The sequence below is a fragment of the Puntigrus tetrazona genome, chromosome 1 (genome assembly GCF_018831695.1).
Source record: "Puntigrus tetrazona isolate hp1 chromosome 1, ASM1883169v1, whole genome shotgun sequence".
Classification (NCBI taxonomy): domain Eukaryota; kingdom Metazoa; phylum Chordata; class Actinopteri; order Cypriniformes; family Cyprinidae; genus Puntigrus; species Puntigrus tetrazona.
Genome location: NC_056699.1, coordinates 10,240,785 through 10,362,680, shown reverse-complemented (window position 1 = coordinate 10,362,680; position 121,896 = coordinate 10,240,785). Strand labels below are relative to the sequence as shown.

The following is a 121,896-nucleotide window of genomic DNA, read 5'->3' as shown; positions in this document are numbered from 1 at the left end:
GTTTATGAATTTTTATTCGTTTGAGTCGGGCGATAGTTTCGACACTATTTAGTCGTTTTGTCGGCTCTTTGTTTATACTCGCGGTTTTGTAGCCGCGGTCGCGCCTGCAAGTACCCTATAATACGCACGCTATAAACTTTTGTCATTTGGTGCTACGTTGCGCACATTTGTTAGATTTGAAAATCCTACGTTGATGGGAAAAAATGTTGATCCTCCAGACGATGTGTTGTCATGCGAGAGGCGGTGACCCGTGGTGACCCCGGGCCAGAGACACACACAATCCTTTAGCTTCGCGCGCCACCGTGAGTCTCCTCTGCATCACTTCACACGAGACATTCGGCATTGTTCGGGCACCACAATAGAGCATCCTTAATATTCAGAAAAAATCGTCCGAAATCAAATATACATCTATTGCTCACTGAATGAATTTTAAAGGGCGAATCGTAGCTGTCTCGTCCCTCCCCTGATAAATTGACCCTAAACGTGAGCAAGAATGGCGCCGTCTTGCTCACTAGAGGGAGACATAGCTATCGCCACATGTAGGAGTAAATAAACCAGCATAAAGAACTACTCTACACTTCTCAGATCTGAGTTTATTCTCCATTCTTTATCTAAAGGGGCCATTTAGTTCAACCGTGATAATATGTGACCGTGGAAGACGCTATTGTACGTTAAAAATGAAACGCATACATGGTAGGCTAATAAAGCTAGTTACTAAGAATAAAGTTTACCTAAACACGCACATAGGTGTTGGCTGTGGTCAACAGGGAAGGCGTAGCTAGATGGTACTTTTCTCATAACTTTCGCAACTTATATTTATTAGAATAATAAGAGAGAAAAAAAACGAAGCTTCATCTTGCTTTATTGGTAAACAAACAGTTTAACTGTACAACGTCGTAACGGTGCGTATGCAAATTTCCTCAAAACCAATTGAACTCGTTCTTTCACTTCGTAAGCGTAAAGATATGAAACGCGCGTCGTGATTGGTCGAGCGCCGGGTTTCCTATCTGAAGACAGCGGGGAGAGTCACACACGCCTCCAAATAACAGCTGTGTGGACGCTACAGTAACACCGTTCAGGTTTGTTCAATTCTACCTTAATCTTGGCTGGATTTATATTATTATTTCAATTGATTGAAACGAACAACGGTCGAAAACATCCGGACCGTGTGCGTTGATAAATATATATCTCGGAGAAAAGCGTTCAAATGCAAACTGTGCGTCGCTACATCTGCTCAGTTCACACGCGCGCTCAGTTTAACGCAGAAATGCGGCTCTTTTTGAAGCGGAGTGAAGAAATAAGTCGCACTCATTTGATTCAGTCGGTTCTTTAGAACAGCCCGTTTCAACCAGTTCAATGCAAAATTACTTCTGGCATGCAATTGTTGCATAATAAATTCCAACGCCTACTGTATATAACGTGTAGCCCAATGATACATCACAGTGCTGCTCTGGTCTGTATGTGTTTCATACAGTTCATTTTTAACACTAAAGCTTTCTAAAGTAACTTCCCCATCAATTGAAATCCTCGGTTCCCTCCAATGACTTTAAAATCAGCTCAGTCGTAATCGACCGCATCGGTTTTGTAATTACTGACTAATAAATCGATTTGTTCGCTTACGGAGCGCTTGGACCAATTCCGTCCAAACCGTGATCGAATCGCGCTGGTTTATTTCGTAAACGGGCTCAACCGATTCGTCGAAAAGATCCGACTCCAAAGAAGAAATCAATCGCGAGTGAAGCGCGGAAAAGAGCGCGTTCGTGTCTTGCGTGATAAAACATTTTGCCACAACGTATAGGCTAGATTAGTGCTGAGCCAACATACATTTCCTTGGCACTAGTCTGTCAGAGATGGCTGAAGTTCAGCGGAGGATCGCGTGAAGACAAAGAGAGGGGCGGAGATGGAGCGTGTTTGGAGACGCTTGTCGCTGCTTCGCGCGCTCTATTGTTAGTTAATTAGCTAATACAGAACGGAATCGCACATGGAAACAATGCAGCTCTTGTCCACGGCATGCCGTGGCATCACTTCTTGTGTAATCTCCCGTTTTTTTTTCCATATCACATATCACTGGCCATCCTCACAAATCATAGGCGGCATCCTGAACTATTTGACCTGGACATGCAAGTTATTTGATGCAAAAAGCAAAGAAAAGCCGGTCTGTTAAACATCCGAATAGAACATAGTTATGCAACAGGTTTGCAGACAAGAGGACCTCTTAACACAGTTAATTTGGCCTCATTTCGTTGATGCAGTGGCTGAAAGATGGACTTATTTTTGGATCATAATCACATCAGGGGAATTATATTTATGTAATTTATTAAAATGCACTTGAAACATTTCATAATTTTCCTATGTTTTAAAAAGCATAAGTGACTAATGTAAGAATTAGTCTGTTTTGTGTTAACCATTTTATATATATATATATATATATATATATATATATATATATATATATATATATATATATATATATATACTACTTTTTGCAATATTGTGTCAGTCCAGCCAGTTTTCTCACAGCTTGTCTGCTTGTGTTTTTCAGTGAGATCGTTCTTCTGATCAAATCAGTTAAATGCATGATTTGTGTGTGTGTTTGTGAAACAGAAAGTGATAGCGTGTGAATCCGCTGTGGTTTTAAACTGTATAGTTGTGGTATACGAGCAGCAGACGCGCTCAGGAATGTGTGGAATTTTGGCGGTCTAGCAGTCTGAGGTTACGCTGTTTTCATTTCCTTCTGTTTTTCTCATATTCATGCAGACAGTTTGTTCTGCATCTTCCGGTTTCGTGCTCGCGTTAACCCTCTTTCAAGGATAAGGTGGCTCAGAAATGTGTACTTTTAGTTTTTTGTATCGATAGTTTGCATAATTTACTGAGCTGTTTTGCCAGGATCCTCTATAGTTTTTTCCACTAATGTTAAAGTAAAAGGGGAGCAGTCCACTGAGAACAGTTGCCCCACTTCAGAATAACAACTGTTGCTGTGGTTACCAATCGAAATGTTTTCTCATCTGCTATTTAATATATTTAACAGCTTTACAGATAAAAGCGCCTGTCTTGAATTTCAGATCTCCTGTGTCTATCTTTTTTTATTTACAAAAGCCAAAACTGCCCTCTGGGCGTCTGTAGAAAACGGTTTGTATTATATTTCTGCTCAGCTTTTAAACTTGTTATTGAAAGCTTGAGGTGTGGTTCAGCTAGAAAGACTTGACAGAGCTCATTTCAGACCATAATCAAGCGCTGCCTTTATTTCTAGATTCTTAAGGACGAACTTCCGTAAAGTTAAAAGTAAATGGGTCGCGAAAGCTGTTGAATGCATAGCAACTTTAAGGAAAGAGAGTCCAAACTGCTGCTAAAAACGAACCAGTAATTCAATCAAACTCCAATTAAAAGCTGCATGTTTGTAACAAAATGCATCATTGAGAAATGTTTAACTTCATGCCATTCCTGTATCAATAATATTTCTATTTCTAGTTGAAAATATTAAACTAAATTCCTTTTAAAGAGTAACAGAATAAAAGAGTGTTAGTTCAGGAAAACATTTGACAAATTTTTTTCTTATAATAGTGACATTCTCTATTTCCTTAACTTTGTGCTTATGACATCACATATTTATTGTTGCAAGCCCTCTATTGATATTAATATGATTTTTAATTGGACAAATTCAAAGCAGTGTGCTCCTTTGAGCTTTTGGCTGTTGCTGTCTAGAAAGTTTTAGCATCACAGAACTGCCTATGCATTGCATTGCTTTTCTCTGATTATCAATACATAGACTGACAAAAACATCTATCTAGACTATCTATCTAATCTAACTCGCTTTCCTTCGGGGAGCCTATGAATAGTTCAACAGTGTTTTATGTTGATAGACAGGAACAGGAAATATACATGACAAAACAATAAAAATATCACAAATTTCAATGATTTAGAGTTCTGCAGTTTTTTATGCAGATTTTTTGAGAGACTGGAATTACACTACATTTTACAGCGGGATATAAGACCAAATGCCCAGTTTGACTGAAAAGTAGCGGAGGTTTTAAACAGGTCATTTAAAATATTCACTAGCATAAAGTTGTGTTTTTTCTTGTAAAATCCAGAAATTAAACTTTCACATATTTTAATTCATTAATTTAAATCAAAGTTTTGACTAAAAGGATCTTTGAGCTTAGAAACAAATCCAGTATCTCAAAATATAAGGATAATTACATTTGAGTTTCAATAAATGACCATCCCTGCCGTATAAATTCTGGGGATCTCTTGTTCTTTGAAGCAAAATGGAAAGACACTGACGTGAATGGACAGAAGACATCATCCACAAAGAAGAATCATTACAGATAGGTGGCTGTCCAGAGTGCTGTATCACAGATACAAGTACATTTTTGCATTTCATTTGGTCTTGGAGTCCCAAACAGAGAGGTTTTTTATAATATGCATTTATTTTTTTTATGCTTCCATCAGCTGACAAGCTTTATGGAGATGCTGATTTCGCTTAAAAGCAGCAGGACTTTAGCACCTGCCTACAGTGACAGAACCACTTCCAAGTGCTTTGCTGACCATGATACCACTGTGTTTGATTGGTGAGCCGACATGTCTGACCTGAGCTACATTTGGGATCGATGGGATCCATAATTTTTTTTTCAAGAGAAAGATGAGAAACAGTAGTTTAAATAATCCCCATATCAGCAGAAGCCACAGAAGGCGCTTACCGTCCTCTTTCCTCACTGATGCTGGAGTTTGTGCTAAAGGAGCTTTGAACTTGAACTGCAACTAACCTTTCTGTTTTTTTATTTATTTATTTATTTTTATTGATTTTAGGAAACATTCTAATATTTTTGACTTTGTTAGCGGTAAGCTTTAATCATCAAAAAAAGGAAAAAAGAAAGATTAAATACAATAAATATAACAATACATTTTTTAAGTGCACTTGTAAATGCAAAAAAAAAAAAAAAGAACCAGTTAAAAAGTTTTATAGACATGCAAATTTGATATTTATTTAAAACTATTCTCAAAAATAATGTTTTTTTTTTTTTTTTTTTTTTTTTAAAGTACACTAAATAAATGGGCTTTTCTATTTTTGTGGGTCTGTGCCATCATGAATCTTTAGAGCATTTGCTCATTATATCGCTTAAAGTAAGCTTGGTGTTAATTCCATCATGTGTCTATAAATGTTTGATTTGAAGTTCACCAAACTGAGATCAACATTGCTAAACCACTGAGTGTATTTTCTGAAAATATCAAATCATTTAAATATATCAAATATTTATTGAAAAAAAAAAAAAAAAAAAAATATATATATATATATATATATATATATATATATATATATATATATATATATATATATATATATATATATATATCTATTAAAAATGAAAATATTTGATATAAGTGATTTTGGAGCATTAAGTGACCAGCTCTGTGACCTGAGAGTTATTCACCTTGACATGTTCAAGCTTTTACAGAACTACAAATGTGTGTGTGTGTGTGTGTGTGTGTGTGTGTGTGTGTCATGAGTTTGGTATCCTGTGTGGCACTTGTCAGAGAGCAGCTGTTTGTTCTAGCTTCTTTCTCTCGCTCTTTTTCCATTGGGTTCCATTTATGTGACATAATGCTTTACAGAGCTTTCTCAGCCTGCGATGTGCTAGTAAATGCAGGACCTTTCGGTAGAATATCCCGTTACTTGATTTGTATTGCTTTCTTGATTTGTATCTAATTGTAATTATTCTAAACATATTTAGGTGAAACGCCTGATACTTCAGTGAATGTATGTGAGTTCTAAAAGTTCCCTCTGGCTTTCTGTCTGTCTCTCTGTCTGTCTGTCTGACTCTCACTGTCTTTCTCTCAGTGGGCTGATTGTGAGTGTAGCTCTGTCATTGGTTTATACTGTCTGCAGCCCAAGTATGGAGAGAGGTTAGTTTTCACTTCGAGGACATGCTCTGCCAGACCTGCCATGTGATCAGCATGACATTTCCCATCTGTGAGCCAGATACACACAGCTGCTGGCACTAACGTTCACACACACACACACACACACACACACACACTGTCAATTTCACCCTCTCATATACAATCTCATGTGGACATAAACATGCAGCACCGTTCAGGAATAACTCAATTTATGTTTATGCTAACAATGTGCCGCCACACACAGATGTTCAAACCTTCAATGACATTGAAAAAAATGCTTGTAAGTTTATAATGATATATATAATAATAATTTGATACATTTTTCTACATAACAAAATTCTGTCATGCTGTCAAACGAATAACAATTAATTGAAAACAAAATAAAAGTTTGTTTGCATATATATTATATTGCATATATGTTATATACACACACACATACAGTATATAGTTTGATAATATTTACATGTATCTACATGTTTACATCTACATTCATAGAATTTATATTATAGGAATGAATGAACATATTTTGTATTTATATATACACAGCATACATACATATATTATGTAAACAAAACTTTTATTTTTGCTGTGGTTTATCACAATTACCAAAATTTGACAGCACTAACATGAGATAAATCGCTTTTAGCTAATGAGAATTTGGGGGTAATATTTTAATATTTTGAATATTTACATTTTTATTTGATTTCCACTGGAACTTAGTTTCATCTAATATTTATATTTTGTTTTTAGCTTCATTTCAATGAATGCACATGTTTTTAATACGTTTAGTCACGAATTAGGCCAGACAAATTGTATTTTAACTTCTTTAGTGTGTAATGTAACCTGCACATGTTCTCGACAAAGTCAGTGGAGGGTGTGAAGGAGCTTATTTTCTGGCACATGTGGAATGCCTTCCCTCTTGATGTTTGTGAATTACAGTATTGTGTTTGAGCCGCCACACGTCTCTCGCTCTCGTATCACAGAGCAGATCTGCGCGACTATCAGCGACCGAGCTGTTCATCAGGAATTTCACCCACAAACACAGCAATCTCAGCGCTAACATCTTTGGATCGGATTTGTGTGCTTATGTTTCTGAGACAAAAAAAGCTACAGCGTGATGTGTGGGATGCCAGCATCTCCATGTGTTTTAACCCACTAAAAGACACAAAAACACAAACACACACACACACACACATGCATCTGTTAAAACAGACTACAGGGTTTAAATACCGAAGCCAACGGGTTCAATATTTCATAACGAAACGAGAAGTGGGAGGCGAATGAGAACTTGAAAAGAGGGAATCAAGATTGAAAATTCAGTGACAGAGAAAGAGAGAGACCCACGTGGTGGTGTTGCTGTCCGTGAGGGTCATTCTGCTATTCATAGCCAGTAGTTTCCTTAAGGTTACTTTGACGCTCTGAAAGCAACCATTTTCATATTTCCATATTACTCATACCATACACAAAGAAAAAAACCCAACAGCTGGAGCTGCAGGGTAAGTTTCGTTATTCCTTGTTGTTTGGATTCCATCGTAAAAGTTTGATTACGTTAAACTGGCGCGTTTTTATCAGCCGTGTTTAATTGGAAAATCGTTTAATAAAGCAAACAATATTTATTGTATGTTCTTATTTAGATAGCTACGTAATCGTGTTTGAACTTTACACTAGATTATTTCAAGGTCAGCATTGGGTCTTTACTAAAATGGAAACTAGAGAACGTTTTCACCTTGAGAAATACTGAAATTAGCCTTCAACTGATATCCGCATTTTATTTTTTGTGAAATGAGTTCAGTTTTTGGTAGACTGTGCTATACAGAGCGAGTAAACAGAAACTTAAAAGTGAAAGTCTATGTTGCTGTCGTCTTTTATAGTGCACTGAAATACATTTAGTGTCGAAACAAATTTCAGTCGGAAATTGTTAGTACATTTTAAAAACAATTACAGAGAAATGTCAATTATTCAAATAAACACGTTTTTATTGTGGAAAATCTGAAATGGTATTTTCTTGTAAGATGTGCTGTAGTAACGTTTTATTTACAATGCACACTGTCAATTCTAAAAATACTAAAAACATTTGCTTCCATTCATTGATTAAATGGATGTATTGCAACCGGTTTAAGTGACAATTAATTATAAGGTTGCAGTAAAATAAATCTGTGTTTATATGAATGATGTTTTTGGTGAATTGGTGAATTTTAGTCAATAACACAAGTGGAACAATTTAGATTAATTTTTTTTCATTTTAGGCTTTGGTAAAAATAGTAATATTGTGAAGAATAATTACTATTTAAATGAAATGCTTTATGAAAAATATTCATTCGTGCCATTAGATTTTAAACAGCCATTACTCCAGTCTTCAGTGTCACACGATCATTCAGAAATAATTTTAACATGCCTAATTTGTGCAAATATATATTTTTTAAATATCAAAAAACAGTTTTTGCTGATACGGTACTACACCTTTCAAAAAGACACGGAGTTAAATAAACTGTAATACCATTTTTCTGGATTATTTTAATCAAGTAGTTGCAGCATTGGTGTCTTTATAAGAAATATTTGCCTTTTTATGTTCTAAATGTATGACTAATAGTATAAATGTGAGAAGTCTGCATGTGAAACGGCACGTGAGTGTCACACGGACCTCTGAGGTGAAGGCCCACCATATTATCTACAACACATTATCAGTGCTGCACAAGGCTTTAGCACTTATTTTCACCCTCGGCGTGAAGACCAAGTGTTTTCGGAGATATTATCAGCAAGCACCTCACTGAGACAAAGAAGCTGCCAGGCGCTAGAAGAGATTTGTTGTTAGAGCAGTGAAGTCTCTGAGGTCTCAACTGAGTGAAGGACCCTCTTCCTGTCTGTAATTAGTCCGCTTCCACGAGGAGAGACCGTACAGAGACACACAGCTAGAGGCTATGGGCTGATGCAGCTAAAATATTTATTGGCTTTTTATTATAGCCTCATTTTCTGCTCATATAGAGCTGCCACGAACAAGGCAGAGAAATACAGGAATAAAAAGTGTGTATATGTGTATATATATATATATATATATATATATATATATATATATATATATATATATATATAGTATGATATATACACAGTATATATATATATATTTATTTTACATAATAAATATGTACTGTATATATTTATTATGGATATACTGTACATAATATATATATATACATGCATGTATATATTTAATTTTTAGTTCATGTATTAAATATTTATATATAAATATGTGAATGTATATATTTTTATATAATACATACTGTGTATATATATATTAAAAACATATACTATACACTATAAACATATATGTACATATGTATATATATATTTAATTTTTACAATATTCCTGTAACAATTATTATATATTTCAATTATTGTTATATTATGTAAACTCTATGTAGTAAATGTAAACAATAATTAAAGTAATATTTTAAAATAATTGTTAATAACAGGAATATTGCTCATTCAAAGTCTACTGTACCTTTTAGTACAGTCTACTGCTTTATTTTTGTACAAAATGTGTTTTGTCAGTCAGTGAGTATGTGACAACACAGAAATAATGCCAGATATTCCTCATAAATATAAGCATGTACCATTAACTTCACTGGATGAATTTCAAACTGACTTGCAGCTTGTGTTCAGGCTTTGTGTCTGTGTTTTCTTCTTTTAGACCTGGGCAAGCTACATTTTAGAGAGCCATGCAGGCCCAGGATCTGATCCGGCACCTGCGGATGCCTGAGCTGGACGACTTGAGGCAGTATGTGCGCAGTTTACCCACCAACACCCTCATGGGCATGGGGGCTTTCGCTGCCATCACCACGTACTGGCTGGCCACTCGCCCTAAAGCCCTAAAACCACCCTGCGACCTCGACATGCAGTCCGTGGAGGTACAGGTAGGGGTCAACATGCTTCCTCAAAAGTTTTACTCTCCAAAAACCAATTTGAAAATCAGTGGTGAGGTGAAATGGTACAGGGTAAGGAATCATTCGTAATATAAATGTCTTCATTTTTTTTCCAAGCCACATAAACAGGAAGGAGCCACACGTTCTACATGCACAACAAACTATGGCAGTTTAAGTGACGACATTACGTGCAGCAAAGTGGTCGCTGTTTTATTTTGAGATTACTGACCAGTAATACAGGCCAGAGAAAGCAACCGTATTTTACACAGTTGGACTTGATGATATCTACCTCCTCAAACAAAGCTCTTGAATGCGGTTTGACGTATAGATTCAAACTTTGACCACTTCTTCATTGGGAAAGCTTATTCTGGCCACCTGTTTAAAACAATTCCCAGAAGACTGATACAAATTAAGCGCATTCATGGTTTCCACGGCTTACAAATCCACCAAGGCCATAAGAAGTCATGCACACCATCATAGCTTGCAAAACTTTGTTAAACACATTGAAATTTATTAAACAAGTTTCAGCCAGACCTTTAAAGGCATTTTAGAGGTGAAAGGGAGAAGGCATCTGATGCAACAGTGAATATTTTTCAAACTTCCTGTAGGAACATCCTCTTGGTTTACCTCAGGATGTGTTCCCAGCTGCATGTCAAAAAAACTCTTTTTGTATGCATCTATGGAGTCTTTTGTGAGTTATACATTTGTGTCCTCAGACGCACATGCAATCAGGTTTTATTGTAGGAAACAATGGCTGTGTTTCTTTTTTCATTTACATTTAATCATTTAGCGGACTTCTTTGTTCAAAGTGACTTACAAATGACAGAAACAATAGAAACAATCAAACCAACAAGACACAAGTGCAGTGACAATCTCAGTTAGTCTTGCACAGTACACAGAGACTATGTCTACTTTCTGCCAGTAGAAGAAAAGCTTTCAAGTGCATACAAGCTTCCAAGATTTCTAATTCTAATGCTGTCATTTTAAACTTTTTATATATAAAAGAATCAAAAATAAATAAATAAATCCCGTTTTAATACATTTCCATTTATTACATTTATACAAAAACAAACATTGCATTCAGTGAATAGTTTGGATTTCATCTTTTGTTGCTGGCGTTGCTACAGCCATGTTTTACTGAGCTACAGAAAAAAAAAAAATAATAATAATAATTTATGTGGAATAAATGCAGACTTGGTGAGCTTAAGAAACGTTTGATAACAAAAACTAACTTTTGAGTGGTAGTGTATGTGTGTTGAAAGGACAACCAAGTACAGTTTTTTCAAAGTAGTCTTTTGCTAACTGCTTTTCCTTCTACGTCATGTTCTGTCATCACACCCTTTTTTTATATATATATAGCAGTTTTGTACGTCAGTGTGTATATACACAAGTGCGCAGACTGTAACTTTGATGCAAATGATCACAGTTTCTTTCAGCCAGACAAGTACAACTGTAGATGCGTGTCCTTGGACTCTGTCTTTGCCTAAAAGAGTTTGTGTATTCTCACCATCTCTTATATGTTTGCTATGGCAACGCACTGAAGGATGTTGGCAACAGCTATAAAGCCAGTCAAATCCACTATGCAGAGACCGTCTGCAAATTCCTTTAGCACGAAGTCTTCCTTTCGTCTGATGTCAAAGGACTTTTTTTTTTTTTTAATTTTAATGTTTAGTTCTGTTCCTCCAGTGCGATTGGCGTTACAAGATAACGTTTAAGCTCTTAAATGATCTGTCTCGTGTGAAGCAAGCAGGGGTGGAATAATGAGTTGTTATTTAATCGTTTGTTACGGAAAATCATAGATTATTGTTTTTGTTTTTTAAGGTGGTGGATATGCTCGTCGGTCTATTCTACAGGACAGCGACACATTCATGACATACTACTACAAAGACGCTCAGACGATGTATGAGTTTTTCCTACGAGGGCTACGAGTGTCAAGTAAGTCAACTAGTAAAAAGAAAAAAAAAGGAGGCTTTGTCATTTAAAAGTTTTAACGTCACGTGTGAGATCTTTACAATTTTGGTTTCATATTTATAGATAACGGTCCTTGTTTGGGATCACGTAAACCGGGCAAGCCGTATAAATGGCTTTCATATAAAGAGGTATGATCAAAATTGACTTGAAGCCTTATTCCACAACCAGTTCATGCTTTTTTCTCTATATGTTCATTGAACCCTGTCTCATTTGTATTTTATCAGATACGAGTGTGCATTTGAGTTATGAGTTATGTATTTTTGTCTGATGCTCGTGTGTGTAGGTAGCAGACAGGGCAGAGTTCGCAGGTTCAGCGTTACTCCACAGAGGTCACAGTCAAACAGGAAACAAATACATTGGCATCTTTGCCCAGAACAGACCAGAGGTAATCACATGCACTCACAGATGTCTGAAGCTGTCTACCTCAAACATTAGGGTTTTGATGATCAAAATCTTTGATTACACATTAATTGGCAGGCTTGATTGCTACATTGATTGCTTTGCTAAATATGTGACAACAATTTGTGTGGCAACAGTAATTCTGTTTTGTTCGTTTTATATTAATACTATATTCGATTTTATTTGCATACGAGTATGTACATTCCGCTACTGATTCAGTTTTCTGCACATTTCTGCAGTGGACGATTTCAGAGCTGGCATGTTACACATATTCACTGGTGGCTGTGCCGCTGTATGATACACTTGGTACAGAGGCCATCAGTTACATCATTGACAAAGGTGAGCGATAAATACAAGAAAAAAATCTAATCTTTTTTTGTGAGGACTTGGTATCTAGTTTTAGCAGGGTGATTGATATGACAATATTAACACACTAGGTCTCGGATGGCTAGATCGACTATGCATACATCCCATAGCAGATCTAGACAGGTGGAGCTGGGGAGGTGGAGGCTTTTAGAGGAACTCTAATAGGAACGCTGCAGGCACAGCTTACAGCAAAACACTGAACCAGGTTATTTAAAAGCAATCTGATTGGCTAACTGAAGCTCATTAAATCAGCAGAGGCCACTTAATATGCCAACATGTACAATCATGATGTGATTGCATCTGTCATTCAGACTAAATATTATACAAATGAATTTTAACGTCTAACGTTTAAGTATTTCATTAATTGACCAAACTATTTTTAATTTCATTTGAAAATTATGAACAGGCTGTGCTGACACTGTGACGTGTTGTTGAAACCGAGAAATGTGTAACAGAGCCTTTGTTGTAGCCACCATCTCCACTGTGATCTGTGACATCGTGGATAAGGCTCGTCTGATCCTGGAGTGCGTGTCTGGCCGGAAACACAGCATCACAACCATAGTGATCATGGAGAGCTTTGACAGTGAACTGACAGCACGAGCACAACAGACAGGCATTGAGATCCTGAGCCTCAAGGAGCTGGAGGTTTAATTACACACACACTTAAACACCTTTGGTAAGCAGTGATCCCATTAATCTTGTATTTGTACTCCGCTAAACTAAGTCTTTCTTTTGGCAGGCTATTGGCAAAGCAAACTATAAGACACCTATTGTGAGTAAAACCGAGTGCTGTATTGATTTACAGACTTTATGTGAATAATGAATCGATTATTTGATTGCTTTGTATAGCTTATTTTCTTCATGGTCTTTTAATGAATCTTAGTTTTGATTTAATTTCTAGCCACCTAAACCAGAGGACCTGGCACTGATTTGCTTTACGAGTGGAACTACAGGTAAAAGGTTTTATGCGTGTATCTATTATGTATTTAACTATTTAATTGTGATCTCAGGATTATTTTGTAGTTAACACTTTAACTCATTTTTATGCTTTTTAGTTAAAGAGAATAAAATATATGCAAATGTGGCTAATTACTGATAACTTGGGTGAATTTCAGGATTTTCAATGAATAATGACTATTTCTTTAGAAGACTAGAAGACTTATAACACTTGAATCATAAAGAACAATTTTTATGTTACTTTTATTGCTTTTTTGTGCAGTTTGACGACTTAGTCCTGATTTATTTTCATTCATTTAAAAAAAGAAAAAAATTTGTTTGTAATTACAATTTAAAATGGAAATGTTAATTTTGTCTGCACAAATACTTTTTTCTGTCGCAAACAATACATATAAGAACACATATCTCATCTCATCCTGTCGTATTTTGGCATTTTTAATGCTCCGACTCTGTTAATCCGTTTTTGTTCTCCAACAGGAAGTCCAAAGGGAGCAATGCTCACACATGGAAACGTTGTTTCCAATTGTTCTGCCTTCATTAAAGTTACAGAGGTAAGCCAAGAGGGAAGAGAAGCTGTAAATGTTGACGTGGCATAAATATTAAGATTAAACTGTAGAGAAGGTTTTCTTGTAAAATGAGCAAATGTGACAACCAGTGAGATTTAAATGACAGATCACATCTGTGAAGTTTTTAGGAACATCTTTCCTTCATTTCGTTTGTCCGTTTAACACGTTATTAAAAGCTGTCTTTCTGTTTTCCTCTTCTCATTTCCTTATTTAATGATCTGTTTCCTGTCTTGTGTTGATGTGTTTGTATGTGTGTGTGGTTAGGGCTTGCTGAAACCTAGTCCTCAAGATGTTCTCATCTCCTTCTTACCACTAGCGCATATGTTTGAAAGAGTAGTGGAGGTATGCTGTATTTCACACTGCACATGTGTGTGTGTGTGTGTGTGTGTGTGTGTGTGTTTTACAGGTTCACTGCATGCTCAACCAGACAGACATTCACATATCTTACCTCCCGCTAGCACACATGTTTGAGAGAGTGGTCGAGGTATGTATCATGCACGCACACCATCATTAAACAATTGTTTCACATAATTTCGAAACAAAGTTAGTTTGTGGTGCACTTAAAGGGCTAGTTCACCTAAAAATACAAATTCTGTTAGTGATTACTCACCCTCATATAGTTCCAAACCGGCAAGACAAATAAAGATATTCTTTCTGACCCTGTGTAGACAATGCCCAGAAAGATAGTAAGAACATCATTAACACAGTCCATGTGAAATCAGTGCCTCAACCTTAATTTTATAAATGTATGAAGTATGAATATGTCTTTCATATCTGCATTTTCATTTACTCACTGTCATGTCTTTCCAAAATATTTTTTCCTCTGCTGTACACATAAAGAGGATATCTTAAAACGAACAGTTAGAACTGTCATAGTGTGGAAAACAATACCCACAAGAAAGAAACTCATACATATTTGGAACGACATGGCGGTGAGTAAACAATAACAGAATTATCATTTTTGGTTGAAGTATTGCTTTTATTTGTAAATTAAAGCCATCAGAATGGGAGTATAAAAACATCACAATAATCCAAAAGTAATTCACATGACTCCAGTCCATTCATTAATGTCCTGTAAGGTCATTTTCTCAACTGTATTTACTGGCATTATATTCTTGTTGTATAATTGTGTTTTTTGTGCGTGTAGGGTGTGCTTCTGGTCCACGGGGCCAGGATTGGATATTTTCAGGGTGATATCCGTCTGTTGATGGATGATTTAAAGACTCTTAAGCCCACTATATTCCCTGTAGTGCCCAGACTACTCAACCGTATGTTTGATAAGGTACGTATGTTTAGTTATACACACATAAACGGTTTGCATTCAAGTCTGTGCTTAAATATACGCGATGTTCTTTGCTCATTATACATCTGCTTGTTTGCATTAAGATCTTCGGACAGGCAAACACTCCTCTCAAAAGATGGCTTCTGGATTTTGCCACCAGCAGAAAAGAGGCGGAGCTTAAAAGTGGAGTTGTGAGGAAGGACAGCATGTGGGATAAACTGATCTTCAGCAAAGTGCAGGTAACCAGATGAAAAAAGGAGAAAGAGCGCGTAGAGCCCAAGGACAGACCAATCAGCTGAAACTAAAGAGCATCTATAAAGACTCTGTTGCCTAGCAACACACCAAAATACTTAGCATCCGACTGACATTTATGAAGCCAAAAAAAAAAAAAAAAAAAAAGTCAAGAGAAATCATTTCGCATCTAAAGGCTTGTTCGCACCAAGGACAATAACTATAACTGTAAACTTTAGATCATTGTTCTTCTATGAGGACAGGGAAGTCCACACCATAACTATAACAGTACAGATACAAAGGTACAATATTGTTAAAATCTTTTTCAGAATGAGTTTTTTATCTGAAAACAAAACAAAACACAGATAGCGAATCAGAATTCACCCAGTCATTTAAAAAGGCAGATGACAATTGCAGTGTTCTTATGCCAAACAGAATGCTGTCTGCTGGTGTGAGTGGAATGATATTGTTTATAGTTACATTTATAGTTATCTGTTAGCATATAGTGTTCAGCCATGTTTTTGAAATGGTTGCATTTGCAGCTGCATTTGTTTAATCAAAAGTAAAGGTATATTATTACAACTGGAAATAACTGTTTTCTACTTCAAAATATTTTAAAATGTCATTTATTCCCGTGGAGGCAGAGCTGAATTTGAAGTATCATTACTCTAGTCTTCAGTGTCATCATCCTTCAGAAATCATTCTAACGTTTGATGCTCAAGAAACATTTTTCTTTCACCGCAATACCGCAATATTGAGCTATAAATAGATGAAAAAAATGTATGAAGCTTACAGAGTTTTTCTGCTTATCTACAATTCACGGTTGCTGGCTCAGAACTCTGAACTAAAATGCAATTGTTATTTAAACTATATAAAAGAAAGTGTGGCCAAGTACGGTGACCCATACTCAGAATTTGTGAGTAGACGCAGACGTCCAGAAGAGTGGGCAGCCGGGTTGCAGGTGGGGGTTCGGTGCCTTGCTCGAGGGTCTCACCTCAATCGTGGTATAACCCTTGCGATTAAACTGAGCATTAACAAAAAAAATCTGACTCCTGTGACCCTGAAGGCCAGTCTGGGTGGACGCGTGAGGCTTATGATCACAGGAGCCGCTCCGGTCTCTCCCACCGTCCTCACCTTCCTCAGAGCAGCGCTGGGCTGCCAGGTACACGCTCTCACACACACACACACACACCCCTCTGTTCTCCTGCTAATCAGTATTCTCATAACAGGTTTTAAGCTTACTTTTTGTGATTATTATTTTTTAGTTTTATGAGGGCTATGGGCAGACAGAGTGTACCGCGGGCTGCACCATGTCACTTCCTGGAGACTGGACAGCAGGTAAAACAGTGCCCATGTACACGTATTGACACATAAAAACAAACAGGCACACCTTGGATGATGTACCGTATAAACAGTCTATCCAGTTACACATACTCTACTGGTGTCTGGTTTTAGGTCATGTGGGAGCACCACTTCCCTGTAACTTCGTCAGACTTGTGGATGTGGCTGAGATGAATTACTTTGCAGCAAATGGAGAAGGAGAGGTTTGTTAATAGTTAAAATATTGAGTTTTAAAGGAACGCTCTGGGTTCAATGTGAGTTAAGATCTGTTGATAGCATTTGTGGCATAATTCTAATGGTGTACCTCTCAATTGACGTGTGTGTGTTTTCCACAGGTGTGTGTGAAAGGACCAAATGTGTTTCAAGGTTATCTGAAGGACTCAGAGCGAACCTCAGAAGCCATAGATAAAGACGGCTGGCTGCACACTGGAGATGTAGGCAAATGGCTTCCGGTAAATATCACATCTTCTCTTCTGCTCCTTATTTACTCTCATTACTCTCAACATTTTTTATTCTACCAGTTTAGTACTAATTTAATCAGTGTCCTTATTTTTGTAAATCTTCTACCTGCCCTGAATCAGACTAATTTTTTTGAAAAAAATAATTTTAACTAATTTTGCGAGAAAAATAGTGTGAAAAAGTTCTGAAAAAAAAGGTCTGTACTGTGTATAGGTCTATATAAAAACACATACATAATATATTTTGCCAATATTTTCATATATATATATATATATATATATATATATATATATATATATGAATTTAATATATTTTTTTTTCTTAAATATATATACATGCATGTGTATTTATATATACATAATAAATATACACAGCACACACACACATTATGTAAATTAAGTTTTATAGCTAAATAGAATATTCCGCATTTTAAAGCATTTTTACCAGGAGACCAATGAAAAGCAGCGTAAACAAACGCTAATACAGTTATTGTTATAATTATATTTATGGTCATTTTGTACAATTTTTCCAAATATTTTCAAACCAGTTGTTGCTTTTTAAGAGAGCAGAAACCTCCCCCCTGCTCTTTTCTTTAGTTAGTGAAGTTGAGAGTTTATTGTTTTAGAACGGGACTCTGAAGATTATAGACAGGAAGAAACACATCTTTAAGCTGGCCCAGGGTGAATACATCGCTCCAGAGAAGATTGAGAACATCTACATCCGCAGTGACCCTGTGGCTCAGGTCTTTGTACATGGAGACAGTCTGCAGGTGAGACACGGGACCGAATGACCGAGTCAGAGTGTGGATGTGCTTGTATCAGTGGAGTAAACCCGTCTTGTGTTTCTTTGTAGGCTTGTTTAGTGGGTGTTGTGGTGCCTGATCCAGATTTTCTGCCTGGATGGGCGAAGAAAAGAGGCATCGAGGGCTCCTATACCGAAATGTGCAAAAGCAGGGTAAAATACTTTGGATTTGGAAGCTTTGGATTCATATTCGATGTTTACATTTTTAATTTGTTGAAATATGAGGACTTGTACCATTCCTGATTTTGGATGTTGTTTTAAAACAGGAACTGAAAAATGCTATCCTGGAAGACATCATTCGGCTAGGGAAAGAATCTGGACTGAAGTCTTTTGAACAGGTTATTTATCTGTTCATTTCTTGAAGTACTAGAGCAAGACATTTAGACCTGGGGAGTCCATTCAATTTTTATATTACATTTATTTATTATATTTTTAATATGTTTAATTTGTCCAATATCCTTTTAAAAAAAAATAGTTTAAGGTCACTAAGTTTCTTTCAGTTAAAACAGCCCAGACATGCATTTTAGTTTGGGACTAATCTTAAGGGGATCATGTAAAAAATCTAAAAGATAATTACATAAAAAAACCTGTTGCTTTCAATACAATAATATATGACAATAATATAACAACATTAGTTTAGCGTGATATTTAGTTTTTGCTGTCGACCTAATATGTATATTAGCTAAATTGTATTGCCCAACAAAGAAATGTACATAATTTTAATTATGCATAATCTCTGTTGGACAATAAATGAAATCAGGTCAACACTAGTTTAGAATAATGTAATAAAGTTTGTTAATTTAAGACCATAATTGTATATATAATTGTAATTAAAAATTATTACTAATAATTACTTGCTGTAATTTAAAATAATTGTTTTCAAAAAATATATACTTATTATTATTATTATTATTATTATATTTAAGCTATGCTATATATTATTAACATACTAATGATTCTTTCATCTAATCTGTGTCTCTGTGTGTGTGTGTGTGTGTGTGTGTGTAGGTGAGAGACATTGCTCTGCACATGGAAATGTTTTCTGTTCAGAATGGACTTCTCACGCCAACATTGAAAGCAAAGAGAACCGAGCTGAGAAACCACTTCAGACAGCAGATAGACCAGCTCTATGCTAAAATCAAAATGTGAACAAACAGAGAGAGAGAGAGAGAGAGAGAGAGAGAGACCCCTACACTGAAAGTGTAGTGATGACAATGAAGGATGTGTTCTAGTTCTGTCGTGTCGTTGTATCACGGGGGAAGAGAAGGACCATTGTACCTAGTTCTTTTATCATTTCTACCACTTGGATGTGCCACAGTCATCTCAAAGAGGTGAAGTACAGTCCTGCCAGCAAAATACATACCAAACATTTCATAAGCCCAATTAAAAAAAAAAAAAAACTGGAAGTGAACCACCCAATGCCTTAGGCCAGTGAATGCCTTGAATCTAATAACTGAGAGCATACCTGCAAGATCACGTAAAACAGAACAGACTGAGACAGCCGGCATTCATGTTTGGGATTTGTAAACTATGTGCAGATATTTTCAACAAAACTTATTTAAAATTATAGTGATTTCCATTAAACTTCTGTAAATGAAAACGTATCAGTGTTTACTATTTAAATTTATGCTCTTAATTGTAAGTTACTGCACTTTTATGGTAAATCATGTGTTTCAAATATTTGAGGTCTTTTCCATATCTATTATATAAATGATTTCTACTGAAACGGAGAATAAAATGACATTGGTTCACGCCAATTAGTCCTCACTGATACTCAGATACTCTCTCTCCTGGGACCCTATTTGTAAAGTGTGTTCGCACAGATTTGATTTTAGTATGTTTAAAACCGCTATTGTACATTTTGACGATTGGGGATATCTTAAATCTTAAAGGGTTAGATCACTCAAAAATTAAACTTAGGCTGTGTTTTCCTTATTTTCAAAGCGTCCTTTGTATACATGACTTCCTTCTTTCAGACGAATCCAATCGGAATTACATTAAAAACCGAAGACCCCTGCAGACCCCTCCAAGCCTTTCAATGGGTGTTTGCTCTACACACTTCTGAAGACTTGAAATAAAATATGCACATCCAAACCCCAAGGTTAAACGAAGTAGCGAATCCATGTGTTTTTGTAAGATAAATCACTTGAGCTTTATTTGAGTGTTTTGGACTGTTAAAGAGAAACATCTGCCCTCTTCAAAGAAGTGCAAGGACCATTTTTGATACGTTGACTCCGATTGGATTCATCTAGAAGAACATAAAAAAAAAAAAAAAACCTATGATGCTTCGAAGGTGAGTAAAACAGCCTAATTTTAATTTTTTGGGTGAACTAACCCTTTAATGAAATTCATTAGGAGAGGTTTACATAGCATTCACGATCATTTTCAAGTCGTAGATTTTACATCTATAAGAGAGGCGTACATGTTTTCTGTTCATTCATTCTATGAATCAAATGTACACACATTTAAGTGTTAATCATGAGATCGATTTTAAGACGGTTTCTGTGCAACATTTTATAAACGAGGCCCCTGGAGATTAAATATATAGGTTCTCTATTTATATTTGTACATCTTTATTCTATTCTGGCTTGTGTAAATTGTGCAGTTATTTGTTGCATGTGGACGTTGAGGAGAGAAATAAACTGATGGCATTGTCTTTTAATAGTGCTTGGGTTCCTGTTCATTAACTTTGGTAACGATTCCAGTGCTTGTGTTTAAAAAACATGAGCATTACGTAACTAAATTGTAGTGTTTACGGTTTAAATCTCACTAAAAGACCTAGAAAGTGGGAATGCTATCAAAATAAGTATTGCATATAATAATGTGAATAAGATTAAAGGTAAAAAGATTCCATCATCACAGTTTGCCGTAAGAGCTACTCTATGACCTGAAGAGCACAAAAATGATTTTCAAATGTGAAAGTGAGAAGGTAATGAGGCATGCGTTTGAATAAATGTCTGGGAAACTGTGCTGCTGGCTTCTGTTGTCACTCACTCTCACCTGTGCCTACGGCTATATTGATACGCCTGAACAAATTTTCTAAATACAAACGCCCACTTTGAAACTCAGGAAACTAGTCTCGCTGGCTGTCAGTGTCCTGTACGCTACATTCACAGACCGCAGAATCATTTTCCCAAATATTATAGATGGTATTAGGAACCAAAAAAAAAACAAAAAACCAACATTTCAGATACTATCCCCTGGGAATACATTCCTATGATATCAGGCGATTAATAAAGCACATTTTAAAATAAGCTTAATTCTGAATGAAACACCTACTCTTAGGTTCTGAGGGAAATATGTATTATCATCCAGTGCACTACAGAGCCGTTTAAACGCATGCAAAAGCAGTTTATACACAAAAAGCATTTATGTATAGTAAACAAGAGTATACAATAAACATGAACAGTACGTTTTCGTAGGAAGATCTCACAGTCTTCATAATCATCTTGAAGAGACTAACCAAAAAGCAGTCCAAATTAAATATAATTTATGTTAATATAATATAAAAGGTAGTATTGGTGTCTATTACCACAAAAAAAAACAAAAAAAAACTTAGCTGTTTTTTTCCCTGTAGGAATAGACTAGTACAGTAAAATGCTTTATTGCTTCCTAATGGAAACCTGTACATTAGATTTCAGAAGTTGCACCAAAACGTTCCCATGGTTCAGTGACAGGGAATATTATTGATTGTACTTTGCTTTTTACGTTAAGTTAGCAGAATTTACTTCAATTAAATGCCCTTATTGTACAGTCGAATTATTACAGCACCCTTTTAAAGTCCCTGATTACTGTAATTTAAAAAATCCTAACCTCTCCTGTCATTGGTGATTGCTCATTATTAGATTATAATTAGAAAACCAGAGACAAAACTGTATATTTTCAAAAGGTAAACAAAAACCTGAGAAGCTGCTTTCACATGCAGTATTTTAAATGCCAACACGACCCACAACACCAGTCCTGAGACAGAGAAACCCCAAAGTGAGCATGCCCAGCTTACGCTTCTGTGCTTAAAGTCTACCCTCAGTGTATATTCTGTACCTGTGTTGCTTACAGAAAAGCTGGAGAAGCTCTAATAGTTCCCTTGTCCCTTCAAGCAGTGAAATACATCTCCTTGGTGAGCATCGAGACAATGCAAGGGATTTGTTTCTTGGCGTCAAAACCAGGCTGGTTGGAGGTAGACTCAAAGCCGAGTGCCACTTTATGGTTGACCCTGGTCATGATCTGCATGAGCTCCAGTTCTCTGCCATACTTTGCCATCATTTCACAAAGGGACTGAATGAACCAAGAACCGGTCATGGTGTTTCTCCAGGAGTAGTAACCTGACACAAGAAGGAAACCCCATTAGGAAAAAGCCTCGACGTGGAAAGTATCAAAATGATGTTTTCGCAGGAAATACTCAAATCTATCAAGCGATTCATTTTACTAAAAATCATTTGACAAATTAATTGGTTTGCGTGTCTGTACCTGGTGCGGTAGAGTAGGCATAGAGGAAGTCTGCCTCCACAGGAATCCTCACAGAATTATCGGAGCTCGTATGAGTATCTGACTCCACGCCGGGATCCAGTTCTGTACCTCTACAGGCCTAAACAAACACAGCCAGAGTACATCTCAAGAGTGGAACAAGACAGCTCATTTTAAACATCGACCCAGCGGGGACATTAGAGCGGGAATTCTGGCCATACCTGTATGAAGAAAAGCTTAGGCTTTCCCACTAGTGATGGGCAGCGGTCTCCTCTGAAAAGGCTAGTTAATGCCTTGAGCTCCACAGAAGTATCGGTGCCATAAAACACTCCCTCATCTCCATGACTGAGCATTACACACACCAACGAAGCACAGCGGCTGTGGTCGTCACGGGCCACTGTGATAAAACGAAACAAACAGTCATTTACAGCGCGTGTGTGATGCAACGTTACTGCGGATTTAAGCACATCCACACTGTATAACAAAAAAGGTTGAGCAAACTTAAACTTTTAAGACAAACAGCTTGAGCCCATTTTTGAGTTCTCTCAACTTCTGCTTTTTAAGTTTGCATAACAAAAGTTTTTTTTTTTTTTTTTTTTTTTTTTTAAAGTGTAGACAGAGCAAAATTTTGCAGTGGTAAAAAAAAGTAAATGGTAAAAGAAAATGCGTCACAAAAGGAGACAAAAGTGTTCTTTTCTCGTGCGGCAGAAGCAGAGGTAGTTAAAACCCTGCATTTATACAGTAACGGCGTGAGAGGATAATATGAGCTCTGAGCTCCATGCCGACATGTTGAAAGCTTTATTTAATATCACTGACTGATGCATGGAATACTCGGCGTCAGATATGCAAATAATATAGATTTTAAATGTCACTAAAAAAAAGTTAATGATTTATTAATAAAGTCATGTAAACGCAGCTTACTAGTATTGTCAGGTTACTGGTGTGCGTGTAAATGAGAAAACCTGGTTGTAATCAATTTAATAAGTGAGTTATCAGCTTACTGGTGTGCATGTAAACCTGCTAAATGCTGAATAATGACCATGGTATAAACGGGATAATGCACGACGAGCTGTGCATAAAATAATTTAACGGGCTTCACGTTGGGTGGTTCTTGGCATCGACATGCAACAGGCATTCTTGGGATTTTAAAATCCATCTACTGATATTGAGGTAAAGGGCTAAGGGTTTTAGTTGAATGCACCATACCTGCTGTTAAAACCTGCATAATCTGTGCAACTGTCTGATCATTGTAGACTTTCACAGTGTATCCTAGCTTCCGAAACACATTCATTACATTTCCTGCATCTACATCAGTACCGTTCCGCTGGTTCATGCCTGAAAAAAAGTGAAGAACAGGTCATAAAAAGGCAAAAAAAAAAAAAAAAAAAAAAGCAGTAAAAGGTTAACATGACAAATATGCATAATATTTTCATTACCTAATGTGAAACAGATAAATAGCAAACTAACAGTAAAACTATTTAATATCGGATTCAATCGTGAATATTTAATTCTGGCCACTGAACAATTACAGGAAAAGAGTTTTGATATTGGTACATCGGTGCCTAGAGTCTGTTCTGTTCACCATTCTGTTCATGAGGTAAATGCATCTGAACAATCATCTGAGTTTGACGAGCTTTGAACAGACAGCTTTCACATCAACAACACAAAACAAGTGTTACCTGTACTGCGATGAAAGTTTTTGTTATTGATGATGATGCAGAGGCCAATGCTGGGGTAGCTCAGGCTGTATCTGAAGTCATGTGACTGAGCCTTAGAATCAACCTGCACATCCTGCTCTCCTGACGCCCCATCCGGACCAGCACTGGAATAATAAACCTTATTTAAAACTTTGTGTGGACCCGTTTATTCTTTCAATCTATATTTGATTAATTTTGGAACGTAATGTTTATGGACTAAATATAATATGTGACCCTTAAAACGCACGGGTATATTTGCAGAAAGACTGCAGGGGTGAAAATGATCCATTTCTATTTTTCACAAAAAATCATTAGGATACTGAGTAAAGATCATGTTTATATTAAGATAGTTTGTAAATTTCCTACCATAAATAGATTAACTTGATTTAATTAACTAGATTAGATAAACTTGATTAGTAATATGTACTGCTAAGAACTTCATCTCGACAACTTTAAAAGAAATTTCTATTTTTTTTTTTTTTTTTTTTTCTAAAACTTGTATCTTGGCTAAACACTGTCATATCCTAACAAACCATACATCAATATAAAAAAAAAATATTAATTCACCGTTCAGATTATGTATATAAAATGTCACATGTTAGCATAAATTATTATTAAGCATTAATACACGTTACTAGGCCTAAATGCTAGAAACAAGCAGGTCAGGTCACTTCCGAAAGCCGCATAGCAACAGTAGTCAAGATCATCTTACTCTGTCGCGTCCCCGGGCCGCGCGTCCACGCAATCTCCGTTCATCTCCAAACGTTTAACGGTCACTCTTAATAAGATAAAACCTCCGTTGAAGTGTATCTGGAGACTTGTTGAGCCTTATAACGGGATATCGGCAGACCGATAACCGCGCCCTCACGCCGGAAGGATGATTTTATTGTTGTTGTTGTTGACTCGCTCCACCAGCCAATGAGAAGCTGCACGAGACGAGAAAAAACACAACACAGCTCGACGTCAGCTACCCTTTAACAGCTGTGCAAAATAACAAAACAAAAAAAGACTTGGGTATAGCGTAGGCCTGCTTTATAAAAACAGCGTGTGCGATATATCAGTGAGCAAAGTCAAAACCAAGACCTCTTACAGCTGTAGATAATTCACATGATGGCTGTGCGCCAAAACCTCGTGAGCTGCCTTTCTAGATAGCGTGCTTCAAACAAGCGCGTTCACAAAGCCTCTAAGTTAGGTGTGAACTGTGGAGGGTTTAAGACACAGCCACTGTAAGGAAGGTCAAGTTACACGTGCCCTGCTAACGCAGGATGAACACAATAACATGCTTAAAAACTCTGAATGTCTAACTACTCTCGTGCGCAAGTCAATCAAAGCGTTTACTGCAATGCAACGTGGCTGTTTGATGTATGCAAAAGTGTTAAAGCTGTGCAACCGTACGCGCGGCGTTTCTTTGTCTGCTTGTGAACGTTCAAACGGACAACAAGTGAAGTCTGGCTAAACACAAAACACTTAAAAACCTCCGTTCGAAAACAGTAAAGTCGATGCTTACCAAATACGCGAAAATATCCTGCTACGGGAAGCTTGTCATGCACGGGATTCCGAGGACAAAGCGGTTACTCAGCATCCAGGAAGTGTGCTCGGGCTACGGGTAACGTGAAGGGTGTAGCAGTTGCTATGGGATTTCAAGTACTATTGACTACAGTACATCGAAGGCTTTGCCCCTCGTCTGTTGCGCTACAACATCGCCCTCTGCTGGACAGATGTCTTCTTACACATGAAAAGGGGCCTTTGATTTAAGAGCATACTCAGGCCTTTATCAGTACACACACACATATAAAAGTTATAGAATAAAAGTTATAGAACTTTAAAATGTTATATATATATATATATATATATATATATATATATATATATATATATATATATATATATATATATATATATATATATTAGTGTAACTAATTAAATATACTTATATTGCAATAATTTCACAATATTCAATTAATGCACAAAAACATATTTTTAAATATTTGTTTAATGGCATCTGTTTTCATTTATCATATTTTTTTAGCCTAATATTTAACCATATACTATTACCATTAAATATTACATTATAATTAACTATACACTTTACCATTCATTAGACTTTAAAAATAACTTCCAATTTAAGTGAACTTAAAACATTCTGCACATAAACCCAACTAAATACAAGTAAATACTCATATCTATCTATCTATCTATCTATCTATCTATCTATCTATCTATCTATCTATCTATCTATCTATCTATTTATCTATATATATAAATATTGATTTCCTCTTTATTTTTTTATTCTCTATGAACAGACATCAAAGCAGCTGGTTATTAGTTTGTTTTTGGCTGCTATTTCTTGAAGAGTCATGACTGATGAACATGACGCAGATCTGACAAGCATCATATGTTCTCTCAACTCTCTTCATCCTTTCTGACCCATTTCAGTCTCTACTAATGATGGATGAGTTGAATCGGATGTGTTAGATGAGAGAGTTCTGAAAACCATTTCAACCTCTTGAGAAAAATAATACATTTATATAAATAAATTATTGCAAATATATATATATATATATATATATATATATATATATATATATATATATATATATATATATATATATATATATACACATACATACATTCACATTATTTAGAAAGAAATGATTATTGAAGCATTGTGTGTTGTTTGCTGTTGTAATGGTTCTGCTCTGGTTTTGTGTGGTTTGTTAGAAATCATTGTAAATAATGGTTTTTAGCCTATTATGATGGAAAATGGAATGGAAAAACATTTTTGCTGTTTAATATTTTTTCTGTTTTCTAGAATGACAAAGCATTTATTTTGTAAAATGATTATAAAGAAGTATTTTGATCAAATGATCGCAGCCTTGCATAAGAAATGTCTTTCAAAAACACTAAACAGCTTTTGTTCAATTACTCATTATTACCACAATGGAGCTGTTCCTATTTCTATAAAAAATTAAATAAACTACTACTAAGGGTCCTTAAGATGTCTGTTTCCCTTGTTGCTGACAGCTCTGATTACAGATCAACAGATTCAAGCATTGATCTCCCTTTATACTGTAAATCAGAAGTATTTGAAGTATGAAAAGTAAATGAATGCATGCAAGACAAACACCCATTTTAGAGAATAATTTATTGCCAGTAGTAAAGCAGTTAAGCTAGTGGCAGTATTTAATAAAAATCATAAAACAAGACCATAGCATTGCTCACACACACGCAGACCCTGAAAAAGTCACATGTCTGTGAATAATCTCGCACTATAAATATATTGGGTCCCATTTTCATGGTCAAAAAATAAAGATGTTCCAAAGTCACAATTTACAAACAACAAATAAAAAAAAAAGAAAACATAACACATCACAAGAATATGCAGACGTCTTTCAGAAATGAACATGTTGAGACGACCACACATTCACAACCTTGACATTTTTTTATTATTATTATTATTTTTTTTTTTAAAGATTCTCTTATGCTTTTTTTCTTTGCCTGTGAATGAACGTACAGTAAGGCTGATAATGACACACCATTTGAGTCGGTACACTATTTTTCCTGTCTTTCTTTTTTGGAAAAAAAAGCAAAACATATCTACAAAAACCTAATAAAACCTTGAAATCAAAACTGTACATTAAAATTTACATTACAAATGAATGAGGATTTGTATAAAAAAAAAAAAAGAAATCAGTTTGCATGGTTATCACCTTGATGCTCGAAATGATGCTTCTCTCCCAATATCCAAGACGATATATCAGTTATATTTTCTGTGTGAATTGTACATCTCAGCATGATCTTGTGCACGATGATCGACGTATTATTAAATGGCACAGCCACGTTCTCCCAATACTGTTAAATAATAATATTATTAATAACAGCCCACAGGAGCTAGCCAAGAGAACTCATGTTTAAGCAAGTCTTTTCAAAACCTCTCTCTCTCGAGTGAGATACAGATGTATACAACGTGTGCGTTTGGATGTTTGGCATTTACGTTAAGTGTAAGACTACGTTTGTGTACCGTGTATGTGGTGTGGTTATGGTTTAAACACACAGTCAAGTCTCCTGTAGCAGGGTTTCATTTAGGCACTTTTGATATTCTGGATCCAGTGTCAGACTTCAGTATGCTGCTGATGTTGAGAGTCCAGCGGCGGTATGACGAGCCTCTGAAACTGCGCTCCCTCCTCCTCTCCACCGCTCTCGTAATCGCTTATCATCACTTCTGACTCCTCGCAGCAGGCGGACATGTCCGAGCAGGACGCCGTGGACGTGTACAGCGACAGCGACATGTTATCGGCAGCAGGGGGATCGAAGTCACAGCCGTAGCCCAGCGGGAACCCTCCGCGCCGGTAACCGCCGGTGGAGGACGACGTGATGGTGCTGGCGGGGTTGGTCTGTGGTTCGGGGTCCGACGAGTAATGGTGGTGAGGAAGGAATTGGGTGAGGCTGTAGAGTTGGGGTAAGGGCGGGCGCTGGCGGACTCCGGTGCCTCCGGGACTGGAGGGGGCGCTGTTTAACGCTCGCGCGGTAGGCTGCAGTGTGTCATAGCGCTCTCCGTACTCTGGCACGGGCGGAGGAGGGGGCAGGTCATCGTGGGGAGGAAAGTCATCGGGTGGGGGTGGGAAGTCGCTTTCGATGTCGTATCCGCCGGGATAGTAGTCCGTGTCCAGCAGGGCGGGGTCACTGTAAAGGGTGGGTGGGGCCTCCACTACCTCATACTGAGGAAACTCCTGGATTCCAGGAAGTTGAACGCTCGGCATCCAGTCAGATGTGTCCCAATGATAGCCTGTCAGACAAAAATGTATAATAAATACCACAGTACCACTATACGAAAAAAAAAAAAAATATTATGATTAGATTAGGTTACAAACTGAAAAAAATGCTGGAGTCAATTCAACCTCAGAGAGGTTTAATTTTGAAAATGGCATATTATGACCTATTTTACTTAGTATTAACTCTTTGTCGCCGTAGGTTTTTTTTTTTTTTTTTATAATTTTCGAGGAATTTGACTAAAATTGAATGGCCTCTAGAACAGTTTGTTGTATGAATATCTGAACATGCATCTATTTTATTCTAGCTTCAAGCTAGAGGCAGAAGATCGCTTCCATCAGCACTCCTAAAGCTTTCACAGTTCTTTACCACTTCCTGGATTGACATTTCACTCTCTAATATTACAGAGGTTTCATTTATATACTGCTTTTAAACTCACTCAGCGCCCCTAGTGAAATTTCTGTGTTTGGCTGGGAAGTGTTGTCTTGTGAACAACAGAATATTCTGTGTTTGGTGGTGAAAGAGTTATAGTAGTAAAAAACACAGAAGTTGAGCAGGAAATTAGTAAAATGATGCTAGCTCCCAATCCCTACTTTTAAAGCTTCTGGCATAACACTTATTACACTAACGTTAAGTTACATCATAAAGACGTTTTTATTTAGAAGAACATGCACTTATTTCTATTACTTATTTTTATTCCGTGAACAGAAGTTGAATTGACTTCAAACCACTCAATTAATACCAGCCAAGTCATGTAAAATCAAAACATGCAACGTCAGTATCACACCAACACAATGCAGATCATTCAGCGCGGCACAGATATTTCACACACCACACATGTACATTTAACTCTGAGTATGTCTATTGTTTGTGAACAACCTTGACAATACGACAGTTAGTCAGTTTTTCCAAATATCCATGTCTCCATTGTATTATTAGAGAGAGTGTTTTATTATGGATTATTATGGATTTTAAGGTCATTTTTGGGAGACGACACCAAGTTAAACCTAGAAACACTCTCACACGCAAACACATACAAAAACGTTTTATCACACAAAGCTGTGAAAAAAATTGCACAAACCCCATTCATCTGTAAATACCAATATTACTGAGTTGATTTAAAAAGGGGAGTTAATTTGACACAATTTTTGTCACAGATTTTGTGGACATGCAGAGTTTTGTTATATCGAAGGGTGTAAACCAAGCCAAAATAAAACAACAACAACAAAAAAAATGAATCGAAAGGCTTCAGGCAAATTGTACAAAGTAAAAATAAATCACCTCTTGGGTTCTTGTGTTCATGAGCCGAGAAAGACTCTTTAGATAAAAGGCAAACAGAATTGCAGAGAAAAGAGAGAAAGAGAAAATGTCAAATACTATGAGATTGAAAAACACTGGAAAAAAAGAGTGCAGGACAAGGTGTATACAAATGTAGGAAACATAAATGTATGAGACGATTTTTATGCCATTTGCTTGCACAGAAATATAGTGGTGATTGCATTCTTGGCAAGATTGCAATTTTCCACCTCAAATTAGCCTGAACAATCATGTGCCACTGAAATCAAATGAGGCACCTGATTGGCTAATGAGGCATTCGATTGGTTTGATGTGATTAGTCATTTTTAATTTCTTTGTCTTTGTGGATGCGATTTAGGTGAAGAAAATGGCATTTTGGAGACCCACCAAACACTAAAGAATCAGATACCCAATAATCAGTATTGAAGCAGCAAAATACTACCTTCTTTCTCCACCGAGTCAACAACAGAGCTGACAAGGTGGATTACTGTCACTAGGGAGGCTTGTAAAAAGGGCAGATAAGAGAGATCTAACATTAATTTTTCAGAAGTAAACATGACAGGAAAGAAACACTGGAAGGCAAGATTGCAAGGGAGAGAGGAAACAGACGAAAGTGTTTCTTACGATGAGACATTGCATTCTGACATCTGACAAAACTGATGGATTTGAACTGATTGACTGGCACTGTCAGAACAACAGATACTAACTGGATTTATGGGATTTTGGCTTCTGCCAGGGTGTGATCTTAAGGGATGGGTTAATGGGAGAGGGAATCGGTTGTGTAGATAAAGCACACGTCTGAGTTGAGCTCTGGTGGAGGACAGTGGGAGTGACGGCTGATGTTGTGCTCATGATTACATACATTAAGAGAGTGATGAAAGGAAGGATCAGGAAAATTCTCAAAGATAAAAGAGAACAAAGACACTCCTGGCCCCAAACCAAAACTAGCAGACGGAGAAAAATGAAAGAAGAAGGGTTCAAGCTTTAGAGGAATACGCAGGTACATGGCCAAAAGGAAATATGAATAATCCATTCAATATAACGCATTAGTGTTCATCTGAGATTCAGTGGGGGAGTTGTTAGGTCAAGGTCAGGGGTTGAAAAGGTCAAATGAGGGTCAAGTGTCAATGGTTAGGTGACTGCAGTCCCTTTCACATGACTCACGTCAGGTTGTGCAAAATGACAGATTAGGTTTAAAAAGTTGACTTCTTTTAGAGTTATTGCTGTTATTGTCTTTTTCAGTGATGTTTAAATAAAGAAAACTGAGAAAAAATTTAACTACTGATGCTAAAAAAATCTAAACTTGCTAGATGACCATCTTGAAGTGCTTCTAACTAAAACTATACATTTTTTTGTAATTGAAATGAAGTTTCATTGAAAATATAAATATATTTAGATCTAAAACCTACTGAAATAAGAACTACAACTGAAATAAGAAAATATTAAATAAGAAAAAAGCATATACATTTACTAACATTAAAGGAAAAGACGAACTAATTCAAAACAACAACAAATCCCAAGTTTCAATACATTTCTCAACACAACTATCATATGTTGCTTTGAACAGTCAGTAAAAAGCTGAAGCTATTACAAAGTACTATTGCAAGACTTGAGCTTAATGCAAAGTAGTGCATAGATATGCTATAACTTGACAGTTTTTTCCATACAGTTCTGTCATAAGTCATGTGAAAAGGTCTTCAGATACAGGAATCAGGATCAACAGAATCATTGTGCTGTGTATGCTGGAGACCCATCATGTGTACTTTTCATACCCTGCTTTTACACTCTGAGCTGATGCTGTCTTCAACCATCCACTGGCTTCATTAAGAGACACAAAGAAAGGAAGGGGGAAAAAGAAGAGAAAAGATCCAAAATATGAATTTCACAAAGAGAACTAATAAAGATACTATATAGGTCATTCTCAGATGTTGCCTTGAAATGATGAAAAACTTATGAAAAGTTGCTCTCGGCAATGGAAAAAGACGAGGGGGCTTAGAGGGAAGACAAGCTTTCTTCTTTTTATGCATTGAGAATTTTGCAGGGCCTTTAGTGATCGCTTCCTTCCACCGTGGGCGAGTGTTCACTTACGAGCAGGCCTCTATTTAAAACCTTGCTCGGTGTCTGTGGTGAGATTTGATCCAAATGGGAGCTGAAGCCCCAGTGCAGCGATAAAGAAGAGAGAGAGAAACGACATAACACATGACCCAAAAACATATCACCCTTTACACTCGGTTACATCAGTAAAATAAAGACAGAGAGGGATAACAGATGTTAAAAAAAAAAACTGTATAGTTGTCTGTAACTGAAAGAGCATGCAAGAGATTTAGTTTATGTTTGGAATAGAATACTAGTAAAGTTTATACACTATATACAGTAGTATGTAGAATGTTGAATGAATAAAAATAATGCCGGATACAGGTTGTCGGTGTCATAGTTTGTCACTGGACCGGGGAAAAAATAAAACTGTAATGCTATATTGTCCTTGAAAGAGCAAGTTTTTGAAACAAACGTTATATACACACACACACATCAACATTTGAAGTGAATCAAAAAAGTTCAAGGCAAGAACGAATTTTGCTTCACAGCATCCGAGTATTTCCATTCCAAACATTGTCTTTTTTTGTCTGCTAAAGTATGTAACATTCTTTCAATATTCATATTTCTATCTTGTTTACATAGAAATGTACAGCATTAATCATCTGGAAAAAACCCAACTCATAAGAACATGTCACAGAAGTATTTGACTTATATTCTGCAGTTTAACTGGTCGGTTATGATCTATAAGACGAGTAAAAGAAAATTCTGCATTCTATTCCATACATACCATTGTCGTCACATGACTCGGACTGGAAGGAGCTGAGAGAGTGGACCTCAGACATGCTGCCTCTGGTGTTGTAAGGATGACAGGCACTGTCCTCTACTGGTTTCTTATTTAGACACGGATCCAAGTCCACTACTTTAGCTGCGGGGAGAGAGAAACAGAACTTTCCCTCACTTTCAGAGACCATAAAATAGATTGCCTTACAAGTCACAAGCATGACATTTGGATTCCAGGTGGGTTTCTGTACATACCATCGTAATCATAGTCCCAGCTGGGCTTCTGTATGGAGTCACTGTCAGACACTGAGTTGGAGGGTGGGGGAGGAGGCAGGTTAGGTGCTACACTACAGACAGCCACTGTCTTCCTGTGACCGTGCACTGAATCAGGGTTGAATGTGCTGAATTCTGGATGCTCCGGTATGGCTGAGCCTTCGAATGAGTTGCGGTCCAGATTGTTGCGGGAGTCGCTTGGAATGCTGGGAGTGTAGGAGATAGGCCGTACGGGGACCTGCGGCGGGATGTCGGAGTAGATGTTCTTGTTGAGTTTGGCGTCAAAGTACGGCCGATGGAGGAAGGCATGCGAGGCTCCTGTGCCTATGCCAAGCTTGTCGTCATCGTCAGATTTGGACTTTGAGCGCCGGCAAACGCGCTTGCGAACCACGACGAAGAGTAGGACGAGAAGGAAGATGCTGGCAACGAAGACAACGATTCCGATTACTTCCTCCAGGCCGATGTTCCAAGAGGTGGAGACAAATTCGTTGCGTATTTCGGAGCGGAGTTCACAATGTCGCCCACTGTAGCCCACAGAGCAGTTACAGTTGAAGGAGCCGTACGTGTTCTGGCAGTGACCACCATTGCCACAAGGGTTTTTTAGACACTCGTCTACATCACTCAGGCACCTAAACACACACATACAAGCATGTACTGTAAATACAGATTTATGTAATGAGATTTATGTAATGTTTCTTAAAGACGTTTCTAATGCTTGCCAAGACTGTGTTTGTTTGATCAAAAATACAGCAAAAACGGTAAAAACTATTTGAAACCAATTTTTTCTTTGAATATATTATAAAATGTAATGTGTACCTGTAATGACAAAGATGAATTTTTAGCAGTCATTATCCCATGAAAGTTGAGAAGTCACTCTAATATGCTAATTCCAATAAGATTTTTTTGTGGAAACCATTGTACTTTTTTAGGATTCTAACAGCATTTACTTAAAATGGAAATCTGTCACTTTTAATCCAATTAATGCTTCCTTGCTGAATAGAAAATACTAATACTATTCTTTCATTAAAAAGTCTCATCTAGGTATAATTTCAAGAGAAGTAGCATCTCATAAAGAAGCTTTTCATTATACCCATTTAATATATGTTTATTAGATCAAAAGATGTACCTGTCTCCTTGGAAACCCAGCTCACACTCACACACAGGACCATCCAGGCTATCAATGCACTTTCCGCTGTTTTTACATGGGTTATCTGTGCAGTATGGACCCAGCTGACACCTGGAAGGAAATTACAAAGAGCCAAAATGTCATTCAGAAAGTTCACACACACACAACTTTAGATAAACTTTAAATAGGAAGAACTTTGTTTGCATAGTTTTTAATTGGGGTAGAAATTTCTCGAAGAGAAAATTGATTTTGTCTTACTGAATTAAATCTGATTATCAATCACATTGCCTCCCAAAGCTTCTGATTAAATTTCCAATTTAATAGGAATTACTGAGAATGCCGCATGGATTTGTGAAGTATTTCTTTTAGTTTGAGTTGCACCATGCATATTAATGAAGTTTAATTTATGAAAATATCGTCAGAGCTTTTATTTGGCTACACATGGAGTATACAACATTTTTTATTAAATAAAAAAATAACTATTTTAATGAAATTTTAAACCTTACAAATAATTTGAGGAACGTTATTTGATGCTATGAGGTCAAACACACATTTTAATTTCACTTAAAATAGTATTAGGACAAAATCAGAGATTTGATTTTTAAAATGAAAAGTAGACATTTATAAGAGTGCCATATAATTTAAACAGTGTACAGTTGTCCCAAAAATACCTGGACACTTAAGCCACTCAAACAGGGTATGATTGTTATTGGACAATTTATCAAAATATTTTTTTAAACAAAGATAGCACATGTTCAGAATGATCAAAGTTTAAGTTATCAAACAAGATACAATATTAATATTCAAAGTAGGGATGCACAGAAATGGAAATTCTTGGCCAAAGCCGACCAAAATGAAATACTGAACATGGGTTTTCTCATTTTTCACCATATATTCTGCCAACTGTTTTCATCATTAAACAAACTAAATAGCCAAAATGAGCTTTATATTGTTTTGTGTAGCATTTCAAAGAAAACTAAATAAATTAGCTACAAAAAATGTACAAAAACTATTTCTGGACATTTTTGAGACCCCCTATTGAAAAAAGCATGCATATTTTTACTGTACAAATAAATGCAGCCTTGCTGCGCGAAAGAGAAATCTTTGAAAAATATTACACATCCCAATCTAAATAGTTGTTAGAATAGGCTACATGTGTGTTTTATAAAACATTACAGTCTGCAGTTTATTTACTACTCGTTTGAAGATATGTCTCAAATTCAGTCATCAACCAGCCATAGCCACCCTTGCTCTTCTCATTGGAGACATGGGATGCAGTACTAAACAGTCACTGTTGCTTGTAATGACTGTAGCATCTTTTAATTGCTTTTACACAGTCAACATGTTTGCTGCATTAGCACGCACCTATATTTAATCATATCACGCCAATGTTCGGAATAATTTATTCAATCTTTTCGCTTATTCTGAAATAGCTTTTTTTTCTTCTGTTTTTTGCCAAACTATTTAGGGTGCCAAACACTGGGTACATCCCTAGTTCAAAGTACCTGAAAGTACCTTTTTAAAATACAGAAATGTTTTCTGGTCAAACATGCATGTATATAGATAATGCAATGACTTGCATATACTAAAAATGCCCTAGATTTCACATCATTTGCTTGCAGGTACAATGAAAGTATTGCTCAGTGTAATTGTAGTGATCACAAGTGTATGTGTTCTCACCGCTGGCCAGAGTATTGTCCTCTGCACTGGCAGTAGAAGTCTCCTCCTCGTGGGATACATGTGCCTCCATAGAGGCAGGGATTAGAGGCACAGGGGCTGATAGTGACTTCACAGTGAGTGCCCATGAAAGCGGCGGTGCACTTGCAGAAATACCCTATAACACACAATAGTACACGGCGTATTAAATCAGTGCTATATTTGACTGACTCGATTCAAAAAGAAACCAAAAAAAGGCCACACATACCTCCATTAGGCAGCGATGAACATGTGCCTCCATTGGTACAGGGGTTACTGGAGCAGCCCTGGAGTGGAGGAGCCAAGCTGCATCCGGGAGCCGCCTCGACCAGCTCCTCCAAGACTGAGTGAACTCCTCGAACCTGAGATAGTGGCAGCTCCCTCCCATTAAACACGATCCCCTCCAGACAACCCCGCAGACCGTTTACCACAAGTCTTCCAGAGCCGGATGTTGGCCGTGCATGTCCCCCAAAGTACATGCTGGTGTCCAGGTTGAGGGTGCGGAGGGTTCCCGGGGCTTTGCCAGATGCGGCGTGGACCTGATCTAGAACCAGTCTAGCGTAGTTACCATCTACCTCAAGAGAGACAGTGTGCCACTGTCCGTCACTGACCTGGGTACTGTGCACGGACACCACACCAGGACCACTGCCGCAGTCAAACTTGTACTGCAGACGGCCGTTCACAATCTGAAACATACACCGATAGGTTGTCTTTTATGCTGCCCATTTATAAAAATGCCAGGGGTCAATTAAATTATTCAGTATCTCAAATCCACATTTAGCCAATTGACAGACAAAATGTTTTAAATGGTCATTGATACATTATTACATTTATTAAAAATAAATAATTCTCAAAATATATTATATTTATAAAATAAAAAAATACGAATTAACATGTTTTTATCAGATTTTTAACACGTTAAAAATATTTAACGCAGGGGCGGAGGATTGGTCACAGAACAAAGAATTAATCTATTAATCAAAGGACAAAGAAAAAAATATGAAATAACTTTTATAGCTTCAAGAATGAATCTATATTTAATTTAGAATGTGTCTGATAATTTCAATTTCTATATTTCTGCTGAAGGGCACAAGTAAATATGACATTTATTATAATTGGTTACATGAAGATTATTTTAAGTTCACTTAAATTAGAAGTTATTTTTTTGTAGTCTAAATAATAAATTGAACAGCTCTCAATTATACTGTAATGCTGAATGCAATCAATCAAGGGTTAAATATTTTTTATAAAGAAATCAGTATTGGTATTACAATAGCTTTAGGTGAAAATTGTTTTAAGTTATTTTAAACATTAAAATTGATAGCTCTGTAATGTTGAATGGTAAATCAATGATTAAATAGCTACTAGGGGAAAAAACTATTCCAGAGACAACAGAGTGATGCTGGCCTTCAGTCACAAAACAGATGACATTATACAAATATTAAAAAATGTACTGTCTTAAAGTTGTTTGTACATTAATTTATGACTGAATGTGAAATTATTGCAATATAAAAGTATATTTAAAACTTTACTGTTATTTGGGATTCTGTTAATGTAAGAAAAATCTATTCATTAATGAATTAATTTACATTTTTATTGTTTTTATTATTTTTATATATATATATATATATATATATATATATATATATATATATATATATATATATATATATATATATATTAAAAACTTGTCCATTAAGTTGTATGTTGTATGCATAAATATATAAAAGAAGTTCTCTCCAAACCTATCAAGTCACCTAAATAGGCAAGCAAGGTCATTTAAAGCACATGCAATGTTTTTGGGCATGCTATTTTTTGCATCACGGGCATATTCTGTGTCAGCACCATTTTTTGACAGAAAATTAGCTTATGATGGCCAAAAATGTGTGCCAATAAAAATGAATGTCCAAGTAGGCAGTTTATCAGTTATTTTTAAACAGCCAAAAAGATGACTCTGTGAAGTACTTCAGGTGTGATATTAGAGTATTCTGGCAATAGCGGATTGATTAAACATGAAATGAGGAATGATTCTTCAGGAATAAGCAGAAACAGATTATTATAATGTAAGTGCGGGGAGATGACACTGCTCGCATCTGAGTCCCAGACTCCTATTTGCTCTTTCTGTCAGCTGTGTGGTTTTCCCTCACCAAAGTGGAATGCGTGAGAAAGAGCTCCCCTCTCTTCTCCCAGCTCCAGAATAACTCTCTTTCTGTTTTCTCTTCTTTTTTTGGAAGGATTGAGGGGGTTAAGAGTACACACTCACCTCCAGTATGCTGTAGTCTGTGCCTTTGGCATACATGACAGTAGCGTGGGTGGAGAATGTTCTCAGTCTGAGGGACAGCTTCATTTCTTCCTTATTCTCGTTCTCCATCAGCCTGTATCGTGCATATCCGTTTCCGCTGAATGTCAATGACTGACGCTCTAAAACACAGAGCAAACTTGTAATGTTATCATAATGTCCACACATATTGCAGCAAACCTAAATGTCTGTTTCATGAACATAAGTGCTTGCAATGCCATAAGAAACACAAACCAATCAGAATGCAACATCATATTCAAAATATTAAACACTTAATAGAGATACTTTGAGCAGGTAGCACTAGTAAATAAATAGGACCTCAGTATGGTTAATAGACAGTGTACGTTGCAATATGATGCGTTTCATACCTGAGCACTCTTCCTGTTTTCCCTCAGGACAGATGCATTTGAATTTGGTGTGTGTGGGGTCTTCTACACAATCCATGCCATCAGGACAGGGGCTTCCCTCACATAATTTACTCAGGACAGGACACTCAGCTCCTATAATCACACAAAAACATTTTTTATCATAACTCCAGACTGAAAATTAAATATATCTTTGAAATATCTGGTGTTTGTATATTCGTGTTACCTTCACAGAGACATTTGGGGGTACGCATGTGACGTGGCGTAACAAAACTAATCCTAGCCGTGCTGTAGGCCGACACTGCTCCCGTCTCCAAGGAAACCGTTTCTTGGCAGTAACTAAGAGGACAGTCCAACCCAGCACAGAGTTTCTTTACAACTCGTACAATACGGACTCCAGTCATCTCTTCGATTACCCCAACTGAAGCATTCAGCTTCCTGTACACCACCTCCTGGGGCTGGAATGGACTTCCTGACCTTTCTAGAGCTAAAAGTACTTCCAGGTCACCAGAGGCATCGGCAGCAGGCTGCAAGCTTACTAACTGCACATCTGTGCGTCGGACACCGGCAATGTTCCGTAAAGCCCGTAAAAAGTTACGCCAATAATCTCCGATAAACTCCTCCGGTGCTATTGCGGAGAATCGTACAGCGATGGAGTTGTTGAGCGCTTGTGCTGTTGCCTGCCGAATGTGAATATTGACTCGGGCAGCTGCAGTAAAACGGCCATCTGTCACTGTGATGTTAAGGACGTATTGACCAGCATCCAGATTCCCACGGGCTACAAGCTTCCCATCAGCAGGGGAGACAGAGAAGAGGCCAGTGTTTTCGGAGGAAGAGGAACTATCGGGTGCGAGGCTGTAGGTTAGAGTGTCGTAAACATCCTGATCGGTGGCGTGGATTTTACCCAAGACCCCACCTGAATATTCGTCTGTTGCTGTGGTGATGAATATGTCCAGGGGAAGAATGACAGGCGGGTAGATACTCTCCTCGATCAAACGCACACTCACAAATGCTGTGGAGACCAATGGTGGCCGACCACTGTCTGTTACCTAGAGCAAAAGATTTACAGATTTAGGATTCAGAATGGCAACAATAAGAAATGCTTATCATTATAGTTTCATACTTAGGGGTCAAGGTTTACTATTTTGGGGATTGGGCATTAAAACACAAATTTTAAACAATAGTAATAATGATGTTTGCTTTAGCAAGCACTGGTAAGTATTTACAGAAGTGAGAACTCCTAGAAAAGTCTAAGTTCAAACCAGTTAATTGTTTTCATACCTCTTGTGATATATCTCACTTTACAGCACAGAACAGCAAGCACCATAAATGGTGTTAACTAAAACAATAGATTATTAGTCTTCTAACATATGGTGCCAAATTATCAAGTCAGCAGTTTGAAGTGAAATTGAGTATTAAGGGCAGAACGACTTTCGCACTTATTATCAGCCTCTACGTGCAAAATGTGCAGTCACAGTCAATAGAGGGAGCACTCGAGCCTGGATTTACTCTTTAAACAACAAACAGCTGCACAAGTTCGAGTCTGGCTCATGTTATTTACTTCTGTTCCGTCCTCTTGTACCTATCACTTTGCCTCCCATTTCACAATCCCTAGTTATTTTGCAAAATGAGTGCAATTTGTAGCTCTATTTAAAACACATGCATATAACTTTGTCGACAATGTATTCATTCAAAGGCTAGAGATTGTGTCTCATGCAATACATCAACCCTGTTATCATAATAAAAAGTTTCATAAACCAAAAATATGCATAACAGCATTAAAAATGTTGGTTTCTTAAATAGCACAAAGCAATTTATTAAGACTTAAAGACATCTTTTGTTTTTAAATCTTACAAAAACTACCTTAAATGTATCAAAATTGAAAAGTGGTCCATTGCATAGAACGACCTCCTACTGAACAAAGAACACAGAACACCTAAAAGAAGAGGAGACTGGGAACTAGACAGCTGTAATGATTTTCTCACAGGTCCTCTCCTCTGCTCAGGTTTTCACTGCTGCTCCTTCATCATACTCTATTGACCATGCCTGGCCTGTGTGGGGAGTACTGAACAAGCACTGCTTCACCTCAGCTCTACTATTCATCTATCCTTTCAGACCTCCAGTGAAAACTGAACAAGACCCCTACAGCTTCAGTGAGAGTTAGAGAATCAGAGGGAGAGATTGAGGTCTCACCTGGGCCTGTAGGAGGTAGAACTCTTGGGTCTGGCGGCTCAGAGTTGCCGCAGAGACCAGCACGCCCTGAGAAGTGATTTGAAAGGCATCGCCCTCATTCCCACTGATGATAGAAAATGTGAAAGGAGGTCCATTGTGGGAGGCATCACGGTCAGACACGGTCAGCTGGAGAACACTGCTACCGACTGGCTGGTTCTCCTATACAACATATGCAAAACGTGTTTAAAGGTTTTATAATTTAGACCTACAACATTCACACTTTTTTCTAACATCTTAAGGCAAATTTGGCATGTAACAATTTTTACAGCTCACATTGAGAAGCTATGATTATATTTAATATGAGCCAGCAAGCACAGACATATCTGGTGACTAATAATGATTTTTTCCTTAGAGCAATGTTTCAAAAGGCAAATGGGAACATTTTCGAAATGCATTTAATTTCCATGATGGTTTTTAGTGAAACACAATAAACTGCAAAAAATAATGTATTATATTATGTAATGTATAATAATTTTCTAGGGCATAAATTATAATCTACTATCTATTAATTTTTGGTGCATCATAAAAAAGTAGACCAGAATATTATTGTTACTGTTTTTGGTCAAGGTAGTTCATTAATAAGTTAATGTACATTTTTATAATTTTTATGAATATACATTTGCTTTTTTTACTTATTTCAGTGATTTCTTAAAAAGATTTTAATTATCATTTATATTTTTAACTCTTTCATTTTAGTTTAAGTTTTAGTAATTTAACATGCTTTTATTTATTTTTTTATACAATATTAACATTATTTCATATTAAACTAAAAACTAAAGATTTGAAAGCTTGGGTGTTCCATTTTTAATTGCATTTCTTTACTATTTTATTAGTTTTAGTGTAATATAACTAACAATAACAAGACTGCACTGTTTTTTTTCTCTGTTTTTGTATAACGTTAGGATACGTCAATACTTTTTGCAGCTGTTTTTGAATAGGAAATCATATGGTATGTGAACACCCCAATGCATCTTAACCAGAATAGAGATCGTTGACAGTAAAATCACTGTATTTTCTCCTCTGAGGAATCAGACCTGTATAATGATGCTGTAGTTCGCCTGAGAGAAGAGTGGGGGGTTATCATTTATGTCTGAGACATCTATGTTGACTGTAGCGCTGCTGGAACGAGCCGGGCTTCCATTGTCAGAGGCCAACACAGTCAGAGTGTAACCTGAAGTCTAAAAAACAAACCAAAATGTCATCATTAGGTTTCAGGAACAGATTGCCAACGGACCTGCTACTGAGACACTAGAGTGTTCTGTACCTTCTCTCTGTCGAGCAGGCGGGCCACCTTGACCTCTCCTCTGATGGGGTCGATGGTGAAAGGACTGCCTTGATTGCCATCAATGATGGAGAAGCGCACCTGATTACTGGATGGACCATCTGCATCATCAGCCATGACCTTCACACACAGAAAAACACACACACCTGGTTAAGATAAAGATTACCATGGATTCAGGTATGCAACACTCCCGCCTTTCGCCCTTCTTGCCTCATGAGTCAGTAACTATTGGCTGAAACTCTCAAGGGAAATAAGAAGGCATGCAGGTGAAACAGAGCTGGGTATCAAAGCCATCACTTTCACACTGACAATTTATATTCAGCATGATACGGCATGAACATCTCAAATAAATGGCCAGAGTGAGACCAAGATAGAAGACTGCAGATTAAAGATTGGTGTGGGTCGCCGAGCTTTAGTTTGACATTGAGCTGAGTTTGTTTAGTGTGTGTGTTCTTTGCTCTGTGCTGATTTTAGGAGACGGTGGAACACAGAGACCTGAGCAGGACACAATAAAATCAGAAGTGCTTCAGAAAGAGAGGCTGATGACTTACAGTGAGCACGGTCTTTCCCAGTTCTGCGTCTTCGCTGATCACAGCAGAGTAAATATCTTGGTTGAAAATAGGGCTGTTGTCGTTTACATCAGTCAGGTTAATGTTCACTGTGGCCATGTCGCTGAGCGGTGGCGTTCCTCCATCTGTAGCCTCCACTGTTAGATAAAACTCATGTGCTGCTTCATAGTCCAAAGGCTCGATCACGAAGACACCGCCTGGTCAGAAAAGAACAATGAGATGTCAAGGTACATAAAAATATGAAAAAAATAAAGTATTTACTTTCCATATAATTAAAAAAAACATATTAAAATAAAGAATTCATAAAATAACCAAACAAATGAAAATAACTAAATAAATGAAAAAAAAAACAACAACTAACAAACAAAAACTAATATGTAACAAAAAATAAATGTAATGAGGTAGAAAAGGAAAGTGGCAGAAGAAAAAAACTTTGTGCATCCTTTATATTTGGGTGCTCCGTGTTCTTTTGGTTTTATGAATATCTGGGATCCTCATATATGCTAATAATAATAATGATTTTTATATAATACCTTTAAAGAAGTTTATTAAAGTGTTTAACATAATAAATTCAAGAAAAAATAAACAATACATACAACAATTTATAAACTGACTTAAAATTTGTTATTTTATATAAATTTTTTAAGATTTATTTTTGTTATGATAGAAGAGATCAGAGCTGACAGGAGGTTAAGTGGGAAAGAGAGAAGGGGTTCGGAAAAAGATTTTTTTCAAATTTCAAAGTCACTGTCCTTCAGAATTTAATCTATAATTAGCTTCCACATCTTGGTGCGTATGTAGAAAATGTAGATGGAAGGTGGAAAAGCCGAAAGAACAAAAAAGCTTGAAGGTACCTGTTTGGGATATAAATTTTTATAAGAGAGACCAAAAATCTGGAGCTAAGCCATGAAGTGGATCTTAGCAGGTTCATCAAAGCTGTAGTGTTTACCTGTGTGGGGGTCGACGCGGAACGCTCCTCTCTCGTTTCCATTGATAATAGAGTATGTAATCTCAGCGCCTGCTTCTGTGTCTCGGCTGGCTGCGTGCACTCGCAACACCTGGGTGCCCACCGGAATGTCTTCTGCGATGGTGGCAGTGTACTCGCGCCGCTCAAACACTGGAGGGTTGTCGTTGATGTCCAAGATGGAAACACTGACGGTGGTGAGGGAGGAGAGATGACGTGGGCTTCCGCGGTCGGTGACGCGAGCGCGGAGGGTGTAGAGTGATTGAAGCTCACGGTCCAGAGGACGTTCCAGACGCATGACCCCTGTCTCCTCATCGATGGAGAACACCCCATCAGCAGAGTCCAGCAGTGAATAAAGAACCTCTGCATTAGAACCTAAAAACATGCATAAAGCACCACAAGATTAATATAGACATTTAACCCCAAGCTCCAGTAACACTGGAATTATCAGTAATATCAATCAATTATTACTTCATTTAATGCAAAAATTAACTTGCAATTTTGACCCGCTGTTGCTGTTGTCATATTTCTTACTAAGAAAGGACAACCAATTTATAAAGATTGCCAACAAATAATTTTGCAGATTAAGAAGCTTTCAAATCGATGGCAAAGCCTCCAGCAGTTATAATCATTTGCAAGAACCTATAGTGTGTCTGTGTCTTTGTCTCATTTGCTTAACTATAATGACTTATAAATTCATCCAACAAAAGATTCAGTTGTAAAACCTCTGGTCCTGAGCTGCATATTAAGTGTGAGTGAGTGCCACTTATTATATTGGGGAATGCACACACACAAACAAACAAGACGAAGATAGAGTACACTAATCCCTCTAATGCATTTTTGAGTAAGCCTCATTTGTGGCTTGCTAGTACAATCCTATCTATCAAGACACACTCTCTCATTATAGCCAGTTAACACAATCTCTTGTGTTCTACAAAGTTTCAGTCAGACCAAATTACTGCAATGCAGCTGCTTTATGACAGTTCAGTATGCCTAAGCAAGTCTATTGATCACTTGACAAACACCTTCTTATGATCCTTTCAAGACTATGAGGCAGCTAGCTGGTTGTAGACTAGTTTCATAGACCTTCAATGTAAGTGCAGGTAAAATCATGTCCTAGGGGCGTGCAATACAGTTTAAAAAGTATTTTTCTATTTTAGGGGCTTTGAAAAAATAACAAGTGATCTGAAGGTTGTGTGAGGTAAGAATAAGAGATTGGTTGGGTTTACACTGCTAACAATGCTTTTTAGCCTAGATTTTTTTTGTATTGTTTCAAGCCAAAATATGTAAAAAACTTAGATCAAGTAGGATTTTTCTAGAAAAGTAAAAAATATTGTCTTGTTTTCTTAGAACAAGCAAACTTATCTGCCAATGGGATAAGCAAAATAATCTTCTTTCAAACAGAAAACAATATTATTATTATAATATACACATTTTTTTTAGACTTTAAGTGAAATAAGAATGTACAACGAACATAAAATGTGTCAGTTTTAAGGATATGGAGTGCAGAACAAAAATAATAAGAGAGAAATCCATGCAAATAAAAATCTGAGAAAACCCTAACAGGCCATACTGCTGCAAAATGTTTGAATATTTAGGGAAACATATACAATAAATAAATAAAAATATCAATGGATATTGAAAATCTTACCTGTGTCCATGTCTGAGGCGTACAGGCGAGCCACAGGTGTGTTTATCTCTGTGTTTTCAAACACAGTGAAGGTGTAGGGGTCAGAGGTGAACTGTGGAGCGTTGTCATTGACATCTTCGACTGTGATTTCAACTTCTGCTTCACAAAAGCGCCCGCCTCCATCCAGAGCACGCACCTTCATCTTATGCACCTCCTCTTCTTCACGGTCCAGAGGGAGCAGTGTTTTTAATTCACCTGTTAAAAAAACGAAAACACACTTTAGACTGTGTCCTAATATCACTAGAGATAAAAGCTCTTCCATGTAAATAATGATTTTTTTGTTCTAACCAGCTGCGACCGGGGTGTTGTGCTAAGTTTCTCTGTGATAACTGTGTCACAGTGCTTTGCATTTAAAGGTCAAATCTTTTCAACTTCTGGTCACACAGCACAATGTCAAGTTCACAAAAGTTTTTGTGTCTTTGCAACCATTTTCATCAAACAATGTTGTTCAAAACCCATAAGAATTTTGTTCATCTTTGAAATGCAAATTAAGACACTTTCTAATGAAACCCAAGAGATTTATGGTTTTATTTAGGATTTACCATATTTAACATAAACTATGCATGTGCATTGATCAATGTTTAATTAAATCGTTCACCACAATGTTTACAGTGACATAAAATTATTTTTGAGATAAAGTGATTTTTGATTTTCAGAGTTTTGGTTGCATGGACTTTAAACAGACTGAAAGAAATTTCTCAAGTTCTATTAGAAATATGTGTAAAAATTGACAGAATTGTATTTTTTTTGTGAGCTAACTCATTAATTAATTTGCAATTTCTGTGCATTTACGTAAATTCCAGTTTATAGGATCTCTTAGGCTGCTTCCGCACACACAAACAGTTCATTGCTCTCTCATTATTCATGTCTGCAAAGCTTCTTTATGTATATTTATTATAGTTGTCGCTTTCTAAAAACCCAAAATTCACTTCCCATCAATCACTTTGAACATCAGCTGGCACTGCACTAATGAACAATACACAATCCAATTCCACTTTAAACTATCTCATCTGTCAAGTCCAGTCAAGAGGACACTCTAAAAACACCCTCGAAGGAAAAGCAGCGAGAAAAGGAGACAGGCGTCTCTTTTACGAGGAAATGATCTGACCTAATAATCAGCAAGCGTAAGCTACGTTCCATCGGAGCAGTCACTGATTTAAAACGGCCCTTTTGTGTGCCAGCTGTTTGGTGTCGACCTTTTAACTGGAGCGCATCACAAGGAGGAATGAACGCAGGGTGTCCAAAAGTTTCCCCTCGAGGGAAGCTAAAACCATCCTCGCGCTGAGCGGCTTTAAGAAACAGAAAAGATTAAAGAGGAGAGGGATGGTGAGAAATGAGAGAAATAGCAAGGGAGAATAAAGTGCAGTCTGCATGTGGGCAGCTCGGAGAGTGAGCTGAGAAAAGAAGCAAAGGGAAAGTCACCCTAGGAAAAGCAGCCGCCAGCTTTCAGGGGTCTGGTTGGCTCGCACGAGAGCACACTTGGCATTGCTAACTTGCAATAATGCTACTCTTCTTTTCCACGATGGAACGAAGGGGAAAAAAAGCAAAGTGGAGAAATTCTCTGTGCACACTAAACCCACACACAAGAACAGTAGCGCTCCTTCAGTTTGCGAGCCAGCATTCCCTGCCTTCACACTTGGTTTTTATCAAAGAGCCAGTGACTAGCGCCTTTACAATAGCTTTTGTGTTGTAGTAGTGTGACGCTGTCACAAACCCACTGTTGATTTCTGCTCTCTTTCCGCCTGGAACTAATGTTTAATTCACACAGTTGAGAGACAGCTGATTTGAGTTAATAGCTGAAGTGGGGCAACACTTGAAATGCTTTATTAAAATATTTTGTGTAAATGTCTTAGTGTGAATAAAACAGGCAAGTAAAAAAAAAAAGAGAAGAAAACAGTTATGGGAACAGAATTCCATGGTATTCAATGTAAAACAGTAATAAAAGCCAGAGGGTGTACACCATTCCCTGGAATTATACAAGTAATTAAATTAGAAATCATTATGGTTTTAAATGGGACGTGTGTTTGACTGCAGGCAAAAGTAAATGATATTGAAAATGTTCTGTGTGTATGAGGCATATATTTGTAATACTTGTATGGCTGTTGAGGCAATGGTCTTAAGCGGTTCAGATTTTTGGGGTTTATAACATTTAAGACAGATCCTCATCAACGTGGCATTTATTTAAACAAGCTAAATATTAAATAAAATAATACAATAATAATTTTCTATACTATACACTAGTATCACAACTAGCATACTACACACTAGTACTAAATATATAGCTATACAAATATAAAATACTAACGCATACCTGTCTCAGAATCAATGCTAAAGTGCTCTGATCCAGCCCCGAGCAGCTCGTAGGAGATCTGTGCATTGGAACGGATGTCAGCATCTGTGGCAGAGACCTGCAGGATAAGCCTACCAGCAGGGGAATCCTCTGGGACACTTTCCATATAGAATGACTGCAAAGAACAGAAAGGGAGGCATGTGAAAAGCAGAAGTGACTTCAAAATGGGATGACAGGGCCAAAAAAAAAAAGAGAAATAAAGGTAAAGAGAAAGGTGGTAATTGTCACCCCAAATGTAAAAGAGTGCTAAAAGAGTTCTATTAAATTAACATTATTCAAAAAGAAACACAATACGTAAAAAAAAGCACATTAGCCCTCACAAAACCCTCTCACAGTGCAAAATCACTCTCTTTGTTTCTTAAATGCTGCATTTCACATAAGGACCTTTTCAAATCCCTCCTGACATTCTCTCTTTCTCTCTAAGTCTCGTCCCATTTAGCATGCACAGCGGGTAGGCTGCGCCCTCCCCTTAACTGACAGAATCAGACTACATGACATTTTGCAGCAATGCACTTCCCACACACACATACACACAAAACTAACATTCATACCTTCTCACAAATTGGGCTGTTGTCATTGGCATCCAAGACCTTGACTTCAACCACAGCCTTGGCTGTGAAGGTCCCGTCAGTGGCCGTAATGTTCAGCAAGTAATTGTCCTTCTCCTCCCTGTCGAGAGGCTTCCGCACAGAGACCTTCCACTCGCCTTGAGTATGCTCAATGCCAAACTGCCCCAAGGGGTCTCCACCTTTACAGAGCACACATGAGAAGCGTCAGTCAAACTAATGAATGTGGATGGTAGTTCAAATTATTATTTATTTGTGAGGTTTCCTGCTATATGTGTCGTAGGTTCAGTAATGGCTCAATTTCTCACTGCTTCTATTTCACAAGTTATTGTGAGATATCTGTGCAATGTGTGCCCCATGGATTTACAAAGCTTTACTTCTTGTTTGCTTGGACTTCACAATATTAACACAAAGCATCTGTAAATAAGTGGCAGCGTGACTTGTTATACCAATTTCTGTCATCACTCTAAGATCAGGCGAAGACGAGTGGATGTAATGAGACCGTTTTCTGCCAGAAAGTGCTCATCTCATCTCATGCTTGGCATCGATGTTCGCGTTAATTAATTATCACCAGAGCTGAAACATTCCTGCTTTGTTACAAAAGTGTCATTTGGAAAATTATCCAATTTTCTATTTATAAAATGACAATTTTATAGCACATCATAAGACATTTTGCTTTGGCTGTAAGTGGTTTCCCAAAGATTATTCATTGCTTTTACTATAAATTATTTATTCAAATACGACTAAAATGAAAATGGTGGTATGCAACTGCTAAACTTTAGAAGTAAAAAATCAACATGTGACCTACCTGTGATAAAGTAGTTGATTTGCTTGTTACTCTCCTCTGTGTCCAGGTCCGTAGTGCTAAGAATGGCAATGACTCCGCCAGGTGGGTCATCTTCGCTTACTGTGCCCTTATAGATCTCTGCTGTGAACCTTGGTGGGTTGTCATTCACATCTACCACTGTGACATCCACCTTGGTACTGGCCATCAGCTGGACTTTTTCTCCACGATCAGTGGCTATGACTGAAACAGTGTACTTGTTTTTCTTCTCACGGTCAAGTTCCTTTAATGTGTTAATCCATCCTGTTTCACTGTTGATGGCAAAGAATTCTGCAATGTCCTTTGTCTCTTGGTTGGAATCGAGATTGTAAACAACATGGCCATTGGTGCCCGAGTCCAAGTCTGTGGCTTTTACTTGTATAACAGAGGTGCCACCTGGGAGATTCTCCACAACAAAGGCTTCATAAGGGTCTGACTCAAAAAATGGCCGATTATCATTGACATCCTTGACCTGGATACTAATGTCCACAGCAGAGACTACTTTATTACCATCATACTCGCTTTGTGCTTGTAGGGTTAGCTGGTACCATTTGGTGCTCTCGTGGTCAAGCTTCTTCTCTAGCTTCAAAGATCCAGAGCTGGGTTCAACCACAAACACCTCATCTTGGTTGCTCTCAGGAGTATTCCCTTTCACCAGGCTGTAAAAGACTGGTTGGTCACTTTCCACCTGAATGACATCTATTTCTGAACCAAGAGGAAGATCTTCATCTATGGCAAACCTGTAGTGGGACTCTATGAACTTTGGCACAGGGACCTCGGGAGAGAGAATCCTGACATAAACGGGAACAACAGAGGATCTGGCAGGATTTCCGCCATCTTTTGCTCGTACAAGAAACGTGTAAAGCTGGTTCTCCAATCCAATGAGGCTTTCCTTTGTTACAATGACACCACTAAACTGGTGGATTTCAAAATTCTCCTCAACATTGTCTGCGTCTGCTTCAATAGAATAGGTGATGTCTGCATTACTACCTTCATCAGTGTCAGATGCTGCAATCCTAAGTATGGTTGTTCCTCTTGGCGTGTCAGAAGCGACATTAACTTTGTAATCAGCAGCTCTAAACTGCGGGGCATTATCATTGATATCAGTTAAGATCACATTTACAGTGCAGAAGCCAACTTTGCCACCACCATCTTTAGCAATTAAAGAAATCGGAATGACTTTTTCTAAGGCATTCTCTCGGTCAAGACTCTCCAAAGTGAAGATCTCTCCATTTTCAGAGATAGAGAATTTGTCTTTTGCAATGTCATTGACTATATGATAAGTGAGTCTTCCATATGTACCCGAGTCCTCATCTGTTGCTTGAGCCTCAGCTACCAATGTTCCAACTGGTGAGTTCTCAAGAAGCTCAACCACATAATCCACCTGGTTGAATGTAGGATTGTGGAAGTTAGCACTAATTACATTGACCTTCACAATAGCTGAACTTCTAAATACACCATCTGATACAGACACATTTATGTTGTACAGGGACTCCATATGGGATTTCCGGTGGTTTGATATGACTATAACCCCAGTGTTTGGATCCATTGCAAAGTTTTGCCCCTCATTTCCAGATATAATTGAGAATTCAAGTTTTCCACTATCCGAGTTGTCAGCATCTGAGGCCTGAACCTGGGTGACAAAGTGGCTACGAAGCGCCAGTTCACTGACTGTAGCTTCATAGACATTCTGTGAGAACACTGGAGTGTTGTCGTTGAGATCTGTTACATAAATTAACACAATGACCTCACTGGAAAGGGCAGGTACTCCACCATCAACTGCTCTAATTATCAGCTTATGTGAAGGTTTTTCTTCATGGTCAAGCATCCGAGTTGTCCAGATTGTTCCCGTGTCACGATCAATGCTAAAATAATCAGAGCTCTTATCTTTATCTTCAACAATCTGATAAAAGAGCACTTGGTTGTTACCAGTATCAGTATCTGACGCTAGTACTTGTAATACAGAAGTACCTATCACTGATGCTTCCGAAAGATTTGCATTGTACAGTTTGGAATGAAACACAGGTGGGTTGTCATTAACGTCTTCCAAGATTACGTCAACAAAGACTTCAGCTTTGGCACCAGTTAGAGAGTCTGTGGCCCTTACGCTGAGTTTATAGGCTGGGTGGGTCTCAAAATCCAAAGGCTTTATAACCTGAATGACACCAGTATTGAAGTTAATGGAGAACTGATTGAGAGGATCCCCTTCTGTGATTGTGTACACTATTCTAGGGCCTTCAGAGTCATTAGCCTGGATGTGTACAACAGGTGTCAGTAATGGTATGTTTTCTGGGATCTCCAGACTGTAGAAGGCTTTCTCAAACACGGGCATTGCTTTGTTTACAACCATTATTGGCACTTCAACAGATGAGGAAAGTGCTGGTTCACCTCCATCTCTGGCTACAACTGTGATTACAAATTCAGTGTTAAGAGAGTCTTTCTCAAGCTTCTTTGTTAGTGAGATTTCACCATCCATGCTGATCTGAAGAAACTCATTCAGCTCTTGAAGATGGTAGGTGATCTCAGCATTTCTGTCCACATCCGCATCAACGGCAGCCACTTTTGTGATGATGTGACCCACTTCTGTGTCAACCTGTACCAGTGCCTGATAGGGTAAATTGACAAACACAGGTGGGTTGTCATTGACATCCTCTATTACCACTGTGACAAGAACATGGGCTATGTCAGATGACTTGTCTTCTCTGGTCACCTCAACCACAATATCAAATATGCCTTGCTCCTCTCGATCAAAGGGTATGCCTGTAGAGGAGAGTACTCCTGAAGTGCGGCTTATTGTGAATCTCTTATCAGGGTTCAGAATGGTATAAAACAAAGGTTCATTTACTTGGTTTCCAACTGCAACTATTACAGCTATAGTCTTCTTCTCTAAAGAATTTTCTGGCACAAAGGCCTTGTATGATTCTTGGGTGAACCTCAGTGTGCTCTCCTTATTCTCTCTGACATTTATTTTTACCAAAGCTGTTTTAGAAAACCTGCCATCAGACACCCTTACTCTGAGCTCATACCTGCTTCTAAGCTGAGTGACATTTTGAATAGTGATAACCCCTGTGACCGGGTCCATTTTAAACTTCTCTCCAATATTGCCTTCCACAATAGAGTAAAAGAGCCTTGAATTTGGCCCCGAGTCTGCATCTGTGGCATTGACTGTGATCAATTCCACTCCTTTGTAAGTTGGCACTAAGACTGTGGTTTCATATAGATCTTGGTTGAACTGAGGTGGGCAGTCATTGACATCCAGGACCTCAATAGTTACGTTAGCAGCCTTCTCAGCAAAATGACGGGGGATTCCCATGTCGTGGACTTGTACAGAAAAGCGAAACACAGATCTTTGCTCGTAATCCAATTCACTGATGGTTCTGATTGCACCAGTACTTGAGTCGATGGCAAAGTAATTATGGGCAAACGGCTCAACAATCTGATAAACCAGTCTAGAGTTTGCATCGTGGTCCATGTCTAAAGCACGAATGACAAGTGGTGTGTTGTCTTTGGTGAGGACTACACTGTTCACTGGAGAAGACTCGCTAACCATTCCAGCAAACTCTTCTTGAATAAATACAGGTGCATTATCATTCTCATCTTTCAAGTGAATCAGTAGAGTAGTGTTACTAGCCAGACCAGCCATGTTGGTTCCCTGAATGGTTAGTTTGTATGAAGGAATAGTCTCATAGTCCAAAACTGAATGGGTCACAACTACTCCAGAGTTAGGGTTGATGTCAAATGCTCCATTTACATTTCCATCTTTGATCTGATAGAACACTGATGATTGGCTGTTGGCGGTAACTAGACTCACAAAGGCTCCAGGCAGAGCGGTTTCACTGACTTCTGCAGAGAACTCCTTCTCTTCAAATTTAGGGATGGCATTGTCAGAAATAGTGACAGTTATGTCAACAGCAGTGGTAGCACTAAGTGGCGGTGTGCCTTTGTCAGAGGCTTTAACAGTTAGCTCAAATCGGTTCTTGCTGCTGCGGTCCAGCTCCTTTTCCACAGTGATGGTGCCCAAAATAGGATCAATAGCAAATGAATTGGCCACGTTTCCTATGAAGGAATATGAAAAATTATGCATTAAATACTTGCAAAAAGGTTTAGATCTAAAACTTTCAGAACTCATTAATTAAAACATTTTGTGTGAAACTGCTTTAAAGAATAAATGTATTTATAAAACGGTTAGGTCTGTTCCTCCATTCTGGTCAGCAGCTGTGTTTTATTCACGATATAGCACGGCTATGATCTCTTCACCTAACATTTCTGTGTATCACTAAGCAACATCCTTAGCAACATAAATGATCACGAATACAGCATTAAAACTGTTTTGTGTATTACTTTAAAATTAAATGTCTGTTATTCATTTAATGACATACGAGTGACCCCTGCTGCCGTTATGTTGTATCTTTCGTCTTTAATTTTGAGACCATGACCTTCTCCATCGAATAAATGCTTATCATGATATGTTGATACATGCGCACGTCTTTGTGAAAGCTTGTGAAAGTTTCCAATGTGAAATAGGAATATTACGGTACCTATTGGTTTTCTGTTTTACGTTTGATTTTGTATCATCAGTTTACAAAGTAATGACGCTTGCATTCTTGAGCACCAATCTGTTTTTAAAACTAAAAGATGGAAAACTGATGTTTTCTCATGCTAAGAAATAAGCAGATGTATGTGTAAGAGAAAATATAATTTATAGTTGTGTTAAAAAATAATGCAGTGGATGATAAGCTATTCTCTGCTATTCCCTGTGTTAATCTCCATTGGATAAGAGTTGTATTCAGAACATTCTATTGTCATTTACTGTTGTGTGGTAACAATACAAAATATTACTTAAGCACTTGAGGCAGTGCTGTATCGTGAATAAATCACAGCTGAAGGGGTTGCAGACACCCTTTACCTGTGATTTATTTAAGATAACGCATTGATTTAAAGTTAAAAATGTTAAACTTCTAAAAAAAATCTAAACTTTTAGTTTAGTTTGTTTTGATTTATTTATAATGAATATTTGACTTTGTCAAAGAAAATAAGCATCAGTCATTCAGTACGTGACCTGAACAATGTTTGCTGTCTCTTACAAACACACACACACACACACACAGAGACACACACACAGTACATTTCAATTAGCTTCTGTAATCTCAGACATTTAAAATATGTGCATTCTCAAAAGGCCACTTGGCGTCATATCTGTGCTATGTTCTGCTTTCAAAACTCTCACAGTTTGGTGAACCACAGGACCCTTGGCTGCCACATTTAATATCTCCCACGTTTTTAACTCTAAGTGGTCAGCATTTGCCACTCCTGTGGATGTCTTAGCAATATCCCACGTTAAAGCAAAGAAGACAGGATAGGCTTATAAATTATATAGGATTATAGGATAGGATTATAAGTCTGTTTCAGACATGCCATGCATCATATGTGTAAAATATGTTGTTTATGGACAAAATGGATAAAAATCAAAAGCAATCAAATCAATCAGATGGATTACCTGACTCAATGCTATAGATGATCTCAGCATTCTGCCCTTTGTCTTTGTCAAGAGCAGAGACCTGAAGCACCGCAGAGCCAATTGCAGCAGACTCAAACACACGGCCCACATACGGTGAACCAGAGAACCAAGGTACATTGTCATTGGTGTCCTCCACATTTACAATCACACGCACCAGGTTCCGCTTCACAGGAATGTCCTGATCTCGTACCTGCAGTGTGGAGGACAGAGAAAGGGGTATATAAAAAAGCAATTCTCCAGTAATTTAAACACTTTAGTTACAAGCTTATGTGAAACAAATAAAACACAGGACATTCAACTCAGCTTCTATTGAATTCAAGAGAAAACAAACTGCCAAGATAATGTATGGTGAAGGATGGCTCACTGGCTAACATTTTTAAATCAGACAGAAAAATCAATTGGACAGATGATGCTGAAAAGCAGGTAGCAGACCACATGATCTTACCATGACAGTTAGTATATGTTGGTGCATGGTTTCATGGTCTAGTCTCTCTGCAGTGTACAACACCCCAGTTCCAGGATCTAGTCTGAACTTGCGTAGACTGAATGGGTCAGTGCTACTGAGGAGGGTGTAGGTTAACTTGTTCTTCTCATCCTGGTCTGAAGCTGTAATCCGTAACACCTCTGTGTCAGGTGGGGTATCTTCAGCGACATTCACTTCATACTTAGACTTAGAGAACTCTGGCCGATGATTGTTGGTGTCAATCACTTTAATAAGAACCTGTAAAAACAAAATTAAAACAATTAAATAAGTCTTTAATTAATGATCTAGTTATAGTAGAATTCTTTTTTCTTTTTTTTAAAAGAATAACAATAGCAGTTATGTTTTGGATCAATTTTAAGTGCACTACTACGATAACATTGTTGATATTATATAGTATATGTTTAAAACCATAACACATTAAACAAATAAAATATCAGGCTAGAAACAATCACTTTAAGTAGGCTAAAAGAAACAGAGAAAGAAATGTGTCCTAAAGGTATCCATGCTCTTAAAAGATCCATTAAAACACCCACATACAAAATACTTGGCAAAACTCTGGAACATAACCATTAATTTACAAAATAGCAGGTCAGTAAGGATAGCCTATTTTAACAACAGTCTAATGATTAATGAGGCTGACTAGTGAGTTTATCTATATTTTGTTACGAGTTGCTGCAAATTATTTCAAAAGGATGAATTAAAAGACAAAACCTCACATCTCTGTGCCTGTCAGCCCAGGTAAACCCTCACAGGTAAGCTGTGTCTAAATTCATTCTCTTTAAAGCTCCGCCGGCAGAGCCATCAAAGAACCGCTTTTATTACAAATGAATTGCTTTCAACAATGTATTTCTAGACAATTACTACTAGACTTCAAATAACCTGCTATAAGCAAGGTTATGCATAATCTCTAGGTTTCCTTTTGTACGTGAGAAATGTGATGGTTAAATGCAAATTTGAATGAAGTTATTTAAATATATGTCAGTTAACAAATTAAATATAATGCTGGGCCGTCCGATCAATATTTGGGTCACACAATTCAAAATATATTACACACTTCTTTTACACATTAGTTGTTCAGACTATACACAGAGTAGTCATTTTTTTAAAAAAAACTTGCACAACCTGACACTGAACTTATGTTTGCCATCTTGGACCTCGGGGTTTAGAATTCTTATCAGAGCTGCTTTGATATTAACCTGATCAAACCTGCAATAATTTTAATGCCCGGTTACTTATGACTTACATCCAGCAATGAATGTTAAAAAACCCAGCATGAATTCAAATGAGTTGTGGCTGGTTCTGATAACACTGCATGTTGACATTTTCTTTGGTTACAAATTATTGTATCATGAATGCACAAGGATGTGTTTCATTAACAGTTTAAAGTCCTACAGTGAGTGAAATGCCAAGGTTATTCCACTGCATACTTATGAGTGATTTGACTTTTTAGCAATTCTCAATACACACACACCTTGTACATAGGCTAATGCAGTGATATCATTTATGAACTGTCATTCTGAGACACATACATCAACTGTGTTCACACATTTATCTTTTTTTTAAAAAATCAAAGTCAACTATCCATTTATTTGCATTCTGGGTGAGGATTAGTAGGCCAGACACCACACTCAACACAATCTCCACGCGTGGCACAATCAAAGCAGAATTGATGTGCAAAATGAGTGTGTGCTTAAACAATCTGTCTTCATCCTCTCAGACACTCTTTTATAAAACCAGGATGGAGAACAAAGTGCACTGGATCCATGCATGTCAGCCATCAGGGGGCACTGTTTTACATAAAACAAGCAAAAGCTTAGAGCTCCATGGATCCACTGATTCAAAACAGAATCCTAACAAATGGAATGGCCACATATGTGTCCCACTAGTCACATATGTTTTCAAGTGACTGGTCGGGAGTGAAAGTTGGAATATGTCGGATGGTTCTGGTATATCACAGAGTGAATGAATGAATAATTACCAAGCAGCAACCATAAAAAGTGCATCATCTAGAAAGCCTTCTGCTTTATTTGCATCGTATTTGCATCATATTTACAAACATCTGAGATTCTTATATACCCTAAACTGATGAATGACTGTGCTACAGTCAAATGTCAATAAATAAAAACACTGTATTATATATGAGCACATAATCCTACTTGATAATATAGTTCAATACAATTCTGAGGGCTCAATTACAGAAGAAGTCCTCTAAAGCATTTCTTCTGGCATTTCAGTGAGGTCACTCTGAGAAATACACTGTGTGTAGATGTTTTAATGTTTTTAAAATGCAGTTTATTTATATGATGACAAAGCAGAATTTTCAGCAGACATTACTCCTGTCTTCAGTGTATGATGTGATACAATTTGGTGTTGAAGAAACATTTCTTATTAAGATTACAATCGAATTCTTTAAGCAATGTAAAAACCTTGACTTTCCATTTTAGCCCTCAAACTTACACATAAAAAAATATAATTTAGAATAAGTAGTAGATTTTTGATGTGTTAAAATGATGCTGATTCACTATTAGCTTTACATAACTGCTGTCAAATCCTTATTTCTCCTATATACATATATTTCTTAACCATGTTAGACAAATATAGCCAAAAATAAAATACAAAACAAATCTTAGCTGTTAGCTGCCACAAGATTAGCCCATGTGGGTGTGAGTGTGGGCAACACTCACACTTGTCCTGACAGCATCAGCACGTCCCCTGTCCCTGAAGAACATGTTTGGTTTTATCGAATGCCAAAGGTCGGGGAAGAGAAATCTTTGCCTTTTTTCTCTCTTCTCTTGCCTTCTTTCTCACACCGTACCCTGGAGACGTGCCGCCTGGCCCTGGCAGCCTGTTTTTTTTTTTTTTTTTTTTTGTAATTCATGCCAGCACAGACAGTCAACTGAAAGCACCGGTGTAAACAGATGAAGCTAGTAGCTTGTATTTGTTTATATCCTGCCTGCTTTCAATGATGCTTTAGATTGTGGGGAAAAAAAACTCAAAGGAGCTCCACTAATGTCTAACACACACAGAGAAAGAAGGACAGATGGAGGGATTCGAGAGGAAGTGGTGAGTGAGGGAGTGATTAAAGGAAAAGATCAGAGAGTGTGAATGACAGATGAAGAAGGATGCGCGTGTGAAAGACAGAAAAGCAGAAAGATGAGGAACAGAAGTGAGGCGCAAGAAGTAAGAGCAAGACAGCGAGAAAAACAGAAAGGACTGTAACACTATATGAAAATGAGCTCTGTATGTGTGAAAGTGATATATATACACACACATCAGATGATCCCCGAGGAGGGCTATTCCAGAAGCTAGCAGCCTATTATTGAAGAGAAATTCCTGTTATAAACTCCTACCACTTACACTATGCATGCAAACGCATTACCTCCCACACATGGACATCTGATAGACTGGGTTAAAACATCTCAGATGCAACAATATACATATATATATATATATATATATATATATATATATATATATATATATATATATATATATATATATGGGCAACAACAACAGCAACAGGGAACATACCAGTGCTACTTTTAGCAAGAAATGTAATTTTAGACTTCAGACTCAATTGCATTTTAGGCTTTTTGAAAATTGTTTAGTTTTGCAGCCGTAATCCAATTTGCTCAGCCGATCTCTAGTGTTTGACCCTCGTGGCCACCTCAATGCCTTGCTTGTCTCGAACAGGGTGTCTCAAGCATGCACATACCTTAAAAACTCTCTTATGCAATTACATGCATGCTGTTTATTGGCTTTAACATCTTAAGGTATTTGTGGTGTGCAAAGCTACTGTTCTGAAAGTAGGGGTCATTACTTTTTTTTCAGCAAAAATAATACTTTTATTCCGTTAGGATCCATTCATTTGACTAAAAGTCACAACAAAAACATTTAAAAAGTTACAACAAAAAAGTAATTTTTACTCGCAAATGTAAGCCTTGAGTTATCCAGCCATTTTCGTCTAAGGAAAAACTCAATGACGGATATTGTTCTTAAGAGTGCTCCCTTAAACCAAGAGTAAAAAAAAGGAAAAATCACAGTCAGAAATGGATACTGTTCACCCAGATCCCCACATTTCTTTGTATTTGACATGTCTTAGGGAAAATGACTTTGGCATAGTCGCAAACACACAGAGTTGCCACACATTCTCTCAGAAGGCCTAAAATAGGATTACACCCAGCATACATTTTCCTCCCCCTCTGCATTCTTTTCTTCCCTTCCAAAATAATCATAATCCCTCATTGCCTGTCTGAAATGTGGTGCTTTTGTTGAGATTGGGGTGAAAGAGAGATAAAAAAAAAAGTGTGGAGATAAATGGCAAAAACAATGAAAATAGAGCATGGAGAAGGTCTGGCAAGCCCATGTGGAATACACATGACTTTGATTTAAACAAAGATATGCGGCTCCACGAGGAGGAGAGAGCTAATCGCTTCAGGAGAGGGTCACTAGACATACAAAGGCAAAAGCAGAACCTGAATGCAGATTTGTGATTAAAAATGTGTGTTAGTCGAGTTGCAAGGGTAACAGACTCATACAAATAAATGAAACAAATAAATAAAATCCCTTCCTTGTCAGCTGTAATCTGTTTAAGACTGTGTTTTCTTTCCGATACAACTGCAGCATGATATTATTGCAGATATACTCGCTGGATTGCATGCTGAAATTGACTTTGGCTAAGAGAAGCACTTGTTTTAGAACAGCAGCATCCAAATACAAAATGGTTCTAAACTCATTAGTTGGTCAATGAAGAAATCAAAGATGAAACAAGTTTCAAATGGGTTATATTACCCATCCATCTTTCTCTTACTTTGTAAGGCGAGATGAAAGCCTGCAGGCATGCGCTTAATATCGTCTCTTTAATGTTTTAAAGGGCAAATATTTGCCTGATTTGTTCGTTTGGCCTCGTTTTCTTTCTAGCACCTGCCTGAGCGTTTACAGTTATATATGAAAGTGTTGAGTATAAACTGACTTTTGTCATTACTAATTAGCCATCAGACTGAAAACTCCTGTCAGGGTGGTCTAACGCAGGGAGGACGCCTGCAAAGGAAAAACAAACTTTCCTAGTCTGGTACAGTTAGACCAGAACTGAGACACCTGGAAAATGTTACAACAAGCTATAGATTCTGAAATTTAATAGGGGTTTTTAGTACTTACGGAAGAACATATTATTGTCTTATTTTGCATGATACTCTACCGTACTTTATTTTAATCCTACCCCATACTGGAACTTAGGTACAATTAATTTATAAGCAGCAAATTTGAAGTTTATTAAGGCAAAAGTCATAATTAATATATATATATATATATATATATATATATATATATATATATATATATATATATATATATATATATATATATATATATATTTAATAGTGAGAACTGGTTTCCAAACTAAAGTTTGGCTATTTTTAATGCAAAATACTTTTTTTTTGCTTTTTTATTATGGAGTGAAATAAGAACCATATTTATTTTCAGTTTTACCCAAAATATCTGTTGTTAATTTTTTACTTGATTTTTGTTACATGATACAGTAGATGAGCTGACTGTTTAATGTTTCTCATCAAAGCCTCAATCTTCATAGGTCAACAAATTCGAATGAATCTCAAGCAGTAATGATTTTTACTACATCAATATGATAAACCCAACACAAAAGAGTCACAAACCCCAAAAATGTGTGCACAAGCAGGTCCAGCCAAAGCCAGATGCAGGGCACCGAAATCTGTGAATGTGACAACTGTAACTGATTCGACTTGAAAGCTTTTAGGGCCCAACAATGGCTTTAGCTAAGCTGGGCTGATCGAGAGACGCTTTGAAGAGCTGCAGCGCAAAAAACTCACAGTGTCATGTCATGTCTTTGTGTTTGGAAATTTCGTCAATAAGACGGAGGGAGAGTTGATAGTGGGGGGCTTTGGTTCAGGATATTCGTGGCGGTTAATTTTGCGTGCAGGAATGTATGTGTGCGGTGGTATCATTGGCCACAGTGGTCTTCTTGATCACAAGAGAGTTCCGACTGTGTTGCCTAAACATATCCTGGGAGGGGGGTTGGGAGAGCCGGTCACAATGCAGGCTCTGTTCGAGAGAGCGAGGGCACAAACATGGTCCTCAACCAGAGAGCCTCACTCTTCAGTGACCTCTTTAGAACCATATGCAAAGATTTATTCACGATTCAACAGGAAATCAGCACATAAACTGTGCAGGCTGTTTGGAGATGATATAAATGATGCAGAGACGATGTGTTTTACAGTTTCTGCCATATGCTGAGTGCAGCAGTGTTTGAAATAAACTGACTGTAAGTCTGAAAAACCTTTAAGAACCAATGTCATGATGTGCATTATTGAAAGGTGTGGTTAATGTTCTCGTGGGTTAAACATATACCCGAATTAAAGAATTCAGAGTCTGACTGTCAGAGAAAGCAAAATGAAAATGCGGGAGCCAGACGGCTTCATCCTCCTCACACGCTCCAGGAATGAGACAATGGAAGATTCCAGGAACCCTGGCCAAAAACTCTCCGTCCGGCAGGCCAAGGAATGTCTGCCAGCATGTTGTGACGTGAGGTATTTGAAGAACATTTAGGGAACCTTCAGACATCAAAAAATGTCTACAATAGCTAACCTGAATCTAACCAGAAAAACTGCCTGAAGCTTGCTAGTTTAACCCTTTCGCCTAGTAGAGCTTATAACCTGGCACACGCAAACTTGTACAGAATGTACCTACAAATACACCTCAAAAAAGCATTGCGAAACAAGTTTTGGATTAATGACTTTCTCTTGACTCATCTACATGTGAATTAATAGCAAGATGTTGTGCTCCTTTTTTAATCCTGAAGCTTATTCAAGAAAGACCTTTGGGACCTACAGTTCCAGTGCAGCCAAAGATGGGAACTCAATTTGGAAAATGGCAAATGCTTGGGTTGCTTTTCCTTCCTTGCCACCAGCGAAATATACATGTACAAAAAAAATCGGAGCCATTTTTTGCCCCTCATAGTGATCTCAAAAAAGAAGCCCATGCCTCTATGGTGAACACACAATGCTCTGCTTCCATAAACACTTCATTAGCAATTCAATTACCTGCGTGCTGACAGATCTGGTGCCATCTGTTGCGTCCACCGTCAGGTTGTAATGGGATTTCTGCTCTGCGTCCAGGGCTTGGGCCACAATCACCGTCCCACTCGCCTTCCCCACCTCAAATCGACTGTCAGAATTACCACCTGTTGAGAGGAGGTTTTCACCACAACCAAAATGGACAGGAAATTAGACGGCCATCATCACAAGTTATGCAGTTGAAGACAGGAGAGAGAGGAAGAGAACGGCACAGGTGGCAAAAGTCAGAGTGTCGCGTTTGTGGTTTCGCAGCAACTGTTTCACACTTTTTGTGTATGCCACAATAATGGCTGACTGACATACATTATACCATACTGCTGCCTTAGTGTGTGAAATAAACCCCCACAAGATAATACAGGAAACAACTGAGGAAATATATTTAAATAATGTAGTTATTAATAACATATAGAGAAATCAATAGAGAAGTTTATATACTGTATATATTAATGTATGCACATAAATATGCAGCATCACTGACCTATACATACTTTTAAAATCTTTATTTGGCATTCTGAGATTGGAGTAACTGTATGGCATTAACAGTACTGCCAATTCATGTTTTCCATATTTTATATGAAAATACTGTTCATTTGATTTCTGCAATTTCATGTGCATATGCTATCATTAATTCTTATTATAGTAGACGTCATCTTTTTTTTCCAGAAGCCACTGAATTACCAGCAGTATGTTTTTTTCTGATTATATGACCAAACACAAATATAGAAATAATAAAAACACGATACATGAAAGAAAATGAGAGCACTGTGCCTTCAAAGTCAACAACATTAAGTGCATAGGCTGGCAAGGAAAACAAGCCACTCTTTATGTATCTCATAAAGTGGACAGAGACAAATAATTTTGATTTAATGATATAAATGTGACTCTTTCATTGCCAGCTCATAAGCACTTGAAAGAGAATCAACACTTGGGACCTGGTGCAACCAATGTGGAACAGTTACAACAGCATGAGTACAAAAGCACATGACAGATCTCATAATGGCCACGCACAGTAGAATTAGGAGATCTGCGGCAGATACCTTCTGCAGTGCAGTTCAGGTCGCAAGCCATCTGAACGATGTAAAACAGCTCTTTAGCTGCCATGTCCTCTTCCAAAGCCAAGAAGAGGAGCAAGGAGACAAACAAGAGGAGGAAAGCGGGAGGAGAGAAGCAGAAGAAACCAAACCATTCCAAAAATAAGAAGCAGGAAAGAGAGAGAAAGTAAGAAAGTAGTTGTCAGTGAAAGTTTGGTTAAAAGATAAAGGGACAGGAAGCTGTCAAGCAAACTATTAAGTCATATTATGACAGATCTATTGAGAAGATAAACACAAAGATAGAGGTTATTTCATGCAAAGAAACTTCCTCCAAAGAGACTCATTAGAAGACTTCATCATCATAGTTTGTTACAAATTTTTTAATTTTTTAACAAAGATTACAATCCAAGATTCAGCATGTAAAGAAAACTACATAATCTACTTCCACCATACCTGTTATTTCAAACCAGACTGGTGTATCCAGAGATTCCATAGTGATGACCCCAACCATGTGTGCCACAGGGTCACTCTCCATGACAGAAAAGGAGTAAAATGGCTCATCAAATGCCAGAGGGACCTCGCTCGGCTCCGGCTTGGGGATCCATTCAATGTGTAGACGGCAGGTGGATGACTTCTGGGGTCGACCATTATCCACTGCTTTAATCTAGTGTATAAACAGAATAAGATATGTCAAATCAAATAATGCAACTGCAATGTAAACTGTAATGGGAAAAATAATAATTAAGTTAGCGATACCAAAAATAAAGACTTCAAGCTCAATCCGAGAAAGATACTACTAAATGTGGGAAATACAGAATGCTACCAGAACACCTGTCACTGTGACTTTGGAAAGCAACAGATGTTAGGTAATGAAACAATGGGAGGTCTGGCAAAAAAAATGTCACCGACCACATGGGCTGGCAGGAAGTTCACTTTACACTCATAAAAACCTCCATCAAAGGAACATTCAGGAAAAATGTAGTGTGTGTCAAATCTGAGAGCTCAGGTTTCTACATTCCAAGTCATAACATTAATGCCTCCTCGAACGCTGTAACTTAAGCTAGTAAGCAAATACATTTGCAATAAAAAGGATACAGTTTTTCATATCTTGCTATTTGCACATTTCTAATCTTTCAAAAAGTGCAAATATAAACTGACAGAATATGGGCTGTAGAAATGGCTCAATCCTCACCGTTAAGATATCATAATCTCCAGCAGAAGAAAACTTCTTAAAAGAAACCATGCCAGTTTTGGGCTCAATGAAGAACTTTCCCTGTTCGTCTCCGTCCTCGATGCTGTAGGAAATCTCAGCGTTTGGCCCTTCATCTCGGTCTGAAGCGATAACACGGTACACAGGATCTCTCCTGGTTGCACGTTCTTTCTCTGGCTTTTCACGCTCGGGGAGTTTGATTTTGTAGACTTTCTCCATAAACTGTGGTTTGTTGTCATTCTCATCCAGGACTTTGACGATGACACGGACTGTAGTCGACTTCACAGGAATGCCTTGATCGGATACTGTGATCTGTAACATAAGCATATAGAATGCAAATTATTTTCCACATTAGTAAATAAAAGCATACTGGTGTGTCTTTTAAAACAAAATATGATTTCACAGTCTTTTTACTCCAAAATATTGTGTTCAATTTGGTCTTTTTTGTAGTTTCTTTGAAACTATTTTCACTCAGAAACTGTCACAAAATAGTACAAAGTACATGCCACATCAAATGATAGATGGATATGAATAGACAGACAGATAGACAGATCATAGAGCGTATTCTTTAGACCAATTAGTTGCCTAGTTGTTCAGACAACCCACAGACTAGTTGGTTTTGAAAATATGTAGCGCTTCTTAAAAGTTTGATTTGTTTGGGTAGAAAGCTTCAGGGAGCTGATAGAAAAGCCTGTAATCGAAAGGGCGGAAAGATTCTTTCACTCGGTACTAGTTTTCTTCTTTCCTTTCATGTTGAATAACCCCAAAACCCAAGAGAGCCGGTGTCATAATGAACATTTTCAATTAGAGTGACAAAACGAGCGGTACTAAGAGAGGTGCACGGGACAATAATAGAACACACTCAAGAATATCTGACACAAGTGATTGAAAACCTTCATTATAGCGAGAGCTTCAATCAATCGCTGTTCAGAGGTAAAGAAAAATCTCCTGTTCAGAACACGGGGGCAAGTGTTCCTATCTAAGTCAATTGGCTGACAAAATTGAAGTAATTCCCCGTGCGCTTAGCTGTCAAGCAATCTTTTCAGAGTCGTGCAAGGTAGGTAGGGTTTCCAGAGGTGAGAACAGACTGTTATGCATTTTTCTGTATGATTGCAGAATAACGTTTTATTTTTTCTATATAATTTCTCTGTTATGACATAGCTGATGAAAAATATCATAATGAATGCAATAGACAGATAGGTTACATAGTCTCAAAATAAACATAATTTAGATTTTTCTCAATGCTAGTCCAATTGTCTAATCTGAATGTGTTGTTTGCAGACCAAGGAATTATTACACATTATTCAAAAAACAGACAGCAGAACCGCAAAAAAACCGCAAAAAACCAGTTTTAACAGCAAAGCACTTTTGTCAAGAATATGAACAGTAAAATTTACAGGAGCTGTTCCAAACAAGCAGTGACAACAGCATTAAGCAGACGCTGGTGGTTTGTTGAGCATATACTCATGTTCAGAATGCCGTGTCCAATCTCAGCTGGTATCCGTTAACCAGCTCATTAATTTCCTCTGGATATCTTCAGTTAATCTCGGAAAATGCCCATTTGAGGCAGCTTAATGGTACGCTGGTGCATAAGCTGATGAATGCAAACGCACACAGAGATGCAAACATACACACTATTCCCTGCTAATGAACTCAGCAGACTTGTGTAGCTTTGAATGCAAAATATAATACTACTGCAGTCTATGGCAGAAGCAGATAAAATAACAGGCCAGCACAGAAATTTAAAAGCATCTGTTCAACACTCTGTAAAAGCAGTCCAGCGTTTGGTGTGAACAGCAAGTAGACCTATAATGTGTATTTGTTTTCAAAGCTGTCCAGTGCCATCCAACTGTTGGCCAAACAGATTTAATTGAACGGGAAGACAAGGGACTCGGTCAGCTCCAACAGTCCACTCTCCTGAGTCAAGCTTGTGTTTGTATGCCTGCAATGCACAGTTTTTTTTAAAACCTCTTCCAGCAACTGGAAAGAATTCAGACAGTTGAAATTAAATTTCCAGTTCAATAAAAAATACCATGTCTGCTCTGAACATCAATTATATAACTAGATTTTTACATTTTCTGTGGTGATTGCCTGAGTCAAATTGTCCACGAGGTGAAAATCAAGCTTGGCTGCTTAAATTTACAGCACATCTCTCCTCAACAAAAAATAAGATTTGTAGTCATTTATGCAGTTGACTGCATGCAAAGTAGCTTACAAATGTTCCTCATTCTTTTACAATCGTAGCAGGACAGGTTACAAATCCAGCGTGTATGAGCAATAACTTTGTTTCAATTATGAACAAATTTGTGCTTTTGAAAAAAATCCTTTTAGGTGAACAATTCTCTTTTACTGCTATGCAGTGATTTATATTGTAGTCTCTGAATGTCCTCTTATGTCATTCATTAAAAAAAAAAAAAAAAAAGGTACCTCAATGAAACGGGCAACCAAACAACAATATTTGTGAAAGAGGTTCTGCTGGCTGACTAAACAAACAGAAAGGGATGCGTAGCTTGTTGTTACGAAAAGTTACGAAAAACAAATGTGTTGGTTGAATGATTCAATGACTCACTCGTAAATCACTCTACATATATTGCTGTAACAGAAGTAATCTGCAAAAAAATACTGCACTGTAAATGAATCAGTGACCAAATCTGAACAAATCTTTTCTATGAAATTCAAACGTATCAGTGGAATAAATCAGCACTAATAAGTACAAGCATTTTAAACATTAGAAATGTGTTTTGAGCTTTTGCTGCAGGCAAAGCAGTAACACATTTCACATGCCTGGAAAACAGGCAAAGCAACGCCCTACATCTTCAGACGCTCAGGGTGCATTCCCAGAAATAAATTTCATTTCTTTGCAAATTAACTTAAGTGAATCGTGGGCATACTTTCCTGTTTGGTTTTATAAGTTCAAAGAGCAAGAGGGCAGACTTTCTGACTTGCTTTGCATGCCTCGACATGTTCCAGAGTAGCTCTCTCTCTCGCTTTCTGTTCTTTATTTTCTCGAATTTCCCTCCCTTCCCCCTCTAGAAGCATTTACACCTTACACCTTCCTTCCTAGCCTTAAGTGTGTGTGAAAGTTTGCAGGGCACTCTCCCATATATCTCTCACACACATGCACATACACACTCAAATGCCCTCACCCTGGCCCCATATAACTGCCTCTCCCTCCCCCCAAGCATGTGCTGCCTCCAACTAACCTCAGTAAGCCCCCGAGCACCAGCTCATTCCCCCGTCTCCTGCGGTGCTGTGCCCAGCAGGATTGTACTGCCCCTGGGAGAGAGACAGCCAGACTCCTGGGCGGGAGGCTGGGTGAGACAAGACCCCTGGAGGGAAGATGTCAATAAAGAACTTCCTGTTGCTGGACCCCTGACTAAACACCGGCCAAAAACGCAAATTGCCGGGGTTGTCATGACTACTACAGTGGGCCACCGGAGCCGTGCGGGAAAAAAACAAGAAGAAACAGGATCCAGAAGAATGTGTGTGAACAGTGACTGGACTGATGGTCATTTGTTTATTAGTCTTTCCCTCAGCCGGTCTAAAGCGGCGTGGTAATCAAATTAAGCATGAGATCATAACAGTCCCAGAAGGTGTTTAAACCGAGAAGAAGAGTTGTTTCAAGCAGGTCGGGAGAAATGTATCCAGAATTCACATCATGATCTTTTTGCTTTCATGGTCTAGATATTGAATGACTATTCAGTCTGCTGAATTGTTCAACTTATTTTACTGGCTATGATGCAAGGATAAATTTAGGGCCACTGTAATGTAATGAACAATTCAGTGATCCTAGACCCTTAAAATGATTTTATTGGGAGAAAGAATTTTAAATGGCTAGTTTATTTAAAGGCAAATTCGCTGAATTGCTTTATGGTGCGTGACATTTAAATTATTATAATTTTTTTTTTACACAGTAGTATAGAAAGCAAAACTACAGGTCTTTAAAATATTTTTTTTTCATTAAAATGTTCTGTGTTAGTATTTTAAGTTTTATAGTGCAGTTATTTAACGCACTAGCATAGCATATCGCTTACCATTAACATACTACCTAAGCTAAGAGCAGACACTGTTATTTTTTAGCTTATGCTATTGAAAGTGCTAACATATTTTCATGAATGCACTGGTTTGTTGCATAAATAGTTTTAGAATTTATGATACTGTTCATTTTTTAGTTACTTTTTAAGTTCCATGCATTCTGTTGGCAAACTGAGGAAACTAATTAGTAAATCGTGTGCATAATTAATAAATTGAGGGAACAAAATAGTAAATCATGCACATGATTTTTTTTCTGCATGTCATGTGCAGGGCTCCGTAGGTTACTTCTCATGTTACGTCTTGAAGTCCTAGGCAGAATTAACAGGAAGACTGAATTGTTCCAATGTGTTTTGTGTTTCCAAATATAGTAAGGGTCGTAACATTTCCGTCACAGGCTTGATTGATTCGTCCAATCAAAATGCACTGGACAGCTAGCCAATGAGGGCACACTTCGCTTTTCAGAAAGTTTTTAACCTTAAACCGCATAAACAAGTTGCATTACACCACAGTACACAAAGTAATGTTAGCATCATTATTTTAAACCCCTTTAAACATCACACTATCAAGCACCATAACGGACTGTATTTGTACCGGTAAAAAAAAGCTGAAAACGGATGACAATTTCAAGAAAATTCAAGTTACAGTGTGCAAGCTTCTTGTTGAAAACAAGGTGCATAAACCCATGGCGACAATAAATGTTGTTTAAAGTCAGGGCTGGCTACAAATTTATGCAGTTTTGCTTTTCTATTTAAAAGTGCAAATAAAAAGGGTAAAACACAATGTGAGGTGAAAAGCATTCCTTACAGCTCCTTACGCTTAAGACACCTAATATATGGCATCCAAGTCAAATTAAACTACACGCACCACCAAACTCCAATCTTAAGAGTTAAAAAAAAAAAAGCTTAGTTAATTAAAAACCAGAGGAACAGATTTAACCTTGAGGGGATCTTGGCACTACTAATATTTAGCTGAATTGTTGGCATTAGCTAATTACAAGCCTACTGTCTATCGGTCAGCAGGCTTTGCTTTGAAGTCAAGAGGAGCTCCTCACATCACTGAGGCATGGAGAGAAGAAGGGAGGACAGACACTGGATAAGCGTATGCTGCAGGGTGTACCATCCTCCCCAGTTTTATTTCCTGTCCGCACCCCTCCTGTCATTTACAATAAAATTAGGGTCATGGAAATGGGCATAAAAGAACCGGTAAGAGCTGGTGCAAATTTGCTAACTATATTAGATGCCACAGGGTTTGAATCAGCAACAATAATTAAAAGGGCATCAATCTGTGCACAACTTGAAGTATCAGCAAACTGTGGTTGGGTTTTAGGAGATGAAGGGAGCGGGTGGTAAAGAGTTACTGAGAAAGAAAGGAAGAGAGAGAGAGAGAGAGAGAGAGAGAGAGAGAGAGAGACAGAGAGAGAGAGAAGGTGATAGAAGCTTGCAGCTCAATTAAAATCCACAAGTATAAACTTTAGCTGGGCAGGGTGACGCTTCCTGTTCTGGCCTGCCTAATCCCGAGACGGTACACTGAGAGAGAACAAAGGCAAACCCCCACATGCATATACACACACACACCTACCCTCCACACACACCGGATATCTAAATCCCCTCAGAAGCACTTTGGAAGGAATGGAGGGGGAAGAATGCAGTCCGCTCACGTGCGCAGTTTAGTTTGGTGGCTTGTGCCTTTGGTCTCTAAAGTCAAAGTTTTTTACTCTTGTGTTTCCCTCCTTTTTTTACTTTTACCCCAAGAAAGAGTTCTCTTTAAAATATACCTTCTATGTTAAAGTTCAACCAGAAAATTACATTTTAATATGTGGCACAGTTCAAACGTGTGGGGTAAGTAAATATTTTTATACAAATGATACTTGTGCCTTCAAATAAATAAAAGTGACAAAAATATGTCAAATGTTCTTTTGAAACTTCTACTCATTCAAGATTCCTGAAAAAAAAAAATATTGAGCAGCACAACTATTTTCAACACTGGTAATAATGATAAATGTTTCCCAAGCGCCAAATCTGCATATTTAGAATGATTTATGAAGAATCATGTGATATTTATGAATTGAGTAATGGCTGCTGAATATTGATCCATCACATGAATAATTTACATTTGAAATTGCTTTCTTTTTACGTATGAGTTTCCAGGATTGTTAGCTCTAAAGAGAGGTGTGGTCAGTGGATGTATCCAGGTGTTTTACCTCCAGAATATGTTCATCCTGTTGTTCTCTGTCCAGCTTCCGAGATGTGGTGGTGACCAGACCTGCAAACACATGAACACAATTAATAACCACATTAAAACTTAGCATCTAAACAATCTTCTACCCAGACATTCTCAAAAGGGGTTTTGCAATATTGTGAAGTAAACACACACACACACACACACACACACACACAAGTGTTAAATACCACAGATTCAGCTGCAAAGAACTGAAAGGCGTTGTGCTTGTGTCAGGACTGTTTTAAAGCCGAACAAACAACCACACTTTAAACACATACACAGGCTACCTTCAACCAAACACACAATGCTGATAATAAACACCTTCAAGCACTGAAAGATGAGTGAAATGCCAATGCAACCATCACTGCGTTTACTTCAATCTGTTCTGGGTGTGGGTTCTTCTGTGGTGGGTTTTAGAAGATTTCTCTCAAGGGCTTTACATTACAGGAAAATAAGATCTGAACACAACGCAAATCCAATTGGAAGTGAATTCAAGTGTCGAACCCAGTGAAGAGAGCATAAACAGGCAGACAGAGATCGAACAACAATGCAAATGAGCACACGTTTCTTTAAAGAGCGTCTCGATTGCAGATAATAAGCAGACTTGTGTTTCTCCGTCAGTATAATTGTACATTAGATGGGGCAGAGAGCGCGGCAGATGTTGCCAGCCCCGGCCACACGAGAGACGCCTGCCGACCGCACCGCGTCTGATTAGTGCAGAAAAAGGATTTCCGAAACCAGAAGCCATCAATGGCGCACATGCAGACAGCAGAAATAGCCCAGCCGCAACACGCCTCCTGCTCCTGGTCAAAACTGTGCTAGGCTGAAAACCATCTCTCTCTTTTGCTCTTGCAGTCATACATGGGAATGAAAATAAACTCTGAATGTGGGCAGTCATCAAAATCTCTGCACTTTAAAACGTTATATTAAAGGCAAAGCTACATTTATACACCAAGAGCTTAACTGGAATGGAAAAGAACATTAAAAAGGCATATTTAAATAGGTATATAGGTTTTTATAGGAATTAACAGGAACTTTATTCCCTTTTAGGCTAAAAAATAATATTATTTAGCTGATATTCTGATTTAATCAAAGATAGGCAGGTTTTAAGCGTCTCCCAGTGGTTTTGGTGTTCAGAATACGCAGATATGGCGCTTACTTTTTCCTCAACTGAATACAATTTCATGAATATATATTGCGTACGCTGAATGTATACTGAGCTAAAACGTATCTCTCAACTAAAATGAATCTCTTTTCCCTAGATATCATTACATACGTGCGTGCGTGCGTGTGTGTGTATTGTTGAGGTGTATGGCTTCTGGACGGACCTTAAGAACATGCTGCTAAAAAGATGCCCGTGTTCGTACCCACAATCCATTTCTTCCCCCGGCCAAAAAAACAGTGGTCTACTGCCTTGCGGGCTAAGCATGGCCAAAGAAAATTATAGTTCAGCCATTTTTGGAAAAAGAAAAACAAGAACGTTAAGGCTGGGAGATGCAAGAGCAAATGTGAAAAAAGAAAGAAAAAGAAAGAAAGAAAGAAAGATAAAGGAAAAAAATTAAAAAGAACTAAGGAATGAAAGAAAGAATAACCAAACAAACCATACTGGTTTACACTGATTAAGACTCTTAAAAAGGTCCCAAACAGGTAGCGAGGACAACCATTCTGGAATCTTTTTGTGAACATTTAAAGTGCCCCTATTATGGATTTTATGGATAATACTCTTTTTTCTTAGTTTAAATAACATTTTTATAAGAACAGTTTTCCACTATAAATTGCAATAAAAAGGTCCCATGGATTCTTCACGGAACCATCTATGCCAATAATTTTAAAAAATTATATTTAATATTGTATGGTACAGTTTGATCACTCAGCACTGCATTTCCAGAGAAAGTTTCATCGAACCAGGAACCAGAAGCCTAGTGGGGACTGGGATGAATCGTGTCCTGTTTGCAGGAATCTCATTTCATTGGCCGTCAGATGATGTTTACCCTCATTGTTTTTGAGAAAGCAAATGAATTTCGCCCAAAGATTTCATTATTTGATCTGTCTGCGTAGTCCGAGGTACTTACGCCTAGAGCTTGTCTCACTGAGCACAAGCGCATGACCCTCTGCTAACCACTGATCTCCTACAGTAAACACATAGTGAAAACTTGCATATAATGATAGCGCCGCCACACTGCCTCTGGAGAAAAGAAAAGGATAAAATCAGAAAGAAACCAGAAAAAAAGAGCATCCAAGTGTCTGGGTAAATGACACTCTGCCCTTTCCTCTAAAACACTTTTGCTTGGGAGAAAAAAGAAGCGCTATTTTCTCTTTCTGGATCTCTTGAACTCTCCCTTGCTTAGATGGAAAGCCATGATGGACTTTAGAAGAGGTATCGTTTAGCAGGCAGGAATGCAACACCTTGTATCTGAGACTGAGACGCCACATTCCTCATTAAGGGTTTTGCACACATGTTAAAGTGCACGCACTTACAGAAATGCATATGCACCTCTCTTTTAAGCAGAGACGAATGTACATACAAAACACTCTCAAGGCCCACTAACAAGCACAAAACAGTCTACGCCACAGCTACATAGATAAATGAGCGTGCACACAAAGACATGCACTACAGTGGGCAGACCTGGGCAACGTTCCCAAATGCACCCAAACCCTCCTCCCCATTCTAACACATACTGTGTTTGTGAATGGCAGCCATTTCAGAGAGCAGAGACTGAGAGAGAATGGCAGCACTTGAGTTGAGAAAGAAGACTTTGCTAGGTTTGTGTCTCTCAGAAAGAGCCTCACATTAGCCTTACACCATTAACCTCCTGCAGAACACTCAATAGAGCCTATCAAAGAGACACTCTGCCACACTCGCACACACAAATATGTGCTTGGATAAGTCAAAAACATGCAAATGCTTTCAGATTTCAGAAAAGACTTCAGTTTATTATACTTTACTAACCATACTACTGTTCATGTAAAATAGTGTATACATTACCCGTAAAAAGCTTTTACACTGACAGTGTTTAGTAGCTAAAAGTAAAGTACCTGACCTAAAGTAATTTATTTTAATCAGAGTTTACAAATAGAGATGCCATAAGCAACAGAGGTAACTGCTAGATATGCACCGGTATTACAATTCTGGGCAAAATCAAGATTATTATTTTTATGTCATGCTAAATCTAAATAAAATAAATAAACATTTAAATAAAACACTAAATAGCCATACGGTGTATTTGTGAGTGTACAGTATGTGTTCTGTAAATATAGAGTCAAGTAAGTGATGGCGTCTCCAGGCATTTCTCAAACGAGGACCTCTCAAACTCATTGGTAGATAAAGCAGACATCATCTGAATAAATCCCATCAGTCTTGTCGAGTGGCTTCAGCTCAGTCTCCACATTTAGCATCCAAAGGCCCCTGGAAATGGGGCAGCTGATAGCAGGAAATTCCTATCTGAGAGTGACTGAGATTACTAACACTGAGCTTTCAGACCTCCGCTCTATTTGGTGTACTAACTCCATTTAGAGTGTGGGTCAAAAAGAGAGAGAGAGAGAGAGGGAATGAACAAGAATAAAGAGACAAATCCCTGGCAGATAATGTCTCTTTCAAAACATTCTTTTTGATTTGAGTATTCCAGAGCTCAAGGCTCACTCATGCATGGAGATGACCTGGATTTACAACACTAAATTACTGCATTCCCACCTCTGTGTGAACATATGCGCGCAAGGTCATGTTAGCATTAAGACTGCAGCATTGATTTTTTTTTCCTACATCACAAGGTATGGCACGCTGCCACAAAATGTATCTGTCCTGTCCTTTAAGGATGAATTGTTTTTGTACCACTCATGGCAACAAAAGCAATTGCAAGAACTCTGAATGATTTATAAAATTGATTTTTTTATTTTTTATTTTTTTATTTCATTTACTGCATTTTTGGTTAAATGCCAGTAATAAGGTCTATGGTTAACACCAAATTCAAGATATTTTTACGCTTTATTCTCTGGCATACAATACATTAACAATATCCCACTCATGTTTTTGAAGCTTTAGCTTGTCTTAAATAAGGTATGTGACTAAATAGGTTAGCCTTTGAATGGCTTATATATAATTGCATATTAAACTGGAATAGAAAAGATCACATTGAAGGGAAAAATGTATACTAATGTATCAAGCTTCTCTTACAATGGCAAATCACACTGTTTATTATTTGTCAATGTATATATATATATATATATATATATATATATATATATATATATATATATATATATATATATATATATATATATATATGCAAAGATTCTGTCAGAGGTCAAACGCATTCATGGACTTGTGCTTGCTTGGCTGGGTTGAATATCAGGGAAATTTCTGGTGTGTGAAATCCGTAGGTTAGCGGTAAACAAGCAGGACAGGTGTGCTGGTGGATATGCTTCACAAGCATCTAAAACCCTGCAACATTATCCACAGGAATGAGTGAGAGGGAGGGAGAGTGATTTGTGTGTGTATGTGTTTTTCCCCCTGAACTTCGCTTTAGTTTTCCATCCTTAATAACCTTTTGTACCTCGTGCCAACTGTGGGAGCCTAAAAGACAGGAAACGACAGGAAGTCGTTGGACATAGTATCCATTTCTTTTCAAGCTTTCCCTACTTTAGGTTGAACCCTTTGAAAAGAGCGCATGGCATTGTTGTATAACAACCCTTTTTTTTCTCCTTTTTAAAAAAAAACAGGGCCTTGCTGAAAGTTGATAGGAAGGTGGAAAGGAGGAGAAAGCAGAGGAAAGCAGGCCTTGTGAATCATTGCAGCTATATCCTCCTTTCACTCCAATTAAACAAGCAGAGCAGAGCTCAAAGGCACAGAGGTGGCTCGTAGACTTCTAATTACCTGAGCTGATTTCTATCCCAGCAGCCAGTGCTCTTGATACTGTCAGAACAGCGAGCTAAAACTACTCTGGTAAGAGGACAAAGAGAGAGCTAATGCAGATATCAGGTATTACACCAGAGATCTGAGATTTCCAGCAATGTGTGTATATGTGTGTGTGTGTGGTTTGTACACCAGAACAAGAGCTGTCTGCATTATACTGAACACAATTCTTTCTGCTTGTGCCTGCCAGCTAAAGAAATTATTCTCATACTCACACTACCAGCATACTCACGGTCCAAAATAAACACTCCACACGTGCAGTGCTATTTAAGTATTATTAATATACTATTATATTACATGTGGTATATTTTAGATTTGCTTTTATTTTGTATAATTTCAATTAAAAATAATTAAAAACATTTTATTAATTAGTTTGTTTGAATTTTTCATGCATGTATTTAAATATTTCTACAAATCTCATTTTCATTTTACTTTTTAAAACTTGAACTTATTTTTAGGCAACATTTTAACATTTTAACATTTTTTAAGTTTTTCTATTTATTATTTATTTGTTTAGATTAATTTCATATTATTAATGATGATTTTAATAGTTAACAATAACAACACTGACCATATGATTAATATAAGTAAAAATGAGTAAAGGTTTATAATGTAAAAAAAATCTAAAGTTCATAAGTATAAAAAAGGTACATTGTTAAAATAATCTAAATTTAACATTACATTCTCAATTTTTGAATTTTCTGAAATTTCACAAGAAAAAGGAATTGAAACATAAGCCCAGTAAAATGTCAGAACAGCGCCATTCAAAAATAACTACAATGAATATGTGTTGTAATAAACATATTTTTTTACAAAACGGCAGCATATGATATGCCGTGATATATATGATAAGTCATAGTTTTGCTAAAATCATTCACTCAGCCTTGTGTCATTCCAAAACACCATGACTGACTTTCTTCTGCACAATACAAAATATTTGGAACCGTACAACATTGGTGCCCACTGACTTCCATTTGTTGGGATGAAAACATGGGAGATATTTCTCAAAATACGTTTTATGTTTCAGAAACTAAAATGTCACACAGGTTTGAAAAGACATGAGGGTGAGTAAATTTTTAATTTTTAGCTGAACTATCCCTTTAAGCTGAAAATGCTCTTGTCATGAAGCATACACTGATATCTGATCCATGTCTCTTCACACATGCGCTTCCACTCTGAGAAATGAGTAGTCACGTTCACTTGTGCAAATACACCGGTGCTCACATAAAACCTTTTCCTTTATCACATCATTCGAAGTCCAACTCAGCGGGGTGCTTTCGAAAACCAGGCTGAAAGCAGCTTTCAGGCAGATAGGTTAATTTCTCTTCACCGACAGGTAGAGCATGAAAAGGATCTCTCTTACACATACGCTTGAGCAAAAGCATAGCGCAGTCATTCAGAGAAAGCATTTCATGAGGGCAAAGGAAAAGACAGAGAGACTAGCGAACCACCCACATACCTCGCACCAAGCAAAGGCCTCTGGGAAAGACCTTAAAGATACAGAGAAAGTGAGAAAATGATGGTGTGAAAGAACGGTGGGGCAGAAGGACCGTGTAAGCTAATGCATGAACGCTCATGCAGGAACACACACGTGTATGTACATACACACCGCATTTATGCAAGCTCACACCCACACACTCACTTTATCACTTTAACTGACCTGTGCAAAAGGGATTGAGGTCAGTATGAGCAGGTTAACCAGACTCAGACTCTTTTGCATGACCTGAAAGACGAGAACAATCCGTTCACCTGCAGTGTGTGTCATTATCCTCAGCTACACTCGCTGAACAAATCTGCGCTCACAACGCCTCTGAATGCAGCTCTAGGACAAAACACTAACTCAACAGGGATCGTTGTTTCTCTGCCAGGTATCTTCCATGGAAAAATTCTAGTGCTTTTTGTCGAGTGTGGCTGTGGCGCGCAGGTGTCAGAGAAAATTACAGTCTAGATGTTACGAGCTGGATTTTTAAGGCAGCTGTATTCTGCATATTCTTTATTGCCTGACTGTCTTTTACCTTAAATTGTGTGAGTGCATTTGTTTATGCTACACTAAGGGGACCATATGTTCCCACAAGGATGGTGAAACCTGAAATTTTTGACAGGCAAAAAAAAAAGATAAAATATATATCTGAAAGTGTAACAATGCAAAATGATTTTTTGTAAGGGTTAGGTTTGAGCATATATATATATATATATATATATATATATATATATATATATATATATATATATATATATGTATGCCCAAGATAGCACATAGATCACAGATGCACAGATAGCACATAGATCAGATAGATTTCATTCATCACGTGAGTAGAATGCATTGAGCTAACTGTTTCAAAACTAAATGCAAAAGCACCTGTTTAAAATATCTGTATACCTATTTAAACTTTGTGGAAGTCATTTGTTACTTTATATTAGCCATATAGCATGGTGTATTTTTATTCATTTTGTTTATAAAAGTTCTATGCTCTACCTTGTATTTTGTTGTTGCTTGAATTGAATTCAAGCAACTGATGTTGAATTGCTGCAAATGTTAAACTGAAAGCAAAAATGTGCACAGTTCTTTTTTTAATCTAGGCTATTCTATTCCATCTATCTATCTGTCCATCCATCCATCCATCTATCTATCTATCTATCTATCTATCTATCTATCTATCTATCTATCTATCTATCTATCTATCTATCTATCTATCTATCTATCTATCTATCTATCTATCCATGCATCCGTCATGCAAAAATACATGCATGAATAAATAAATGAAAAAAATAAATAAGAGATAACTTATGGATGAAAGGATAAATTAATTAAAAATAAAAAGCATTGCGCATATTATGCAAATATGCTCATATATCAAATATAGATGTTAAAGCTATGCCTGTTTTTGAATGAGCTGGCTTGCAGCTTATTTTCTAGAAATGTTCTAATTGTACTGGGGTGAAGGCTTTGTGTTGTGCACATTTGAGTATGTCTATATTGTACAATAAACACTTTTCAAAAGATCAAGGAAAATCCTGTTTTCCATGACATGTTCCCTTCAATGAAACACAAAGGCAGCTCTAAGACCTGTTTACTGTTGCCAAAAAAAAGCCTCTCATCAAAGGCCTTAGTTACCTCACACATGCACAAACAGCTAAACCAACCAGTCAATATCATCCAAGGTGCTTTTGTGACCAAGCAGAGAAAAATGTCAGCTGAGAAATAAACAATCAAACTCCAAGGCTGCAGATGTGCTCTTCACCGATCTACCGGCGAACCAACAAACAAGTTTATTCTGCTTCTTCCCACAGGTCCTATTTTTTGCAGGGCAGCTTTGTAGACGCGCCAGCGCAGGGCTCTGCTGTTTCTGAGCATGTAATTACTGAGGTTTGGCCTGCTGTATATTTAACTGCTTTATCGTCAGGCGTGACGGTTTGGGCAAAAAAAAAAAAGAAGAAAAATTAATAATAGAGGTCAGCGGTGATAACAATTAAACTCCAGATTCAACGAAGCATTCATGGAAACCTTGTTCAAATATAAACATCGCAGGTAGCTACGGTGTTATTGCAACCTGTGATAAAGGTTATGAGTTAATTGCTTGATTGCTTTGAAGTGCATAAAGAGATTTTAAATGTTGCCAAGAAGTTATGATTGTTGAAATGACTATTGTAGTATATTGTTAATGTCAGCACGCTCTTCCTCTTTCACACAGGTACACACAAAATGGCTGTTTGTACCCGAGTATAGAGATTTAGCCCGGATCTCTTCTCAGTGAAACGTCTCAAAGTCTAGTGTGGATTTAAGTCCCATCTTTTTTGAGGCAGTCACTGTAATTTGACCCAAACTTTCATTTATTACAGGCAGTGACTGAAAATGTAAATTTATTTCTAAACAGATAAGTGACTGAAACATATCATTATCATTCTGAGGCTGTTTAGTGTGTGTTTTTTATATCCTCTCATTTTCATTCTGAGTTAGTAAGTGAAATCTTTTCCCTATGGGCTCAAAATTCAAACAGTAGTGCAAGTCATCATGATTAAATGGATTATACTCCTGGTTATTGTGAAATGCTTAGTAAAGCAGGGAGAGCATTGTCTTGTTCATTCATCACCCAAGATAAGCCTGTGCAAATCTGCGCTAAAGGAAATTCAAGCAGCCAGACCAATCAACCTCGACACAGCGCTATTTTAGTATTTCAGCATGCAAGTGTTTATTGACAAGTTTAATTTAGCTTTTATTTTTAGATTTTAGTTTTACACATTTTTTCAGCTTTTGTTTGAATCATTTTAGTACTTTTAACTTATTTATTCAATTACGTAACATTTCTCATTTTTAAAAAAATCGAATACTCAGACATCTGATTTTCGGAACAAAAAAACCCCCAACAGGTTTAGTTGTAGTTAACGAAAGTGCCTTTAGGCTGTATTTTTTCACTCATTGAAAACCTTTTTTATTATCTATTTTTTAGAAACCGCTTATAAATATAAATAAATGTAACATCTGTGCACAGAAGACCTCCTCCAATGAACTGTACTCATTTCCAGACATGTACACGCTGTGCAGCTGTATGTTATCTAGGAAGAGCCGGACCCATCCCTGATTACTCCCAGTTATATTATATTATGTCTGAGTCTGTGAGTGTTTGGGTGGGTGAGCACCCTGTGCTTCTGACAAAAGATGTACCGTCTACATTACATACCGATATGGTTGTACAAGTCCAGTTGTGCTTTGCAGAGCCTTTCCTCTGGAGATCTGATATGCACTTGCAAAATGACAAAATGTTTCATGAAATCCTGTGAACCACAAACAACTTCCGGCCTTAAAACTACAAGTGTTGCAAAAGCACTTTTTGCTTAAATAGAGTCTTATCTCTTTTACTCTTGGTAACAGGCACTTTAATAATCCACACACATCCTCCTTGAATGGTTAATATTCTACTAAAAAGTCAGACTGCCTCGGATTTTCCTCTTTTTTCCTCCCTTTCTTTTCGTTCTTTCTTTCCCTGGAGCGAATCCAAGTGTGGAACCGTTACTGAGAGAACACAGTCTGCTGGAGGACAAACCCTTATTTGGTCTGAAAACTCTCATTGGCCACTGCTAGCAAAAATAACCGTCACATTTGTGTATGTAACTGCATGGGGAAAAAAGACCACACAAGTCAGTAAAACACTGTGAGAGAGGCTGGCCACCAACTTTCACAGACTGGCCAAAACCTTCAACTCAAATAAAACTTCAAGGCTACTTTCTCAGACTGACTGCTTTCAGGTTCACAAATTTGAACAATGTTTAAGTGGACTTGCTGCACATACTCACTCCATCCACAAAAGCTTGTGCATTTCCAGAAAGCACGCCCATAAAAAAAAAATTAAATTAAATTACAAAAATAAATCTCTTTATAATAGTAAATGTTCCTCCTAGGCAGTAATGAGACTGAATAAAATATATATATATATATATATATATATATATATATATATATATATATATATATATATATATATATATATATATATATATAATATCACATTCAGAAGTTTCAGAAAATATCTCAAAATATGAACATTTGCTCAGATTTGCCATTTTTTTAAAAAGCTTAATAATTCTCATGGAATTAATTACAAATTTACAAACTGATCTGTAGCTCACAGGAGGGCAACAGATCGTAGACGATCCGTCTCATGGTCTCAATCACAGAGTTAAGCTTATCATTTGCATGTGTTTTGCCTTTGCCAATTTACACTTTCAAGCAATTTTAAACCATTCAGATGAAAGAGTCGAATCAGAACTTGTGCGCCATTTTCTACGCTCAAGCCGCTGTGCACACACCCATAGCATGAACGCAGAGAGAGAGAGAGAGAGAGAGAGAGAGAGAGAGAGAGAGAGAGAGACAGAGAGAGAGAGAGAGAGAGAGAGAGAGAGAGAGAGACAGAGAGAGAGAGAGAGAGAGAGAGAGAGAGAGAGAGACAGAGAGAGAGAGAGAGAGAGAGAGAGAGAGACAGAGAGAGAGAGAGAGAGACAGAGAGAGAGAGAGAGAGAGAGAGAGAGAGAGAGAGAGAGAGAGAGACAGAGACAGAGAGAGAGAGAGAGAGAGGTGCGATCCAGAAACCACGTTTAAACACCTAAACAGATAGATACACACAAAGTTATGTGAAAATACCAATTTTTGGCTAAAAAGAAACCGAATGTGTGTCAGTATTAAGTATTTAAAATGTTTGGATTTGCGGTAATGAATAAACATTCATACATTCTAATATTGAATAAATCTTTCTTTTAACTTTAGAATCATCACAGGAACTATCACTGTTTGTACAAAATACTAAGCAACAACATCAACAACAACAATAATAATTACTGTTGTTATTGTTTATTATTAATAATAATGTTTTGTTGTTTATTATTATTACTATTATTGTTTATTAGAATAATTAACTGGAGTAATAGCCAAAACACCGCCATTAAACGAAAACTTTCAGCAATAAAAATATATTTTTTAAAATTGTAAATAAATTAATAATTGTAAATAATATACTGTAAAATATTACTGTTTTGCTGTATTTTGGTCAAATGCAGCTTTGGTGAGTAGAAGAGGTATTTTACAAAAACCAAAAAAATCTGACCGAGCACAAACGTTTGAATGGTAGCGTGTCTTAATGATCTAAAACGTTAGCTGCTAGCTATCCGCTAATCTCCCTCAGTTAAGCTTTAAAGGTTATTTGTACTTTGCACTAAAACATGTTCAGACAACAATAGTGAAGACATTGCAGGCGCTAGGTAATCTGACCTAACATGTTTCTGAAAACTCCTGAACTTGAAGTGTGAATCATTTCAAGGTTTTCTACAGCTGCCGGGCCTCTGTTTGCACCTTTTTACGCCTATTCTCCTCGGTATGCCTTGCGAAATCATGTTCTACTCTATGGGGGAGAAGAGGACGAGGAGGGGGAACCATAGCTGTATAAAATATTCAGTGTGGGTCCATTTAGCAAACCCCATATGCGTACACAGTGATCCATGAAGAGAGTGAGAAAGAGAGGAAAGCAACAGAGAGAGAGGCATGGTGAGAAAACAAGAACACGGAGTAGATCCGAGAGCAGCTGAATGTGCCTACGAAACACTTACTCACTGAGCCTTATGCTTCAGTAGATTTACATAAAAAAACTGACTCAAAGAATCTCAGAAGAGCATCAGGACATAGCTAACCTATCTCTAACTGTTTATGTGCATGCTGTAGATGGATATCTTCATTGATGGATCGTTTTCATCATACTGAAATGAAGAGGCCCTTTTGAACAGAATATGCTGTGCAAACCAGTTGTGTGTCAGCGGAACAAATAATTAACAGAAGTGCTGTTAGGTACCATATGCACTACTGTTCACTGCTGGGGTCAGTAAGATTTTAGTAAGTAATACTGTAAAATATTTTTGCAATTTAAAATAACATAAGGCTGTTTTACATTTCAATATTAATTTATTTCTTGGCAAAGCAGTCTTTTCAACAGCCTTAATATTACAATAATTATATTTAGCTGCTTAACATTTGATTTTTTATTTATTTCCTTACGATTCTTTGAGAAATAGAAGGTTAAAAAACAACATTTATTTGAAATAGAATTTTTTGCAACCTTGTAATAAATTTCTTTAGTGCTTTTAATCAATTTAATGTGTCCTTGCTAAATAAAAGTATTAATTTCTTTTCTTTTTTATGTTACTTTTGAACTTGAAATTAATTTTTTCCCCCCCAAAATTAATGCAAAATGTACTCCGGTATATAATTAATTTACCAGTGCTGTACAACATCTATGAGACAGAACATGTTTTAAATGTAGTTGTTGCCCAATATGTGTGCTAAATATTTTAAAATAGAAATGATTTATGTCTTACAAATCTTCCTTATGTCCAGTGAATCCCACATTTGATAACTTTGGTTACTTCAAACTCTCAGTCTATTCCTGTCAACCTCTGCATCTTCAAATCGAGTGCTAGAAGGTCTGTAAGATGAAAACATAGAAACACTTTGAATTACATACCGCTCTTAGTGTTGATGCTGAAGAAACCCTGGGGGTTCCCGCTAGTGATCTTATAGGACAGCTTTTCACTCGACTTGGTGTCTGGGTCAAACGCCTCAATCTGGATGATGGAGACATCTTTGGGCGAGTTCTCCATGACAGATGGATAATAGACAGGTTCGGAGGTCTGTGGGGCATTATCGTTGACATCCTGGACTTCGATGTAGACCTCCACGAAGGAAGACAGCGGGACCACACCACGATCAGTAGCATAGACTGTCAGCCAGTAGTGAGGTACGGTCTCATGGTCCAGCAGTTCCTGTGTCCGGATCACACCTGAGGAGAACATGAAATGAAGCTTAGGGTCATTTCTAAGACACATCAACTGCCATTTTTCTATAAAGTTCCTCTACGTATGATATGTATGAATAGGAGGGCCATTTAAAAGTAAAAGGAAGAAACTAATCACCAGTTATTATATTTCGTTAAAATAAGTGAAGACTTTAAATTATCCTTGTTTCACGTTAAATGTACTTACTAATAAATAGTGCACAAATACATTCATATTATTCAATACTTAAATGCATAATTACACTTTTAACGAGAAACAACAAAATAAACCTAAAATAAAGCAATGTTTTTATTATTATTTGGTAACACTTCATGGTGTCTCACATGTGTCTTATTTGCTTACTATGATAATAACTATAAAGTATGCATAATAACCGGTGCATTAAACATGAAATAAAGAGTTTTAAATGTATCTACTTGCTTTCGATTTAAAAACTAATTAATCTATTTACATTTTTAGTGGCACTCCTAGTCATTGAGAAGATGCAAGTATTCATCACAAATGAGCACAAACCACTTCACACATACTGTATGTTTCTTTCTCCAAGTGTAAAACCCCAAGTATACCTTTAATAATAGCATTTCACAGCCACAATATCCTATACCCATCATGCTTTGCCTATGATAATGGAAGCCTTAGAAGCAGATAAGTGGCTTTGATAGATTTAAGTGCGAACCTAATACCTCCTATAGATGGTCTTATTGGTCCTCTAAGTGTAGAATGCCTTTATTAAACTTGCTTGCTTAAAGCCAGAGTCACCTGTTCAGGGCTCTGCCTAGCAATCACAAAACATTAGAGACGTTTCACATGTGTGCTGCATTGCTGTCAGCTGTGTCAACAGTCTGCCTATTCAGATGGGCAAAACTCTCTGTTTCACTGCCATAAAGGAATGAGATGGGGGAGGAAGAAGTCAGTCAGCAAACAGCAGGTCTGCATACAAAGAGCACTCGAATCCGTCACATATGATGGCGAGAGAGTAAAACAGCAAGGCAGCACTTGGACCGTGATCTGGCCAGGCTCGGTAGTGTAAGAAAGGTGTGGTGGAATTTATGTTGCAGAATGATTCATTACATTTTATTGTATCTTGCTTATATTTTATTGTATCATACTGAATAAGTTTAGGCTTTGTTAAGTGCAATAAAGATTTGGCTTGCCTGAAAAGACCTGTAATGTTATCAGTAGCCGAGTGATCTCATCGTTACCGAGGGCGGGCAGGTGGGGTGCGTGAATGAAGAAAGAGAGCTAGATAGACACTCCCTGGCCAAAGTTTATTCCTGCCAGAACAGGGAGGCTCTTGTCGTTGCAAACTCGATCCTATTAAACTTGAGCCCCTGAACTTTAGCTGGTCAAGAAATCTAGTGTTTATTCAGGTTGCAAACATTCAAGAACACTCTCATTCACTCAAATTTCATTTGAGCCGACTCGGCGTTCATGTTTAGTTGCAAAGTACAAGCATGTTGCACAACGACATGCGAAACAAGGAAGAGGCAACGTTATCCGATTTGTTCCAGAACAATCTTTTTGCACGGTGCACGGTGCCAGTTCTGGTTCTTTGTCTTCTTAACTTGCTCTGCTGGGCTTTAGCAAACTCAGAGGACTAGAAGGAGCCTCAAGGGTGTTACGTGAAAAAAAAGAGACTTGCTCCTTTAAAAACAGACAAGAAAAAAATGCTTTTCACAGGCTCAGGCTATTTTATTTGACCTTTTTGGCATTATTTTTCATTCATCATTGATCTGTAACACCTGACTTTAGCTGGATAGCTTAAGGCTCCAATATACGAGGTGAGAGAAAGGAAACGGATAGCTCACTTCATCTTGCCCGTGGCTGTCGGTGTAGGGTGGCCCATAGATCAGCACTGTTATATACTCAACGTTGTAAAAGCTCTGAACAGTTAATTCTCAATGAAGGAACATGCATAAGAAATTAGGCGACTGAAAAAAGCAAGACTTATTCGTTTTTTAACTAGATTTTAACATTTTCAAAAGAGTTTGGAGTCTGTGAGATTACACTTTTCAAAAAACCGAACATTTTTATGCAGCAAGGACGCATTAAATATATTCAAAAGTGAGAGTAAAAAAAAAAAGTTGATTAAAAAAAGCTATATAATCAAGTAAATGTGTCACAGTTTCCACAACAATATTTAGAAGCACAATTGTGTTTAAACGATTACAAGAAACTCTAATAATCAGATTTAACAGTGTGATAAAAGTTGTCAAAGATAAAAGCATTCTCAAAAGTCGCTTGATTTTATGTATAATTCATTTTGTAGCACAAATAACGTGGGATGAATTACATATATAATTTTAATTGTCCAAATCCCTTGCCACAAGTACAAGCAATAGTAATTGCCTTGGCAACGTCATAAATCACCCTTGACATTGTTAAACCGAACTTTGTAAAGGATTCGTTTAGCACGTGTAGAGGTTTAAGAGTACTGAACCGAGGGTGTGTTTGTGAAAGACTTTGAATGTAAGACATTTATATCAAATAAATGTCTAAAAATATTTTATTTGAAGATATTTGGCTGAGAATAATGAATAACAAAGCCAAACGAGTGTGTGTGTGTGTGTGTGTGTGTCTGTGAGCAGCTAGCAGAGTATGAGAATGTGTCAAATGGAGTCAGAGGAGCTTAACGATAGATGTGGACGAGAAAGAGGTGGTAGCAGAAGAGAGATAGGCTGAGACAGAAAATGAGCTTTGTCTCTGCCAAACGACTGTCCATGCTTGAGTGCTCATTTGGATGACAGAGGGATACACACAAAAGAGAGCAGCTCCTTCAAGCTCAAAAGGCTGCTGCTGAAAAAGCAGTCAACAGGATGATGACTTCACCAACGCAAGCACACTCCCACAAAACCTGATGCTGAAAGGCCATACTAAGCTAAAATTCACTTCATATTTACTGTAGTTTGAAGTTTAAACCGCAGAAATTTTTATTTTTGGTTTTTGGAAAAGAAAAATGCTGGTAAGAGAAAATATAGGATGGAGGGAGTTGCTCCGCTCAGTATTCTGCTGTATGAATGTGCAATCTCCTCATGTACCGCTCACTCATGTTCAGCAAAAAAGCAATGTCCGTAATATTATCTTTGTAGGGCTATACATTATTTTGATAATTAGTTAAAAATATCAATAAATAAATAATGAATTAATGAATTCATTAATTTATTTAGAGCCCGAACTCTAAATAATTGTATTGGGTGACATTAAAACGTTGACAAAATGTTTTTATTTTTATTTGATGAAAGAATAAATAATTATTATAAAGCATTTTGGTTCATGTTTTCTGGTTTTGTCCTATAGTTTTAATTTCAGTGCATCCCTAAATTACTATCTGCTTATTGCTGTTCTATTGCTAAAATTTACAGACTCAACTGATGAAGAATCGAAATAGTTACAGAACTATTAAAAATGACACATCTAGTGCCAAAAGTGCTTCATTATTTGAAGAATATTATTAATATAATTCACCTGAATGAATTGCATCTGAGTTGGCATGAAAGAACATTTACCTAAAAATAAACATTTCAAACAGGATTCTGTTTCATAATCACAAGTCTTTTACAATACTAACCAGCCCTGACTAACATGAAGCTATTGTTATAAAGAAGCTTCAGGCATTCTTCAGCATTAAAGCTCAAGCTTAAATGCTGGTAAAAATCTTCAGTGCAACATTTTTATAGTTTATAGAAAATATTTCCCCCGATTGTGAATCCTTTATCTACAAACTAGCGATAGAAGTTGCCCGGTTGAGTTCAAACAAGAATTGGAATTTGGAAATTCCCACAAACGTCTTGGTGCATTCAAACACAATCCATACATCTGTAATTGTGATGATTCACCCAGTGCATTAAGGTTGTTTTGTAGCTATTCTGCCACACCTTTCAATCGGCTGTGGTTGAGGAAGTTGTGAAACCTGCCTTGAAGCTATAGAATATGATGACAGAAATACAGCAGGTCTTTCTTTCTGACTGCTTTGTCTGTTCATTTCTTCACCCCGAAGCGAGACATTTCACAGCAACCTGAGTGCCTCGATGAACAATGAGAACTGCTCGCACTGACTCAACATGGCTGACCTTGCACATAGGTGTGTGTGCAAAGAGAGACAGAAAGGAAGCTCATTTCATTCTCAGACTGGTTCGACATCCCAGTGACTGATTAGATCATGAGACGGCCATGACTACACCATCTCCACACTGAGCTAACAAGCATGAAGGGTTTCTGATCTTGACTTGACACGTTAAAGTTTGGTCCTGGTTGAGAGTATCAAGGGCCATGATGATTGGAATGTTAAGTGGATTGGGGAATAGCACAGCCTCCATGCAGCCTTCCCTCTTCTACTGTTTCTCAACATTCCCAAAATGAGGGTCAGAGAGAAGGGTCTGATTGGACACATGGCTTACTGGGTAATATGAGTTCACCGACATGCTATGTGCTGATCATCATACAACCCAATCCAGCTTTGATCATTTTCACTTAAAAATATTTATGTAAATTTGCATCTTTCAAAAAATAAGAAGTATTAGAAATTCTTAGAAATTATTATTATGCAAACTGCTACACTACAATCAAAATGTTTATATTATGATTTATTTTGTAAAAAAAATTCCTGTCCTACCATTAAATGCAATTATAATTAACAAAGTTCAAAAGTTTGGGGTCTGTGAGATCTTTTGTTGTTTTCGAAAGATGACATGCTTACCAAAACTGCATTTATTTATTTATTATTTTTTAAAAAAAAAAATACAGTAAAACAGAAATATTGTGAAAAATTACAATTGAAAAGCATTTAAGCAGCATTTATTTAGAGTAGAAACTAAAGATGCACAATATTATCAGACTGATATTGGAAGCTGTCAATAATGGCTTAAAAATATAAATATCGGCATGAGCCTGAAATTTGCCAAAACATTATGCCAATATGTCGATTAACTCACATGTGCTAGCAATTACATAACGTCAGCAATGTGAAATAAAATAAAACTATGACTACGAATCTTATATAATATATAAATTTATCAGTATTGGCATCGGCCAAAATTAGTTAAAAAATATCAGCCCCAAGTTGTGTGATGGTTTCAGAAAAACTGGGGAGGCGTTAAATCTGATGTTGGATATTGTTGGTGGACAAACTAAACCAGAGTGAGTGTTTCAAGAGATTTAATGTTCTAATAGTGCACAGGGCTAAAAGTGTCAATGATAGACTCCTGAAGAAACCCTGGCTTCTTCTTTATACACACATATAAACACATGGCACAGTTTCAGTTTGAGAAATTACTAATTGTATGTGAATGAAAAGCTGGCAATTGCACCAAATTAGAAAGCCAGAAAAAGATTACCAGGGTTGTCAAATAGAGGATTATAATATGTAAAACCCTGTTTATCCCTAGTGCTCATTTTCAGAAAGAGACAAGTTGCCATCAAAAAAACTGTCAATATCATGTTTTTTTTTTTTTTTGGATGAGGATGCGTAATAAGCCACAAGACTGCAGCTCCTGTAAGCACAGTTGACGTTCATAGAACTGCTGTGAATATCATCAAAGCAAGGCCTGACTAACTCTGAGCAATTCTCTGACCTTCAGAGAGTGACTCTACACCGCTTCACATATGTAGTGGAGGTGGTGGAAGCAGAGGAATAAGTTAGAGCAGCTTAAGACGTGTATTCCCCTGGTCTGCACTTTAAAAAGTGGTCCGTTTCTCTTTGAACTGGCTTGGTTAATTCTGTTTGCTGGGCTCCTGCATTCCTCAGCCTTCACAGGCCTCCTGCTCACATGCTTATATAAACTTTCTCAGCGATTTTTCTCTCCACCTCCCGCTTCACTCTTTTCTCGATCTTTTTCTTTCCTGAGACTCCAGAGACATAGTTGAGATTCCAGTGTCAGAACCAAGAGTATTATGAGGGAACCCTCGGCTAAGCTCCCATCACCCCACCTCACCCCTCCTTTCCCAACTTCAATCATATCATGCTCTCGGTTCCCAGACTTTTTTCAGGGGCTTTAATAGAGCTCTACCCCACTTTAATTTCACTTTAGAATACTTGTACTATAAATGAACTCAATTATTACTTCATAAAACCATGAATAATATCTGGCCTCAATAGGAGGATTTGGGCCACTGTTGGCAACTGTCCTGCCAACATTTTGACTTGCCTCAATACAAAAAATATATTCTAAACTTAGCCAATAAATATTGGCATTTATTATTTTGATTTGTTACATTTATTTTTTACATTTTACATTAAGATTACTTCAAATTCCCATACACATGTAGTTGAATCATCACTAATGGCTTTAGTGGATGAAGAAGTTTAAGCTTGCAATGCTGAAAAATGCATGTAGTCCAGTAGGCCTTTCTTAACGTCCTAAATATTCAGGGTACTGTAAGAACTTTATAACTTGAAAAAGCAATAAATGCATGTTTGGGAAAAAAACGATTTGTTACAGACTACAATTTTCTTGGAAACCAACACAAATCTAGTTTGAAAAAAAGAGACTGCTACTGCCAAGGTTATCAGCCTCTAATAGCGGATTGAGGAAGCAATTAAAGAACGAGTGCTTGATGACTTTAACAAACACTGTGGCACACAAAAGCCATCTTATCTGCAGGGCATCATGGACAAGTGATTACGGCCTTACGAAGCCTCTTGGGTCAACCCTCTATTTCCGTGTTATGCATCATTGCGTCTTCAGTACATCGTCCAGGCTAACAAAGCAACTACCAACCTGACTAGCGCTACAAAACAGCCTGTAACATCTGGCTGGAGGGAAAAACCATACTTAGGAGGAACACAATGATTTGACCGACTTAATGTAGCTCACTGTCTAGCTCCACGTATCACACTAATCTCATCATCTTAAAAGCAGGCAGCGATCGGAAATCACTGCATTTACAAAACAAACCAGTTATGATATAAACCTATATATTACAATCCTGAGAAAAAATAGCTAAGCTGTTTCACAAAAAAGGAGCAAGAAAAAGAAACCAGGGGAGTTTTTTCCTGCCTGCTTTAGCCCATTAATTCCAGCTGAGAGCTTCTTTTGACACTTGCCCAGACAGATCCCATTGTCCAGAAGACCTTGTGTTTTTGCAGAGGCCTGGCAGTGAGCGCGGCATGTTTGTTTAAATATCATGTTTGTACTTTAAGCATGCTCTTTCCCCCATGAATTGACTCCAATCTCTGAGCCCTTCCTGATAACGAGCGTCTGTCCTCCGTTATAACAACATTTTTTCAAAGCATGAAATAGCTGCCCAGTGACATAGTCGGCACAGGCATTATCACCAGGCCGCCGCATTAACGTCCCAGTTCATGCCGGAGAGCTTTTCTCTCCACTTTTGGGAAGGCCGATAAGACTATGAAGTGAGAGTATGTTTCATACGGGGTGCTGCCTTGACATTTTGAAAGCCTCACTTCTTTTTTCCTCTCACTTTTCTATTTATAAATGTGTGCTCCTTGGAGTGTTTCTGTGTGGCGAGGATCAAAGGCGTTTAAAATATTGCAGGGAGGAGTCTGGCGAGGCAGTAAAACACAGGGAATAGAAAAGTCATTTGGTTCAAACCCCAGATGTTTGACTCTTAACTAGGCTCCTAATTACACCTTTACATATCATTACGAACGCGAATTTATACCTAACCGTTATCTAGGGGCAAAGCTGTGCAACCGACATTCCAAAACAAACACAGACACTGTGCTATTGGTTTACATTAGACCGTTCATAACAAATGAACCAGTCTAAATGAAGGCGTACGTTCCTACTTTGTTGTTTCTGAGGGAGTCTTATGACTACAAACCTGAAAATGCGCACAGCCTTAAATCTAGGCAAGCCAGACTGCAGCAAAGAGGAAAACAATATACATTATGCTTATTGCTGTTTTTAACTGCTATAAATGTTGCACATTTTATTTTTTTTTTGTATGTTGTACATAATTCTCTTTATATCTGTCTTGTCTTGTTATCGTGTTGCACTGTAGAGTTTTTGTCACTAAAACAAATTCCTCGTATGTGCAAACATACCTGGCAATAAAGTGATTCTGATTCTGATTCTGATTTTTAAAGTTGAACACCTTCGCAATGGGGGCTGGGTGAAAATAAAAATCTAAATTAAAGCCAAACGCATCAATTACCGACCATCAATGAATAGTGCTTTCAACTAATTCTAAGCTTAAAAGCTCTGATGGTTTGGCGTTTGAAAACGAAAAAATCAACACATCAATTTTTCTTAAATATTTTTTTTTTACAATGAAATATTACAATAAAGGAATGTATAAATGTATATATTCTATAAAAAGAAGTGAAAGTATACAATTCTTAAATAAAATGTTATATTTTTTGTGTGTTTGTACAGTCTTGTGTAAACAAGCCCAACACACATGAGCAGCATGGTGGAAGGAGTGAAGGAATTGCATGCACTATTTAGTAACTATTTTCCGTTAATGTTCTGCAGTCTAGCTCCACCCTTTAGGTAACAAACTACTGTGCTAGGTACCCCAACAAAAGGGTCCCAAAAGCAGTATGGTACGGTTCGCTATTTTGGTACCATTCACAACATCCGACAATAGAAATGGCCATTATTGCATAACGTACAGGACTGACTGTACAGATTAGTGGCCGTAAGTGACTTGTTGAGGACAAAATAGTCAAGAGATCAGGAATTCTGTCTAGCCAGAGTGCAGACATCCTTACTGTAATCAGACAATGCAATGTACTTGCCTTAGTTCGAATGTTGGTGTGTGCTGCCAAAATGCACACGATTTGTTTAAATGGGGGTATACATTGTTAGCAGTTTTCAAAAAACAGGTACAAGTTTATAGCAAAAAAAACACGGCATTTTCGCTGAACGCTTCATGATGCAATGATTTGTTGTGCCTTTGTGGCAAACCGTTGCGATCATTCGTTAAGCTCAGAAGCCCAACAGTGAAATAAAAAGCATTCATCTTAATTTCTCATTTCTAACCTCTGAGTGGAAAAGCAGTGGGTGTGACATTCATAGTCCCAGGATGTGCGATGCTAAAATGTCAGTTAACTTTGACGCACAGTCAGATACAGTTTGGGAGCAGATGCATCATACAGTTTGTCTCGCTTCAGTGGTTAGCGTCTCCGGTTTCGCACTCTGCTTCCACCGGCGCTGTGTTTACATCTGCTGTCACTCGCCTTCGATTCTTGTTAAAAAATCTGTGACATCACAGGGGAACAGTGAACGTTGCAACATCGCCCACCGTAATGGGAATTGGCATGGCTGAGAGCTGGACTGTGGCATATGGAATTTGAGTATGAAATACTGGGCTTAACGTCAAACCGTCAATTCTGTAGCGCACACGTCTAAGACCAAAAACACTCCGCTTCTGGTTTGTTTTTGGCATAGCCGGTCTTCTTTCGCTCAACTGGCTTTTATTTAGGGAACATTAAAATAACAAGAGTTAACATCAGCAAGAGTTCCCAAAAATGGGACCTGATAGTCGGAGACGGCAGTCGACTTTAACGAGGGAAAGTGTGCTTTTCATTTAGCACCCTACAATCAACTCCTGATCCTGCATTCCAGAATCCGGTTGCCCCAGCAACACGGATCAAGCAGAGACTACACAGAGTCAGCCAGTCTTATACCCTCTGCAAAAAAGTGGAAAAGTAGTAGTCACACTCCTGAGAGATGGAAAAAGGTGATGAGATGGCGAGATGGGTAACAAAAGAGAATAGTCACAGTAGGCTCAATATTTTGACACTTGGCAGGAATGTGTAAGAGTGAAAGAGAAAGCCAGAGCGAAATGAGCCAGATATGGCAATAGAATCATTATAGAAGAGAAAAACTCACACCTGACCCCTTTTATTCAGATGACCCCCTTCCCCTGATCCCTGCCCGGGCCAACCGAGAGGTAGCCAAACATGAGAAGACAAAGGCGCCTGCACATTCCTCTGCTATCTGGCATCAAAAAGAATCAGCCAACCTTTCTCCCCACAGGAAGGGCATGTAGGGGATACAGCACAAAGAGCAGTGCATGATCACTCTCATACTAGTGCTCTGTACATCAAACTAATTCATTTCTTTTAAAAAGGCTGTTCCACTAGTTGAAAGAATAACAGCTAATACCTTCTAAACAAGAAGGAAAACATCTTTAATATAGGTTGGAAACTAGTTTTGAATCAATCACTTTTTTATTTATATAGTGATTTAACAATACAGCGTGTCAAAACACTGAACAGTATCAAATAGGACAACAGAGTGAAGAGATTAAACACTTATTTTTTATTAAAAGCAGAAACGGTCTCCGTAATTAAATCAAATTAAATTAAGGGTCCGCAACTTAGCAACAGCGGCAAGGAACCGAACACCCATCCGTGACAGAATGGAGAACAAAAATTAAATATGGCATGTTTTATTATTATTCATAAATTCTGGTAAAAACATATTTTGTTAGATATTCCTTTAAAAATAATATTTCTTTTTTTTTTTATTAGTAGTAGTAGTGTTAGCATTACATTCAGTAATTTTCCTGTCACCAAACTTTTAATTGAACTTTTAAGTCCTTTTAAGGTTTCTGTTTGTTCTGAGAGATTTTAGAGAGAGAGATTTTGTTCATGTGTTTGAGAACTCACAAGGTTATCAAAACGCACATCTGCACCATTTATTCACACAGAGACATGCAGTACATGCAGAATTCATATTTAGATTTATTTTGGGGGCTTAATATTCACAGACACTGGTCCATATCATGTACTGATCATGGAAATCATTCGGCCCTATATTACTATTCAATAAAGCCACTGAATCAAAGCATACAACAAGAACAATAAAGTTTAAATAATAAACCAATGAATTATGATCATTATGCTCTTTTTAGGAAAAAAGCAGTGCAGTCGAATTCTAAAATCAACTAATCTTACAGGTTCTTTTCGGGGAAATCAAAAACATCCAGCCCGACCCCTGCAGTCCGATTCCCAACCTAATGACATTTATGAAACTGTTCTTAGAAGTGCAATTCTGTTCTCCAAATATTTCTTCTCTAAAAGCGCTAAAAGAATAGTTAATGAACAGAGTACTTCATTTGCATTAGCCAGTATCAAGTGGACTGAGTTTTCAAAAATGCCGCACTGGCTACTATACAAAAGTGAATTTTGAAACGTACTAAAAAGATAGTGGGGTTGTGTGTCTTCAAAGAGAATTCAAAAAAGGCTTGACAGAGCATATGGACTTAAAAGAGTAAAAGATGTTAACAGTTATGTTAATAAAATGACAGACCAAGAACATAAATTAAAATGCAGACTGGGATTGAAGATTTTGGCTTTGCCTAGTGAATAATCAATCTCTGAAACATCTAACTGGAAGTTGTAAATGTTGTTTCTTATAAAAGCATTGTTGTATTACAAGTCAGACTACATTTTCTGACCATCAGTCACATTGGGAACAAGTGGAAAAAGTCAATGGCTTTCTACGCTGCTTCATGCACAAACAGATATTTTTGTGCAGCGAGTCAGGGGGATTAGACATGGTTGCATGCTCAGCATTATGGGGCACTCTCTGACCTAATGGTGTCTAGCTCAAGCAGGTATGTCTGTATTCCTTTGTCTGAGTAGGTATGTCCCATTTTATAATGTGAGCAGTCTGTTCGAAATAAAACTTCCAAAAAGAAGCAAACTTCAAAATATACCACTTCAAAATATACCATATATAACTTTTTGCGTTTTTTTCACATAGTTGAGAAATAGTGATCTCTGTGACTAAACTTTATCCAATTATTTGGAAGTTATTTGCTTATATTTTTGGATATTAAATAAAAACAATGAAATGTTGAGTCATTTTCTTAAATTGAACGATCTGAAGAATGTGGCAACTCAGCATCTCAATGTAGGTGATCCCTGCAAACTTTTACGAGGGGTGTTAATTGCTATATCACATCTTGAGTGGTCAGCTGGGCAAGGAAACTGAGCTGATTTCATTACAGAGCAAATGAATAATATAAAGCAGAAATGTAATATTCTAAGAACACAAATGAGAAAACTGCCTGGTAGTCGTTGTTCTTTAAAATGTGCTTTAGTAGGAGGAGGTGTTAGGATTAAAATAAAAGGTTAAAACTAATTGAGCATACAATGTCACTGGCCTCAGAATTTAAGAGTTGCTCAGAATTTTTGTTCTTTTGCACCACCTTTAATGAGCTGCATCTTGAAAGAAGTTTTTGACTGATTGTATTAAAGATAGCAAAATTGCACTTTCAATTCAAGGTAAAACTAGATTTTTATGGTGTTGTGGATGGTTGCTAGGATGTTTTGGTAGGTTGTCTACTAGCCAGGTGTCACTGACATTCTCCCTACCACACACACATAAATGTTCGAGCTCATCTAACCTTTATTAATGGTTGACTTTATGCTGACTTTGAGACTGACGCTCACAGTGTCCCTAGAGAAAGCTCAGAATCTGCAACCATCTATTTTTTAGCATTTCATTTCATAAATATCCAAGCCTAAGATCTTTGACCCGTGGCTTTGCTCTCCACTTTTACTCACTCACTTATACCATGGGAGGTTTATTAAATAAAGGCACAAGATTCTTTGAGCCACTCTGGTGACATCAATCAATTTAGTGCATACCTCACTGGCTCGTGTATCTGTGCTTGTGTGTGTGTGTCATCTTTACGAACACACACATGGCAGAATTTCCCTGTCTTGAGCACTAAGGTCTCACCAGAGCCCATTATAGCCTTCTGCTCTTGACATGTTTGTGAGAATCACATATGTAAACACTGCAGGAGGTTCTACAGACAGACTCTACAGACCGATTTTTAGCTTTGCTATTTACTGCTGAAATAAAAAAAGCAGACCAAATCACAGCAAAAAAACCAAAAATCTCAAGTAACCATTCTATTTTAAAGCACTAATCGAGTCGTATTCGTGTTTCATTGTGTCAGTAATAGTTTAATTCAAACTGTTTCACAGAACTGAGGTTTTTGAGGGAAGCTTTTTTGCTCCGCTGACACAAACAAAAATACATCTATGGGAAGACGGGATATAAATGATGGAAGCCTCACATTCCTACAAGGCGAAACTACTGGAGTCAAACATGTAGGGCTGAGGCGAACAAAATGGGGGGGTAGAAATGAACAACAGAAAACATTTAATTTGCACATTCTTTGCCCCCCTGTGGGGTCTGCTGAAGTAGAGAATAAAACGGGCAAACAACACAAACACATGGAAAATATAGTGCAAAGCAACAAATATGGCCCAGATGTGTTTCAGTATTTCTTTTGTTGTTCATTCTCATAAAACATGACTAAAGGTACACCCACTGCCTCCAGCAACGGTGACCCCACGTTCTCGAAATACCCATTTAGTGCAAAACAACAAATGGCTCTTTATTACTATTCTCTAGCCTTAGTTTAAAGATTGATTCCTTGCTTGAAACGTGATATTCATCCCACATGTAGTGACCTCAAACCTGAACACCTCCTACCCATCCCTCTTCTAATCTTTCCGTTCCCAAGAGAGCTGCTGTTACCTCGGGCATATTTGCTTTACTACCAGTCCTGGCTATGATCCTTAACAATGGGACTCTGGAAAAGACAATGGCATGGCTGCTAGAGCAGATAGATCAATTTGGGGGTCAGAGAGCGGGGGAGAAGGTCAGAGACTCCTGGTGGCCTGCATCTCTAGTTAGGGTTGGTGCTAAGTGGACGCTCAACTGACAATGCTCACAACCACAAAGCATTCCAGTAACTATTAAATTAAAACTTTAGCAAGCATATAATATTGTTTAATGTAAAAGTGACAGTTCTGATAATGGGTCAAAACTTTATTACACTGACCCCACGTCATCAAAATTGTTAAGCTCTGCAAGGTTTTTGTAAGTTCAGAAGAGTGGTGGCAAACTTATGCAGGTTTGAAACTTTATGATCCACCCAAGAGACCCTTTAACTATTTTCTCTATCCAAATCAAAATCTCCAAGTAAGCTTCCATGCATTGGAACTGCAGCAAAGCCCAATCTCCATAAGACTGGGCAGGCACAATGGCCAACAGATGGTCTTGTTGGGGGGACAACCCTATGCCAGCACATCCTGTCATGCTAAATTTACCACCCAAGAAAGCAAGATTTCCCAAAAGGGATTTAAAGGAGATACTGCTAATTTACTTTCTTAGGCAGACGTATCTGGCCACCTTGATATGAATTACAGTATACTAGCAATACGTTTCCACCTTGACTAACCTGGTGATTTGTTATGCGTGAAGTCCAGACATTAACTGCATGCATGAAAAAAACATTATATGTATGATGTTTCACTGGTCTGTTTGCACATTACTCATTTAGCTCAGCACAAAAACCCATTAATCCAAGAAAAACACTTAATATTCACAGACCTGCAAGCTTTGGGTATATGAGGCCTTCATTTTTTACTGGGTGGCCAATAGTTGCACAGAGTCAAAGACCGTTGGAATTCCAGACTGCTTATTTTAAGCTTTTGGCACAGGTGCTTTGAGTGGTCAGGGCAGCTGAGAGAGGTATTAATACATTCTTTGTATAAAGATAATGAGGCCAGATGTTGACTTTTGAAATGTGTTTGCTTCAAAAAGCACCATTCCTAACTCTCAGCGGCTCACATTCATAGACATTAAGTACCCTATGGCCTACATAACAAAATAATCTATAAATGAGAAATAGCCGGTGCTTGATTTGATTATTTAAAAAGAAAAATAGACAGAGAGAAAGTATCAACTAGAAAAATATGTGTGCACGGAAGTAGGGGGTGGGGAGGGCGAGCAATCCTCTTAATACCACGGCAACTAGTGTGGAATGTCTACAGCAGGTCTGAGAGACAGCTGCTCCATCTGTTCCTGCCATCAATTCTCTCTCCTCCGGCGCAAAAATGAAAAGAATCAGGATGCTCTTCATCAGCTCTCTCAAAGACATCCAACTGCTACCACCAACCTGCACAAGTATCCAACTGATGCCACACAAAATAATATGTATCCCTCCTTCTGCACGCACCCTCCTCCTAAAAAGCACCTCTAATACAGCAAGTCCTTTTACATTTGCACCGTTCATATCACCGGCCACTTTTATGCATAGGAGATTTATTTCTTGAATAATTCATGGCCCGACAAAACATCCCCTGCTACTCCGCCCCAGTCATGAACAGATGAAAGGGAAAGGAAGATAACTTACCAGTGTCTTCGTCAATAGTAAAGATCCCCAGACCCGAGCCATCCCGAATGGAGTAACGGATTTCTCCATCTCTTCCTTTATCCTCATCCTGAGCTGTGATTTTCATCACTGATGTTCCAATGGGCACATCCTCTTTGATAAATCCCTTATCCACAAATGATGGGAACAATGGCCTGTACAGATTCTCGTTCACATCCACGACCTCCACCTCAATGTGACAACTTGAGGACAAAGATATCGGCTTCCCTTTGTCCTTCGCCCTTGCTGTGAGACTGTACACTTGCTTTTTCTCGTAATCCAGATTCTGCACAATTCGTACAGCGCCACTCAATTTGTCTACTTCAAATTTCCCATCCCCATTATCAGCGAGGCTGTATCGTACCTGGCTGGATGACCCAACATCTGGGTCGTGAGCTTCCAGCCACATTATAACAGTACCAATGGGTAGATCCTCACGTACTCTCACCTGATAGTTTGGAGGAATAAATTTCGGAGGGTTGTCGTTTACATCCTCCAGTGTGATTTTAAGTAACACAGTCGAGACAAGTTGAGGTTCACCAGCGGCCTGGTCACGAGCTTCTATCTTGAGAACAAAACTGGGTTGCACTTCACGGTCTAGAGGCTTCTTCACCGTAACGATCCCTGTTTCCATATCAATAGCAAATTGATCTGTGTCTGCCAATATTGAGTATCTGACCACACCATTATCACCAAGATCTTTATCTTTTGCTTCAACTTGAATGATCTCTGTGCCCACCGCAGTGCTCTCACTGATGTCCACTGAATATGCATCCTGTAAAAACTGTGGGCTGTTGTCATTAGCATCAAGGATCTTTACATCCAGCAGACGGGAAGATGACTTCTGGGGTATTCCAAGGTCATACACGGTAATGTTCAATGTATAGTGATCAGTTGTTTCTCTATCAAGGGGCGAGTACACTTTGAGCCATCCGCTGTCCATGTCAATGACGAAACGACTTTCAACATCCCCCCCAGAGATAACATAAACCAGTTTTCCATTAAAACCGCTGTCAGAATCTGTGGCGCTAAGATGGACAACCCTGGCCCCAACAGGCAAGTCTTCCTTGACCTCAATCACACTGGGAAAAGTTTCTGCAAACTGGGGCGCAACACGGTTCACAGAGTGAAAGTCTTGGAAGTGGTCTTCAGGTTCGTTCTGGCTGTGGATCTTGCTTCCTTGCAGAAGCTTTTCTGCCAGCATGCTGGCAACTCCAGTATCAACACATTTCACTTGGACTGGTTTACGTGCCGTAACAACCGAAATGTTTAAAAACATGGGCTGAGTTTCATGTTCTCCATCACTGGCTATGATCTGCAAACTGTGATAGGACACTTTTGCTGCCTCACCCTCACTCAAAGGCTGCTTCAAGGACAGAACGCCTGAGTTTGGATTCATTTCAAACAGATTCAAGTCATTCCCAGCTTTTATTCTGTACCTCACCAACTGCAGCTCATCAGCATCAATAGCAGACACGGTTGTGATCTGCTCGACAACACCATGGTCTCTTGGCACAGTTACGTCACAATCCACATTCTCAAAAAGCGGCTTGTTGTCGTTCAAGTTGTTAAGTGTGACAGTAACCTGAGTTTCCACCTCACGTCGAAAAGGGGAACCCCAGTCTGATGCTCGAACTTTCAAGGTATAAATCCTTGGCATCAGTTCATAATCTAAAATCTCTGAACTACTGATGACGCCAGAGAAGTAGTCAATGACAAATGGCTGGGGATTCACATTGGCAATGCTGTAAGTGACATATCCATTTTCCCCACTGTCTAAATCAGTGGCTTTCACTGTTAATACACTAGTACCTATGGGCATATTTTCATCAATGCTAGCTTTGTAAGATGTCTGTCTGAATTCTGGGGCGTTGTTGTTCACATCGATCACACTGATAATTACTTTTGAGGATGCTTTTTTGTCGCTGGTCATAATTTCAAATTCATATCTGTTCACTGAGTCTGCATGAAGAGGCCCAGCTGTTGTAATCAAGCCTGAATCTGCATTAATGGCAAAATGATTTTTATCTAATTTGTGTCTAAACGCATACTTAAGTTGAGGATACTTTGGCACAGCTGTTACCATTACAACAGGTGTGTTCAGTGGTGCAAATTCACTCACATTGACTCTGTAAGTAGCTTGACTGAACTTAGAAGGCCCTACTTTAAAGTGGGGGGACATGACATGGATGACCTTTGCGGACGAAAACTGAGGTGGACTTCCTTTGTCTTTGGCTTGCAGTGTTAGATTGTATCCAAAGGGCTGACTATCCCAGTCAACCTGCTTAACTGCTTTGATTTTATATTCCTTACTGCCTGGACTTGTGCGCATGGCTTTAAACTGCTGAAGAGGGTCGCCCGCAACCACACTGAGAGATGCTATCTCGCCATTAGCACCTTGGTCACTGTCTTCAACAGTCACTACAGCATAAGTGGGGTCCTTGTCAGTGTCTGAGGGTGCTAGGGTTACAGCAGTGATGACCGGTGCGTGCTCGTTGGCCTGCTCCACTCGTACCGTCAACTTAGCCATGCTGCTAAATCCACTGCTGCCATACAGCTTCATGCCTCGGTCCACTGCTAAAATCTCTAATTCATACTGCTTTGTCTCAGAGTAGTCCAGCTTTCCGGTTAGCGTAACTACACCACTTGTGGGGTGGACCGAAAACATATCCGTCCATTCTCTGAAGCTGTAGTAGTACTCTCCGTTTGTACCGATATCCGCATCTGTCGCCATCACCTTGGCTACACTTGTGCGAATAGCTGTGTTTTCGGGTAAAGATATGCTATAAGCGGTTGGGGAGAACAGTGGCCGAAGATCATTTGTGTCCAGTACCTGAATCCTGACTCGTGTTCGAGCCTCAGCATTTGAATTCTTTTCCATGGCTTTGACTGTGAGAATATAGTGGTCTCTAACCTCCCGGTTAAGAATGGCACTGCTACCTCCTTTGGTCCTTATTCGCAAAAAACTAAAGTCTCCCAATTGATAGTCTTCAGCTTTGAACAGGTTCTCATTGTCTCCCGACACTATTTTGTACCGTATTTCCCAAGAAGGATCTGTGATGTAGAGTCCCATTTTGACAGGACTTTCCACGTAGGTCTTAGCAGCAGAGTTCTCATAAATGGTAGCATTGTAAACAGACTGGGTAAACAGAGGGATGGGTGCAGTGTCGATGCTTTGGATCCCAGTGCAGCTGCACAGGAGCAGCAGAACCACCGGCAGTAAAGTCACGTGGTTCTGCATGATTGCAGCGTGCTCCTCACTGAAACTGCAGAGAAAAAAAGAGAAAAAGTTAAGCAGCTTCACTTTTAAAAGATTTAATACATTTGGGACACATTTACCCTTTGTCTTGAAAACTTCATATCTAACACTACTCAAATTATCATTAAGAAGGTATGCATGGGTTAAAGCTGATAAGAAACTGACAGACTACTTTTAAATATCTGTTTATGGCATATCATCACTCAAAACAAACATGATTAGTGCATCAGAAACCACTGAAACAGCCTCTGACTATTTGTCTATATTTCCAACTTCACCGTAGACACCATGACAGCAGATAGGCCAAATGATGAATTATTGTGAACACTGTGAGAATGGAAGTGTCTTTTGTGTATACATATAAAGTCACATTCCACTGCCTCTTGAATAAATTATGCATTATTCTCACTGTCTCCTGCCATACATCTTCTTCAGCTAAAAACAAGACAATGAATACAGAGAGATGTGTTCAATAATGTGTTCATAAGCAGGAAAACATTAATAATTATGTCAATGAACGTTAAAAGCTGTCAATCTCAAAACTTCCCTTTTCATCTCTATGACCTGCATTATTTACCAGAATTCCCTGACACGTTATAAAGAAGCGCTTATTATCTATTTATCCATATGTAATAATGGTAATGAATGCGTTATTATAGAGTTCGTAGCATTCGCAATGGTGTTTAGTCTATTTTGTGATATGCTCCACATCAGGAAAGTACCATTTGCATGGGGTAACCACGTTAAACAAATCTCCAGAAAACTTTCAGCGTTCGTTTCACCTATTCGCATTTGCTTGCCGAAGAAAGACGGCGCAATGTAGAAATTACTACCACTGCTACGAGATTCAACATTTAGTAAGTGGTTTTGGGCGCTAAGCAGTTTACAAGAGAGGACTTCGCACTCCGCGAGCGCGTGCTCGAGATTTCCAAACGTCCTCGCGACTATTCGTGCCCTCCAGCGCATAAAACGGCAAAACACCCACAGTCGTTAAAATGTCGTTTTGTTCAGAAATTAAATAAACATGACTGAACTTTCTCGGCGGCACCAAAGATCCGCAAAACCTCTTTGTTGTTAGCACACTAAACAACAAACCGAATGATTTTTTCTTCTTCACAGTGACCTTACTGTTAACTCTCGTAAATATACGGCAATTTAGCCTTTGGAATGGAAACAAAATACCAAAGTAACAAAAGACTTGCTTTTGCTCCGTTGTTAAAGTGTATCCCCATCCCCCAGTCCGTCAGTTCCTATTCATTTCACGTCGCCACACTGATGCCTTCATGCGCTGGCCAGATGTATGAACTGTTCCCATTTGAAAACAATTAATTGACCACTCTGGACCGCTTATCTTAAATAATTCAACTGCAACTGAACGCACTGAGTATTCCACTAGCTTAGCCAAGCTACGGTCAACTTCAAAGCTGCCCTATTTCCACTACGGACAGCAGTGGAGGACTCCCAACGGCAACTTTACACCGCGAGCTGACTGAAACTTTTACGCGTTTCTGAAAATAGCACAAAATTAGAACAAGTCCAAAGAGCCCTCGCGCATTTTTAAGACTTCCCGGATCGTACGTACCTATTTCAGTCCTGACGTCCTTTGTTTGGTGGCTTTTCATGTAGTTTATAAGTTCCGAATCTCTGCATGGTACCGACACTCTCAGCCGCTCTCTCTGTTCACTAAACTATCCGATCCGCGCACATACAACGCGTTCTCAGTATCTCTCCGCGCTCCTTGCCCAGCGCACGGATCTACTTCCTATTGGCATGAAGATGAAACGGCCGTCGCTCTCCCTTCACAGTGGGACGGGAGAAGTCTTTGATGTTTTATTTTATGTGCCAAACCTCTGTCTCTAATGAAGAAATATGCTGAATCATGCGCTTTTGGAACAAAGCAAAGAAATTGTCTCCATGGCTGTCAGCATTTGAGATACTCGTCACGATAAAGCCCTACGCGCAAGGTACCTACATTACCTATCACTAAGGCAAAGTAGCACGGGTACCAAAAGAAAATTAGATAGAAAATTCAAAAAAGATACATCAATGCCAGTTTTTTTTACTACAGCATTATTGCATTAATGCGACTGTGCTCTGTGAAAAGCGTTCGCAACTGAACAGTTGCATACCACTCATTCAAATGCTAACTAGTTCATTGTTAATGCTAACAAAGTTGTTTATGCCTTAGGTAAATATAATATGAAAATATTAAATTTATAGATTACATCGTCCAGTGTAGCCTAATGCAGAAAATATAAACCAAACGAAGAAAAGGGGAAACCATGTCAACATAATTCTTTATATATAATTAATCGTCTAATGCGTCGGTTAGATCAAATTCAAATCACAATAACATTGTATTGCCATTTTTATCTCGATTATTAAGCCTTGCTAGAAGAGCCATGGAAACTTAAACTCAATCCTAGTTCTGTTGTCTGTTTTTGTGCTGCGTTTTGTCCTTTTCAGACTTTATTTATTTCACAACCAAAGGCAATTTTTGCTTAATTATGAAGTTGGTTACTGCTAATGTAGTGTTGCGAATCGTAGCACTTTCAGCGCAGGTATCGCAACGGAGAGAAATCGTGAAGACCCCATACATTCTGTGCGTTTTGAGGTGAAGCTAGCCCGTGTAATGAAAAAAAGCTCCATAATTCAAAGCAGCGTCCCAAACCGCATGGAAACCTTGGAAATGTTGTATCGCCAGACGCAAAACCTTTTTAAAGCGTGGCCCCAAGCGCGGCGCACGCACTCTGTTGCTCGCGAATGATGGCGCTGTCTCACTGCTGTGCCAAAGCGCGAGCGATCCACGAGGCTGCGAGCTCTATACCTCAATCTGTGCAACTCACTTTATAATGCTTACATCCAGTTGCGTGTGCCCATTGCCTACGCATGACCATATAATACTACGCGCAACGAAGGTTGTGATATTTATTGCTGGTTAAGTAGCACAAGTGGTTGTAGTAACAGTTGTAGATGCAGTAATGCTGTTTTGCCTTTTTTCCTGCAATGCATTTCGCTCTAAAAGTACTTGCCTTCGTTGAAAAGCTATTGTGAAAGAGGCTCACCAGATTCAGCGGGCAAAAGCCGCCGCTCCAAAGTTGCGTCTAAATGATCTCCAGGATGTGTTGGCAAAGAGAGTATGTGAGCATATCTTCGCGTGGAGATTCGGTCAAATATATCCGGCTCGTGGTGTAGTAGCCCCCTACATTTCCTTACACATCCGAAATCCTCGTGAGCAGGATTCCACGCGGCAACGCGCGCAGAGACTATCCACAATACTCACTCAGAGCTCGTGCGCTCAGGCAGTGGAGGAGGCGCGCGGATCCTCCGGGATGCCTGGCTGGCTTTCCGCCGCTGTGACGTCACCGCCCTCCCGGGGGAGTCGATCGTTTGAGTCGGTGATTTCACCTCTACCTTACGCGTTGACGTTTAGCGCTGACATTGAGGGCTGTTTATTGAATTATCAGCGCAATGGAACTTTGCAACTTTAGACTTCAGCTGTCTGTGGCGATCCGTTGCATTGGGATCAATGAAGTAGAGCATCCCGCCCCTCACGTAGCCTGTCAGTTTAATAGTTAAGTTCTTTGCCCAATCTGAGAATGCGAAACATCTTGATTGTATAAAGTGATTGTACTGACCTTTGCGTTTGAAGCTTTATTACTGGCGAAATGTGGCACGCTGCTTAAATAAGAGCACCTGATGTTTGTTAAGTTTGGACTCATAAAGCATTTGCCCCGGGGGGCTCTGTGAACGGGATACACCAGGTCCCTTGTGCGTGTGTGTGTGCGTGTTTGTGTGTTTTGTGCCCCCCACTCCTCCCCTGACCATTTATCAAGATGCTAAATCGTTCAGTCACCCCCAACGTTGTGCCTCCTTACACACTCTTGCAGACACTGCATCACTCTGATCCCCCCATAAAGGTTTAATTGGATTCCGGTCAGGTGACGTGAGGGAGCCGGCCGGTTCTTTTGATCCTGCCAGCGCTGAGACATTCCGTTGCTGGTCTGGAGTTTGTGTAGTGCTGGCCCTAAGAGAGAACAGCCGGCATGGAGGAGGTGCATCCAAGTGTGTGTGTGTGTGTGTGTGTGTGTGCACAGAATAAAAGCTTCACAACTGGAAGTCTCAGCAATGGCAGGGAGTAACTTTTTTTTAACATTGTTGTCTCAGAATAGTGGCCATAAAGGGTTTTTAGATTACTGTGTATTTTTAAGATGAATTTTTGGGACAGATATGGGATAACTGGTTTCTGTAGTGCAATATCAATAGCAATTTACCATCGGCAATGATCAAGGGAAAGTCCATCCAAGTATAAATAATGAAAAATCTGTCAGTCCTGTTCTATACCTGTATGACTTTCTTGCTTCAGGTGAACGCAAAAGAACATATTTTGAAGAATGCTGGCAACCAAACACTTTCAGGTCCATTTTATAGACCGGGAGCAGGCAAATTCGGTCCTAGAGAGCCTGCAGTGTTCAGCTCCAATCCTGAAAAACACCTCACCCGTCTGTTGTGTATGTAGATGATCTTTTTTCACGTGTGTTTGATTAGGGTTGGAGCTGAACTCTGCAGCACTGAACTTGCCTACCCTTGGTATCCACCTTATTCCTCTCGTAAAAGTGGACATGTTTATTTGTAAATTCTTCCCGTCTCATTCACTTCCAGCTATTTTTACTTCCACTAAACCTTCTTCACATCAGTGTCTTTATTCCATAAAATTGTAGCTAATGTCATCACAGCAATATCTGAGCACTAAATTAAAAAGTGATTTATAAAAAAAAAGTTCCTCTTAAAAAACAAGTGGACACGTGCAGTTACACTTCTCAAGTGTTTAATGTGATGCAAAAGTCACAAATGACTGCTACTTTTTCCCAACAAACATTTTAAAAAGGAAATAAGAGGCTTTGACAGTCTTACAATATTTAGAGAATGGGGCTCAGCACCTCTTTTTCAACTCTCAGATCTCTATAAATCCTTCAAAGTAAAAGTCTCAGCATAACTGCCACTTACCAGTACCACACCCTGTATTTAACATCTACTCGCTAATACACCACTGACAATTAACATAAATGATCTCTATTATACTTGTTTTGCCGTCCCACTGAGCAAGGAACATTTCAGAGATATCAGTATGTTTTAACAGAAATAGAGCGCTCTTTCTCACTCAGTATTATAAGCATTTTCAGCTATAGGGCAGTGCGATTAATATCAAATCTACTACTGCAGTGTGCTAGTATATTCACATTGGTAGAAATACTATCATCTTACATTCAGCCGCCTATAGAGCTATAGTTCTAGTTTAGAGTATACCTATTCCAATATTATTAGTAATATTGGTTAAGAAGAACAAGTTAAGAAAATAAACTGACTTGAGTAAAATATAAATAAACACTTTAAAACTGTCTAAGACAGAGAGGAAAAGTCAAGTGTCTGGATTAGCTTTATAACTAAATGTGCCACATCAGGCACTTGCAGTGTCGACAGTTAGTTGATTATTGTTTTGAGCTCCTGTTGTTCTAAAAAATGTACTTGGCGAGGACATTATCTCGTTCCTCAGGCCACTCTGTGCAGTTTGAGAGCTTCAGCATCCTGTCGTTGGAGAGGCGTTAATGGTGCGAGAGGCTTTTAGGACGTAGCCTACTGCAAGACAATAGACCATGTCAAAATATATAAACGTTGCAGATAGAATTGCGCATGGATACAACCTCAGTGACAACTCAGAATGTTCACGTTATGAGGACTGAATATCTAATTGAGCACTACAGCAGACGTCAGTCAATCTAGGTCAGATTATCAAGGTACGGGATTAAGAAACAAGGATCGTTTTAGGAGGTATAAAACAGACAAAAGAGATTTTTACTCTAATCTCTCCTGTTTGATTTAAGAGATCATGTGAGTGTACGCCCTGTCCGAAACTGATGTAATACCTTGTAACATCAACTCTATCAATCCTTTAACACAAGAGTGCAGACTTTTTATTTATCATGAGATCTCAGTGGTTTGCACAGCAAGTCTTTTTCCACAGCTGACACGCTGTAATTATGATCATAATTATGTCATATTCAAAAATGACACGTTTTCCTCGTCGAATGTCTCAGAGATATTGTGATTTCTGTCTTGCTGTTTATGACAGGAACAATAACTGTGATCTGAATAGGCTGGTTTGTTTTTAAAAACCAATGTCATGTATTTTCCACACAGTTGGGTGTTAACTAAACAGCTATGAGTTGAATTTCACTTAATGTAACATCAACTTGTCACTGTACAATTATTTATGTAAGCATGAAAGCATTTCTGATGAAAAGTGAAAACATAATTTTACACCACAGGAGGAAAATAGAAATTTGCAAACTGTAATTGCAGTTTTAATGGTACAAGGCTATAAGGCTGATAATACATGGGGCAACCTTTTAATCAGTGTTGCTTGGACACTTCCCTATTGAGAATAGGTCACTGGACCGTGTCTCACCTGGTTGCTGGTTGATGAAAGTTACCCTGTGTATCATCACCCCAGGAATGCTATGGTAAAATCACCCAAATATAGTTTGCACAAAAAATAAATCTGTCATCGTTTACTCACACTCATGTTGCTTCAGACCTTCTTCTGCTGAATACAGAAAAATATATTTTACAAAACAAACAGTTAATACAGTAATAGCCATTGACTTCCATGTATGACTTCCATTTGTGATGAAAACTTGTAAGCTGTCATGGCCACAAATATTCCTTACGTATATTATGATTTTATGTCATATGTTGTTTAATTAACACTTATTGCATTATTTTAGGTAAAATTCTATTAACATTTACTTGCCTTAAAAATCAATCAATCAATCAATCCATAAATAAACATGATGATCAAAATAAATACTTTTTTTTGCACGTATCTTCAGTCGTCTAATCTGGTTCCCTGCACTAAATCCAATTACATACTATTTTATTGTATGCATCTGAACTGCTACACATTTATGGGATAAGTTTACTGAAGGGTGTCTGAGTCATAGTCTTTTTTTGAAAGGCTTGTGTTTCTCTTGTCATGCTGGTTTTACCCCTTATTTTTTTCTATTCCCCACCAGCCGCTTTGCCCCTCAGTCATAATCTCATGGAAATAGTTTGGGATTACAAACAAAATAAGCATTTCCTACATGGATTTGCATGCTTGGATTAGTAGAGTCGTGTACTTGAGGCATACGTTTTCCGCACACACACATTAAAACCATGTGGAGATACTTTGTAAACCATCACTGTCTGTCTGTCACTCTGAAGTTATGCTCTTAATTATCCTTAAGTGTGTATGGGTTGTGTTCTCTGATGCATTCTCAAACAGACGATTTCCACACATGTCGCTGCCATGGAAAGAGCTCAAAGTTTTTATAGCAAACAGGAAATGGATCAGCATCAGAGGCAAACATACCCAGTCTAAGATTTTGTGGGCTTGAACTCATGATTGATCTTATGGTCCCTGTGACCTCTCTGGATTTTCGTGCATACCCATCTGAGTTGAGTTTCACCAAAGCATTATTGTACAAAGACCACATGTAAGGCTTACAAACACATGGCAATCATTCAAGGTGTTTTCAAGGTCTCAGGGTCATTGTAGTAAATTTGAGCCAAGGTTACTGCTATAAAGTATTACTATTATTACTCTGAAGTTGCCACTTTTCAGAGAAAGCCTGAATATGTAATCTATATATATATACAATGCGTCTGTCTTAATATTCCTGTTGCTATGACTTGAAATGTATTATGCATTTAATTACGGTTTGATTGAATAATACTGTTAAAATATAATACAATATATAACACAATACATAATAAATAATTTACATTATTACAAATGCTTGCAAAGGGCTAATAATTGCTGTTGTTACACTTACAGGATGATCAAATCTTTGTTTAATATTGATGAAACATTTCATTCAAATATCCACTTAATAAAAAAAAATGGCCACCTTTTTGTGATATAGGTTGTAGAATTTCTAAATATATATATATATATATATATATATATATATATATATATATATATATAAGTATTTGTACAAGTATTCAGGGCAAAAAGGAACACACACACAAATACTCACATGTGTGCACTCTTGGCCTGTGTAAGAAGATCATATATTCTATGAGATTTATCAGGCTTACAGAATGCCCTGGGGTTACATGTTTCTAATCCTCCATCTCTGAGCAGTGATACCGCCTTTTGACTGAAATAAGATCCATTCTCCAGAGCTAGACTGAGCACATCGACCCTCAGCTGAAGCTGTGCTATTCTCTTCATGCTAATTTAGATAAAACTTAAAATGCAGTCTGAAACTTTTCAATCCAATTCATGGTAATGAGGGCTCGACGATATCTCATCCAGATCTCTGTAGAACAACTCCGTGTCAATTTCCCTGCAAATGGAGTTTTGCGAAGACATGTTTAAAGAACCAGTATTTGCTACACTGCAGATATTTGCATCCCATGGAAAAGTACATGTCGTGCTACCCTCATGCCTCTGCTATTTACTCTCTCAAAAGCAGGCGGTGACCAGTGGCTTTTGTAATGCTCCAAAAAGCGTGGAGAATGCTAAATTCCAGTTCTGCCAAAGTCATATGATAGCTTTTTATGTTATTATTTCATTATTTTTCTGTAAATAGGCCCAGAAGCTCTCAAATCCCATTCACACTTGAGTGCATTCCAACCTGGCACATCTAGATCAGGCAGGAGACTTCCGACATTAAATTGGCGACTGACGTCACTGTGGTAAAACCTGGTGCAACATGTCTTGAAGTGGCAGGTCTGAATATGTTGAAGTGTGAAAAGCCACAAAGCTGCTATATGGCTCCTGAAGTAGTATAGTACACAAGTCAAATGGACCATTTTCATGTTACAGTTACAGTTTTTTTTTTTATATTGATGGTTCATTTTCCCATGTCAATGCATTCAATGTAGAGGTGTATCATTGCAAAAATATATGAGCTTATAAGTCAGTACCAATAAAATAAAAAAAAAAGTTCTATACCTTGGCAAACACTAATATTCAAAATCCTCTTAAAATATAAATAAGTAAATACAATCATTCTACCACAGCATAAATTAATGTCAGTTTTTGCTGTGGTATATAAAATAAATGTATAAAATTGTAAAAAGAAAAAAAAAAAACGTTAACAAAGCAAATTAGTGAAACATGCTCTTCAATAAACAAAAAGAAACAGTAATAAAATAAGGAAGAAATAACAAGTTATAGAAAGCATCAAAACAAACGTATAAATAAATGATCTTAATTAAATAAGCTTAATTCCTGTATTAAAAAAGACTTTCTGTGAAGCTACTTTGAAACACAATGCAGTGAGAAAACTACAACGTCTGACTTCACTTACACAATGTTATTTTTCATTTGTATGTACCCTCTGCCTTTTAATTGTCTGTGGAACCAAATTAATATTAAACTATAATAAACTATGTTGAACTATGTTGAATATCTTACAGCGTTTACTTTTGAACACAATGTTGCAAGCCATAATAACAATAAAACACCAAAAGAAAAACGGTTTCAGGAAGCATAAAATCTTGTTAGTTATTCAGCTAATGTATGTGAGATCATACAGATGAAAAGAAAGGAAAAGGATGACTCAACTTCCCTATGGAGGACCTAGAAGACACTTTTAAGTGTTTGACATTGAGGTTCCTGTTAACATTCTGAAGAATATGCACAGTGACACTACTCTCATTTTGCATTCCTCTCAACTAGTTGTGTTTTTGTGACAGAATAATAACAATCCATCGCTTTTGCTCCCCTGTAACCAAGAATTACCTGTAACATTTTCCTAATGTGTCTCTCTTTTGACCCCCTTCTTCAGTCTTTCTCTTTTGCTCTTCCTCTCAGAAATCTTTCGCTAACCTTCAGGGGCAAAAACTCAGAGACACTTAAGAAACCAAAGTCTTTATCTATTTAGACAAAATGCTTCTCAGCTATTCTAGAAGCATCCGCTGGGGCTCAAATCCTTCAACTCCGAACAGCTCCTGTCCTTCTGATACGAACGCACACACACCGACACGCTCTCGCAAGCAAACGTCACGCTAGCGACTTTTACTCTGCAACATTATGTCACACCGGCGCTGTATGCACAGGGATAATGATTGTTGAAAAGGCAACACTCGAGTTTCAAGACTGGAGAACGAAAAGGGTCTTTTAAAACGTGGAGCGGTGTTTGCGGCTGTGGTAAGACATAGTTTGTGCACTGCACAGTTTAAAGGCAAATTATAATCATTAACAGAATGACCAGGTCATTCACTAGCCTGGTCACCCTGCGTTTCTAAAAGTGCCCTGGAGCAGTGTAATTTAAGTATTCCTGCTGTGGACGATTCAGGGAGCAGAATGTGCAGCCATTAGCATGTCAGAGCACTGAGCCAATTAACAGCCAGTCAGTTGCTAAGGCTCATCAAAAGACTGTATGCTCAGCATTAGGTCTGGCACAATCTTTTCTTTCATAAAGCGCCTGTTCTTCAGTTTGCTGAGATTTTAATCAGATTTAGGTCCATTTGTTGTTTTTAAACGCTATAAATATACGCATTCTAAAAACATACATTTTTTTTGGCTTAAATTTTTTGGCTTGTAATTTTTATTTACGTGTAACGTGATGCGTATTCGTTAGTCGGTATTAAAAAAAAAAATATATATATATAAAAAAAGATGGTATGCCTCTTTATATTTGATTTTATTTTATTTTTCATAATTGATTTATTTAAAACTGTTTGGAATCAGCATGAATCTGCTTCTTATTAAAAAAAACTAATAAAAATAGCTAATGCAAAATAAAGGTTTTAGTTTATTTTTTTTTATATTTTCTAAATGCTGTATTTTTGTTTATTTATATATGCATAATAAATATGCACTGTACACACACATATGCAAACAGAAGCTTTATTTTGGCAGCGATTCATCATTTGAAAACATTATTATTATGTTTAACACATGGTAAAATTAACTGTGGATCAAGCAATATTTAAAATGTGTAATATAAACTCAGTCAAATAGGCTTTATTGGATTTAGAACTAAATAAACCTGGTTATTGTGAGAGTCCAGTCTCATGAAAATGCAATTAAAAACGAAAACGCAAAAATGGACTTGCGTATATATGACACTCAGATGATACTCAGTTTTCTCATACAGATGATGCACATCTGCTCCACAACCCTAATCCTACCCATCATGTAGAATATACACAACAAAGTTCATTTTTGCATATCAATGCCACAAGATATTGTTTTTATTTGGTGTACTATTTCATGAGATGGAGTTGTGTATAAACACTTTTATATTATTACAGAAATCATCTGTTTCATTTATGACTAACATTATGACTGACAAATGCATCACATTTATTCATTTCTTTAAGAAGTGGTGATACACTTCACATTTGTTTTTGTTTATTTCATTTTATTCTTCAACCTTTTCATTTGAACAAATGTGAATGGGGCGAATGCTGTCTGTGACTGTAAAGTTAATCACGCCTCTTTACCAGTGTGTTATTTCTGTAATAAGGTATTTTTCTACCACTGGTGCAAAAGAGCTGTTTAATTATAACGTCGATTTGTAGGCCAACCTTGAAGAGTAATTTACCTCATTCTCCCTCTGGAGAATATGTTTTTAAAATAGTGGTTTTCAATTTATGAGTACACAAGGTCTGTGGTTAACATTACTTAAAGACACTTTCGCATTTTGTTCTTCCACCTAAATTACATACAGTCCTACTTCAAAGAGAAATTTCTGCTCTAAATGAGTAAATACCTGTGAACAAAGACAGCAAATGTAGGCTATGTTCATTTTGTATTTTAGAGACAGTGTTCGTTTCCACTTATTTCCCATTTCAGAAGATAGATTGCAATCTTTAGGAGCGCAAACAAGAGAAAACGCCCAAGCAGGGCTTTCTCTTTCGCTGTGTATTTCTATATCTGTCTCTGATTTGATACACTTAAATGGTGTGTCCTCTCAGGATCTTCATGGCAGTTTGACTGACAGCTGAACAGAAAAGCTATTTGCTTGAATAAAGGACAAACACACAAAGAACGTTAGGAGGTCTGTTATTTCTGACACTGAGTATGTCCGAGACACAGGGATAGCGAGGCACCAATAAGAAAAGAGTGATTGAGAACGAGTGAGTGGGGAGAAAGCAAAAGAGGGATTGAGTGAAATTAAAATATCCTACCTATCCTCTTCAGTGGTTTTATAAGGTCTCCAGTCTCCCGGCGCTGTGCCCTTGTCAAATGAGCTCAATCAATATCGCTCCATCACAACAGTGTAACAAACCGCTGTCTGCTTTATGATGGACCATCAGCTGCAGGTTTTGAAAGGTCACTCAGACCACACAAGTCACAAATGGACAGGCTCAAAAGGACTCGTTGATATTGAAAATAAGAATCGATAGAAATGTCATGAGGAATTTTGCAGTGTGGTATCTTCATGCACTGCTATGCTGAGAAATAATGCATTATGCAGTGATGGAAAGTGGTTTCAGAAAGTCCCCTAAGCTGGGCTCACGCTAGGAGTTTTAAAAATCCTAACCGATTTTGAAATCTGGTTGCAGCGCACACATAAGGAGAATCTCTGCAGAGATTCTTCCCTCAAATCTCGAATCTTCAACATGGTGGCGCATAACACACTACAAATTATTATTACGATTATGGAGTCAGGGGGAGAAGGTGCAAAGTTCCACCGGTGAATGCCTCACATTAGCAGATAATCCACGCAAACATTTGGACTGATCGAGGTGCTCAACAAGATTTTTGCTCCCATTCTCAGGAGACAAAAATTGGGGATAAATTAGACTAAAAATCCTATAGTGTGAGCCAGGCATTAAGAATTAGGCTGGGTATGCACTAAAAGTTTTTTTTTAATCTTATAAGATTTTCAAATTGTGAGAGACTACATACATGAGGACAAAAAATCCTAGATTTCGGCCTTTCGCCGATTTCATCGGAAAATCCTATAGTGTGGTGTGCCGCAATGTGACAAGACAGCACACCACGCACAAACAGATTTTCCATCCAGAGTCCTGACTGTGAACACAGGAGACTTGAGAATAAATATGTTTTCCAGGACACGTTGTATAAACACTCTGTTGCCACAGATCGACAAGCTGATCCTGAATCTCCGCTGTCCTAAATCCTTTTGTGCTGCGCCATGACTGCGTTTTTTATGCTTCGGTCTTCTGTCAGCTCGCTTTCTGATTGGATATCGTTTCGTTTCACGTGATAATCTTCAGATCTTACTTGCGTTTGTTCTTGTTCTTTATATATATATATATACATATATATATATATATATATATATATATATATATATATATATATATATATATATATATATATATATATATATATAGATAAGCTCAAAGTCCATTGGTCTCATGAATTCAAAGGCCTGTAGAGGACAGGAGTGAGTTCAAACATGTCTCTACAAAGCAAAATTCTAGTTTTACTAGAGCAGGAAAACAGTAACAGCCATTGAGGAGATGAAGAGATAAAAGTGATGAAAGTTTTTATTAAATGGCATAAATGTGTGGGAAAGTGCAATAGAGAGGCTTTAAATCTTTTGTAATCAAACTAGAAAGGTTTGAAAAGGCTTTGGCTTAAATGACTGTAGAACTGTCCAAATACACAAATTTTCCCAACTTCAACACATTCTTATTTTTGTATATGCATTTTATTTTCACTACGTATTTTATGACCGATCAAATCTTTTTGGTGCATATGCATGAATGATTAGAATTTCCTCAGCAGTTTTCAGTCTTCTCTTTCCAGGCTAATATCTAGTCACAGCTGTTGTTTGAGAACGTATTGTAGGATCATGCAAAGACCTTTATCACCACTGGATATTTGACTACAATTTCTAAATACAGAGATTAGATTTAGTTATTTGCTACATGATCTCTATAAAACAGGTTTGAATATCAAAATAGATTTTTGTGTAGTGTGATTAAATACTTAGTATCTTCTGCTGGAAATATATTCTTGGATATTTATCTGAGCTTAATTTAAAAACAACAACAACAATAACAACAAACTAAGTTGATTTAGAGTTCTTTAGAAGCACCATCTGTCGTGATATAATAACCTTCTTTGATGTGAACAATTTCATGGTTAATTTCTTTATTTTTGTCCATCGAGATCACATCCAAGTAAAAACATGAACACACTAGAGAACCGAATTGTAATATATACACTGTTTATCATGTTTAATAATGGAAAGTTGCTTCCTTTAAAGCAATCTATCAAATACATTTCTATATAAATAAACATTTTACTGGAGTATTGACCAAATATATAATCAACATTGATATGATCAGTTTCGTTTGTAAGTGCTGTTTTCTAACCACTGTCATCTTAATGTGTTCATTTTGACACTGCTGGGTGTTGTTGGGATATTCTTCAACGGAATCCTGTTGCTTCTTTTCATCCCAAAACAAAGAATGAAAGAGAATTTTGCAGTGAGTATCAGACAGTGTGTGAGTACCGAATTGAATCAAACAATTCTCTTTTGGACCTTCTCGCACTTTAGTGGTAAAATCAATTAAATGCTTAAATCGGCAATCATTTAAAAAGTATAAAAATGATAAGCTATAATGAAGATGTGATATTGGTACAAGTGACAGTTCCATCAACTGGCCTGAGTGACTTTCATGTTGAACCAGGGAAAGGGCAGTATTTGCCATCAAGATACAGCTTAGCAAATGCAGTTCTTTTACTTTACATCTGCCAACTTTGCAAAATATTTGCATACCTGTGTTTTGAGGGTGAATCATTTCTTAGGGCTGCATGCTGTACACGTTAAGATGCTGTGAGACACACGCACAGACATAAGCAGACACGTATGCAGACTTTTTTTGTTCCTGTGACAAAACATCTCTTTGTTTTTCTCTTCCAGGCAGCAGCAGATAACAGCGATGAATCTACTGCCGGTGCTCTTCTCTCAGGTGTAACTTTGAGTGCTTCCTAAAAGAAAGGAAATGTCAACAGAGGGACATAAAACCCAGACCAAAGTGACACAGAACGGTGTATTTATTTACAGGAGTTTCTGAGAGAGACAGAGGGAGAAAGTAGTAAATGACAGCGCAGTTGTAAATATCCCAGCAGAAGCAGAGGAGAAAGTCACCGTGTCTCAGCAGAATCTCTGCTGATGTTACTGTTTTCTGGAGGCGCGCCGTAACAAAACATGTAGATTCTGACTTGGAAATCATCAGAACTGTCACTCCTCACGGAAACTGTCAGTTGACAGGAAGCAGGTTATGGGTTCTGTACCAAAACTCAGTAAGCTGTCTATAGCAGCTTACTTCTAATGCAACATTTTACTGAGATAAAACTTAGTTTGATTTGGAACATTGTGCACGTGAAGCCATTCCACACACACACACACACACACATCAGTGTCATTCATTGATCATTTCCTCTGATTTTAGGCATTACTCATAGGTAAGGCTAGGATTAGGTGTAGAGATACGGTCAAAATTAAATTAAGTTGACCCAGGAACACATAGAACTCAACAATATCAGGACATGCAAGAGGGGACAGTCTTATTCGGGCTTGGTTCATGGCAACCGTGCCTAGTGTGAGTACACCCACAGATGCACATACAATCAACCTCTTTCTCTCTCTCTCTCTCTCTCTCTCTCTCTCTCTCTCTCTCTTTCTCAATCTCGGAATGGCAATATTTGAGAAAGGGTTTAGCGAATGTCTTTGGATGGTAATCTCCCAGATCAGAGATGAAGATATGTTGTGGCACTATGATACAGTCAGTAACATTAATGGTTTAATCTTAACAAACCTTGGTGATTTTTTGCAAACATTTCTTTGAATAACATAACTTAACACATTATTTAATATAACATACAACAAATAATTACTTTTAATTAAAATCTATTAATGTCAGTAATGACTACATTTGTGTGTCTTTTTGTTTGTTCGGGCAGCCATGTTGCCACTGTAGCCGAGTTATGCTGAGAAAAATCATACCCCTTCATTTGAAGTGTGGTTTCAAAAAATCTTAGTTTGAAGGGCTATCTGGCCCTTCCCCTTACTCCTACCCCTCCAAATAGTTGAGAATTGAGACACCCGTATCCCTTCACATGAACTTGTAAACCGGAGGGGTAGGAGAAGGGCTGAGAGGTAGAAATGGGATTGGGTCTAAATTTGAACGTGCACATGTGTAAATAATATTAAGTGATTTTTTTTCCAGTTTGTGCCTCACATACTTTGCGTCAGAAGACTTGAAATAGTAGCACAGCAGCTGCAGAGACGATTATTACAGGATATGTTTTCGGACAGGTTCTGGTGACTGAATGCATTCACTATATAAAGAGCAAATAATGAACTTTCTCTAGAACATCTCCGTTTATGTTCCACAGAAGAGATAAAGTCATATGGGTTTAGAATGACATGATCGTGAGTAAAAGTATTTCCGTTTCAGTGGAACTGTTCTATTAAAAGTTCAGTTAAATACCAAACATACCCCTTTTGTTGTGTGTAGGCGACAATACTTTGACTGGCGTGATGTGCCTCCACTGCAGCATTGCTCTGATACTCACTTTAGCTCTGTGTGATAGTAATAGGATTCCGTGACCCCAGTCTGCAGGTCAGTGGGCTCGCTGCTCTCCTCTTTTCCTTGTACCTGTCACTCTGACTGCTGGAGTGTGTCTGAGATCAGTATTGGGTAAAGAGCCTTTTCCCCAGGATGTCATGCGCAATGTAAGATTTAGAAAAGGATTCTTGACTACGCAGTACTACTTGCGACAATAATTTATTAATTATTAGTGCCATTTAGTGGAATAAAAAACAGTGCCGGCCAATCAGGTTGCCAGACCATGAAAATGCATCTGGTTTGAATGGATTGTGATGGTATGTGCCGTCTGAGGATCAGAGTATTCTATCATTGACGTACAGTGTGTGCAGCATAATGGGGGCAGGAAATGATTAAGGTTACTGTTATCTTGTCTTCAATAATTGCCGCTGACCTTATAAAGACAAATGAAGAAGCAAATAAATCAAACGTACATATGAAGCTTTGTACTGCTGTAGTAAATGGACCAGTCATTCCAGACTCATCGTCTACAAACAGCTTCATTTGCTGCCGTCGCCGGTCATCCATTTATAGGGCAAGGTCAATCTAGATTACTTCCCTTAAATGTTCAGGCCACTTTGTCTTCTGTGTGAGAGAGAAAGCAAGCTATTATGATCCAGTTCCAACAGAACCGATAACAATCTGAAATTAAAACTGCCCCCTTCTCAGAACTGGTCTTTTCTCCTCAGTCCATTTCCAGAGATCACTCTTGTTTGCACTCAGTTGAAATTGGCCACTAGCACCTCCAAACAATTATACTGTCAGAGAGATGTATGCACTGACTTTGCCTGGTATAGAGCAATAATTGAAAAATCGCAGTATAATTCTAATGTTTGGTTTTATCCTCTCTGTCTGGCACATTTTTTAATTTTAAAGATTTATTTATTTACAAATTACTGATCAACGGTTGGGATAATTCAGCCGTGTTACACAAATGAGGGTACCACTGTACCACAGTTAAATCCAGGCGTGTAGATATGCGTTTATACAGCAGCTCAATAAAGTAGTTTTTAACTGTGACGATAATAAGAAATGTTTCTTGAGCATCAAATCAGCATATTAGAAATGAGAAAAAACGCATTTACAGAGAGAGAGAGAGAGAGAGAGAGAGAGAGAGAGAGAGAGAGAGAGAGAGACATTTGTATCTAAAACACATTTAAAAACCCCATTGAAAACACCTGGAAACATTCAAGCGACCCCATTACTAATTACTCTTTCAGGTTTGACATGGTGAGCAGGGGATTATAACTCTTATCATTTTAGTTTATTTTGTTTTATACAGTAATTCAAAAACAGTTTACATACCAGAAGGGTACTATACCTCAGCCTCACATTAGGATTTTGTTTGAACTGGCTTTTGCCTCCTGTGTTTTATTAAATGTATTAAAATGTTGATAAGAAATGGCAAAGCAGATTGTATTAATGCTATCAAAATTAATTGAAATCTTTTAATTAACTCAGATTAAAGGGCTTAATATTTTCAAATTATGTTAATGATTCAGACCACTGTTTCTAATAATATTATTTTGTGATATTTTAATTAAATTGAATATAATTTATGAAAACACTGCATTGTAAAAAAATTCAGTAATATTATAGCAAAATGGATTGTTTTGTAAAAACGTTCATTTTATTAATATGTACAGCTGTGCATATTTAATTGCTTTTATGTATTTTAGATGCTGTTAATATGCCTATATTGTGCGCTTCAACTTATAGACAAATATATATAAGTATAACATTGAATACCAATGAGATCAGGCAGTTCTTCCACTCCAGACTCACTAAATCAATTTGACAACCTCTGACAATGGCACCCTGAAAATCACTGAGCTCTTTAGCACATCCCATTCTAGTGGAAATGTTTTCCTACAGAGATTGAATGGCTTTATGCTTGATTTTATGTACCTGTTAGTAATGGGTGTTGCTGATCACACGGACGTTGGAATGCAATCATCTTTTTAGCATATGTTGTTTCATTGAATCGCTGTTATCAAGTCATATTATGTCCAAATACACACCGAATGCTCTCAGCCCTGCTGTGGTCTCTCTCAGTCGAAAGAAATACCTAATTTGAAGAAATACCTACTTGACCTGACCTTCCTCTTCCGTAAAGATTTTGTATTCTAGAGTACAAGTCACTTTGTCCTCTACCCGACTGAATCAGCATGGGAAGTCAAGAGACACATTGAGTTTGATCACATTGAGAGGACAGAGAGGAAGAAAGAGAGATGCGACTGTCATGCTCTTCATTTGTTAGTCTGTGTTTAAATGTAGAAGAGGTTAAATGTGCTGTTGTCAGATTGATGTGGTAGACCACCCAGTTGGCCTTCCTCTCGCTCTTCCTTTAAAGTCTCCTGGTGCACATACACAAACACACACACACACACACGTGATGCATCATCAATGAGCGTGAGTGATCTGTCTAAGGGAAAATAAGCGTTGCACTTCCGCCACCTCAGGCTGAGAGAAGACAGCACAGAGGTCAGAAGTAACTGTCATAAATTCTGTCACTGTGTGTGTGTGTGTGTGTGTGTGTGATTTGATAGTCCCACAGCTGCAGGGAAGT

The 121,896-nt window shown here is 37.8% G+C and overlaps 3 protein-coding genes across 17 annotated transcripts; 1 reads left to right on the top strand and 2 right to left on the bottom strand.

Moving 5' to 3' along the window:
• The first annotated feature begins 992 nt into the window (after positions 1–992).
• Positions 993–20,853, top strand: acsl1a (acyl-CoA synthetase long chain family member 1a). Of its 3 annotated transcripts, none has more exons than XM_043243049.1 (21): positions 993–1,079; positions 9,587–9,809; positions 11,639–11,753; positions 11,853–11,917; positions 12,073–12,174; positions 12,428–12,527; positions 13,024–13,199; positions 13,294–13,326; positions 13,456–13,507; positions 13,989–14,062; positions 14,484–14,561; positions 15,225–15,359; positions 15,464–15,598; positions 16,657–16,752; positions 16,856–16,928; positions 17,046–17,134; positions 17,267–17,383; positions 18,016–18,159; positions 18,243–18,344; positions 18,458–18,529; positions 19,200–20,853. In XM_043243049.1, the coding sequence occupies exons 2-21, from the start codon at positions 9,615–9,617 to the stop codon at positions 19,338–19,340; spliced, it is 2,094 nt and encodes a 697-aa protein (XP_043098984.1). In that variant the 5' UTR covers positions 993–1,079; positions 9,587–9,614; the 3' UTR covers positions 19,341–20,853. The 3 variants fall into 3 exon arrangements, with proteins under 3 accessions (XP_043098984.1, XP_043098983.1, XP_043098982.1); XM_043243048.1 differs by lacking the exons at positions 993–1,079; positions 14,484–14,561 and adding exons at positions 7,207–7,394; positions 14,342–14,419; XM_043243047.1 differs by lacking the exon at positions 993–1,079 and adding an exon at positions 7,208–7,394.
• A 619-nt stretch (positions 20,854–21,472) lies between these two features.
• casp3a (caspase 3, apoptosis-related cysteine peptidase a) lies at positions 21,473–25,996 on the bottom strand. Its single transcript, XM_043243156.1, has 7 exons — positions 25,860–25,996; positions 25,065–25,278; positions 24,335–24,477; positions 23,862–23,990; positions 22,877–23,052; positions 22,659–22,776; positions 21,473–22,513 (listed from the first exon to the last, which is right to left on the bottom strand). The coding sequence occupies exons 2-7, from the start codon at positions 25,106–25,108 to the stop codon at positions 22,284–22,286; spliced, it is 840 nt and encodes a 279-aa protein (XP_043099091.1). The 5' UTR covers positions 25,109–25,278; positions 25,860–25,996; the 3' UTR covers positions 21,473–22,283.
• Positions 25,997–27,478: 1,482 nt separating this feature from the next.
• fat1a (FAT atypical cadherin 1a) lies at positions 27,479–106,019 on the bottom strand. Of its 13 annotated transcripts, none has more exons than XR_006251239.1 (31): positions 105,794–106,019; positions 99,452–102,735; positions 83,986–84,300; positions 71,054–71,115; positions 64,801–65,130; positions 64,062–64,272; positions 63,615–63,683; positions 62,545–62,684; positions 55,433–55,708; positions 54,967–55,177; positions 49,455–53,525; positions 48,632–48,828; positions 48,042–48,195; positions 45,692–45,925; positions 44,026–44,415; positions 43,059–43,273; positions 42,490–42,627; positions 42,260–42,403; positions 41,187–41,384; positions 39,220–40,042; positions 38,997–39,128; positions 38,593–38,750; positions 36,559–37,015; positions 36,315–36,468; positions 34,635–34,745; positions 33,491–34,137; positions 33,243–33,380; positions 32,507–32,567; positions 30,861–30,920; positions 30,404–30,439; positions 29,009–29,138 (listed from the first exon to the last, which is right to left on the bottom strand). XR_006251239.1 is itself a non-coding variant. In XM_043242903.1 (30 exons), exons 2-30 carry the CDS (start codon positions 102,708–102,710, stop codon positions 28,465–28,467), a joined length of 14,004 nt encoding a protein of 4,667 aa, XP_043098838.1. In that variant the 5' UTR covers positions 102,711–102,735; positions 105,794–106,019; the 3' UTR covers positions 27,479–28,464. The 13 variants fall into 13 exon arrangements, 9 of the variants coding, with proteins under 9 accessions (XP_043098838.1, XP_043098843.1, XP_043098852.1 ...); XR_006251238.1 differs by lacking the exon at positions 32,507–32,567 and adding an exon at positions 32,191–32,236; XM_043242903.1 differs by lacking the exon at positions 32,507–32,567 and having other exon boundaries at positions 27,479–29,138.
• Positions 106,020–121,896: the final 15,877 nt, after the last annotated feature.

What these genes read in the sequence shown, in the direction of transcription:
- acsl1a (XM_043243049.1), top strand. Translation starts at nt 9,615, where the DNA reads ATGCAGGCCCAGGATCTGATCCGGCACCTGCGGATGCCTGAGCTGGAC. An exon ending in AATGGCTTTCATATAAAGAG is followed by an intron (nt 11,918 to 12,072) that starts GTATGATCAAAA and finishes TCGTGTGTGTAG; the next exon opens with GTAGCAGACAGGGCAGAGTT. An exon ending in CTTTACGAGTGGAACTACAG is followed by an intron (nt 13,508 to 13,988) that starts GTAAAAGGTTTT and finishes GTTCTCCAACAG; the next exon opens with GAAGTCCAAAGGGAGCAATG.
- casp3a (XM_043243156.1), bottom strand. Translation starts at nt 25,108, where the DNA reads ATGAACGGAGATTGCGTGGACGCGCGGCCCGGGGACGCGACAGA. An exon ending in CTAAGCTTTTCTTCATACAG is followed by an intron (nt 22,777 to 22,876) that starts GTATGGCCAGAA and finishes GTGTTTGTTTAG; the next exon opens with GCCTGTAGAGGTACAGAACT. An exon ending in TGCCTACTCTACCGCACCAG is followed by an intron (nt 22,514 to 22,658) that starts GTACAGACACGC and finishes TTCTTGTGTCAG; the next exon opens with GTTACTACTCCTGGAGAAAC.
- fat1a (XM_043242903.1), bottom strand. Translation starts at nt 102,710, where the DNA reads ATGCAGAACCACGTGACTTTACTGCCGGTGGTTCTGCTGCTCCTGTGC. An exon ending in AATCAACTACTTTATCACAG is followed by an intron (nt 48,829 to 49,454) that starts GTAGGTCACATG and finishes TGCTCTGTAAAG; the next exon opens with GTGGAGACCCCTTGGGGCAG. An exon ending in CCCCAAATGTCTCTGTGAAG is followed by an intron (nt 39,129 to 39,219) that starts GTAACACGAATA and finishes GTGTGATTATAG; the next exon opens with GAGCTGAGTGTCCTGTCCTG.